At 50.7% G+C, this 137,289-nt stretch overlaps 6 protein-coding genes, 3 long non-coding RNA genes, 5 other non-coding genes and 1 pseudogene across 21 annotated transcripts; 10 read left to right on the plus strand and 5 right to left on the minus strand.

Annotated features, from left to right (window-relative positions):
- The first annotated feature begins 8,585 nt into the window (after positions 1 to 8,585).
- NOP56 (NOP56 ribonucleoprotein) lies at positions 8,586 to 13,953 on the plus strand. Of its 3 annotated transcripts, none has more exons than XM_045445091.1 (12): positions 8,586 to 8,694; positions 8,848 to 8,937; positions 9,331 to 9,445; positions 9,998 to 10,159; positions 10,335 to 10,533; positions 10,901 to 11,088; positions 11,166 to 11,317; positions 11,495 to 11,595; positions 11,964 to 12,112; positions 12,343 to 12,464; positions 12,654 to 12,791; positions 12,957 to 13,520. In XM_045445091.1, the coding sequence occupies exons 1-12, from the start codon at positions 8,692 to 8,694 to the stop codon at positions 13,218 to 13,220; spliced, it is 1,683 nt and encodes a 560-aa protein (XP_045301047.1). In that variant the 5' UTR covers positions 8,586 to 8,691; the 3' UTR covers positions 13,221 to 13,520. The 3 variants fall into 3 exon arrangements, with proteins under 3 accessions (XP_045301047.1, XP_045301048.1, XP_045301046.1); XM_045445092.1 differs by having other exon boundaries at positions 8,587 to 8,694; positions 12,953 to 13,115; XM_045445090.1 differs by having other exon boundaries at positions 8,588 to 8,694; positions 13,495 to 13,953.
- Positions 9,767 to 9,834, plus strand: LOC123581795. The gene has a single exon (XR_006704023.1). It is a non-coding gene; the product is annotated as a small nucleolar RNA SNORD110 (small nucleolar RNA).
- LOC123581784 lies at positions 10,646 to 10,776 on the plus strand. Its single transcript, XR_006704013.1, has one exon. It is a non-coding gene; the product is annotated as a small nucleolar RNA SNORA51 (small nucleolar RNA).
- On the plus strand, positions 11,658 to 11,742 carry LOC123581793. The gene has a single exon (XR_006704021.1). It is a non-coding gene; the product is annotated as a small nucleolar RNA SNORD86 (small nucleolar RNA).
- LOC123581768 lies at positions 12,178 to 12,248 on the plus strand. The gene has a single exon (XR_006703999.1). It is a non-coding gene; the product is annotated as a small nucleolar RNA SNORD56 (small nucleolar RNA).
- On the plus strand, positions 12,511 to 12,583 carry LOC123581767. Its single transcript, XR_006703998.1, has one exon. It is a non-coding gene; the product is annotated as a small nucleolar RNA SNORD57 (small nucleolar RNA).
- Position 13,954: 1 nt separating the features above from the next.
- IDH3B (isocitrate dehydrogenase (NAD(+)) 3 non-catalytic subunit beta) lies at positions 13,955 to 18,771 on the minus strand. 3 transcript variants are annotated; one of them, XR_006703293.1, is made up of 13 exons: positions 18,654 to 18,771; positions 18,445 to 18,525; positions 18,238 to 18,336; positions 18,018 to 18,138; positions 16,458 to 16,518; positions 16,249 to 16,381; positions 16,012 to 16,145; positions 15,815 to 15,917; positions 15,582 to 15,728; positions 15,240 to 15,334; positions 15,065 to 15,125; positions 14,200 to 14,403; positions 13,955 to 14,089 (listed from the first exon to the last, which is right to left on the minus strand). XR_006703293.1 is itself a non-coding variant. In XM_045445094.1 (12 exons), exons 1-12 carry the CDS (start codon positions 18,687 to 18,689, stop codon positions 14,009 to 14,011), a joined length of 1,152 nt encoding a protein of 383 aa, XP_045301050.1. In that variant the 5' UTR covers positions 18,690 to 18,771; the 3' UTR covers positions 13,955 to 14,008. The 3 variants fall into 3 exon arrangements, 2 of the variants coding, with proteins under 2 accessions (XP_045301050.1, XP_045301049.1); XM_045445094.1 differs by lacking the exon at positions 14,200 to 14,403; XM_045445093.1 differs by having other exon boundaries at positions 13,955 to 14,403.
- A 2,499-nt stretch (positions 18,772 to 21,270) lies between these two features.
- Positions 21,271 to 31,830, plus strand: LOC123580417. The gene is made up of 3 exons (XR_006703294.1): positions 21,271 to 21,592; positions 22,044 to 22,224; positions 30,252 to 31,830. It is a non-coding gene; the product is annotated as an uncharacterized LOC123580417 (long non-coding RNA).
- LOC123580416 lies at positions 26,028 to 30,344 on the minus strand (annotated as a pseudogene).
- Positions 31,831 to 40,693: 8,863 nt separating the features above from the next.
- On the minus strand, positions 40,694 to 44,860 carry LOC123580419. The gene is made up of 2 exons (XR_006703296.1): positions 43,956 to 44,860; positions 40,694 to 43,240 (listed from the first exon to the last, which is right to left on the minus strand). It is a non-coding gene; the product is annotated as an uncharacterized LOC123580419 (long non-coding RNA).
- On the plus strand, positions 44,860 to 105,707 carry EBF4 (EBF family member 4). Of its 2 annotated transcripts, none has more exons than XM_045445096.1 (18): positions 44,860 to 45,617; positions 46,131 to 46,252; positions 56,307 to 56,463; positions 56,694 to 56,757; positions 56,909 to 56,964; positions 58,576 to 58,649; positions 59,976 to 60,044; positions 96,067 to 96,148; positions 96,973 to 97,090; positions 97,204 to 97,337; positions 97,433 to 97,559; positions 99,141 to 99,229; positions 99,377 to 99,442; positions 99,544 to 99,721; positions 99,795 to 99,983; positions 102,669 to 102,866; positions 104,593 to 104,668; positions 104,910 to 105,707. In XM_045445096.1, the coding sequence occupies exons 1-17, from the start codon at positions 45,291 to 45,293 to the stop codon at positions 104,661 to 104,663; spliced, it is 2,121 nt and encodes a 706-aa protein (XP_045301052.1). In that variant the 5' UTR covers positions 44,860 to 45,290; the 3' UTR covers positions 104,664 to 104,668; positions 104,910 to 105,707. The 2 variants fall into 2 exon arrangements, 1 of the variants encoding a protein (XP_045301052.1); XR_006703295.1 differs by having other exon boundaries at positions 45,230 to 45,617; positions 102,785 to 102,866.
- Positions 105,708 to 115,965: 10,258 nt separating this feature from the next.
- On the minus strand, positions 115,966 to 123,406 carry CPXM1 (carboxypeptidase X, M14 family member 1). Of its 3 annotated transcripts, XM_045445098.1 has the most exons (15): positions 123,208 to 123,406; positions 122,657 to 122,862; positions 121,115 to 121,276; positions 120,807 to 120,916; positions 120,543 to 120,682; positions 120,350 to 120,440; positions 119,579 to 119,729; positions 119,405 to 119,493; positions 118,922 to 119,045; positions 118,642 to 118,838; positions 118,382 to 118,561; positions 117,998 to 118,295; positions 117,676 to 117,815; positions 116,424 to 116,526; positions 115,966 to 116,325 (listed from the first exon to the last, which is right to left on the minus strand). In XM_045445098.1, exons 2-15 carry the CDS (start codon positions 122,826 to 122,828, stop codon positions 116,084 to 116,086), a joined length of 2,199 nt encoding a protein of 732 aa, XP_045301054.1. In that variant the 5' UTR covers positions 122,829 to 122,862; positions 123,208 to 123,406; the 3' UTR covers positions 115,966 to 116,083. The 3 variants fall into 3 exon arrangements, with proteins under 3 accessions (XP_045301054.1, XP_045301053.1, XP_045301055.1); XM_045445097.1 differs by lacking the exon at positions 123,208 to 123,406 and having other exon boundaries at positions 122,657 to 122,944; XM_045445099.1 differs by lacking the exon at positions 123,208 to 123,406 and having other exon boundaries at positions 121,115 to 121,267; positions 122,657 to 122,917.
- A 3,774-nt stretch (positions 123,407 to 127,180) lies between these two features.
- LOC123580423 lies at positions 127,181 to 129,690 on the minus strand. The gene is made up of 2 exons (XR_006703297.1): positions 129,579 to 129,690; positions 127,181 to 127,760 (listed from the first exon to the last, which is right to left on the minus strand). It is a non-coding gene; the product is annotated as an uncharacterized LOC123580423 (long non-coding RNA).
- Positions 129,166 to 131,239, plus strand: CA3H20orf141 (chromosome A3 C20orf141 homolog). Its single transcript, XM_045445100.1, has 3 exons — positions 129,166 to 129,712; positions 129,789 to 130,192; positions 130,757 to 131,239. The coding sequence occupies exons 1-2, from the start codon at positions 129,450 to 129,452 to the stop codon at positions 130,027 to 130,029; spliced, it is 504 nt and encodes a 167-aa protein (XP_045301056.1). The 5' UTR covers positions 129,166 to 129,449; the 3' UTR covers positions 130,030 to 130,192; positions 130,757 to 131,239.
- On the plus strand, positions 130,526 to 131,239 carry TMEM239 (transmembrane protein 239). Its single transcript, XM_045445101.1, has 2 exons — positions 130,526 to 130,608; positions 130,692 to 131,239. The coding sequence occupies exons 1-2, from the start codon at positions 130,541 to 130,543 to the stop codon at positions 131,224 to 131,226; spliced, it is 603 nt and encodes a 200-aa protein (XP_045301057.1). The 5' UTR covers positions 130,526 to 130,540; the 3' UTR covers positions 131,227 to 131,239.
- Positions 131,240 to 137,289: the final 6,050 nt, after the last annotated feature.

The following is a 137,289-nucleotide window of genomic DNA, read 5'->3' on the forward strand; positions in this document are numbered from 1 at the left end:
TTAGTATCTCACAGTTTCTGTGGGTCAACCATTTGGGAGTGGCCTTCCTGGGCAGTTCTGCCTCTGGGTATCGCTCAACATCTCAGGCCGGGCTACAGGCGCCGGAAGATTTGGCTGGGACTGGAAGATTTGCTCTCAAGATGGTTCCTACACATGGCTGTTGACGGGAGGTTTCATTCCCTGTTGGCTATTAACAGGAGACTTCGATTGCTCCCCATGTGGATCTCGCCAGGGAGCTGCTGGGGTGTCCTCACAACACAGCAGCTGGTCCCCACCCCCATCCATGCCCCCAGAGCAAGTGATCCGAGAGAGAGAGAGAGAGAGAGAGAGCAAGGAGGAAGCCACGTGCCTTTTATAGCCTAGTCTCAGAAGGTACACCGTCAATCCTACCACTTTCCATCTGTTAGAACTCAGTCATTGAGGCGCCTGGGTGGCGCAGTCGGTTAAGCGTCCGACTTCAGCCAGGTCACGATCTCGCGGTCCGTGAGTTTGAGCCCCGCGTCGGGCTCTGGGCTGATGGCTCAGAGCCTGGAGCCTGTTTCCGATTCTGTGTCTCCCTCTCTCTCTGCCTCTCCCCCGTTCATGCTCTGTCTCTCTCTGTCCCAAAAATAAATAAACGTTGAAAAAAAAAATTAAAAAAAAAAAAAAGAACTCAGTCACTAGGTCTAGCTCACGCTCAAGGGTAGGAGATTAGGCCCCATCTCTCGAAGGGAGTTATCGAAGAATTTTTGAACGTGTTTTAAAAGGAGCTTTCCTAACTCAAACAGTCGCAAGACTTCGGTCAAACTCTAAAGCTTTTTCGAGAGTTGTCCATCGGAGAATTAGCTAAGGTGGTTCCCAGGACCCTCAAGCAACAGGAATCTTCCACCGAGCTAGGGAGAGAGGCAGGGGAAGAAGGCACCGGTAAGAGAGGAAGGGTGTTGTTGATACAGGTTGGCTTTACAGTGGGGGCGTGTTATTAGAAAACGGTCCTATCTGCGATTCAGCCTACCCAGGAGCCATCAGACATGAAGATCACTCTTTCTTCTTTTTACTCCCTCCCTCCATCCCTCCCTCTGTCTCCCTCTCTGTCTTTCCTTGTTCAGCTCACCTAAGAATGATTTGAAATAGAAAGTCTATTTAACAATTTATCCAGAGAACTATGGCTGGTGTCTTACTGATGATACCTTGTTTGTGCATTTCTTACTGGGGGAAAATGAAATGGACACTGGTTTCTATCTGTCAGGGGTTATTTCTGCAGTCAGATCCTTTCATTTCCGATCATCGCACTCTATGACCATAAAGAACATCATTGTACACAGACTCACATAAGTAGGAACACATCTTTGGGGAAGATCAAGGAAGACACCTGATCTCGCCACAGCTTGCATACTCACAGAAACCGGGGTATGGCGCACCAGCCAGTAAGGGGAGCTGGGCCACGTACCAAGAGCATGCACTCTGCTGGTGACCCTCAATTCAGTAAACTCCCTTCAGACATTCTCGGGAGAGGCCCACCCAAAGCTGAGACACCCAAGTTCCTATAAGGGATAATAAGAAAAAAACCTGCACTGCAGAAAGGGACATTTGTCCTTTTTTGACCTTGGCAGAAAGTGGAGGAGGAAAAAGTCTCCCTTGAGAATTTATACCCACAAGGCAACCCTCACACAGAGGATCTCAGTTCCCACACCAACTGGGCATTCCCAAAACCTCAAATGGAAAAGTTTCATTTAAAATGATCTCAGGTTCATAGCACCTCCGAGAAAGAGGGGGGCAGAAAGGCAAAGCAACAACAACAAACAACGTAACGAACAGAAAGCGTGTAAGATGAGAGAAACGGGATATATCAGCAATCAAAACAAACGCAAACAGACCAAGCCCTGCAGATAGAGGACAGAGATAATCAGATGAATATTTTATAATCCCATGTGCTGTTTCTAAGAGATACCTTTAAAACCTAAGGATAGAGTCAGTAGGGACTTTATCCCTTTTTGTTCCTAGGGAACAAAACTAAAATATAATCTTCAAAGGCAAAATCACCAGGGGTGTGAGGGCCATCCAATTTTGTAAGTTAGGCTTGTTTTTGAGTGCTGAGGATTGCTGTTAAAGACAGCTCTCTGCAGCACTGTGCCAGGTAATTTATTCTGCGATGCAGTGTTGGTTTTAGAAAGTGTGAAGAAAGGCCCAAGATAATGGTTGGGGCAGATGAGGTATACAGAGCATTACAGACATCTCTGTCACCGGACCATGTCTGCAAAATGAGCCATAGAAACCTGAGCTCCAAATTCCGTTAGAAAGATCCTACAAGTTGACACGTGTAAGATACATGTAAGTCAAGCACGGTGCTACAGGCTCAGAAATAACAGCTATGATCACAGGCGTGGACGAGATCAAACATCCTGGAGGGGCGCCTGGGTGGCTCAGCCGGTTAAGCGTCTGACTTTGGCTCAGGTCATGAGCTCACGGTTCAAGGGTTCAAGCCCCGTGTCAGGCTCTGTGCTGACAGCTCACAGCCTGGGGCCTGCTTTGCATTCTGTGTCTCCCTCTCTCTGCCCCTCCCCCACTCATTCTCTGTCTCAAAAATAAACAGACATTAAAAGAAAATTTAAGATCAAAAATTTATGAACTCAATGATCTTCCTTGGACGCTTTTCATTCTTCTGTGTCTGTGGAAATATTGTTCATATGTGTAACTCATTACCAAAGACTGTTGCAGGGGTTCTTTCCACATCTGAGAAAAGAGCCAAGGAATTCCTGGAAGTCTTTCAAATTCAGTGTGAGGGTTTTCCATTCTAGAAATGAGTGTAGAGTGCCGCCATCTTGAGGTTGTTTCATGCAATTTCCTTTCCTGAAGTTCTCCCTACGCGCTGGAATTTAAAAAGCATCTTCCATTTCCATAGGTCCCCAGTAGTGTCGACAGGAGTGAAAATTCTGGGCTAACTTACAAAATGACACAGCGAGCCACAGCCTGGGCTAAATAAAAGCGGAATAGACGCTATAGAGTATGATTCTTCCCAGTGAATGGACAGTTCTATCTACGGGGAGAAAGAAAAGGCTCCAGGTGCCACATGGCTTTAAAGCTTGAACCTGGGGCGCCGGGGTGGCTCGGTCAGTTAAGCGTCCGACTTTGGCTCAGGTCATGATCTTGCAGTTTGTGGGTTTGAGCCCTGCGTTGGGACTCTGTGGTTGGAGCCTGGAGCCTGCTTTGGATTCTGGGTCTCCCTCTCTTTCGCTGCCCCTCCCCTGCTTGTCCTTTCTCAAACATAAACTTTAAAAAAAAAAAAAAAAAAAAAAAAAAAGAAGCTTGAACCTGGAACATGCCCGGGCAACCAGCACTCTTGTTCCATCCTATAGCTCGTTTTGTTTTTTTTTTCAAACATCTCTCTCTTTTTTTTAATGTTTGTTGATTTTTGAGAGAGGGAGACACAGAGGGCGAGCGGGGAAGGGGCAGAGAGAGAGAGAGACCCAGAATCCGAAGCAGGCTCCGGGCTCTGAGCTGTCAGCACAGAGCCCGATGCAGGGCTCTAACCCACGATCCGAAGTCAGAAGCTTAATCTGCGAGACCCCACCCTGATCTCTAAATGACCCACACATTCTTCTCGTAACTACCTAAAACCTCTTCTAGCTGTAAAGTCTTCCCCAGGAACTTCCCCAGGAAGTTGTCTTCCGATCAGCCTCCCACACTATTGCACTAAAGCTCTTGGTGATGCTCGACTCCTGGGATTATAAAGTCTCCGAGGTCAGAGGTCACAGGTTAGCCTCACATCACCATTGTATCTCTGCGGGATGCCACCTCTTCCCTGAGGGCCTGGGTAAAACAACGCAACCTTCTGTATTGTTGCATTACACATTTACTTGATTTTTTTTTATCTCCTTCTAGAATGTAAACTCTGCCATGGCAGTGACTTGGTTTCTTTACTACGGTATCCTCAGCACCTAGAAAGATCCCTAGCATGCTATAGGGACAAAAAAACCTTTTTTCCCATGTTTTTGTTGTTTTTTTTTTGAGAGTGACTGAGTGGGGGGGGGGGGGGGGGGGGGAGAGAATCCCAAGCAGGCTCCATGCTCAACAGGGGCTCGATTCCACAACCCTGGGATCATGACCTGAGTCAAAATCAAGAGACAGATGCTCAACCAACTGAGCCACCCAGGTGCCCTAAAATCTTTTTTTTTTTTTTTTTTTTTGGATGAATAGAAGAATTCACTGATGCTGTCGCTTCTTGAATACCCAGATTCCTCATCCTGACCCCTGAACATCCTCATTCCTCTTCTGCAAAAAGATGTCGGATCGTACAGCGTCCGAGGTGCCTGCTAGCTTGAAACCTACCTATATCCTCAAAGACTAGCCCAAAAAAGACTGGCTGAATTCAGTTGTTTAGTTTGGCTTCTGAGATGAATGGAGGTAGCTTTGGGCTCGCTTCTCTGCTCCCTTCCCCCACCACTTGCCACCAGCCCATCTTCCTGTCTGTAAGGTGTCTGCATGCTGAAAGAAATCACCTGGGCCTAATACAGGGCGCCCGGGAGGCCCAGTTGGTTAAGCGTCTGACTCTTGATCTCAGCTTGGGTCTTGATCTTTGGGTCGTGAGTTCAAGCCCGATGTTGGGTTCTACAATGGAGAAGGAAGGAAGAAGGGAGGGAAGGAAGGGGAGTCCCCTGGGCCTCATGCATATAAGGATGCCAGAGGTCAGGACCACATCAGGATCTACAAGACTGAGCTGAAATGATACAATCAGGGTAGTAAATCTGAGGTTAGGAAGTTCACCGGCTTATGGCACCCCCCATTTTTGCAACAGCATCTTGCCTCCTTATCCAAAAAGTAAGCAATAGCCCTCACAGTGCATAACTGGATGCTACCGGGCAGCGATGGGTAGCCGAAGTTTTTCAAAGAAAAAGAGGAGGAAATAACACTTAGAAAGCAGCAACAGGAAGCAGGGAGGACATCAACCTTTATCACCAGTCCAAATAACACGTGGGTCCTAACAGCATCCATAAAAGAAACTAGAATACATTTGGAATTGAATTGCGATGAAAATGTTGCACACCAAAAATGTGTAGACTACAGTGAAAGCAGTACTTTGGAGGGAATGCAGAATCAAAAAGAAAGGTTTACATTAATGAGCCAAATGAACCCACGTTTGCTGACTGATTCATGGTTATGGCTGCTTGGCAAATCATCCCCAAATTTAGTGGCTTTGAGCCACAAGGCCATTTCTCACAATTCTGCGGGTAGATGAGGCTCCAACAGGTGGTTCTTCTGCTGGCCTTGTGTGGGGTTGCTTGTGTGGCGGCAGTCAGACGGTGGCTGGGGCGGGAACACACACAATGGCTTTATCTACCTTCTTGACGGGGACAGCTGGAAGGCTGGGCTCGGTTGAGCTGCTCAGAAAGCTGGACCTGTCCGTGAAGTCTCAGGGCCTTTCCTTCTCGCAAGCAGAGTGGCTGAATTTCTCATTAGGCAACTCAAGGCTCCGAAGAACGCAAAAGGCTGAGGCTGTGCCCTGGCACAGTATCACTGCTACCACATTCTATTGGCTAAAATGAATGAATCACAGGCCCAGCCTGGTTCTTTGTGGGAGGACTACACGAGGACCTAATGCCAGGAGGGATGGATCACTGGTGGTCATCTTCGGAGACGAGCTACCACAAGGTGATCCTGAGACACCAAGCCCTTAATCTTTCCTTTACTTCACGCTACGATGAGCACCTACAAACAGAACGTGATTGGATTCTCTGCCTTAGGAAGATCATTCTGGCAGTGGCGAGGAAGATGGCTTAGAGAAGGGGAAGCCAGAAGTTTTGCCACTTTGGTGGCCAAGAACTGAACCTAGGTAGGGATGAACCCAGCCCAAAGGGAAGGAAGATATGGTCTCTAATATCACATGCTGCAGAGATGCCCATCGAGGTCAGGATCATGACGTATCAATGAGACAACTTAGTTAAAGAGGTGGAGGTGAGCGGCCCCTGGGTGGCTCAGTTGTTTGAGTGTCCAACTTCAGCTCAGGTCATGATCTCATGGTTGGTGAGTTCGAGCCTTGCACCAGGCTCACTGCTGTCCGTGACGCGCCCACTTCGGATCCTCTGTCCCCCTCTCTCTCTACCCCTCCCCTGCTCGCACTCTTTCTCTCTCAAAAATAAATAAAACATTAAAAAAAATAAGAAGCAAGGGCGCCTAGGTGGTTCAGTCAGTTAAGCGTCTGACTTTGGCTCAGGTCACGATCTCGCAGTTGGTGAGCTGGAGCCCCGCACCAGGCTCTGTGCTCAGAGCCTGGAGCCTGCTTCAGATTCTGTGTCTCCCTCTCTTTCTGCGCCTTCCCAGTTCACACTGTCTCTCTCCGTCTCAAAACCAAATAAAAATAAAAATTAAAAAAAAATTGTTTAATTTAAAAAGCAAAGAGGTGGAAGTGAGGAAGCCAAAAGAATAGTGTTAGTGGTTACAACACATCCCATCTAATCGTGTGTGTATTTCACCAGTTGAAGTGCTATTCTCTTCCGCCATTTCTGTAAGTTAGCCAAGGGCTCTACCACAGTTCCTTTATAACCAGACAGCTCAAATCTATGGTTAACTTTCAGCTCGGTGACTCGCAGGCCTCTTGAATTTAATCCACAGAAATGTATGTTTATGTATATATACCCACACTATAAATTTGCATGTGTGCATATGGATTTTACATACATACATATTTCTATGTATGCTTAGCTGAAGCAAACGTCTTACAGATCAATCCTCTATGTGACCTACTATTATGTTCTATTCTCTTTCTTCCGATTTTTTTTAAGTTTATTTATTTACTTTGAGAAGAGAGAGAGTGTGCACAAGCAGGGGAGGGGCAGAGAAAAAGAGAGAGAGAGAGAATCCTAAGCAGGCTCTGCACTATCAGCACAGGGCCCAGTGTGGGGCTCCATTCTATGAACGATGAGATCTTGACCTGAGCTGAAATCAAGAGTTGGATGCTCAACCAACTGAGCCACCCACTGCCCCACATCCTATTTTTCTAATGCTGGCCAAGAATGTCTAAATTAATTCTGCAATCCATTGATGCATTCTGACTTTACCTTGAAAACCCCTACTTTAGCAGGTAAGCACCTGTAACCCCAGGAATATTTAGGATTAAGTACAGAAATAATGAAAAAAATCAGTCATAGCATCAGTATTTTCTGTTACATTTTGGAAACATCTACTTAATTTGGTATTTATAATTTAAGAGAATTGAACATACTGATGTATGTAACAGATTAATTTTGCAATTCCTTAAAATGTGAAAGAGTGGGGCACCTGGGTGGCTCCTTTGGCTGAGCATCTGACTCTGGATTCTGGCTCAGGTTACCACCCACCGCCAACGGTCCAGGGTTGTGGGATCAAGCCCTGCCTCGGGCTCTCCACTGAGTGTGGAGCTTGCATAAGATTATCTCTCTCACCCTCTGCCCCTCTCCCCTATTCACGCTCTCTAAAAAAAAAAAAAAAAAAAAAAAAAAATTTTTTAATGTGAAAGAGTAACTGATTCAGATTCATGACTGTACAAGAATATATGTAATAAGAATTTAATCACATTTTAAGCAATATTGAGATTATGAGATTTTAAGGTTCCTCCTATTTTTAAGAGTGAGCTATGTAATAAGAATTTAATCACATTTTAAGCAATATTGAGATTATGAGATTTTAAGGTTCCTCCTATTTTTAAGAGTGGATTTTGTTTACCAAGGAAGTGAATTGCCTAAGAAGAAAATATGTTCAATTTATAAATGCGCTTTAGTTATGGGGATATATGGAATAAAAATCCCCTTAAAATGATTTTTTTTAATTTGCCAGCATATTTACTACTTTAGGATAACCAGGTTTGGGGTTTATAACTCTAATATTCATTACTAAAGCAAAGGGAATTTCAAAAGTCACCAGATTGCCCAGAACCCCGTCCTAGAGGGCCTGGAAGCAGCTCCCATTCACCTGGAACTGGGCGTTCAACGGGGCGAGCAACACGTGGCCCTACCAAAGGAACTGGCTCTGCTTCAGCAAGGGGAACCAGAAGCCGACCAAGGAACAGGTGAGACTGTCATTCGTTTCTACTGTATCGCCTGCCACCCTCATTTTTTAAAGTAATAAACAAAATACAACCGAAAAGCTCGAAGCGGGCCACCGAAAGCCGTTTCCTCCGGGTCTGCGCCATCGCGCCCCAGGCCCCGCTTCCATCCGCGGGAGCAGGGTGGTCCCCGAGTGGGAGGCGGGGACGAAAGGGTCCCGGGAGGCGTGGGGAGCAGGGAGGGGTCCAGGGCTCTAGATCACCCGCGTTGCGGAAAGCGGGCTCGGCAACAAGTTTCCGCGTGGGAAGAGTCGCCGCGGCCCGCACGGGATCTCCCGCCAGGCCTCTGCCGAGCTCTGCCATCCACAATTCCTATGATGAAGACCTGGGGCTGGAATATTATCTGGGAAAGCGCCTTCCCAAACTGCTTTGCGGCCTGCTGGCCGGGCCGCATCCCGCGCGTCCCCGGCAACCACGCCGACCCGCGCCGCAGCGGAGGCCGCACGGCAGCCCGCGCGCTCGCGCTCCCAACTCCCGCCCTCCGGGCGATACCACTGCGGCGCACCCCTCCGAAGGCCCGCAAAGGTATCGTCCCCGGTCTCTGATTGGCCGGCGGCGCGGAGGCGTGGCTTCCGGAGCCCGGTTCCGCGCGCCGGAGACCACTCGCCGCATTGCGAGCCGGGCCAGGAGCGGGCGCCATGGTGAGGAGTGGTAGCGGGTGCGGGTGAGGCGAAGGCCGAGGTTTGGGCCTGAGTTCGGGCGGGAGCCCGGGCCGGGGCGGGAGTCTGCCCTGGGAGCGGGGCCGGGTGAACTCGGGAACCGCGCTGACGCTCGCGCCCTGGCTCCCGTTCCAGGTGCTGCTGCACGTGCTATTCGAGCACGCGGTCGGCTACGCGCTGCTGGCGCTGAAGGAGGTGGAGGAGATCAGCCTGCTGCTGCCGCAGGTGGGTGGAAGCGGTGGGCTTGCCGGCCGCACCACAGCTCCTCGGGCCGCCGGGCCCCGGCATGCACCGCGCGCTCCCACGTGGCCGGTCGCGCTTTGGGGGGGTGCGCTGGGCCTGAAAGCTCCCGACCTGGCGGTGGGTGGGTGTGTTGGGGGGGGGGGGGTCCTTACCTGCGTTCGTAATTAGTGTCGCGTTAGAAGCACTTGCAAGTAAGCCGCCCCGGATTGCACCCCGTACGATGAAGCCGACCGGGATTCAGGGCCTATACTCGGCTCGTTTTCAAAGCGTTCGGTTGGTTCTTAAACATGCGTGCAGGGCTGAGAACCGCTGCTTTACTGCGCCCTAGAGGCAAGAGCCAGGGAAGAAAACCGCTCATCCTGTTTCTTCCCCAAGGTGGAAGAGTGCGTGCTCAACCTGGGCAAGTTCCACAATATCGTTCGTCTCGTGGCCTTTTGTCCCTTTGCCTCGTCCCAGGTTGCCTTGGAAAATGCCAACGCTGTGTCTGAAGGTGAGTCGGCCACCACCAAGTATTTTACGGAGATAAGTGGATGTGATTTCTTTGTGGGTCTTCTAGAGATAAGTGCTCCATAGGTGAAATCCGGTAGGGAGGCATGGTTTGATGGTAAAGGTGGTTCTCTGGTAATTGTCGAAGTGCTTGGAAAAGGCGGTTTTGATACAGAAGAGCCAAGAAAAGATTATTCCAGAAGGCAAATCAGGCACTAAATGCTTATTTACACAGCGCCCTAGGGTGTGTTGGAGGCTTCAATTATATATTGCACACGTTTGCAATTGGACCTGAATCCTGTTCCTTCCATGGTTGATGCAGGCTTTGCAGTGATGACGTGAATCTGTCAATCCCCTGAGTGCAATCACTGATGTCTCCATGTCTCTGAGCAAAGCCTGAAGCAAGGAAGGATCTAGGTGTGCTATCCCAGCATGCCCTGTGGGACCAACATAGGATAAGTCTATCACTTAATCAGCATTTAGGGTGACAGGATCCCTTTTATGAGTTAAGCATTCTTCAGTATGTTAGTGGAAGCTCTCTGTTCTCTGCCCTGAGGTGTTGTTCACGAGGACCTCCGCCTGCTCTTGGAGACACACCTGCCATCCAAAAAGAAGAAAGTACTCTTGGGGGTTGGAGACCCCAAGATCGGTGCTGCTATACAAGAAGAGTTAGGGTACAACTGCCAGACTGGAGGCGTGATAGCTGAGATCCTGCGAGGTGGGACTGCTATTAACATTCACTACATTCGTGGCATCTCTGAGGGGGGATCTGGAAACTTAACAGGGTGCTTAGCTTAAGGTTGCTTCTGGGAAGCCCTTCTGCTTGGCTGGTGCCCGTGAGTGCAGAGGTTGGCTTAGAACCTTCCCTTGCTCACAGTCTCGCTCTCCTCCAGGGGTTCGTCTGCACTTCCACAACCTGGTGAAGGGTCTGACAGATCTGTCTGCTTGTAAAGCCCAGTTGGGGCTGGGACACAGCTATTCCCGTGCCAAAGTTAAGTTTAACGTGAACCGGGTAGACAATATGATTATCCAATCCATTAGTCTCCTGGACCAGCTGGATAAGGACATCAATACTTTCTCCATGCGTGTCAGGTAAAGAGCCTGAGCAACCCCTGAGAAGGGGGTCTTTGGCCTGTGGTTTAACTAATTTGAATGCTGAAGTCAGGACTGGCTCCTGCCGGCAGAACCGCGTGGGGTGGGGCTGAGCCTCCTGGTGCTTACCACAGGCTGTGTTCTTACACTGACTGTACAGAAAGAGGAGGCAGAGTAAATCCACCCATATACACCCCAGCCCAGGTGCTTTGCCTGGTCTGTATTGTGAATGGGGGGACATGGAGTTGACGTTTTGAATCTGACTTGTTTCCTGTTGTTCAGGCAAAGAATAGAAATGGAGAGGGTTGAGGCTATAGCTTTGAGACCTGGCAGCTGGGCAAGGAGTGATTGCGCTGGCTTTTTGCAGGGAGTGGTACGGGTATCACTTTCCTGAGCTGGTGAAGATCATCAATGACAATGCTACATACTGCCGCCTCGCTCAGTTCATTGGAAACCGAAGGGAGCTGAATGAAGACAAGCTGGAGAAGCTGGAAGAGCTGACAATGGATGGAGCCAAGGCTAAGGCTATTCTGGATGCCTCGCGGTCCTCCATGGGTCAGTACAGCTTAGTGGCCAGAATAAGTTTGGGGCTGTGAATATCTGCTCTTGCATTCATTCTTGGTGTCCCTTAGGCATGGACATATCAGCCATCGACTTGATAAACATCGAGAGCTTCTCCAGTCGTGTGGTGTCTTTGTCAGAGTACCGCCAGAGCCTACATACTTACCTGCGATCCAAGATGAGCCAAGTAGCCCCCAGCCTATCAGCGCTAATTGGGGAAGCGGTACGTCATGGGGAACACAACATGGGGTTAAGGACTATTACAACAGAGGTCCATACTGCTGTATTTTCTGACCCATTGTTAATCTTCCCCAGTTGCACTTGACGATGGGTGAAGCGGAATTATGCAGTTGGTAGAGTGGCAATTCCAGCTTCTCTAATTCCTTGAATCCTTTTCTAGGTAGGTGCACGTCTCATTGCTCATGCTGGCAGCCTCACCAACCTGGCCAAGTATCCAGCGTCCACAGTGCAGATCCTTGGGGCTGAAAAGGCCCTGTTCAGGTACCAGTGAGGGCACCTGCCCACACACAGGTGCCACTTGCGGTGCCCACTGCTTGTTTGGGGATCACGGTGATGGCTGACCAGGGCTCCCTGACCTATACAGACCTCTGCTATGGGGTGATGGCCAGTCCTGGTGTCTGAGTGATTCCCAGGGCCCAGCAAAGGGACCAGATTTCCAGGTCAGCGACATTGGATGCCTTCCCTCTGCCTCTGGGAGCTGTGGGTTGGCATGAGGTGGGGGTGTAGAGACCCAGTCCAGCCTAAGGCTCACTTTGGAGACTGGGGGAGCACGGGAGGGGAGGAGCTGCCTCGGCTGGTGGGGGTGAGATTTCTGATCTTAAACTCCCCACTAAATATTCTTCTCCCAGAGCCCTGAAGACCAGGGGTAACACCCCAAAATATGGACTCATTTTCCACTCCACCTTCATTGGCCGAGCAGCTGCCAAGAACAAAGGCCGCATCTCCCGATACCTGGCAAACAAATGCAGTATTGCCTCACGAATTGATTGCTTCTCTGGTATGGGTGGGGGGGGTTGGAGGAGAAGGGGCTGGGAGGAGGGGAGGCCGACTACCTAGCAGCTTCTACAATGATGGCAATATTTTTCGTCAACAGCAGTTCACCTAGTGAGTGTTGATACCTTGGGTCTGAGTGAAGCTGAGGGTAGAGGGAAAACGGTGGGGAGTAGCTGGCCCTTTAGGAGCTGACAGGCTTTGTTTACCCACACGCACACACACACACACATCCAGAGGTGCCCACAAGTGTATTTGGGGAGAAGCTTCGAGAGCAAGTTGAGGAGCGGCTGTCCTTCTATGAGACAGGAGAGATTCCACGAAAGAATCTGGATGTCATGAAGGAGGCAATGGTTCAGGTCAGTTTGGGCTTTGCTGGGTGGGGGAAGGACCAGAGCTGGCTGTTGGAGGTGATGAACTGGCTAAGCCTGACTTTGTAGAGTGGAGGCAAAAAAAACTGATTTAATGAGCCTGATCCAATGAAGCTGGAAAGGAGGCCTAGAGAACCTGCAGTCTTCAGGGCCTTTTCAGCACTTTTCTTTGGCCAGGCAGAGGAAGCGGCTGCTGAGATGGCCAGGAAGCTGGAGAAGCAGGAGAAGAAACGCTTGAAGAAGGAGAAGAAACGGCTGGCCGCCCTTGCCCTCGCGTCTTCGGAAAACAGCAGTAGTACCCCGGAGGAGTGTGAGGTCAGTGGGCAGGCCAACCCTCAGCCCAGGGTGAAGGCCCCGGGTGTAGGGTTCTTGACAGCAGAACAGAGGATGTGCTACCTCACATCATGGTCTCGAGTCCAGGCTTTTGGACTAAAATCAGGACCTGAAACATCTCAAACTACCTCTTGATTCTATAGGAAGGAGATAGGTGCTGAGAGAACTGGCTCAGGAGCCCAGAGAGCTGGTTGTAACACACCCGGTCCCTGGGCAAGTGTTCTGTCCTCGGCTGCCTCCCAGGAGTCCTCAACCGGGGGTAGTGTGAATTCCTGCTCTGCGTGTTCTCAGCCGTGTTGGCTGGAGGTGGTAGCATTTCATAGTGGGGCTTGGGGCAGGGAGGTCTCCATGATGTGTGCTAGGTTAGGGTCCTCCCCAGGATTTTCATGCAGCGCCCAGTTTGTCAAGTAGTCTTTCAGGGTCCCCTTTGGAACATGGCATGATGGTTCTAGTGTGTGTTTTTCTATAGCTATTTCATGGGCTTAGCAACATATCCTCCTTAAGTGGGAGTCCCCTTGGGGATGGGTTTGCAGCATCTTGCCTATAGTTAGAAATCCTTTCCGAAACACTGGGCGATTTTCACACCATTTCCACCAGTTTCTCTGCCCTATTTAGTTGCTGGAATTTTCAGAGGTGCGCATATTCATACGATGGAAGATAGTTTCATGCCCATTTTTCTCTTTAGGAGATAAGTGAGAGACCCAAGAAGAAGAAAAAGCAAAAGCCCCAGGAGACTCCTCAGGAGAATGGAATGGAAGACCCATCGGTTTCTGTCTCCAAACCCAAGAAAAAGAAATCTTTTTCCAAGGAGGAGCTGGTTAGTAGTGATCTTGAAGAGACCGCTGGCAGCGGAAGTCTTCCTAAAAGGAAGAAATCTTTCCCCAAAGAGGAACCAGTTAGTGATGCCGAAGAGGCAGCAAACAGGAGCATCCCTAAGAAAAAGAGGAAATTCTCTTCCAAGGAGGAGCCACTCAGCAGTGGACCAGAAGAGGCTGTTGGCAGCAAGAGCAGCAGCTCCAAGAAAAAGAAAAAGCTCCAGAAGTTCTCCCAGGAAGATTAGAGCGGACATTTTCCTGGTGGGGCATAACCCACATGGCGTTTCCCAACCCATCCCTTATATCCCAATAAAAACAAATTCACAGGAGTCCATATAATTTGTTTTATTGAACACCTTACATGGCTATGGGTGTGGATGGGACCTACTGGTGAGGCAGAGCACCAATGACCGCCTCAGTGAAGTCTTGGCAGGTGGCATAGCCACCCATGTCAGAAGTTCGAACCTGTAGGGGAGAATGGTCATCATCCCTGTGGCCTAGGCCCCATCCCTAGGCGGCCCCCTACCCCCACCTAGTAATACACGGGTCCCTAAGGAAGCCAGCCCCAGGACAACCTAGGCTCTGCCCAGATGATTATGGTCTAAAAGGTTTAAGAGCTCTTCTCTGGTCCACTGTACTGAAGGGAGGTGTAGGTAGTATGGTCCTTGTGAGGTTGGAGGGAATAAAGGGGTTTAGCCCCCGTGGGGGTGCAGGTGGCCGATGACAGACTTGATGAAGTCGGTTGTGGTACTGTAGCCGCCCATGTCTCGAGTCCGCACCTACAGCCACCACCAGCAAAAGCCGTGGGGAAGAAGAGAAGAGAGCCCATGAAGGGGGGATAGGGCAATGTGATGGGCATGGAATCCAAGAAGGAATGACAAGGCCAGAAAGAAGATGCAATGCAGCAGAATCGCAAGGAGGTGGCCAGGTTTGGAAGAGCATGGGCTCCCCCACTCCTGTCTGGGCCAGAGCCACTATCAGAGAGCTATGCTGCAGCCTGAGCAGGATGGGAGGGAGGCTGAGCGTGAAGTGAGATGGGAGATGCAAGTCCTGGAGGACTTCAGACCACGTGGGAGGACGGAAGGCAGGGGGATGCAGATGAGGAAGGGCTTGCAGGTGTGGAGAAGCAGACACCTGTGCCTCATCCTGCCTGCTATCTCCCTCTGCTCCTCTGGCCCCCACACCCTCCCCCAGACAGCAGCCACAAAAGAGCCGATGGATGGAGCAGGAAAGAGGGCATAGCAGACAGTAACCAAGAGGCAAAGGAGACCCAGAGGATGAAACAGCCAGGAGAAGGAAGGTGAGGAACAGCCCTGAGAGCTGCAGGGGAAGATCAGAGCGCAGAAGATGTTCTGGGGACCTGGAGGGAAAGGAGGCCCCGATTCAGGTTCCCCAAAGAGGAGTGCTGAGGCCCTGAAACCCACAGCCTTTCTGACTCACCTTGCCAACTTTGATCACCTTCTTCACGGCATCTGCAATCATGTTGGAGTGATACTCAAGACTGTCAATGTAGACAGGAAGAAACTGAGATTCTCCCCACATCATCCCCCTGATTTCCCCACCTGTGCTCCCCCTTAAAACACCCAGCCTCCTGCCCCAACCCACCAACACCTACTTGAGATGCCGCAACATGTTGGAAGCTGACAGCAGCATGGCTGTGGGGTTGGCTATGTTCCTGCCCACTGCCTGGGCAAATGGGTGCCGGGCGCCCTATGGAGAGAGGGCAGGCCAGAGTCACTAGGAGCAGATGTTTCGCAGAGGCTGAGGTCAGGGAAGGGCATTGAGGAAGAGAGCTCAGGTCAGACACCCAGGGTAGAAGCATACGGCAGTGGGGGGGAAGAACACACCAGGGTCACTGAGGAGGGGGATGCATCGGAGGGCAGCTGTCAAGGGACCTGAAGTCAGAAGGCAGGCATGCAGAGAGGGCCGGGCGAAGAGAAGAGGTGACCTCACGTACCGTCTCAAAGACCGCATACTCTGCGCTATAGCTCTCACCAGGGACCACACCAGCTCCCCCAACCAAGCCGGCAGCCAGATTGTCAATAATGTTCCCGTAGAGATTGGGCATCACCAGCACATCAAACTGGTAAGGATTCTGCACCAGCTAGGAGGCAAAATGGCGGCATGGAGAAGTTCTGCTCCGTGCCCATCCCGGGCACTCTGAGGGCGGAGACATGGGGAGGACATTACCTGCATGCAGCAGTTGTCTATGATCATTGTCTCAAACTTGATTTTGGGGTACAGTTCAGCAACTTCCTCACAGCACTGCAGGAACAACCCATCCCCAAGTTTCCTGTCCGTGGGCCAAAGGGAACAGATTCAATCAAGAAAGTGCAAGGGGCTACCTTCTCAGGGGCTCCTATCCCATGCAAAGACATGTCCCTCACATGATGTTGGCCTTGTGAACAGCCGTGACCTTGCCCCGCCCCTTCTTGGTGGCATAGTCAAAGGCAAACTTGGCAATCCGCTGAGATTTGGTTCGGGTGACGATCTTCAAGCACTCAATCACACCCCTCGCACTCTGGATAAGAAAAGAAAAACAGCCAGGTGACCCTGAAAACAAGGGAAGGAGCCATGCCGCTCTCTCCCTTCACCCCTGCCCTCCCCAGTTTCCAGGGCCTCACCTCATGTTCCAGTGAGCTGTACTCCCCTTCTGTCTGCTCTCGAATGATCACGAGATCTAGATTGTTGTGTCGAGTCTTGTACCCAGGAAGCGATTTCACGTGGACTACATTGGCAAACAAGTCCAACTTACGCCTGAGGGTGGGGCAGAGCCATCAGCACTCTGCCTGGTGCCCCAGGACTCCTCTGGCCCACGGCCCCCGCCACCTACCTCAGTCGCATATCGTAGGAGGCCAGTTCTCCCTTATACTCCATCGGGGTATGGATCTTTCCTGTGTAAACAAAGGGGGAGGGGGAGGGCACAGGCTAAGACCAAGGGAACCCAGATCAGTGTCCAACCCTCTCAGTGACATGATGCAACCCAGACTCTCCTCTCCCACTCCCAAATCACTGAATCTTAAATGCCTCTGGAGACAAAGAAGAAACTGATGCTTGCAGGTCTATTTGACATTTTTTCAACCAATACTTATTGAATACTGACCATGTATCAGGTACTAGGGATATCAACCAAAAAACACAATACACAATTCCTGTCCTCAAAACGTAAACAAGACATTGGGAAAGACGAATAATGTGAAAGACACGATAAGTACCACAGGAGAGGTATTAATGTCGTACACAGAAGCACAGAATAGAAATTCTCTCTCGTAATATCAAGAAATTTATGAAAACAGCTGGCACTTCAGCCAAATCTTAGGTTAAGTGGGTACAGTAGGTTGAATAGTGAGCCCACAAGAAATGTCCATGCCCTAACCCTCAGAACCTGTAAGTGTGACCTTATTTGGGAAAACGGTGTTTATAGACGTAATTAAGGATCTAGAGATGAAATCATCTCGAATTAGGGTGCGCCCGAAATCCAGTGTCAAGTCTTTATCCAGGAAACAAAAGAGAAACAGATACACAGACACAGAGGGAGAAAAGCTGTTCGAAAAATGAGGCAGAAATTGCAGCGATGCATCTACAAGCTAAGAAACACCAAGGAACACCAAGAGCCACCAGCAGCTGGAAGAGGCAAGGAATGATTCTCCCCTAAGCCTTCAGAGGAAGCCTGGCCAACACCTTAATTTTGGGAATCTAGCCTCCAGAACTGTAAGAGAACATATTTATTACTTTAAGACACTAACTTTCAGGTAATTTCTACAGTAGCCCTAGGAAACTATAGTAGGGTACGTGAGGACTATTCTAACAGCATCAAAGGAAGAACATTCCGGGCAGAAGTAACAACGTAAATCAAGATAGTATTTGAAAACTAACAGTCCAGTGTGCCCCAAGCACAGAACAAGTGTTATGGAAATGAAGGCAGAAAAGCTGAAAGTCAGCTTACGAAGAACTTACTCTCCCACGCTAAGGCAGGGTCTGGCAAAGCCATGTCGGTCTTTCCAAAAGAACAGATGCAGAAGACAGATTGTAGGGGCAGAACTGGAAGCCAAAAAAAAATTCTAATGGGGAGATTAAAGCAGGGAAGGAGGGGGGAAGACAGAAGAAAAGAGGCAGCTAGAAGTGGCATTCAAGAAACACAATTAACAAGATTTGATGACCCATGATATAGCCCCCTGACAGACTTCAAACCCTTGAAACCCTCCTGCACAGGCAGCTCACATGATCTCTCAACTCCTGGGTCCCAAACAGTAAGGAACAAATGGCCACCACAAAATAGTGATGGGAGCCTGGGGGACTTAAGGTGTTAGTATGTGCCAAAAGAAGCTTAAAGAACGTTTGCTCGTGTGATTTTAAAAGGCATATGGGTGGAATAGCAAGGGGGCACACGTACCAATGATGGCCACCTTGTTCTCCTTCATGGAACTCAACACCTGCTCCAGCTTCTCCTCAGATGCCATATTCTGCACCTCGCTCAGGTGATGCTCCTGGAACTCCACTGGGACAGAGGCAGCCTTCAGGGACAGGTCCCCAAAATCTCTGGGTCACGATGGGGGAAGTCCTTTCCAACCCGCCCCATAGTGTGTGCTGGCTGATTCCCCGACGTCACTCACCTTGAACACCTCCTTGACAGCGTGCATCAGTTCAGGCCCCACGCCGTCGCCTGGCAGCATGGTCACGGGAAAGGCGCCCTCCACCCTCATGTCCTCAGCCTGCCAGCGGGACCATCAGAGCCACAGCTGGGGTGGGAGCACTGGTCCCGGGGAGCGGGGGACGAGGGGACAGGCGCGTGGACAGACCGGAGCCGGACTTTCCCTTACCTGGCTTCGAGAGGCGGCGTGCGCCACGGCAGAGGTACACAGGTTCCTCCATGTCCCGGAATTCGGGGCGGCGACCAGCGCCTGTGACAGAGACGCACACGCCCGTGAGGTCGGGTACGGGGGTCCCACACCCCGAATACTTCAGTGAGCCTGGTACACACCCGTGGCACCCCCACCCGGCCCCGGCACGACCTGACCCCAGGCCTCACCCGGGTCAGCCAGCGGACACCGCTGAGAGCCGCCATGTCCTCCGCAGGAAGTCGCGGGGGAAGTGACGTCAGAAGCCCGCGCGGGTCCGACCCCGATTTCCGGTCTGTTGTAGGGCCGTGGGCGAGTCTCCCTTGCCCGGGCCAACGCTAGCCGGCCTCTGCTTTCCTTCTGCCCTTGACTGTTCTGCTTATCCTTTGCCGTGGAGCGTGAAGGGACACTCACACTTTGCTGCTTTGTTTTGGGGCTCCATATTTAATTTATGTTGAAACTAACACTAAAGGAGAATATGAGATTTCATGCTTAGGGAACGAGTGCCGGAGTTTAACGGGGTGAGAAACAATACTGAGGAATCTGTCCTTTCTTAATGTTTTTGTCTCTATGCCATGGTAACTCTTTTAAGCAATACGCACTGAACATTCCGTATGTCAGGCACTAAAAACATTAATGAACACAACACAGCCCTTGGGGGAAGGTTGTGTGTCTGGTTTCTCCGGCGGTCTCCTAGCCTGCCCAGTTACTCTGTATTAATCACATTTCCTCGTTGTTTCTTCCTATGTGGTCTTGTTCTTTGCTCTCGAGAGTTGTTTCCCTAAAAGTGTGTCCCAGGCCTCGACTACCCTGGGCAGAACCATTAGTTGGAGACAGAAATTATCTCAAGCATGTAAGTGTGATCAAAGCAGAATTTTGAACTGATTTTCTTAAGATTTTATTTTAAAGTAATCTCTACACCCAATGTAAGGCTCAAACTCACAACCCTCAAGATCAAGAATCAAAGGCTCTACCGACTGAGCCAGGCAGGTGCTCCCAGACTGCTTTTTTTTTTGTAATTTTTTAATGTTTATTTGTTTTTGAGAGAGAGAGAGAGCGTGAGCAGGGGAGGGATAGCGAGAAGGAGACACAGAATCCAAAGTAGGCTCCAGGCTGTCAGCACAGAGCCCAACAGGGGGCTCAAACCCACAAACCATGAGATTATCTGAGCTGAAGTCCCTATGCTTAACCAACTGAGCCACCCAGGTGCCCCCATATTGATTTTTTAAATTCCATTCACATGCTGCTTTCAGATGACCTGCCTAAAAACCAAAGGACACAGGAGGATTTTGCCTAAACCGATATTCTAGCAGTGTGGTTTTGGATCACCTGTCCCAAGTGGACCAGTGGCACTTGTTTTTTGTTTTTAATTTTTTTTTTAACATTTGAGAGACAGAGACAGAGCACGAGTTGGGGAGGGGCGGGGGGGGGGCGGGGGGAGGACACAGAATCTGACGCAGGCTCCAGGCTCTGAGCTGTTAGCACAGAGCCTGACGCTGGGCTCAAACTCACAGACCGCAAGATCATGACCTGAGCCGAAGTTGGCCGCCCAACCAACTGAGCCACCCAGGCGCCCCAGCAGCACTTGTTAAAGATGCAGACTTAGAAGTTCTACCCCAGACTTGCAGAATTTGAATCTCAAGGCCGGGGCACCAGAAAATACATTTTTAACAGGCACCCCCAGATGATACACGCTGAAAGTTAAATACTAGCTCTCTGTAATTTATATACTTCATCCATCAAAAAAAGGTGCAGGGCATTCTGGCAGCCGAAGGGAGGGAATGTAGTCTTCTAAATTTTTTTTAAATGTTTACTTATTTTTGAGAGAGAGAGAGAGCGCGAGCGGGGAAGAGAGAAAGGGAGAAACAGAATCCAAATGAAGCAAGCTCCAGACTCTGAGCTGTCAGCACAGACCCGGATGCGGAGCTCAGACCCACAAACCACAAGATCACGACCTAAGCTGAAGTCGGACACTTGACCAACTGAGCCACCCAGGTGCCCAGGGGAATGTAGTCATTCTATTCTTAGGGACCAAGTACAGGCTTTGTGCTTCCTTCTCTGCATTCCTTTAGACAGCGCAATCTCTACAGTCGTGGGATGAAAAGATTTATAGATTTTTAAAGATTAAGTAGGAGCCTGGAGCAAATGACAAGTGCTGTGTAAGTATAAGGCTGTTATAAATTTATAGTTAATATAATTAATGTACACTATTAATGTAACATACTCCTCCATCCCCATTCATATATTTCCGTGAAACAAATCAAACCAGAGAGCATCATCACATTGTTCCCATAGACTCCTTAGTCCCACCTTCCACACTGCTATTGCCATCCACCACCACTTTTCTCCTCCAAATATTACTCTTTCTGATGAAGTGAGAGATTTACTTTTCTTAGAAATCTATATCCTCTTACTTGAGGAAATTTAAGGTGGAAAAGAAGAGGGATGTGCCATCTTGATCCAATCTCTGGTAATAACCTAATTTTTATTCCCCCAAAATGTTAATTTTCTTTTCTTTTCTTTTTTCCTTTTTTTTTTTTTTTTTTTTTTTTTAAGAGGGGGTCAGAGGGGCGCCTGGGTGGCGCAGTCGGTTAAGCGTCCGACTTCAGCCAGGTCACGATCTCGCGGTCCGTGAGTTCGAGCCCCGCGTCGGGCTCTGGGCTGATGGCTCGGAGCCTGGAGCCTGTTTCCGATTCTGTGTCTCCCTCTCTCTCTGCCCCTCCCCCGTTCATGCTCTGTCTCTCTCTGTCCCAAAAATAAATAAACGTTGAAAAAAAAAAAATTTAAAAAAAAAAAAAAAGAGGGGGTCAGAAAGAGAGAATCCCAAGCGTTGAGCAGGGAGCTGGATGTCGGGCTCGATCTCACGACACTGAGATCATGACCTGAGCTGAAATCAAGAGTCAGGTGCTCAACCAACTGAGCCCCCCCACCCCCTCCCCCAAAATACTAATTTATCTTGAAGATAACTACGTTATTTTCATCCCTAAATTCTGCCCAGCCTGACATTCAAGCAATATCTGCTAACTGATGTGACACCCTGTAGCTACCCACAGGGTGACTCCAATTGACTCAAGCCCAGAAGATGAGACCATCATTGTCTGGAGGCCATTGCGTCTTCCCTAGGAGCTTGGTGAGTTCTCCTGGCCTTCAAGTCCCCAAGGAAGTCATCTCTCACTGATACTGCCTGACAACAGGGAAGTTTAGTCAGGACCGTTGAAAAGTTCCTCAATCAGTCTCTTGGGCAGGGGAGAGAGGTTAAACCATCTGTTTAACTGTTAAGTTAAACAAAGCATGTAGTGCGAGGCTGAGTGAATTGAATGTCAGTTTCCTAGGCCTAGAAATCCTCTAGTACGGAGGTCCTAAGCTGGGGTCCACAGAGCCTGTAGGTGTCCACGAATACAAATCAGTATCATGAACTTCGATGGGGAAAATCCAAAAATCACATCTTTGTTCTCACTAACCTCCAACTGAAATTTAGCATTTCCTTTCACTATGAAGGTAGAATGAAATTTTAGTTCTACCTCTAGTACCCTTGACTTTGTTACTAATAAAGATTATACTTCACTCCGCATTTCACTTAGGCCCTGCATGGCCTAACCCCCCAGGCATCTCTCTGGCTCTTGGAGGCTCCTCTTGTCCATAGACAACCCACCAGAGAAGGGGGTAACTGTGAGCACTTAACAACTAACATCTGAAGCAGTTGGGGAAATGGATACACCCGCTGACAGAAGATCTGAACCAGGCAGCTACTCCCCTGTGGAGGTGAGATGAACATGGCATGCTGGGACACAGTGAGGAGAGCAGGCATGTTTGAGGAGGTGATGTAGAGTGAGGAGTAGTGAGTAACACTGACACAAGTCTTAGGGCTGAGAGAAATAGGAATTTATGGGCAATACCAAGGACCCTGTTGGCATGGCAATGTAAAGTTATCATGGTATGGTACAATTGTGTGCGATTTCACGGAGAAAACTAATTCTTGGGTTCATCCAAAAATATTTTCTGGCCAGAGAGAGGTACAAGGGGGTTGAGGGTGCTGGCAACATGGAGTCCAGGGGGAAGAAAAGACAGAAGCTAATGGATAAGCAGGTGAGGAGAGGATCAAAGATCCCAAGATATTCTAAGAGTAGTGCTCGTGGGAGTCACTGAGCAGTAAGTTGGAAGGGAAGGAGGGATTCTCCATCAGCAATAATGAAGCAATAATGAACTGGGAATAATGAAGTCCCAGACGGGGCTGTCAGAGCGGGTGCCAGAGAGAGCTCAAGATGACTCCTACAGAAGAGGACTCAGACCCACAATTATTGGAGGAGTCATCAGTGTCCCCACGGGAGTCACCCATGATAGTGTCATCAGCTGAGGCAGGGGAAGGGCGAGGATTCAGGTGCCAGAACCTTCCCCTGAGAGCAGGAGAGACCAGGACGCCAGTCATGTCAGAAATGAGAAAGGTGGTGTCAGTGACTAGCAAGAACCCTCAGAAAGTAGGGCTGCTTTTTTCTGTGAGAGAAACAGAGAGAGCGAGTGGGGGAGGGGCGGAGAGAAAGGGAGGAAAGAAGCCCAAGCGGGCTCGGCACTCAGCAGGAGCTCACCCGAGGGGCTTAATTTCAAGACTATGAGACCACGACCTGAGCCAAAATCAAGAGTCGGACACTCAACCAACTGAGCCACCCAGGCACTACGCTTGGATATTTTTAATTAGTAAATTATTACATTCCTTTTAAAAAATATTATAAATTATAAAGAAGGCCAGAGTTTCTTAGCACCCCAGCCACAGCCCCCAATCCACCTGCCCTGTCTCCAGAGGCAGATTCTCACCTCCTTCGAAACCTTCTTCCTGTGCATGTACAGCACCCAGAGTATATAGTATTGTTTTTAGCGGATGGGTGTGCACTTTAGAAGAAATAGTTTCATGCTCTATATACTTACTGTCCAATAATGCACTTTTTTTCACTCAATACTATGTCTTAGAAATCTCGGGGCGCCTGGTGGCTCAGTCGGTTAAGCGTCCGACTTCGGCTCAGGTCATGATCTCGCGGTCCGTGAGATCGAGCCCCGCGTCAGGCTCTGTGCTGACAGCTCAGAGCCTGGAGCCTGTTTCAGATTCTGTGTCTCCCTCTCTCTGACCCTCCCCCATTCATTCTCTGTCTCTGTCTGTCTCAAAAATAAATAAACGTTAAAAAAAAAATTTAAAGAAATCTAAGATACCATGTTTTAGAAAACAAGCAGACTCGTTTTGTTTTGCTGCACATTATTGTATAATGTCTGTTTACTAAATTTATCGAGCCTTTCTCAAGTTGATGGATATTTCGGTGGTTTCTAGTTTGGGCCATTACCAGCAATATTGCTGCGTAAATCTGATTTTCTTGGTACACGTGATAAACATTACAGAGTGCCCCCAAAGCATCTGTACTCATGTATGTGTTACAGGTTGTGAATATGTTCTGCCGTGATAAACAGAAAACTCTTTAAACAAATAAGGGTTTGGGTTTTTTTCCCCTCATTTCTGAATTTAAGGAGTCGCTGGGGTTGGTTTAACTGCTTGGTGACACCCCCTGAGACCCCAGCTTTCTGACTTTGCAGTCTGCTAACTTTAGCGTGTTGTATGATAACCTCATCCTTGGTGCCTCATAATCACCGTATGGCTGCTGCAGCTCTAGACATCACTTCTGCATTCAGCTGGGAAGGGGAAGAAAGAAGAGGCCCAGCCACATCTGCTCTTTCTAACCAGAAATGTAAAAGCTTTCCCAGAAACCCTCTCGGCAGATTTCCACTTAGGAATCACAGGTCAGAACTAGGTCCGTGACCACTCTGACTGCAAGGGTGACTGGGAAAGAGGGGAAGAGGTTTGTCCTGATTGGCTTAAGCTAATTCTTCACACCTGGCTGTATTTTGCTCTCACCTGGGGAGCTGCTAAAAAATGCCTGTATTCGGATGCCACTGCCAGATGTTTGAGGTAGCAGTGTGGGATGGGGCCCCTACTGGTGTTTTTCACAAGCTCCCTGGATGATTCTAAAAGTTGACCAGAGTTGAGAACCAGTGGCTTACCTTAATCATGACCCTTCACCTGGGACTGGGCAGGTGTATCAGTTAGGATGAGATTCAGGTGCAAGGAACAATGTACAACATAATCGCAGCCCAGATAAGGGAAGGGTTTATTTCCCACTCACATAGAAGTCCGGTGACAGTCGGGGCGCCTGGGTGGCGCAGTCGGTTAAGCGTCCGACTTCAGCCAGGTCACGATCTCGCGGTCCGTGGGTTCGAGCCCCGCGTCAGGCTCTGGGCTGATGGCTCAGAGCCTGGAGCCTGTTTCCGATTCTGTGTCTCCCTCTCTCTCTGCCCCTCCCCCGTTCATGCTCTGTCTCTCTCTGTCCCAAAAATAAATAAACGTTGAAAAAAAAAAAAATTTAAAAAAAAAAAAAAAAAAAAAAAAAAAAGAAGTCCGGTGACAGTGGGTTCGGGGCTGGGTTGGCCCTCTGCGGTCAGAGGCTCTGACTCCATTATCTTGTTTCCCCTCCTTGGAAGGCCTCCATTCCCAAGTTCATTCAACACCTAGGACAGTTATTCCGGCAAGAAGGAGGAGAGCAGAGGCCCCCAGCCGATTAGTGACACTCCCCGAGGTGTCCACACACCATTTCTGCTCACAAGCTGTGTGACACAGAAACATGACAGTCTTCGTCTTCAAAGCTCTGACTTCCGTTTCAAGTCCTCCCCTAAAGATGAGAAATATATTCTCCAATTCGTTTCTTATCTGAGAGAAAGTTTATTGTTCTGATTTACTGAAACTTAAAATATTCCATCAAAATTTCCAAGAAAATCCACGTAGCAGAAATATTTGGGGGCGCCTGGCTGGCTCAGTCAGTAGAGCATGTGACTTGATTTCAGGGTTGTGAGTTCAAGCCCCATGTTGGGTGTAGAGATTACTTAAAAACAAAATATTTTTAAAAATATATTCAATACTGTCCGCTTCTTCAAGAGATCTCAAATAAGTTTTTATTTTTGAGAGAGAGAGAGAGAGGGAGAAAGTATGTGTGGGGGGGGGGAGGGGCAGAAGGAGAGAGAGAGAGAGGGAGAGGGAGAGAGAATCGTAAGTAGACTCCACACTAAGCATGCAGCCTGATGCAGGGCTCAATCCCATGACTCTGGGATCATGACCTGAGCTGAAATCAAGAGTCGGTCACCCAACCAACTGAGCCACCCAGGTGCCCCTCAAATAGATTTTAAAAGACCAAAGAATATATACACACACACTATGCTATGCCACTTAAATCACTCTACCTCGTACACTTGGAGAATTCAAGTATAGAAAAATCTAGTGCTGAGGTTCTGTTGTAGCCTTCCTCCCAACATGTTTGCATAGGTATTTGCAGTTAAGTGTGAATATCACTCTGAGGTTCCAAGTCACTTCATGAATCAATACCATTTCAATTTCAGGCCAAAGGGAGCATATTACACATGACTGTCTTCAGTGTGCGTGTGCCTGTGTGTGTGTGTGTGTGTGTGTGTGTGTGTGTGTGTGTAGGGGACAGGTATGTGCCAGGGTAAGGCTGCCTGAACCACACTAGTAATGAATGTTAGAAGTCTGCTGTTGTTGGTAATACAGAAACATACATACTTTAAGTTCAAAGCCTTCGTGGGGATTTCCTCGTAATTTTTTCTGTTTAAGTCTCATTCAGAAATTTAGCTTCCTGCTCCAAAGGCCAAACACCTTGGCTACTTCATACCGAAGACCATGGTGGGCCAGTCCACTCTGCCCAAGGGGGGGTTTCGAGCAGGAGAGTGCCACTGTTCCCATGAAGCACTCCTGCGGGCCTGTGTTCAGGAGCTGCAGGTTGATGCACTGGCGGAGAATAGTGCTCGGGCTGTCCCCCACAGTGGGGGCAGACCCTGCTTCCACCCGAAGCGTTTTTCCAGTGAGACTCTGTAAGTCGGTTTGGTTTCGTATTTCTGTTTCACCATGGAAGGCAGCCAGCCCTGTATTCATTACACCAAAAATCCTAGTAACAACACCTCAGTTTTAAAAGGTCCACCCTACTCTTGCCTTTGGATTTTCCAGAAGCAATACTCCACCTTGCTTGCTGGCATTTGTACACATATTAAGATGAACATGCACAAGCAGGGCCCGGGATAATCCTTGGGTGAGTGTGATTTCCGGGTCAGACCCATTTAACTGTATTTTCCCCGGAGTAAGGACTTTATCTGATGTTGGAACTGGATATGGTTCCAAGGGAGCCTTGATGGTGGCAAGTATGAACTCCATGTGGCTTTTGATAACATTTTTCGGACACTTGCCTTCAGACTTTGCTTCATAGTAAGCTACCATTTCATCAGTTGCAACCAGATTGCACTTTTTGCCAATTTTCTGGATATGAGCCACTCCTTCATCCATGATTGAGTGGTCAGGGGTGACGCCCAAAAGAACCAAAGCCTGGGCAGCCAAGTGTACAAACCGCGTTGTCCTGCCTGTTGTCTGATCAAAGGCGTACAGGAGACCAATGTCCCCTTCATTTGGTTCATGCCTTCTCCAACAACGGACCCCTTTCCTGGAAGCACTCCGGCTCCTCCCCCCTCGGCTGCTTGATGGACACATCACAGCCCTTCAGAGGCTTCCCGAGGACCACGGGATCAGGATCTGCCCTGAGGCAAAACCCGTACGTGTATTTTGTCTGTGGACAGCATAACTTTTCCAGCACTGAGTTCCTCAGTGATATACTTCTCCAAAGACTTGATCTCGTTAAGAGCTCTTGATCCTGGGGTGCCTGAGTGGTTCAGTCAGTTGAGCATCTGACTCTTGGTTCGGATCAAGTCATGCTGTCAGGGTCATGTGGTGGGAACAGCCCAAGTTGGGCTCCGTGCTGTGCATGGAGCCTGCATGGGATATTCTCTCTCTCTCTCTCTCTCCCTAGCTCTCTCTCTCTCCCTCTCTCTCTCCCCCCCCTTTCTCTGTCCCTCCCCTGCTTGTGATCTATCTCTAAAATGAATGAATGAATGAATGAATGAATAAATAAATAAATAAATAAATAAATAAATAAATAAATAGAAAGAGCTTCTGGATGCTGACAGAGAACCACAATTTTTTTCAAAAGATACTTTATCGGAATGGTTTTGGGGTCTCGAATCACTCGCTGACATTCAATCAGAGACCATATCCCAGATACTGTGCCCTCCATTTTCTTGTCAGTCAACTTATCTCGAATATGGGGCAGCATGGGGTGGTGGATGCTGAGGGTGTCTGTGTCCTGGACAGAAACAGGGTCAGTCAGCATCTTTAGATTCCGGTACGCCAATTTAGGAAGAAAAGGTGTCTAGGGGCCATCAGTCCGTACAGAGAAATCAGGATACTAAACAAGGTCTCCAGGGGCATAACACGGTCCTCATCCCCATTTCCACCCGTTAGCCTTCTGTGGTTCATCCTGACATAGCAATTGGTCAGGACATCCAGAAACTTGACCAGACAAAGCATTGCAATATAGAGTCTGTAAGCTGCCGTTTTGGTCTCAAAGAGCCAAACGAGCAACTAACTGCATGAAGGACAGGACCCGCCAGTGTGGGGTGTTGGCACTTTCTTTAACCGTGTTCTCATTGTAGAGGAAGTCCATTTCTTCCTCCTCCTGCAGCTTCAGGAAGTTCTGGATGAGGAAGCAATAGGTATTGTACCAAGGGAGGAGCATGTCCTTCAAGACATCATGCACCCCCTCCTCCTTAAAGCAAAGGTTTTCTGTTCTCACCACAGGGGAGTTAATCAGATACAATCTGAGGACCTAGGCACCACACTTATGGATGATTGAAAGTGGATCCAGATCATTCTTATTCCGTTTGCTCGCTTTTTGGCCTTCACTTGCCAGGATGAGCCCATTCACAATCCCATTCCTAAAAGGTGGCTGTCCAAAGAGAGCAGTGGCCAGCACCACCAGAGTGTAAAACCATCCTCCGGTATGGTCAATGTCTTCAGCAAGGAAGTCTGTAGAAAATGTACCCTCAGACTCCCTCTTGTTTTCCAATGGATAATGAACTGGAGCATAGGGCATGCTGCCATTCTTAAACCAACAAACACTTCAGAGGCGCGACACCACACTTTTCACAGCAGGAAGGGAGGGTCTCTCTGTGGAGATCAGAGATCTTTGCTCCCAATAGCGCTTCAAGTTCTGCCATTGATCCAACGCATGCTGCCTCCTGGAAGTCATCACTGACCCACAGTGGGATAGGGGTGCCCCAGTATCTGTGTCTGCAAATTGCCCGGTCACGTGAATCCTTTAGCCAATTTCCAAGTTGCTTTTCCCATACAAACTCTGGGACCCAGTAACACAGGTCATGGTTCCTCAGCAGCTGGTCCACCCTGGGCTCCACCCACAAGGACCAGCCAGGCACTACTTGGTACATGAGGGGAGTGTCTGACCCCCAGCAGAAAGGGTCGTGGTGAGTGAGGTTGCGGGCAACAAGAAGTCAGCCTTCTTCCTCCAGGGTCCTGATGATATTTTTATCAGCCTCCTTCACATACTGTCCTGTGAAACCTGTCACTTCCGCAGTAAAACAGCCTGAAGCATCCACAGGGCAAACAGGAGGAGAGTCTTTTTTGGTTTTTAATGTTTTTCAGTTTATGTATGTTCAGAGAGAGAAAGGGAAAGAGCACGGGTGGGGAGAGGGCAGAGAGAGGGGGAGAGCGAGAATCCCAAGCAGGTTCCCTCCGCACTGTGAGCACCAAGCCCGATGCGGGACTCAAACTCATTAACCGTAAGATTATGACCTGTGCCAAAACCAAGAGTCAGACACTCAGCTGACCGAACGCCCCAGGAGGAGAGTCTTTATGAATGATGTTGAAGTCCATGCCGACCCGATAGTCATCAGCACCGAAGTAAGGAGCCTGGCGTACCCCTCCAGTGCCCTCCTCCTGCTGCATAGAGCCATCAGTAAACACAGTGAAAGCACCACCAACCTCACCCCGCACAACATAGTCAAACAGGGGCCTGTACTTCTCGCCTTTGAGATAGGTACCGGGAAATCTTGCAAGGATCTCATGGTCACTCTCCAACTTATCAAGAGCTGATACTATGGCTTCCATTAAAATGAGTAATTTTCCCCCGAAAACATCTTTAATCTTCACGCACTGCATATCTGGATTAACGCGCAGGACAAGGTTACCGGGTAATGTTCAGGAAGTGGTCGTCCAGACAACCAAGGATACATGTTCATCTTCCTCCCAAAGGAAAGTTACAAACGTGAAAGGACCTTGAACATCCTTGTATTTCTGGTGAGACTCAATGTTGGAAAGTAGGGTGTTGCACGCGGTTAGAGAAGGTCATGACTTTCACACCTCTATCCACAAGGCCTTTCTCATAGGGTTGTTTAAAGACCCACCAGACAGATTCCATGAATTATAGATACAGCGTTTTGTCGTCATTGTCAAAGTCGATCCATCGGCCAAGTCTGATAACTCTGGACTTCCACTTAGTAGAATATCTCATCACAATTGCTTGGCACTGATTGTTCTGCTCTACAGTCCTCATTTTGGCTACATCCCCTGGTCCTCTGATTCCCAATATTTTATCGATATCATATTCCACAGGTAAGCCATGACAATCCCATCCAAATCTTCTGTCAACAGGAAACCCACTCTGGTGGAGGATATCTGGTAACCGTATCCTTAATTGTCCCTGCAAGTATATATCCATAGTGAGGCAGTCCAGTTGCAAAAGGAAGCCCATCGTGAAATGTAAATTTTGGCCTATGTTTGATTGCTTTAAGCATGCCTGAAAACAGTTAATTTCAGAACAGTACTGCAAGATTTTTCTCTTCTTCAGCAGGAAAATTCACGTTTCCTGCAACTTGCTGAACCATTTTGTTGCTGAAGGGCCCCCGGACCAGTGCACCCCAGAAAGAGCCGAGGTGATATATTCTCCAATATTTTTGCTAATGCTATTATGGTTTTGTGCGTTTATATGGTTTAGATCATTCATTTATCTGAAATGTAGTTTTGTAAAAGGCGAAAGATAAATGCCTAACCTTATTTTTTTCCAAAAATATTAGCTCATTGCCCTAGCATCATTTATTATCTTTTCTTCCAGATAGGAAATCTACCTTTATCAAACGCTACACTTGCACATATGTATTAGATCAAACCATGTGAGATCGTTGACATCTATCATCTCCCTCAGCTTTATTTTCCCAATGATCCCAGTCACTACTAGATGTCATATTACATATGTTTGTTTGTCTCTGTCTCTCACTTGAATGTAAGTTCAGTGAAGGCTGGAGTTTTGTTATTTTTGTCATCTCCTGGCTCATAGGTATCTGCTAATCGAAATAACAAAATTTATCCTTGAACCTGTTAATATTCATGGATGAGCCTTTTAATGCTGGGCCATCCTTATATATGTTAGAAAAGCCAAGTTGGTTATGACATACTGTTCTTTAGGCACACTGCTCCCCTCTACTTACGTCTTTTGTGTCTGTGATCCTAAAAGAGCTTGGATTTCTCTTGTCCTTGTTCCTTCTCCCACCATCCAGTCTGGGCATCAGGACTGAGAAGCAGGGCTTTTAAAAAAAAGAGATAGGCATGGCCTGGAAGTGGACACAGGGTGGGAACTATTGGGAGAGCTTGGAGCGTCTCTGCACATTCTTTCTGGGTATGCCAAGAATGCAAGGTCCTAACTGTTCTTAGCCTGTGCCGTATCTCAGGCTTATGTTTGCAGAGCAACTCTGAGGAATGTAGTAATATCTCCCTCCAGGACAAAGCGCAGGCTTGCCTATTTCCTGCTATAAAAGAGGTAGGTCCCCCAGGCTCAGTGTTCCTCAGCTGCAACACAAACCTGTTGCACGCACAGCGTCCCCTGAGGTCCTTCACATTGTCCCTGTGGGACTTGGCGGGGGGAGGGGGGCAGGGAGCCAATGTAAACGTTATGTTTATTTTACTTACTGTGCCATGAGTAATAAAGTTCTTAGTCTCTGACCCAGGAGCCTCGTCTTGGCCAGCATCCATGAAACCGTAAGAGGCCAATTAATCACTTACCAGCAGGATAAATTCAAATGCCAGACCCTGATGGTTTTGGCAGTGAGGATGGGATGCTGACAGAGACAGGGCTTTCTGGAAGAGGCAGGACCCTGTGGACGAGGCCAGGAGTTATGAAGAGATTCCCTGGCATATGTTAGTGAACCCTCTCCCCCACGTGGTGGGCAGCAGGGCAAGAGCTGCTCAAGGGAGCGTCTCACACTGGCCTACCTGTCAAGCAGTGAGAGGTAGGACTGTTAAATACGCCACCAGAATGGTGCTTTGGTTCCCGCTTATTCTCCTCCATGCAGGAGGTGGAAGGGATTTGTTTTTTTTTAATGTTTATTTACTTTTGAGCAAGAGAGAGAGAGGGGGGGGGACTGAGAGTGTGAGCAGGGGAGGGGCAGAGAGCGAAGGGGACAGAGGATCCGAAGCAGGCTCCACACTGACAGCAGAGAGCCCAACATGGGACTCAGACCCACAAACTGTGAGATCATGACCTGAGCTGAATCAGCCGGAAGCTTAACCGACTGAGCCACCCAGGCGCCCCAGGAGGTGCAAGGGATGTTTTGATAGTGGGGCAACAGTATCCATGTGGCCGCTACATCAAAAGACCCCAAAGGGCTGAAATAAACAGTGTCAGCCAGGATGTTTGAAATAGAACTTTAGGTGAACCAAAAGCAGTACAAGTTTATTTGGGTGAGCCCTGCAGGTCACCATTCAAACCCAAAGCCAACGAAAAACTTTGCTTACTGGCCCAGACCTCCTCTGTCCCTCTCTGAGCCCGGGTCCCTCTCTCCCCTCAGCTGCTTTGATGAGAAAGTATGCTTGCAACTTGCTAGAGGCGAGGGCCTCAAACGTTTGTAGCTCTCTAGAATCCAGCCATCCATGGCACCACCTTACATTGTCCTATGGATAGACGCAGCAGGGGTAGCTGAAGGCACTAAGGAATGCAGTGCAGAACGGGGCGGGGGGGGGGGTGGGGGGGCGCAAAATGCCCCTGGGGTCGGGTGCTCCCAGGACTGACACTAGAGATACACGGTGGGGGGGGGGGGGGGGCAGTGGTATGCCAACTGTAAACCCGGAAGCCAAGAGAAAATAATACCTCCCAGCTGCCCCCACTGCTCCCCCGCAGCACTCTCTGCTCTCCCCCATCCCTCCTTCCACCCTTTCCCCAGCATTCCTTGCCACCCCCCCTACCCCACCCCCGCCCCTTGGAATGGCAATGTCTCCTGCAGCTGTTGCGACAGCTCCTGATTGGCGCACAATAAACTCCTGGGTCTGTTTTCCCATAAGGTAAAAAAAAAAAAAAAAAAAAAAAATTCTTTTTCAATTGCTGGGCTCTGAGCAACGTTTGCAGTAGGGAAGGGAAATGAAAGCGGCCCCGTAGCTGGGTCCTTTGTGCCAATTCAATGTACCGCGCGGGGGCTGCCACGGCTGAAAATATAATTGGTATCGGTGCTTGTACAGGCTTGTGCCGTGAGTGCCCCTAAGTGTCAGCGCATTTGCCCTTTCGGAGGCTACTGTTTGTCCCCAGGTGATTCCTGAGCACTCGGAATGGCCCAGAAGAAACTGTATAGGTTTCCAAGAGGAGAAAAGTTAACGGGAGGAATGGCCTCAACGGCCGCAATTACGCCAGAGGCCATCTTCCAGCACAACAGCGCCACCAGCCGGACGCAGTCCCAAAGTACATCGCTTTTTAAAAAAAGGAACCTAGTAACTTGTTACTGACCTATACAGGTCCTGTCACTCTCCAACCTGACATTTTGGAACAGGTCAACTTGGATTTGGTGGCTCTCAAGAGAAGGGGACAAAAATCCTTAACAGTCAAATGGAAATTCTTTATTCAAGAGCACAGCTGGCCTGGCCCTGACATTATCTGAATTGTACACGAAACGGTGGTGGCGATCCCTCTGGGGAGAGCTCCATTCCTCACCTCATCACATGAAGCAAAGCTGCTACCTCAGTGGGGCCCTCAATTCACAGAGTGTCCCCCAAGTGCCTGCCTGGTTCCCTGGTGGTTTAACTAAGCTGATACCCGATGATGTCCACATTCAACCTCGGCACTAACAATGCAGAATCAAAAGTATGGGGGCGCCTGGGTGGCTCAGTCGGTTAAGCGTCCGACTTCAGCTCAGGTCATGATCTCGTGGTTCATGGGTTCAAGCCCCACTTCGGACTCTGTGCTGACAGCTCAGAGCCTGGAGCCTGCTTCAGACTCTGTGTCCCCCTCTCTGTCTGCCCTTCCCGTGTTCGTGCTATGTCTCTCTGTCTCTCTCAAAAACAAATAAACATTAAAAGAAAAAAAAAATCAGAAGTATGCGTGGTCATTCTGCTCAATGTGCAGAACTCGAGGCAGTGCTGATAGCCCCGGCTAATACTTCCCGTGATGAGGCCAGGTACATTTTTACTGCCTTTTGTGTTGTCAGTGGGCTGGCTGTCTTGTCTGCAAGACCGGCCGATCGAAGACGTTTTTCTTGGGAGCGGCAAACCATGGAAACAAATTAATCTGCCAATCAGACAGCCTGGGTCATTCAGAGAGATGCCCACAGTCAGGACCCTTCTCCGGTATGACCAGCCGGAATCAGCCTGTTGATCCAGCCTTCAGTGGCCATACCACTGCCTGGACCCATCATTGCACCAAACATGGTAACACATCCACCGCTGTGGACAGAGCAGAAAGTAAAGATTTGTATCTTTCTGATGAAGAAGCCACCGCTACATACCAGCTTTGGGATGCCTCCCCAAAGTTGGACCGTCTGTCTTACAGTAAAGAGGCTGCACTGCATGGGGCATCGCTCCTGCCTGCTCTTGGACGATTGACCACCTCAGACCTTTGACCCCCCTCTCTGGACTCTCACTGGTGCCTCACTGCTGTGGGCAGATTTTCAGGTTATAGCGTTCCTGTTCTAGTCTGAGCAGGAGACTGGCCACACCACTGTGGCCCTTGTAACTAAGCCATGCCAACTTTTTGGCTTTTCACACCATCCACAGTCTGACAAGGCTGCCTCTTTGTTGCAAAAGCCACCCAACCCTGGGTGTTCGTCAAGGTATTTGCTGGCCACGCCATCCTCCCTACCAGGAATGGCCTCCTCAAAAATAAACTCAGCTCCTGACTGCCTATCTCATCTCCTTTTGGTCCCCACCCTCGAGTGAGACAGTGTGGTCACTGCACGCAGTTGTCCCCGGACAGGAATCCTCCTTCGGCCATTTCTTAGGTAACGATCGGGACAAGAGGGGTGGATTCTATAGACCTTTTCTGGAGATTTGAGATTCTGACTAATCCTGGGCATAGACAGAGCTTCCTTTTTTCCTCCAACAATAACCCCAGGCCAGTCTAGCCGGTACAGCCTCCAGTTGTCAGCCTGGCAAAGGGGGCCTAGGGGATTCAAACTTCATTCTGATTTAGCCACCTGGATTCTCCTGATGGATGTACACGATCCCAGGTCACAAAGGTAATGACCACTCGGTTGAGTACACTGCTTGCCCAGTCCCCCTACGCTGGCCCACAGAAGCCAAGGTGGGAGATATAATAGGTCTCTGTACATTTTGTCGCACTCACCCCTGGCCCCTCCTGATAAAAGGTCAGGGTGTGAATAGGGAAAGACTGGAGAAGAGGTGAAGATATAGCTATTGGCATGGGGCACACTCCTCCCATAGCCACGGAGGCCTGGTGGCACCCAGATGCCAGCGGGAGCAGGGAGGGAGGGATGATTAACATTCTCTTTGTCCCCCAAATCCTGGCAAAACCATCACCTGGTTGATAGGAGTTAAGCTTCAGCCAGAAACCTGACCCACCTGGCTTTGTCATCCTGTCCGCATGCCATGGAAACAGGAAACACGTAGGCAGGGATGGTCCCAGACTATGCGGCTGTGCCCTTTGTCACCAATGGCAGCTCCTGAATACGGAAGCCCTCCCCCCTCCCGCCCTTTACTTGTACAAACACACCATCCAGCCCACCCCTGTTGCACTTTGACTGGTACAAGTGCACAGAATTTCCCTGTCACCCGAGTGGTCTTGGTTCATATGTGGCGGATGAGGCCGTACCTCCTTGGTGACACTGCCCATGTGGCTCAAGCAAAGCAGTGTAATGATGGCACAAATCAGAATTCACCGCAAATCTTGAATTGGAGTGGCATGTGAGTCTTCAAGGCATATGTTTGTATGTGGGCCATGGAATCTCTCCGTCAGAGATGGGATTGCTTTTTGGCCCATCCACTGCCTCTTATAATTATTGGCAGTGATAGCAGAAATCAGCAGATTAGTCCAAAACTCACTTGTGAGAATTTTAAAGGATAATGGCCCGGGTTTAGACTCTATCCTAACTGTCTGGAATAAGACCTACTGATTCCCTTGGGACTGATTCACTGGTGACTGGATCTGGGACCCTCGGTGGCAAGTCTGAAGCTAATACTTTTAGGGTGGCCTCATCTTGATGCTTGAAGTTCTATAGATAGTAGCCTTAATTAAATTCTGTATGCGACAGATGGAGCAGATTTGGTCCCAGTCTCTGTTGATCAAACTAATCAGAGTGGCGGATGGAGTGGCATATTCATGTGAACATTCGAGTCAGCCAATCGTGCGCAGGGTCGATGGTTGGGAGAGGCAAACCACATCGGCCCTGGGCACCGCTGTACATTTTTTACCGGGCATGTCAAGAGTATAAGGCCCCGACCACTCCATCTGGGCTATTTCTTAGGGTTGGGTGTGTCCGGTAACCTTGAGGAATGAAGCCCTATCTCTAAGACAAAGAGCTTGCTTATTGCCTTCTGCAAAAGAGGCAGCTTCCCCGTTCTCATGTTCCCCAGACGCAACAGCCCCCAGAGGGCTCCTCCATGTGCCCCTGTGGGACTTGGAGGGCGAGGGAACTGATGCAAACATGATGCTTTTGAACTTGCTGTGCTGTGAGCAATAAAGTTCTCTGTCTCTGCTCCAGGAGTCGTGCGTCTTCTGGCAGCATCCATCAACAGGTTGACATTAACGTCCGGTAACAGGTTGACTTATCAGCTTGAAAGTAGGGCAAGATCAAATTCCAAATACTCACATGTAGTGAGGGGAAAGGGAATAAATGGTCACTGCTAGAAAGGGCCTTGGGAGAAAGGCTGACCTTGGGTGTTATCTCAGTCTGCTCAGGCTGCCGTGACAAAATACCATGGACTAGGGGCTTAAATAGCCGACATTTCTTTTCTTACGTGCTGGAGGCTGGGAAGTCCAAGATGAAGGTGCCAGCCAATTCATTTCCTGGTGAGGACTCTCTTCCCGGCTTGCAGATGGCTGGCTACTCACTGTCATCACATGGTAGGGAAAGAGCTCTCCCTTCCTCCTCTCACAAGGCCACCAACCCTACCAGATTAGGGCCCCATCCTTAGGTCATGTAACCTTTATCACCTCCTCACAGGCCTATCTCCAAATACAATCACATTGGGGTTAAGGCCTCAACATATGAATTTCAGACATCAATATTCAGTTCATAATCAGTGTCACTCAGGTTTCAGTTAAGACTATAGATGAGATGGGGCGCCTGGGTGGCTCAGTCGGTTAAGCGGCCGACTTCGGCTCAGGTCACGATCTCGCGGTCCGTGAGTTCGAGCCCCGCGTCAGGCTCTGGGCTGACAGCTCAGAGCCTGGAGCCTGTTTCGGATTCTGTGTCTCCCTCTCTCTCTGCCCCTCCCCCGTTCATGCTCTGTGTCTCTCTGTTCAAAAATAAATAAACGTTAAAAAAAAAAAAAGACTATAGATGAGAGAAACCTTTCAAGAAATATCGAGAATATGAGGAAGTTGGCAAACTATGGAGAAGGGACTCTGAGTGGTATGGCCAATGTTTTGGGAGGATGAGTCGGGGCCAAGGAGAAACAGAGCACTGGGGGGACTGAGTATATGGCCAGGAGGGCCAACCTGTGGAATCCACAGTTTCATAGGTGAGTGACAAAGATAGGCATGAGAAGCATTAAAACAAAACAAAACAAAAACCTTTTATTGAGGTAAAGTTATTAAAAGTCAGCACTAGGAAAAGTACCCAGAAATGGGAAAACTCTTACCCATGACACATGGATAAAATCCCACGGATATAACAATGAGTAAAAGCCAGATACAAGCCCACCACACAGTGCATGATGCCATTTAGATGAACTCCAAAGATGGAGAAAATTCGTTGACGGTGCTGGAAGTCAGGATGGGAATGCAAGCTGGTGCGGCCACTCTGGAAAACAGTATGGAGGTTCCTCAAAAAACTCAAAATAGAACTACCCTACGACCCAGCCATTGCACTAGTAGGCATTTATCCACGGGATACAGGTGTGCTGTTTTGAAGGGACACAGGCACCCCCATGTTTATAGTAGCACTATCCACAATAGCCAAAGTACGGAAAGAGCCCAAATGTCCCTCGAGGGATGAATGGATCAAGAAGATGTGGTATATCTATACAATGGAGTATTACTCGGCAATCCGAAAGAATGAAATCTTGCCATTTGCAACGACGTGGATGGAACTAGAGGGTATTAGGCTAAGCGAAATTAGTCAGAGAAAGACAAATATCAATTGACTTCACTCATATGAGGACTTTAAGACACAGAACAGGTGAACATAAGGAAAGGGAAACAAAAATAATATAAAAACAGGGAGGGGGACAAAACAGAAGAGATTCATAAATATGGAGAACAAACAGGGTTACTGGAGGGGTGGTGGGAGGGGGGATGGGCTACATGGGTAAGGGGCGCTAAGGAATCTATTCCTGAAATCATTGTTGCACTAGATGCTACCTAATTTGGATGTAAATTTAAAAAAATAAAATTAATTAAAAAAAAAATAGAAGTCAGGAGAGGGGCATGCATTGATGGGGTGGAGGTTCCAGAGAGGCTGCTGGCATGTGGAAAAGGGCTTGTATCTTAATCTGAACAGGGGTTATATGGGTATATATGTGCAAAAAAAAATTATCGAGTGTATGTGTAAAATTACTGTTATACTATAATTTTTTTAAAAATCAACCTTTTTTGAAAACCTAAAAAAAAAAAAAAGGTGGGCATTGAGCCAAATTGATCACCCACATACCTTTCACCTAATCTGAAGTGACGTCGCCAGTAAAAACTGCCCACACGCAGCCTGACCCAGAACATGGAGTCCCCTTGCCCGCCATTCTTGTTCAAGGGGAAGCTTGTATCACTGGGGCCCACACCGGGGCGCTTTACTTCTGCTTGCCTGGGCTCTGGAGAACCTCTTGTGTGCGTCTCTTCCCAACACGTTCAGGAACATTAGTAGTTTGAAATTAGCCATGGTGGAACCATACCTCATGAAAACTGGCAAATGTGGGGCACCTGGGTGGCTCAGTCGGTTAAGCGTCCAGCTTTGGCTCAAGTCATGATCTCATGGTCCATGAGTTTGAGCCCTGCATTGAGCTCTGTGCTGACCACTCAGAGCCTGGAACCTGCCTCAGAATCTATGTCTCCCTCTCTTTGCCCACCGCCCCCCCCCCCCACTCGAGTGCTATCTCTCTCTTTCAAAAATAAATAAACATTAAAAAATTTTTTGGGGGGCGCCTGGGTGGCGCAGTCGGTTAAGCGTCCGACTTCAGCCAGGTCACGATCTCGCGGTCCGGGAGTTCGAGCCCCGCGTCGGGCTCTGGGCTGATGGCTCAGAGCCTGGAGCCTGTTTCCAATTCTGTGTCTCCCTCTCTCTCTCTGCCCCTCCCCCGTTCATGCTCTGTCTCTCTCTGTCCCAAAAATAAATAAACGTTGAAAAAAAAAATTTTTTTTTGAAAAAAGAAGAAAATCAGCAGATGCTACAAATCAGGTTTATTTTTTGAGAGGCGGTTGTGAAACAGTTAACCGTCGCACCAATGGACCCTCAGCACCCCAGGCTTACCCAGGAAATGACTGATGCTAAGGATAACTAGGTGATAATATTTAATTATATTAACTATAATGATAATTAGGCAAGAGTATTGCCTACTCGAGTCTCCAGACCCCGAGTCCTTTTCACTGTGTGGTGCATCCCAAGGACCTGGCTCCCATTGGCCAAGTGGCCATCGAAGGTTAAAAGGGAGAGACCTTGATGCTTTCTACCTCAGGAATGGGTCCGGGTGACAGGGCAGGGCTGGGGGACAGGTGGTGGGTGTACTAAGCCCATCTATTTGGAGCACTCTGTGGGACCCCCACATACCTAGTTAGTCATGAGTTCCTGACCTGTACCTCCCAGACAAGTATTCATTACACAAGTATTCGTGTGCTAGGCACTATTCTGAACAGTATGGACACCAGAGAAGAGGCAAACCACCTCCCCCCACCCCCATCAGCAAGAGCTACAGGTCAGTAAGTGACAGAGCTTTTTCATTAAGACGTATCTCTCCTCTGTTCCTCTCATTCCCCCTTGATCTGCCTTAGTTTAGGCCTTTATTATCGTTTACCTGCACAGTTCCTACCCAGCTCCAGGTCCTACGGGAAGATGTAGGTTCAGGGGGGCCTGAAGCTCATAAAACCAAAGGGGATATTGCTCTTTCAGAAGAGAAATACAAACTGGGGCGCCCAGTTGGTTAAACATCCCACTTCAGCTCAGGTCATGATTTCACGATTCATGAGTTCGAGCTCCACATCCGGCTCTGTGCTGACAGCTCAGAGCCTGGAGCCTGCTTCAGATTCTGTGTCTCCCTCTCTCTCTGCCCCTCCTGCTTGTGCTCTCTCTCTCTCAAAAATCAATAAACATAAAAAAAATTTTAAAGGGGCGCCTGGGTGGCGCAGTCGGTTAAGCGTCCGACTTCAGCCAGGTCACGATCTCACGGTCAGTGAGTTCGAGCCCCGCGTCAGGCTCTGGGCTGATGGCTCGGAGCCTGGAGCCTGTTTCCGATTCTGTGTCTCCCTCTCTCTCTGCCCCTCCCCCGTTCATGCTCTGTCTCTCTCTGTCCCAAAAATAAATAAACGTTGAAAAAAAAAATTTTTTTTTAAATTTTTAAAGAAATATACAAACTTATGAAAACACAATTATATATAACCATGGGAATGCACTGCAAGGGGCCTTCAAAGGGCCTTGGCAGGGGCCCGTGTGGATGACGGTCCCTGAGGCTTAATCCTCCTGGAGAATTGGCCTTTGCCGGGCCATCTCCCCACTTCACCCAGAACAAGGTGAAAAATAGTCCCTTCCCACCTCCCCTCCCCTCCTCCCTTACCCTACCCTGTTTTACCTCAGAATCGATGGCTTCCTTTCCTGTTGACCCCACAGCCATCAGAAAAGGAATTTGATCTTGCCCCACAAGTAAATATATATATCACACTCACATGCTTTTATTTCTGATTTTCCACCACTGCCTGTGGATAACTAAGGGGCAGGCCTCCAGGGACAGTGTTGGATGTTGCTACAGCATTAGTTTGGAAATCTGCAGGTCCCGGGGATTTCTCTGAAAGCTTCTGGATGAACAAAGCACATCTTGCCGCACCAGGCAAAACGGTCCCCTTCCTCTGCCTCAATGAGGGTGAGACTAGTTGTCTTTGAGATGGTTCGTGACTGGTAGGGGTGTGGACAACCAGGAAAATTGAGGGGACATGCAATCTGTCTTTTGGCCCAGAAATTGGAGATGGGAGCTCAACTCTTCTTCCAGAGTGTTGACTCCAATTGTGTATTATTCAACACTGAGTAACTCAACCTAGATTCGGGAGTGGGAGGGATCCCAAGGCAAGACGAACACCTGTAGTGTGGGTCTTTCCCCTGGCAACAGGGGAAGTCAGCCAGGAGGAAGGCTGACAGCCGGGGCATACCCACAAGGAAACCTTCTGGAATGGCCCTAGGCATTTTCTTTTTCTTCACGGAACACGCGAACAACCGTATTTAGTGGAGGCTTTAGTGTGTTTATTCTGTCCCTCTGCTAATTCCTATCAGAAAACTTGACCTTGAAGTGGATCCAAGTGCCTGAATCTCCTGGGCCTCCAGGGGGCGCTGCGGCCCAACACTCAGCCTGGCCTGGAGCCTTGTGCCTAAGGCACCACCTGGGATCGGTTGTCTGTGGTGTTGCAGCCCCCTTTTGGGGGGGGGGGGGGAGAGAGAGAGAGACAGAGAGTTAGTTTTGATTTTTGAAATCCTGTTCTAAGGCCCAGACCTACAGGGAAAATGCTCTGCTCTCCTGCATCCCCTGGGATGCCCCAGGTGCTCCACCTTGAAGCCCCTACTGCAAATCCACGCGTTCAGCTCTACTGGCCTTTACAGATGCTGTCCTGGTCTCAGGCTCAGGCCCTTCTTCTGTACCGGCCCCAGTACTTGCCCCTGCATCTTTACAGCCCAGGTCACTCCCTCTGCAGTGACACCGAGTGTTCGTTCACAAGGCTCTCGCCGCCACACCGTGGTGCCCGTGAAGCACAAGACAGAAAAACACACCCGGAATTCCGAGAAACAGACTTGCTGGATCTAAAGCAGAGACACGTACCTCCAACCACAAGGACTGACTCAGACTTTCCTCGCTGGCCTTCCATTCACTGGCCCAACTGATAACCGTCATCACCCAGAGGCCTTGGCCCTTGGTGCCGTGGCTCTAACCCAGAAGCCTTTCTCTGGGGCTGCAGGACCTGGGAAGCCTCAGACACCATCCTGGTTGGTTTCTTTCTGGTCCATGTGGTTAATAATAGAAACCCATACAAGTCAGGAGCCCATCCAACCTGGTCTTAGCTCAGTGCCATTAACAGTCCCTTTCTGCCCCACGTTAACTCTGAGCACCCATACCCCGACCCTACTTTGGGAAGAGTCTTCTAGAGCCGTGAAGATCTGCAACAGCCAAGCCCTTCAACCACCATGAAGAGGAACATGGACCCTGTTGCTTCCAGAGAAGAAAGGTGGGGCAACAGTGAGGGCACGCCCTCCCCTCCCCTCCCCTGCCCCCCCCCCCCCCCCCCAGGAACCAGCCAGATGAAAGGCCTGCTGTTGACAGTGGTAGCCTGTGTTGGGGGAGGAGTAAGATCTTTGGTGTCAGGTGAGCAAGGGACTAGCACAGAAAGGGAATGGAGGGAAGAGTGGCAAGGGACATCTAGATCAGGCATCAAAGGGCTCAGAATGTCCCTAAACTAAGTCCCTAAATGTCTACTCAGGGAGCCATGAACATCTGGAAGTTTCTAAGCAAGTGGTGGCAGGAGAATGGAGGGTGACTGGGCTGGGCAGCTGGGGGCAGGGAGATAGCTACGAAGGTCATCATCAGACAAGGGCGGAGTTCTCCTCCAAGCCAAAGTGGAGTCCGGTAGAGGACAAATAAGTTTCATTGTTAAAGATACTCACTGTGGGCACTGGGGCAGGGAAGAGGACCCCGAGGGGGAATCCTTACAATCTGACAAAGAGTTGGCTGTGGTCAGGGTGAGGAAAGTATCCGAGATGAACCCCTGGGCTCCAAGCCTGATGGGCATCAGGAGGAGGTGCCGTGGACAGACAGGAGGGGTGGGGGTGGGGGGGCAGGAGGAGGAGCTGGTTTGTGGAGACGAAGCAGCCTCATCCCAGGCCCAGGGACAGAGCTATTGCGTTAGGGACCCTCCATGGAGGCAGGTGCTCCCCTCCTCCCCAGGGAGTCAAGGCCGCCTCTGTCCTCACCAGCTGATATTCAGGACTGGCGGAAGCAGGAGGGAGGCCCACACTAGGAGATCACGTCCCCAAGACAGCCTCTGAGGCTGTGGAAGATCACCGGCTCTCTGAAGGGAGGAGGGAGAAGGCAGCAAGGCACAGCAACCCGGGGCACTCACGGGGTCAAGAGAGGCAGAGTGGTCTGACCATCTGGATGGCTTCCCTGGGAGGGAGGGGGGAGGCTGGAGAGCCCAGTGCCGCAGGGAGTCAGAGGGCCTGAGGCCTGAGAAAAGAGCAAACAGCAGCAGAGCTGGAAGGGAGCCAGACCGCCAGGGTTTAGGAGTGGCTTGCTGGGGGCTGGGGAGGCATCCTTGGTGGAGTGCTCCCAGGACTCTCAGACACAGGAGGGGCACATGTTGGCAGGGGAGGCGGGGACAAGGGGAGGGCTCCTTTAAGAATGCGGAGGTCTGAGCAGAGGAAAGAAGGACGACCAGATGGGGCAGCATCAGGAGGTAGAGAAGATGGGACTTAGTAGAGGGGTCCCTGGGTCCGCATGTTTTTCGGGGGTGCACGGAGAGAACAGAATGGGCGATAAGACTGAGAATGGATGAAAACCACGAACGGCTGAGAGAGACAGGCAGGATCCAGCCGCCATTCCCCGGATCCTCTCCGCGAAGTAAGAGGTAGGCTGTCTGCTGGTAACGTAGAGAGCCAGAGGTAGGTTTGAAGGTCAGAGAGAGGCGTGAAGCACGTGCAGAAAGCTGTGAGGGTTTCTCTAAAGCAACACTTCCCAACCGTGATGGGTGCATACGTCCCCTGGGATCTTGTAAAACTGTAGGTTCTGATTCAGCGGACCCGGGGAAGCGCCTAAGATTCTGCCTTTCTAACAAACTCCAGGTAGTGCTGATGCTGGTGGTCCAGGGCCCACGCTGGGAGGAGCAAGGATTTAGAGTCAGGAAAGAGACTGGCAGAAGAATTCACCCTAGGGAGAGACCTACCTTTGATAATCTCACCCGGGGTAAAAGCTGACACCTGGGGAAGTCCGGGTGGGAGCCACAGGTCCTGCAAGTGATGGGGAGGGAGACATGGAGAAGAGGCGAGAAGTCAAGAGAGAAGGCAGGGGAGCCTCCAGGGTGATAGGAGGCCCAGCAGTGTCCCCTGGGACCCCTCATCTAGGTCGATGTGGGTGGCTCACCAACTGCACACTTGGAGGTCCCCCAACAGGATGGGAGTCGGCTGGGGCCGGAAAGTGGTATTCCGCGGGGTGGGGGGGGGGGGGGGGGGCTGAAAGGGCAAGTCGCAGGCAGAGCAGGACACCCCCATGCCGCCCTGCAGGGCAGTACTGGACTCCTTCTGGGCTTGTTCAAAGCTTAGCCAGCATACACCAGGCCAGAGTGTGAGGAGAGGGGCAGAAATGGCTCTGCTCCTGGGAACAAGGGTGGGTTGATTTTTGTGCCAGAAACTAAAAAAACAAAGAAAGAAAAAAGTACTGAAACCCGCGAAGGAAGACGCTGGGGAGAAAGAGGAGGTGCGTTGGGCTCTGAGTCCTAACTCTGAGTCCCCAGTGTCTAACTGGCAATCAGAAATCAAGAGGTTTCAGAAAGGCACGGTCCGCCAACGTACATGCTGTAGGTTTAGGCAACCCAGGGAAGGGGCCTAGGGATGGGGTGCGCAGGGACGCCGCTCGCTCGGCTGCCTGGGGCCCAGCCTAAGAGAGAGAGGGAGCTTTGAGTCCTCGGCTGAGGTCACACCGAGGTCAGGTTCACCAGGGGGAAATACAAGGAGGACAGCAGGGTGAGCAAAGAACAAGAGTAAAAGCTTGGAGGCGTCGGAATGAACAGCAAGTGCAGGAACAGGGTGTCAGCGCGGGGAATACGGCGGGTACTCGGAGAGGGAGGTGAGGCCAGAAGCCCGAGCTCTGTCCCGCGGCGACCCCGAGGCGGCGGAGGTTTCTGAGGGCGGCGTGGCGCGCTCCCCTGGCTTTGGCCTGGCTCCCTCGCGTCGCAGCCCCGTCTGCCCCCCAGCCCGGGCCTCCCGGGGCCCGCCCGTCCCCCGCGTTCCTCCCCGCGGCCTCGGCCAGGCCGCAGCCCCCAGCCCCGGCGACCGACTCGCCAGGATCCGCCCCACCGCGGCGGCCCGGGCCCAGCCGCTCCTCCCCCGATGATGTCACGTCCCCGGCCGCCCCTCGGCCGGCCGCGCCGCCCCGCCCCCGCCTCCCCCGGCCCCCAGTCCCCTGGGCCCGCCCGCTCCCGCCATCCCTCCTCCCGCCCGCGCTCCCTCCCTTCGACTCCCGCTCCCCCGGGAGCGGCGGCGGCGGCGGCGGCGGCGGCGGGATGGCCCGGGCCCGCGGCCAGGCCCCGGGGAGCGGCGGCCGGCGGCGGCCGCGGCGGGGCGGCGCGGGAACCGGGCCCCGGGGGGAGTCGGCCGGGCTGCTGCTGCTGCTGCTCCAGGTGCTGCCGCCCGGGGCTGCGGCAGGGCCGGGGCGCCGGGGCACGCGGGGAGCCGGCGGCGGCGGCGGCGGCGGCGGCGTCTGCTGGCCCGGCGCTGCCCCTGCCTTTCCCCGGGACGCGCGGCTGCTGCTGCTCCTGCCGCCGCTGCCGCCGCTGTCGCCGCCGCCGCCGCCGCCGAGCTCCGCGCCAGCAGCCTCCGCCTCCCGGATGGTAATCAGCGCCCCGCGCCGGCGCCGCGGGCGGGCGGGAGGTGGGGGCGGTGAGGGGGAAAGGGCGGGCGGCCCCGCGCCCCCGCCTCGCCGGAGGCAGCTCCCGGGGCGCTCGCCCCCCCCCCCCCTCCGACGACCGCGGCCCTGGGCAGCCGCCAGAGCGCGCCTCTGGGGCGCCTCCGCGCGGACCGGGTGCCGGCTCCGCTCCCGCCCTCCCCGCCTCGCTCGCAGTCCGCCCGCCGGCGCTCAGGCCGCGGGGGAATCCCTCCATCTCCCCGCCCCGCGCCCCGGGAGGGGAGGGGACAGCGCCGGCGCTCGCGGACCCGCTTTCTCCGAGGGAGCGCCCGAGAGGCGAGCGCGCACTGAGACGCGGGGACTGGGCGCTGCGCTGAGCTCCCGGAGGCGCCCGGTGCCGTCGGGTCGGGCCGAGCCGAGACGCCCGCAGCCGCGGCGGGACCGCATTCCCGGCGGCGGGGGCGCCCACCGACTGCGCGCCCTTATGTTCCCCGCGCAGGACACTCTGCCCCGCGGCGGGCTGAACCTGAAGGAGGAGCCGCTGCTGCCCGCCGGCCTGGGCTCGGTGCGCTCCTGGATGCAGGGCGCGGGCATCCTGGACGCCAGCACCGCGGCGCAGAGGTAAGCGCTCGGACGCGACCCCGTGCGCTCGGGTTGGAGTGCTCCGCGCCGCCTTCGCTCAGCCTGCTGAGCTGCTGGGGCGAGGGGTGGGGGGGAGCCCCCAACTCTGGACAGTGCCGGCAAGCTCTCCTGCCCACCCTGCCCCGAGTGCCTCTGCTTCCTCCTGAGGCTGTGGGGCGGGCCGGGGCGGGGCTTCTGCCACCTCTGCCGCGGTCCCGGCTCTGATTTCTGGTTTCTGACTGTCGCTCCGGGGCCGGGCGGTCCACGGCTCTAGAGTAGAAGGTATCCCCGCTGCCTGCTGTCCCTGAGCCATGCCCCACAGCCACCGGCCGTCAAGGAACAGCCAACCCCTCCTTCGTGGGCAGTCCCACTGCCTCTCCTTGTCCAATTCCGCGGCTCTCTGCCAGGAAAGGCACAAAACCCAGCCCCCTTTCTGCTTTCCCACGCCCCTCAGAGTTGAAGGAGGGGGGTGTGCCAGAGCCAGAGAAGCGGCTGGGGGCTGAAGAGTAGGGAAGAAGCGAGGTGGGCAGTCGACTTGGCTTGAATGATTGGGGCTGGGGCTGGGGCTGGGGCTGGGGCAGGGGCAGGGCGCTCAGGTCCCGCCTCTCCTCAAAGTGGTTTCCTGGTGGTCCTGGGGGAGGCAGAGGGTCCCTGGGAACCCAGCACCCATGCCCGTCTCCTCTGACGCCTTTGCAGGAGTATGGGCAGGGGGCCTGGGTGGGGAATGGACTCCTGGATTTGGGAAGGAAGTTTAAAAGGTTTGTTGACCTGTTCCTCCTAACACCTGGACCCCCGACTTGTTGTGCCCTGCTTGTGGGCGGTGCGTGTGTGTTGGGGCTGGGAGGGGGATGTTAGCTCTCCTGCCGGGAGTTCTCAGTGGTTGGGACTAGGGAGGTGCTGCCTCTGCACACCCCCAGGGCACTTGGGAGCTGGGCTTCCCAGGGGTCTGAACAGCTACTTGTCCAGCAGCCTGAGGGGATTCTGATGGGGGGGAGGAGGGTGCCAGGGCAGAGCAGGTCTGGCACCCTGCCCCAACATTCACATCCCCAAGCCTGTTCAGGGGACACCAACCCGAACCTCAGCCCTTACGGACACACACCTTGTTTCATGTGTGAACTGAACCCTGTGTTTCTGCACCCCTGTCCTTTCCTGATTGTCGGAGGGAGTGCTGGGGGGGGGGGGGCGGCTCTCTCTGGAACTCATCTCTTCAAGAGGAGAGGGTCTTGCCGATGAATTAATTTACATAGCTTTCCTCGTGATATAACTATATTTCAGAAAAATGGGTAAGTAGCAAACCAAAACCCACCTGTTCTAATACAACGACTGTTAACGTTTTTAGTGTATTTCCTTCCCATCTTTTTTCCCATTCACATTCCGCGCGCCCCCCCCCCCCGGGCTGTGTATACAATTCTGTATCCTGCCTGTTTTTCTGTCGGTTCTGTTTTTTTATTTAATTTGAGGTGGTCAGTTTCTTAATGGGGGGCTCCCTCATTTTCTCCACCATCGGCTGTGGTGAGAGCTCCTTGTAAGAGTGGGTGAAGAGGTCCAGTGGGGCCTCGGGGGTGTAAGTCCCTTATTTCTCTCCCACCTGACCCTCTGCATCTGTCTCGAGCCAGCAGATTTGATGAGGGGGAAGCAGATGCACAAGGAGGCAGTGCACTTGTAGCCTGTGTAGTTACAGAAGTGCAGGGATGAGGCCCTTTGCCAGGGGATCTGACCAGCAGGGATGTCATCTGCACGCGGGCATTCTTGAGTGGCACTGAGGTGTCCAGTCTGAGTCCCCAGGGCCACATTGCTGGGACTCAGTAGGCTTCCCCAGTTTGCCGAGGGGGCATTTCTCCAGGCCTGGGCTCCTTCTCTGCAAGTCCAGAGACTTCTGGGCCTCGGGGCACAGACTGGGAGCCCCTGCCCCCATTTGGGGGACTCTGGGCCACCTCCTTCCACAGGGGAGCACGCTGAACCTTTCTCCTCATTCTTCTAACAGCGGCCCGTCGTCTCTCCAGTTTGTGTCTTGGTCCCCAGTCAGTCCTCTGCTCTGGTCTTTCCCTCCTGAAACAGCAACAACCAACCTTCCTTTCTCTGCCCCTGCCTCTTCAACCTCTGCCCAGCTCCGCCCTGTCGCACCTCTGGGAAATGTGCCCAGGAGCACTCTTCCCCAAGGCTGCTTGGGATCTGACAGTGTCCTTGATGCCTTTGCCCCACAGCCCCCTGATTGTCAAGGCTTCTAGACGTTTCCTCACAGTCAGAGGTCAACTTTTAACAGTAGCACTCCCTTGCCCTCCACGTCTTTCCTCCCAGGTTTGAAGGTTAACCTCCCTCCCCGCCCCCCCCACCTCAGCCTCCTAGCCCACTGCTCCAGCCCCAGTCTCTCACCCCCCCCCCAAATCATCTGCCATGCCCTGGGGGGACCAGAGCAATATTTCCAAAGAACTTTTCTCCACTCTGTTTCTCTCCAATTAAAACCTTCAGTCACCCCTACTTCCTCCCAGGTATTCAGCACTCAAAGCTCATCTCCGTCTGGCCCCAAACTCCCTTGGAGCCCTTGACCTGATACATGGCATCTAACAACGCCTCTTGAAACAGTTCCCCTGGCCCCAGGATGCACAAAACCCACTAAATAAAGTCTTATGGTCTCGGGGACCACCCCTCACCCCAGCACCTCCTCCATTTGCGCCCTCCCACCCAGACCTCAGTTCTTAGTGCTGCCTAAGGATACTGGCCGCAGTATCAGTCAGCCTGTGCCCCTCCAGCCTGTGCCTTCCTTTAGGGCCAGGATAGTGGCTTTCTCATCCTGGTGTCCTCAGCACCAGGACAGGCTAGAGCAGTCAGCAGGGGGGCCAACGAGGATCTGCTGAAGGGCACAGGAGTGGATGTTAGAAAGTTCCCAAATCCCTTTCTGCTGGGCTCCCCTCTCCACGTCTGTGGACTCCAATATCCACCTGACTCCAGGAACCGGGTACTGGGACAGCCAAATTGTACAGAAGGGAGGGGTAGAGAAGGCCCAGAACCTGCCCAGATGGGTAAGGGAGGCTCTCTGCCAAGAGGAAGGAAGTCCTGAGCAGAAGAGGGGTAGGGAGAAAAGAGGGGCTCCGTGCCCTTGCCCTGGAGAGGCAACAGGGGAGGGAAGGGAAGTCGGGTGCAGAGGGCTGGCAGGAACTTCTCAGTGGGGAGCTCTGCGCAAGGATCCCTGGCCAGTGCTGTGACTTCATCTCCAAGCCGCAGGTCCCAGCCCCAGCCCGTGTGCCCCGGATGACCCTGCAGACCACGTCCTCTTGCTGAGGTGCGCGGCCCCGGCGGCAGCCCAGGGAGACCCCTGCAAGACCCAGACCCGCCCTCCGCCTTGAGCTGGTCCCAGCACACAGGCAGGCCCTGAGAGGGAAGCCAGCTGGGGCTGCCTTTCCTGTAAGCAGCTGCAGGCTGGCCTCCCTGCTAGGAAATGCTTTTGTTTGCTTTAATAATTAATAGCCGCTCCTCAGCCTGGGACCTGGCAGGCAGGCCTGTGGGTGGGTGGCGAGGGAGTGGGCAGAGAGAAGCAGGGTGGGCAGCCCTACAGCTGGAAGGGTGGGCAAGAGGAAGGGTGGGAGAGCTGGCCAGTGAGACCCCTTCCCTCCCACCCCCTCACTGGGGGACCCCCGGTGGTTGAGACATCTTCCCGTGGCAGGTGAGCCCAGCCGATGCCCGCATCGGGAATGGGGATATGAATCAGTGGAATGGGGCAGTGGGAGCAGGGGATACGAAGCAGCCCCAAAGCCTCCGCTCCCGCAGACCCCTCTGGACACGGTTCAGAGCCTCGGGGTCCTCCCGGTACCCACACCGTCCAGGTGTGTGCGCCCCCGTGAGCCGCCGCTTTTATCTTCCTGTTTTGTGGCACATCTGGGCTCTGGGCATGGTGGGCCGGGCAGGGCGCAGCCAACAGATCCTGTGCCAGCCCCAGCGTGATGGTTATCAGCAGTCCCAAGGGGCCCCGGGGAGGTGGGGGCCTGCAGGGAGCAGGGCCAGCGGGACACTTGGAGGAAGAGAGGACGCAGAGAAAGGAGAGACCCATGCGGCGGTGCCAGGATGGGGAAAAGAAGAACTGCGATTAGCAGAGACTTTAGGGAAAGGGGAGGCAAAAGGATGAGATACAGGAGACCTGCTTTTTGTTCCACACCTCCTGGGGGAGGGCAGGTTAAAAGCCGCCCCCCCCTCCGCCATTACAGATGCCTTCGGGGCTTGTCCCCATTTCCCCAGCTCCCCAGATTCCAAGGTGGATCAGGCCCAAGCCAAGACATTGCTCAGAACTTCGGCCTGTCCAGGCGGGCACGAGTGGGGGGGAGGCGGGAGGAGCTGTCTCTGGGGGGACGCCAAACTCCAGCCTCGGCCCCTCCTCCTCTGAGGGTTTGGGAGGCTTGTTTTAGATTGCTCGTGTTTATTATAAGCGTGTAGTCAAGGACATAAGGAGCCCCAGGTGACCTCCCGAGGAGACAGCTGAGACTGTGAGATGCTCTCTGCCCTGGAAAGCTGGGGGGTCGCGGGGTCCAGCAGCTGCCTGGAGAAGGGTGCACCCCGCTCAGCCTGGCCAAGGAGCATCTCCAGGGGGCCGCTGTGGCCCCAGCAACAGCAGCCAGACAACTCTGCCGCCCCCAGCGTGTCCCCGCACGCATCCCCCACGTGCTTTAAAGCACAGGCCACCTGAATGGCCCTAGCTGTGAGGGTCGGGTTGTCCTCGGGGTCAGCTTGAACCTGGATTTCCTGCACATTGCTCAGGAAGCCCACACGCATCCCTGCCTGCTACAAAGCAGGTGTCCTCAGACCCTAAAGGAGCCGCACCAACCAGAGCTCTTCTGTCCCAGCCGCCTTTAACTTCTGGGCTGTTTCCAGAACAGAAGCTGGCAAGGGGGCAAAGTGGGCCCTGGCGGGATTTTGAAAACGAGCCCTTTGTCCCCCCACATCCGGGGTCTTGAGTACAAGAGCAAATGCCCCGCCACCTCAGCCCACTCCAGAGTCCACAGGAAACTGTTCTAAACATTTTGTCCAGAACAGTCTTTTGAAGAAAGCCAGGAGATGGGTAATTCTTTCTGGAGCCTCACAAAAGTGATCGACGTGGCTGTTTTCGTCACTCAGCTGCGTTTATCTGAAAAAGGCGCTCATGCGGCATGCTCTGTGCACTAACGATGCTAAGTGAACGAAATGTCTCTGAATTATAGGCTCCGGCGACACATGCACCAGGTGAGCCAGTTTTTAGGCCTATCCGCCAAGTTGCACTCAGTCCCTTGGGCTGTAATTTTACCGGCTTCCAACACACCGCGGGCCTCCCGATGGCTGGTAGTTGGTACCCCACCCAAATCCCCTCCGGACCCTTGGTAAAGGGTCTGCTTCCCCTGCCGGCATCTGCCTCCCGGAACCTCCGCAGGCTGCCAGGGCCCGCTCTGCCCGCTTGCACGCCAGGCCACAAAGTACCTTAGAAACGCTGCCCCGGGAGCCCTCAGCCAATGGCTGAAGTTGGTGGATGACTACCCCAGCTCCTTCCTCCAGCCCTCCGGCAGATAACTCTGCAGCACCTGTTCTAGACTGTTTCCAGAGCTCCCAGCCGCCTGAGCTGCGGTTGCCCAGGGCAGTAACTTGTTGATAAGGCACCCTTTAGGGAGTGCCTTTCCCTGTCTCATTCCCCAGCCTGGCCAAGTGTTTCCTGGAATCACTGTTTGCCTTTGAAGCCTTGCCTCTCCAGACTTCAGGGACTCTACTCCTGCTGCCCTTCTTTCTTGTAGATAAAGGATTCATAGCCAGAGACATGCCTGTAGTTTCTCCCCGCATCCCGGTGGCGGTCTTGGGCAACCGCATCTTGGAGACCACAGAATCAGAGACATTGGCCTTCATCCACATCCGTCTGTCTCTAAGCCAGTAAGAGAGCGGACAGTGGCCCCACCTCCCACCGATAGCCCACCTGCACCCAGCAGGGGCTCTCAGACCTCTCTGCACCCCTGCCCCCCCCCCCCCGTGTCTGTTTTCTGAGTTTGAGCCAGTCTCTCTTTTCTTCCTTTGTGTTCTTTCATCTTGGTTTGTTTCCTCATTACAAGAGCAAAAGTCTCTCCTTACCCCTCCCACCCCTCTCCCTTTGGGGCTTGCACTCCTACTTCGGGATGTTGATTGGTCACCTCCTGCATGTTGGGGGTGCAGGGTGTGGGGGGGGGCCGGGAAGGAGAAGGAAGGATAGTCCAGACCTACCTCACGTTCTTGCTGATGTGCTGACCCTTATGTCATTCTCTGTCTCTTGCTCATAGGAAATACCGGAATGCCTTTAAAGTAAAACTTATTCTATTTCACCTTGACCCTCTCACATGTCCAGCCAGAGTATGAGCAGGGTGAACTGCAAACACTCACAGACCAGGAGCGAGCCCTGGGTGTGCCCAGCAGGGGTCTCGCCCACTCTGCGGTCCTCTCCGGGTCTGCAGGGGGCTGGAGCTCTTCCTCATATTGTTCTGTCCTTGTTCACTTGATAGTAATCCTGTCGGGAGCTGTAAACTAGCCACCTGTCCCACTGTTTTGCCTGGATGTCTGTGAGCCGGGGAAGAGGCGGGTGCCTCAGACCCGCTAAGCAAGGTGGGGAAGGGACGACGATGCTGGGCTGCCCCAGGAATGGAACTGAGCCTGACCCCACTTTGGGGTAGGGCACAGGTGCGTGAGGCAGTGCAGCTGCTCCGTGTCCCCCAGCTGGCAGCACTGGGTGCTGGTACGCAGGCCCCAGGCAGGGGGCAGAAGGACCTGCTCTCTTCTCTCTCCCTGGGTTTCCTGACCTCTCTCCCCAGGAATCCCCTCTTGGATGGAAGGCAGCCCCGCGAAGGGAGTTTGGCTTGGGACTTGGGCCAGACTTCCTAGGTCTGGTCCTTAGAAGCCTGGCAGGAGCTGGCAGGCAGCCAGGACCCGGGACTGACTGACATTTGCCAAGAGGGATGGATGAGAGAGACGCATGCCAACATCATTGATTTACTCTTGGCCTGGAAGTGCAGGGGTGTCTGTGAAGAAAGGGTACACTGAGTGGTCTAGGGGATTGCGTTATTGCTCGGCATCCACCCCTTGTCTGTTAAGGCCCCTCTCCTTGGACCTTCCATCCCTGCTGCCTGAGAGCCTTCTAGACACCTTCCCTAGGCTAGCTGACAGAATAAAGGGCACAGTGATCGGGGAGGGCTCCACAAGCCCACCCTTCTGCCTTTTCTCCCCTCAGGTGGTCCTGGAACCTGACCCTGGGAGCACCTCCTCCCACCACCCCTAAACTGGTCCTGGGGTCAGGGTTGCTGCCTCATTAGCATATGCATCCACAGTAATCAAGGACCTGCTGTGATCAAAGCTCTTCGGGCATCCCTGCTTCTGGCAAATGGGAAGCAGGAGGGTCAAGGCCAGGACTTGAAAGGACCGGCAGCCTGAAAGGGAGGGGAGGAGAAGGCTGAGGAAATGGGAAGCTGGAGGGGGAACATCCCTGCAGAAAGGGACAAGTGGTTGGTGAGGAAGAGAAGGTGTGGGTGGCCCTCCTCCAACTCCTTGATCAGAGAGAAAGAAGACCATCGTTTCTGCCTCTGAAATCAGCATTTCACATGGAATGGTGAAGCTCTCAAGTAGGCTTAAAGAGGTAGAACACTGGTCCTTTCATTGTATTTACTATAATATGTAGAAGGAGGGGCGCCTCGGTGCCTCAGTGGGTTAAGCGTCCGACTCTTGATTTCGGTTCAGGTCATGATCTCATGGTTCGTGGGATCTGGGCTCGAGCCCCACATAGGGCTTTGCACTGACAGCACAGAGCCTGCTTGGGATTCTTTCTCTCCCTCCGTCTCTGCCCCACCCCTCCCCACCTTGCGTGTGCTTGTGTGCACAGTGCCCTCGCTCTCTTAAATAAACATTTAAAAAAATCCTGAATAAATATGAGTAAAAACATAACAAGGCTCTCAAGCCAGGATATCCCAGATATTATGGTTTTGCATGAATATCCCAGCACCATCACCCTCATCCTATCCACATCCCTGGGGCAGCTTCTCTTTCCCACCCCACTGCACCCTCCCCACAGGCATCATCTTCTAAGCCCTGCCTGGCTTCAGAACCTTCTGGTGGCCTTTCCTTGTATTTATCAAACCACATCCCTCAACATCCATTATCTCACACAGTTTCTCAGAGTCAGAAATCAGGGAGCAGCTCAGGGCTTCTTATGAGGCTGCAGTCATCTGAAGGCTTTGCTGGGGCTCGTAGATCTTCTTCCAATGTGGCTCATTCACGCTGTTGGCAAGCTGAGGGCTGGCAGAAGACCTTGGGTCTTCTCCATGTAGACCTTCCACATGGCTGCTTGAGTGTCCTCACAAGATGGCAGCCAGCTTTGCCCTGGGTGGCTGATCCAACAGAACGAGGCAGAAGCCACGGTGTCTTTTATGACCTAACCTTGGAAATCATATGCTCTCATTTGTGCTGCATTCTATTGGCCACACAGCCCAACCCCGATACAGTCTGGGAGGGGACTGCACAAGGGCGCGAATGCCAGGAGGAGGGGATCATGGGGCACCATCTTGGCTACCACACGCGGGAACGCCAGCCTGAGCCAAGTCAAGTAAGGTCCATTCCTGGAGGGTGTCGCAGGGCCCCCCACATACACTTGTGCACGCCATGAAGCCTCATTTCCCGGTGACTGTGGCCACAGCCACCTTTTGTAGAAGGAGGATCTGAAGCTACGAGAGACCCAAGGAACACTCTTTTTAAGAGTGGCCCGGAGGAGAAAGTCTAAACTCCATGGCCTGGTTTTTGTGTCTCCGCAGTCTGGCACTACCAATGCAACTTTTCTTCTCTTCACTTTCTAAAATCTAGAAATCTAGGGGCGGCTGGGTGGCTCGGTCGGTTAAGCATCCAACTTCGGCTCAGGTCACGATCTCGCGGTCCGTGAGTTCGAGCCCTGCGTCGGGCCCTGTGCTGACAGCTCAGAGCCTGGAGCCTGTTTCAGATTCTGTGTCTCCCTCTCTCTCTCTGACCCTCCCCCGTTCATGCTCTGTCTCAAAAATAAATAAACGTTAAAAAAAAAAAATCTAGAAATCTAAAATCTAAAATCTGGTCCAGTGACACCAACCCTCACACCTACAACCATTTCTCATGCTGTTTGTTCTGCCCCTTGGCCTGCTGCAACTGTCGAGCTCCTAGTCACTCCTCAAGAACCAGGGGAACAGCCACCGTCTCTGTGAAGGCTTTCCCTCACCTCTCACAGACAGAAGTGATTTGCCTCTATAGATTTTTTGCATAATAACATCTTTTGGGGAGTACCCACCACCGTGCCTTGTGCTATAGCTCTCTGTATCTGTCTTCCCTCCCTTCCAGGCATTTAATTCTGGCCCCACTCAGTGCCATGCGTCCAGTGCTTGGTACGTCGTTGAGGCTGAGGAAATACTTGATGAATAGGGCCTTTGTTTTCCCTCTGCTCTCACCCAGGCCTTGCTTCTAGGAATCGTTTCTGATGAGCCAGGAGAAAGTCTGGGCAAGGCTAGACCAGAAGGTCCTTCTGCCCAAGGGAACCAGCGTGTATCTTTCCCAAAGTGTGAAGGCAGGTCCCTATATACCTACGGAGGACACCCCCTGCCTTCAGACATAGCCCGGGTTGTGGGCTGGGCAGATTAGTGGTCCTGCACCAGTTTCATGTCACGGGCTGGGGTACAGCGGGTTGTTTGTTCCAGAACCTCCTAGCTGCCCCCTGATGCTCTAAAGGGCAGTCACAGGAGCCTCTGGTCAGTTAGATTGGCCACTCATATATGTGGTGTTAGAGATCAGCCTTTCAAAATGTGGGGCCCAGGGGAAAACCTGCCTCCACTGCTGCCTGCTGTGACACTTGTCAGCAGAGCAGGCTAGGGTGACCGCCGTCTGGGGAGCCCTGTCTAGAACTGAGATCTCTGGCAAAGGCAAGGATGGAATGGGCCCATCCAATCTAATTTCTTGCCCAGACTCTTGCCATGTCAGACCCACGTCCTGACCGGCACACCTTCCTGGTCGGAGGCGATGGGGTCTTTCTCTCCGGAGGGCACTTCCGGTGGTTTTCCAGCTCCTTTCCTCCTCGCAGTGGCGTGGGCCTGGCACGCGCACATTTTGAGAAGCAGCCCCCCTCCAACCTCAGGAAATCCAACTTCTTCCACTTCGTGCTGGCCATGTATGACCGGCAGGGGCAGCCCGTGGAGGTGGAGCGCACAGCTTTCATCGATTTCGTGGAAAAGGACCGTGTGAGAGGCTCGTGGGCCAGAGCATGGGGTGGGGAGGGAGGGCTTCCCGGAACCCCCTCCCACTGGGCAGTTGAATGGACAGCCCGTGAGGGGGCGGGCAGAGAGGGGGGTGGAATGGATGGAAGGGAGGGAGAGGGCGTGGGATGAGGTGGCTGGGGGGGGGGGGGAGCTGAGGGGAGGCTGGAGGATCCACGTGAACACTAAGCATCCTCCCCATCTTGTCCCTGCAGGAACCTGGGGCCGAAAAGACAAACAACGGGATCCATTACCGCCTCCGATTGGTGTATAACAATGGTGAGTGACGCCCAGAGGAGGTCCAGGATCCCCGAACCTTGTGTGACGTAGAAGGCCCCATTCCTCTGGCGGAGGAGGGCCTGGCTCCAGGTGGGGAGGGTGTGGCGTCATCGGAGGCCCCAGCAAGCCCTCTCCACCTCCCCACCCTTAGGACTTCGGACGGAGCAGGACCTCTATGTGCGCCTCATTGACTCCATGTCCAAGCAGGTGAGCCAGCCCAGGGGATGCTCAGGCCCATCCCGCCCTCCTCTCGGACCCCATTTGAGTGTGAATCCTCATCCCTGCCCCCGCCTCCCCCATGCTGCTCCTCCCCACTGGGCCAGCCCCCACACGGCAGGAGGGTGTGCATGGCCTTGCCCTGCAATCTGGAAGAAGGTAATATTTGGACAAAGGCTCTTAGGTTGCCTCCCCTAGAAGCCCCGACTAGAGGGGCATTCAGGTGCATGGGCTTTATTGGGGAGCAGTGGAGAAGCACTCAGGAGAAGGGGAGAGAAGGAAGCAGGACAGAGAAGGCTGAGCGGGGCTCAGCAAGCACGTGGTCCCAGCTGGAGTCTAGCCTCAGCCTGATCCGCAGGGAGCTCTAGAGACGGAATGACACCGAGTTGCGCCCCCTTGAGGCAAGGAGGTCAGGATTCTGTACCCTGTATCGGTCAGTCGTTGGCTGCGGACCACTCCCAAGGGGAGAGTGTAACTTTTGAGACATTTCCAGGCTAGGCAGCTCCTATGTGCTGAGGGCAACTCTCAAGAGAAAGCCCTTAGCAGCCTACACTAACCACAGCTGGGGGATGGGAGCACTGGTCCAGGAAAGGGGACCGGGTGGGACCCCAGAGCTTCTACTGCAGATCCTTAGTGCCTTGCTGCCGTAGAAGGTCACAGGAGGCTCAGAGGCCGGCATAAGGAGCTTGGGGAAATTGAAATCTGAGTAAATCCCTGTGGATCCTGCCAAAGGCAGGGCCCCAAGACTCAGGGCTTCTTCAGAGAAGTTGTGAGTGCTGGTAAGGAGCAGGGTTGTGTCACAAATGGGCCAGTCAGTGGCCTGGAATGCAAGGTGGAGACGGGCTTTCCCACAGTCTTCAAGTAGCCTCCACCCAATCCCCAGGCAGAGGAAGAAGTGGTTTATTTCTAGAAAGCCTGCGGTCACCGCGGTGTGGGAGGCAGACCAGGCAGTGTGGCAAACGGGACCGTGCAGGGGACAAATGTGGAAGGGGTTGGAGGAGGTCCAGAGAGACAGGGACCCCACAAGTGAGGGCTGACCGGGAGGCGCAGAGGGTTAGAAAGTGGGAAACCAGAGCTGCGGTTTATGAAGCTCGCACTCCCTGCTTCGGGGCAGAGCAGATGCTAAGGGACCCATGGGGAGGCTGATAGAACTGTGCAAGGGGGACACGGGGGCCTGGGCTGAGGACACGATACGGAGAGCCCAGAGGGACAGTGCCTCTGAGCAGGAGGCAGAGGTCCACCAGGGGCATGGAAACAGTGGAGGAAAGAGTGTGTCTACCCCACCAATAACTTGACCTTGGTCCTTGTGGTCTGGGGACATCCCCGGCCTCAAACAGAGCTGGCTCTGGAAAGTGCGGCCTGCGGACAACCAGAATCTGTAGACCGACCTCGTTGACACTCTAGCCCATCCCGCCCCCCACTGTGGTGGTCCTGATTTGGCCCAGATCCCAGCTCCTGCTTTGCCTTCTTGGGCGCCCCAGAGGCCCAGAGCAAGTTGGAGGGCATGATCTTCCCTGGGGGCGGGGCTCATCTCTTCCCTCCACTTGGACTTGAGAGGAGCCTCCTTCCCCTCGAGCCTGTGCGCTCCCCCTCTCCCCCCAGGCCATCATCTATGAGGGGCAGGACAAGAACCCCGAAATGTGCCGAGTGCTGCTCACTCATGAGATCATGTGCAGGTGAGAAGGTTTGGGTCACTTGCACCTTGCCCCTCGGTCCCCACCAGGCCCTGCCCCTGACCACTGTCACCCCCCTCCTCCTCCTCGCAGCTCCCTAGGGAAGCCGGGTGGGGGAAGGCGGTGAGGGAGGAGGGAGGCCCTTGAGCACAGTGCTGGCTGAAGAGAGGGTCCTTGAGGCCCCATTAGCCTGGCCTGTTTATGTGGCTTCGCCAAGTGTTTTTGTAAGAGAGGCCTCCTGCCACCACTGGAAAGCTTAACTAATAAAGCTCAGGGGAGGCTTGCTTGGGGGAGGGGGGGGGCAGGGTTGGGCCTCCCGGATTAGCTCAGGAGCTAGAGAGAGGAAACTTTGCTGCTTCCTAGGTGAACCTCAGGGTGCTCCCTCAGCGGGGTGGGGAGGGGGAGCGGGGCGGTGGCGGGGGGTGGGGGGCACAGCTTTTGGCTCCCCTTCCCTCGTTACCCCAGAGCTTGGCATTTCTTTTTTTTTTTTTTTTAATTTTTTTTTTTTCAACGTTTATTTATTTTTGGGACAGAGAGAGACAGAGCATGAACGGGGGAGGGGCAGAGAGAGAGGGAGACACAGAATCGGAAACAGGCTCCAGGCTCTGAGCCATCAGCCCAGAGCCTGACGCGGGGCTCGAACTCACGGACCGCGAGATCGTGACCTGGCTGAAGTCGGACGCTTAACCGACTGCGCCACCCAGGCGCCCCCAGAGCTTGGCATTTCTAGGCAAGGTCTCCTCCGGAGATGCCAGTCATACAGGGTCCTGAGAGGCAGTTCTTCATGCATGGAGAAGAGAATAGTATTCAAAAATCTGGTTGGGACACTGGCTACCTTTGGGAAGAGTAGTGACAAGGAAGAGGCATGAGGGGGTTTCTGGGGCTCTGATCACATCATCACATTTGGTCTGGGTGCTGGTTGCCTGGGTGGGTTCACTTTTTGAAAACTTATGAGCTGCATGCTTCCAGTTTGAGCTCTTTTCTATGTGTATAAAAAGTGTCCAGAGAGAGAGAGGGAGAGACCCTGTAGGTGGCCGGCAGCCTGCTTTTCCTGCATCCGCCAGGAGCAGCATGCCATTGGGACAAGGGTTCCCCAGCCAACCTTGCACTCAGGACTGGGCTCTCCAGGTCCCCACGAAGACCCTTCCTTCTCCCCCAGGCTCCTGGGAATGAGTCCCCTGGACCAGGGATTCCATAGTCAGAGACAAGACATCAGTATCCTCATCCTGAAGCATGTGTGCAAACTCGTGCGCGCGTGCACACACACACACACACACACCTTCTCCTTCCCTCCCTTTCCTCCTTCCCTCTCTCCTCATCTTCCCCCAGCCGGTGCTGTGACCGGAAGAGCTGTGGCAACCGGAACGAGACACCCTCTGACCCGGTCATTATTGACAGGTACAGGCTGGAGGCCCTGGGGGGCCAGGGCGGGCTGGGTTCAGCCGCGGGGCATGGTGGCACACCCACCCTCCTGTTGGTGGCTCTAAGCAGAGACGAACTGTCAGACTCCAGGGAGCTGCCACCCCTGGCCTCTGAGCGAAGCTCCCGGTGGTAGATTTCTGGGGTTGGGCCTAGGAGTGTGGTCCCTGTGGAAGGGCACCACTCTGGGGAGCCGGGGTGGGGGGGGGGGTGGGGGCCGGAGGAAGTGAACCAGAGCCCAGAACATGGGCTGGGAGGACTGAGGGGCTGGCAAGAGAAAGGCAGGGTAAGCAGGGTTCCAGTCCCCCATCCCATTCTACCCCTGCACTGCTTGACTTGACGTCTCTAAACTCCCGTTTCCTTCGTTTGAAAAGTGGGGACATACTTGGTGGGTTTCAGTCACAGGATTGTCAAGGCGATGCGTGTAAAGATGCATGCTGCCACCACGGTGTTTTAAAAATTATTTTGTTTCCTTTTGAATCATTCTCCTTATTCTCATCTCAATAGATAACCATTCACAGGAGCAAAAATTCGGGTTTAAAAGAGTTTATGGGGGGGGGGGGTAGGCTCCCACCTCTGCGTCTCACCCATCCATTGCCCTCCAAACAAGCAACCGTTGTTAGCAGTTTCTTGGGCATCTTTCTTGAGATAGTCTGCACATAGATGAGGAAATGCAGATACATATTCTTTTTGTACCTTTCCTTTTATGTTTATAAAAATAATGGCACACTGACTGTACTTTTCAGCTCCTTTTCTCTTCTCTAAAAAACGTGTGTATCTGGGAGGTTCCATCAGGACACAAGAAGTCTCTTTCTTCTTTTTTGCTACTGCAAACTATTCCATGGGATGGAAAAGCCATAATTTCTTATAGTCTGCCATTGCTGGACAATTTGGCTGTTTTTGTTCCTTTTCAGGGATAAAATGTTCTGCAGTGGCTTACTTTCTCCATGTGTCACTTTGCACATACATGTATTTATATGAAGGATACTTTAAAAGCAGCACTTCTGGGTCAGAGGAGATATGCATTTGTAATTTTTTTAATGTTTATTTATTTTTGAGAGAGAGAGCATGAGCAGAAGAGGGGCAGAGAGAGAAGGAGACACTGAATCTGAAGCAGGCCCCAGGCTCTGAGCTGTCAGCACAGAGCCCGATGCGGAGCTCAAACTCATGAACCATGAGATCATGACCTGAGCTGAAGTCAGATGCTTAACTGACTGAGCCCCCCAAACGCTCCTGCATTTGTAATTTTAATAGTTATTGTCAATTTGCCTTCTGTGGAGATTAGTTGGTATTCGTACCAGCAGTTTTGAGAACGCCTGTTGCCCACCCTTTGGCCAATTAAATATGTTGTTTATTCATTCAACAAATATACATTTTTTAATATTCACTCTGTGCCAGGGTCTCTTCCATATTCTGTGGATTAAGCAGTGACTGAAACAGACAAAAATGCTTGTGTTTATGGGCTTATGATCTAGCAGGGGAGGTGGATACGAACTGAATGAGTGAAATGGATATTATCTTAGATGGTGGTAACGGCCAAGGAGAAAAAGCAAACGTCACGAAAGATCAGAGAGTGCCCAGGAAGGGGGTATTGCAGTTTTAGAGGATTTAAGGAAAGCCTCGCTGAAAAGATGACATTTGAGCCAAGGCCTGAAGGAAGTAAGGGAGTGAGCCATGTTTGAATCCAGGGGAAGAATATTCTTGGCAGGAGCGTACCTGATGCATTTAAGGAGGAGCAAGAAAGTGCAGGTGACCGGAGGAAGAGGGACCATGGGAGGAGGTGGTGTCAGAGAACCAGCAGGTGGGGGAGGAGGCGGGCAAGACCATGCAGACAGGGCCTTGTAGGTTGCATATAGATCATTATAAGGACTTTGGCTTTTATTCTGAATGGCATGGAAGCCATGGGCAGGGGAGAGGGGGGCAGGCAGGAGAGGCTTGGGAGGGGAATGAGATGACCTGATTTATATTTTAGCAAGATCACTCTGACTCGTGTGTTGCAGATGACCTGTAGGAGGCAACGGGGGAGGCAGGGAGTTGAGTTATGAAGCCAGTACCGTTATCCAGGTGAGGGTAAGCGGAGGCTGTTATAGACAGGGTGTTAGGCAGGAAGTGGTTGGATAAATTTCATAGGCAGAGCTGACAGGATCTGTTACGGGAGGAGAGACAAAGTGACACAGAGAGAGGGGAGTTAAAGACATATCCAAGATTTCTGAGCTGATCAGCCCGGAAGGACAGAGTTCCTATTTCCCGAGGAGAGATTTCAGGACAAGTGGGTTTGGGAGGAGAGAGGTCAGGAGTTTGGTGTTAAGATGTTTGTTAAATGTCCAGGGGGGTTGATAAGCAGCTGAAAACATGATGATGGATCTCAAGGGAAAGGTCCAGGCTGCAGATAGAAATCTGAATGAATGAATGAATGAATGAAGTCGTTAAGAGAATCAATGCTGAATGAAAATAGAAGAGGTCCAAGAACTGAATCTGGGCTATCCAGTGTTTAGAGGTCATGGAGATGCAGAGCCAGCGAAGGAGAATGAAAAACAGCAGCCAAGGCAGTACAAGGAAAGTCGGAGGAGTGGAATGTCCTAGAAGTCTGGATAAGAAAACATTCCAGGGACACCTGTGTGGCTCAGTCAGCAGCTAGCTCTTGATTTCCACTTAGGTCATGATCTCATGGAGACTAAGAATTGACCATTACATTTAACAATGAGGGGGACATTGGTGACCTGAACAAGAGCTATTCCAATAGAGTGGAGGGGCAGAAGTCTGTTAGGAGGGTGTCTGAGAACGGGAGAAGAGAGACTAGAGGCAGTGAACAGAGGAACTCTGGTTTTGCTCTAAAGGGATCAGAAGGGCGCCTAGGTGGCCCAGTCGGCGAAGTGACCAACTGTTGGCTGATTTCAGGTCATGATCTGGCGGTTGGTGGGATCAAGCCTGGGGCAGGCTTCCCTGCCTCAGAATCTCACTGCTTGGGATTCTCTCTCTTCCTCTGTCTCTGCCCCTCCCCTGCTCTCACATATGCATACCTGCACTCTTTCTCTCTCTCTCTCTCTCTTAAAGTAAGTAAATAAAATACTTTTTTTAACATTTATTTTTGAGAGGGAGAGAGAGCGGGAGACGGGCAGAGAGAGAGGGAGACACAGAATCCAAAGCAGGCTCCGGTCTCTGAGCTGTCAGCACAGAGCCTATTGCGGGGCTCGAACTCACCTGTGAGGTCAAGACCTGAGCCGAAGCCGGATGCGCAATCAACAGAGCCAGCCATGTGCCCCAAAATAAACATTTCTTAAAAATTAAAATAAAGAAATCAGAGAAATGAAAAGGTCAAGAAAAAAAATACAGCGTCTTCCTATGCTGAAGAGAGAACCCAGTAGGAAAGGGGGAAACGATGCTACAGGAGAGATAGAGGTGGAAATTGCTGAAGCCATGTCCTTTAGTCAGCAGAGGGCATGAGATCCCATGCACGGGTGGAGGACTGGTTTAGCTGGGAGCACAGACAGTTCTCAATGGACAGAGCAAGGAAGTCAGAGAGCCTGGACCCGGAAGTGGGCAAATCAGGACATCTTCTTTCCTGATTGCTTTGTTTTCTCAGTGTAAGGGGAAGCAAGGTCAACAGTGAAGGATAAGGATGGAGAAGGAGACACTAGGGCATGAAATAGTTGTCCAGGAGGATGAGTGAACCATGGAAACGTCATGTGATTACCAAGCAGCTACGAAGGGCCTGCCTCAGGTTTATGGTCATAAGTGAGAAATTTCTCCAGCCACACTAAACTACATGAGAGGGCAGGTGCAGAACAGGTAAGCAGTTGCATAGAAGCAGAATTAGGGGGTTGCCAGGTGAGTGTATTGAAACCCGAGAGGGCAAGAGAGCGAAAAGAGTATGCAAAGGGTGTTTACGAAAATGGAACCAGGAATTTAGGCTAGATAGGGAGAGGAATATGGGCGGGTGAAGAGAAAGCAAGATACATGGCATGTACGTTCTGTGATGGGGCGAAACAATTTTTTGGAGTTGAGGTACCAGAAAGGGGTCGAGCTGGAGGTTAGAAGATGGTGAGACCGTGGGTTGTCCGTAGGTAGGATTATTCAGGGATTACATTTATCAGTAGGATGTGGCCAAGGGAAGGTAGAGACAAGGTCACTGGAGGAGTGATGCTCACGGAATGCAGAGGAGAATGTCTTGGAAGAACTATCTATCTATATTGATAATGAAACCACCAAGAGTTATGACAGGATCATTGTCCAAGAGTATGGGTAGTGATGCAGCAGTAAAATCTTCAGGGAGTAAAGGCAAGTGATCTTGGGGTTGAAAAATGCAACAAGCAGTGGTCACTATATGTATATATATATTTTTAAATCTTTCTCTGTCAGCAAAGTGTATTGGGATATCCTGGTGAATTTCATTTCTGTCACTCTGAGGTTGAACATGGTTTCAGGTATCTAAAGTCTATTTGTATTTCCTTTTCTGGGGACTATCTGTCCATATCCTTTGTTTCTTTTTCTTTTTTAAAAAAAAATTTTTTTTTTAATTTTTTTTTTTTCAACGTTTATTTATTTTTGGGACAGAGAGAGACAGAGCATGAACGGGGGAGGGGCAGAGAGAGAGGGAGACACAGAATCGGAAACAGGCTCCAGGCTCTGAGCCATCAGCCCAGAGCCCGACGCGGGGCTCGAACTCACGGACTGCCAGATCGTGACCTGGCTGAAGTCGGACGCTTAACCGACTGCGCCACCCAGGCGCCCCTAAAAAAATTTTTAATGTCTGTTACGTATTTTTGAGAGAGACAGACAGGGCACAAGCGGGGGAGGGGCAGAGAGAGGGAGACACAGAATCCGAACCAGGCTCCAGGCTCTGAGCTGTCAACACAGAGCCCGATGTGGGGCTCAGACCCATGAGCCACGAGATCGTGACCTGAGCCGAAGTGGGACGCTTAACTGACGGAGCCACCCAGGCGCCCCCTTTGTGTATTTTTCTATGAAGGATTGGCTTTCGTTATTGATTTGTAGGAGTATATGTTAAGGAAATTAGCCCTTTGCATGTGTCGCTCTTTTTTCTTTCTAGTTGATTGTTATCTTGTAACTTCTTATGACGAAACTTGCCCAACCGCTCAATCTTTTAAGTGCTCTGGATTTTTGTCATCGTTAGAAAGGCCTCTGTCACACCAACATTATTTTTATTTTTATTTTTTTTTAATTTTTTTTTTCAACGTTTATTTATTTTTGGGACGGAGAGAGACAGAGCATGAACGGGGGAGGGGCAGAGAGAGAGGGAGACACAGAATCAGAAACAGGCTCCAGGCTCTGAGCCATCAGCCCAGAGCCTGACGCGGGGCTCGAACTCACGGACCGCGAGATCGTGACCTGGCTGAAGTCGGACGCTTAACCGACTGCGCCACCCAGGTGCCCCTATTTTTAAAAATGTATCCTATGGTTTCTCCTGGTACCTTTATGGTTTCATTGTTTACATGTAAATATTTGATCCATTTGAAAAAATAACCAAGTTCTTGTGTCCCATATAATACATACAGAAGAAAAATATAACAAGATAGAAATTATGAGGCATAATGATCAATGTACACCTGTGAACCTACCAACTAACTTAAAATTAGAACATTAAAAATACTATTTTTTAAGTTTATTTATTTATTTTGAGAGAGAGAGTGTGAGCTTGGGAAGGGGCAAAAAGAGAGAGAGAGAGAGAGAATCCCAAGCAGGCTTCACACTATCAGTGCAGAGCCCGATGCGGGGCTTGAACCCACAAACTGAGCTCATGACCTGAGCTGAAACCAAGAGTCGGATACTTAACTGACTGAACCAACCGGTGCCCGACACTAGAAGTGTTACTGAAGCCTTTGCTATCTCACACCGATGCCTACCTACACCTCTCCTAAAGGTGACGAGTAAATGAACTGTGGGTTTATCCTGAAAATGTCTAAAAAATATCTAATAGCTAAAAATTAGATTGTAAACAATATGTTTAGTTGTGCTTATTTTTAACTTTATAAAAGTGATATCGCGTTGTAGTAGTCTTCTAAAATGTTCTTTTTAATTGTGCTGTATTTAGCTATGGTTGGCTGTGCTTTGTTTTTGCTGTTAGAAGCAAAGCTGCCTTGAACATTCTTGTCTGTCTCTCCTAATTCGAACAGATGCAAGAGTGTGTTTAGGATGTCAACCTCAGACTGGATCTGCCAGGTCATAGGGTGTGGACGTGATTAACTTTAGGAGTCAAGGTCAAAGCATTTTTCAAGATGGTTGTCTTGAGTAGTGCTCCCAGCCACAGTGATTGAGTTCCTATTGTTCTCCATCCTCACCAACACTCACTGATGTCAAACCTCTTAGTGTTTGCCAGCCTAGTAGGCACACAGGGAATTTTGTGGGAGCTTTAATTTGCATTTTCCTGATTACTAATGAAGTTGAGCATATTTTTATTTGTTTATTGGTATTTGCATTACTTCTACTAAGTATATGCTAAAGTCTTGCCCATTTTTCTTTTTGAATTGTTCAGGTTTCTGATACTGATTTTAATGGTTCTTTATGAATCCTAGATACTGATCCTTTATCAGGAAGGTGTATTTCAAGTATCACGATGTAGCTGAATTTATCAATATTTTTCTCATGGTGTTTACTCTGTGTTTTATTTCAGAACTCTTTCCCTATGCTGAGTCATAAAGATATTCTTCTATATTTTCTTGTAAAGGTTTTACAGTTTTTCATTTTACAATTAGGTTTATAATCCATGTGGGACTAATTTGGGGGCATTGTGTGAATTAAGGAGTCATTCTAATTACGTTTATTTATGAATCACTAATTACTCTAGTATCACTTATTAAATATTTCATCCTTTCCTACTTAGCTGCAGTATCATCTATATTCGAAATCAGGTTTCCTTCTATTTGTGGGTCTGTCTCTAGACTCTTTGTTTTATTCCTTTGATCTGTTTGATAATCCCTGTGCTGACATCATGTTTTTTAATCACTATAGCTCTACAGTAATGATATAAACAAGTGTGTAGGGCAAGCCTCCTACCCTCTCTTGTTCTTGAGGAGAATATTGCATATTTTGGCCTTTTGTGTTTCCATATAAATTTTATAATCCATTTATAAAATCACTCACACACACACACACACACACAGATCTTTGGGTGCCTTGGTTAATATTACAATTAACTTGTACATTAATTTGGAAGAGAATTCACATCTTTTTGCTACTGAATCCATATCCATGAATATGGTTTCTCTCTCCATTTATGTATATTTTCTCTAATGCCTTTCAGTAAAGTTGTATAATTTTCCCAATAAAGACCACATATACTTATTTTTTTATTTATTTACTCATTCAATAAATATTTATTGAGCATCTACTATGTACCAGGCACTGTTCTAGACTCTGAGAATACCAGAGTAAACAGACAAAAGTATCTGTACTCATGGAGGGAGAAGACACAAGGAAGGTAGGCAAAAGCAGTAATTCTGAGTGTGGTAGAACGTGACATGTGGAAAAAAATAGAGAAAAAAAACTGATCAGGAATTTGGGAGTTGGGGAAATGTGATTTTTAAATGGAGTGGTCACCGTAGGCCAAATTGAGAAGGTGGAATTTGAGGAAAGATTTAAAGAGATGAGAGAATGAGCCATTCAGATGTATGAGCAGCTTATTTTTAGTACAGTTTATATTTTGTTGCTATTACAAATTATATCTTTTTTTATATTTTCTAACTTTTTGTTGATAGTATAGAGAAATGCAATTGGTATTTGCATGTGGATCTTTGTCTTTAGATTTGTTTTGCTTTTTCTATATAGACAGTCATCTTATGCAACCTTGACTGTTTCTTTTTCTATTCAATTCTTACGTACTTTTTTTTCTTACTCTATTCCACTGGCTAAACCTCAAGTACAGCACTGAGTACAAGCAGTGGCAATGGAATTCTTGTCTTGTTTTTTATTTTGAAGAAAATGTTTCCAATGTTTTACTATTAAAAACATGGTTAATTATAACTATTTGGTAGTATATTCCATCAGGTTAAAAAGTTTGGTAAGAAATTTTTGTTTTGGGAGGCTTTTAAAATCATGAATGGATGTTAAACTTCACATGTTACTTTTCTCTGCATGTACTGAGTTGATCAGATAGCTCTTCTCCTTCAAACTATTCATGTGCTGAATTTCATTACTGGTTTTCCTAATCCTGAATTACTACTGGTAGAAATCTAACTTGATAATAGTTTACTGTCTTCTCTATATGCTGCAGGAATTGGAATTGTTAATAATATTTTTAGAGTTTTTGTATTTATGTTCAACAGTGATTGGCTTGTAATTATCTTATCATATCCAGGTATGATTTTGACAGTTAGTGATGTACCAGCCTCAAATAATTAAAAGGGGCATGTTCTTTCTTTTACTATTTGCTGGATGAGTTTGTATGAGTTTGGAATGATTTGTTCTTTGAAAATTTGTTATAATTTGCCTTGAGTTTTTGCGGATGAGGAAGAGAGAATTTTTAAACCATTGACTCTTTTTTTTTTTAAATGGTCGTAGACATTTTAGGCCTTCTATTTCTTTTTTTACTTTGCTTTAGTGAGTTATATTTTTTAAGGAATTTATACATTGTACCTAAGTTTTCAAAGTTGTTTCCATAAAATTGTTCATAATGTTCTCTTATCTTTTTTCTCTTTGCTGTATTTTTAACTATGAACATTTTCCATTCCTGGTATTAGTTGTTTGTATCATATCTTTCTCTTCAATAAGGTTTGTCAGCAATTTGTCACTTTTCTAAGACTTTTAGCTTACTCAATCTTTTTCCAATTTTTGTGTGTTTGCTTTGCATTACATTAATTCTGCATCTATCTTGATTTTGTCCCTTCTCCCTTGACTTTGTTTTGTTCTTTCCTAATTTCTTGAGTTGGACACTTATTTCATTAATCACTGACCTTCTTCCTTACTAATACAATCATTTAAGGCTATCACATTTCTTTAAAATACTACTTTCCTATAGTTCACATTTTCATATCTCATATTTTTATTATCACTCAGTTTCAAGGATTGTTAAATTTCTGTTATTCTTTTTCAATGCATGGGATACTTAGAGGTGTGTTTTCTTGTTCTTTATTTTTAATTAACTTTATGGGGCGCCTGGGTGGCTCAGTCAGTTAAGCGTCTGACTTTAGCTCAGGTCATGATCTCATGGTTCACAGGTTCGAGCCCCACATCGGGCTCTGTGCTGACAGCTCAGAGCCTGGAGCCTGCTTCATGGATTCTGTCTCCCTCTCTTTCTGTCCCTCCCCTGCTTGTACTCTGTCTCTCTCTCTCTCTCAAAAATAAAATAAAACAGGGGCACCTGGGTGGCGCAGTCGGTTAAGCGTCCGACTTCAGCCAGGTCACGATCTCGCGGTCCGTGAGTTCGAGCCCCGCGTCAGGCTCTGGGCTGATGGCTCAGAGCCTGGAGCCTGTTTCCGATTCTGTGTCTCCCTCTCTCTCTGCCCCTCCCCCGTTCATGCTCTGTCTCTCTCTGTCCCAAAAATAAATAAACGTTGAAAAAAAAAAAAATTAAGAAAAAATAAATAAATAAAAAAATAAAATAAAATAAAACATTAAAATTTTTTTAAAATTAACTTTATGAGGTATAATCGATATGCAATAAAATGTACATGAAGTATACAGTTTGAAAAATTATGATATATGTATATACTGATGAAACCATCACCACAATTGAAATAGTGAACATATCTTTCAACCCCAAAAGTTCCTTCATGCCCCCTTGGAATCTTTCCCTCTCTCCCCTTACCTGAATCCTCAGGCAACCGCTGATCTGCTTTCTGTCATTATAGATTTATTTGCATTTTGTAGAATTTTATATAAATGAAATTATACAATGTGTGCTTTTTTTTGTCTAGGTTTTTTTCACTCAGCATAATCTTCTTTGTGTGTTTCATCCATGTTGTTGCATGTATCAATAGCTCATTCCTTTTTATTGCTGAGTAGTATTCCATTGTACGAATATAGCAAAACGTATTTGTGCCAGCATCTCTTGATAGCCATCTGGGTTGTTTCCAGTTTTTAGCTATTACAAATAAAGCTTTATAAACATTTATGTACAAGTCCTTTTATGGACAAGTGCTTTCATTTCTCTTGGGAAAAATCCTAAGAGTGATGGTGAGACCATATAGTAAGAGTATGTTTAACTTTGGGGCACCTGGGCGGCTCAATTGGTTTAGTGTCCAACATCAGCTCAGGTCATGATCTCACAGTTCGTGAGTTCAAGCCCTACATCAGGCTCACTGCTTATAGCACAGAGCCCGCTTCAGATCTTCCGTCCCTCTCTTTCTCTGCCTCTCTCTCCCTCTCCCAAAAATGAGTAAACATTTTTAAAACAGAGTACGTTTAACTTTATAAGTAATTGCCTAACTGATTTCCAAAGAGGTTGTACCATTTTACATTCCCGCCAGCAGTGTATGAGAGTTGTAGCGCCTCTACATTCTTATCAGCATAATAGTCTATCTTTTTAATTTTAGCCATTCTAATAGGTGTGTGGTGGGGTCTTATTGCGGCTTTAATTTGCACACCTCTACTGACTAATGATGTTGAACATCTTTTCATGTGCTTATTTGCCATCCATACATTTTCTTTCAAGAAGTGACTGTTCAAATCTTCCGCCATCACTCCTCCTTTTTATTGGGTTGTTTGCTTATTACTAACTTGTAGGAATTCTCTATCTTCTGTCTATATTCTGTGGATAAAAGTCAGATATCTATTTTACAAAAAAAAAAAAATTTTTTTTCCAGCCAGTGGCTTGTCTTTTCATTCTCTTAGCAGTGTTATTTGAAGCGTATGAGTTTTTAAATTTTCATGAAGTCCAATTTATTAATTTTTTTTATGTATTATGCTTTTGATGTCATAGCTAAAAAAAAATCTTAACTCAATGACTTCAGCTTTCATTCTAGGAAACCAGAAAAAGGAGATGAAATTAAATCCAAAGTTAGCAGAAGAAAGGAACTAATCAATAGCAAAATAGGAAACAGATAAACAATAGAGAAAATCAATGAAACCAAAAACTGGTTCTTTTAGAAGATCAATAAAATGGATAAATCTATACCCAGACTGATCAAGAAAAAAAAGGGAAGACACAATTTGCCAATATCAGGAATGAGAATGGTGGCATCGCTATATATTCTAGATATATTAAATATATCAGGAACATTTTGAACAATTTTATGCCAACAAATTCAAAAATTTAGACAATTTATATTTAAAAAAACTTTTTTTAATGTTTATTTATTTTCGAGAGAGAGAGAGCACGAGTGGAGGAGGGGCAGAGGGAGAGAGAGGGAGACACAGAATCTGAAGCAGGCTCTAGGCTCTGAGCTGTCAGCCCAGAGCCCGATGCAGGGCTCGAACTCACAAAGCCGCAAGATCATGACCTGAGCCAAAACAAGAGCCAGATGCTTAACCGACTGAGCTACCCAGTTGCCCCCAGCCAATTACTTTTAAAGAGATTTTGAAAAGATGAAAAATATCTTCTACATTTACCCATGTAGTTAACCATTCTTTTCTGTAGACCCAGATTTCCATTTTTCTTATGTCTGAAGGGCATCTTTAATATTTGTTTGTATAGTACGGGGTAGAGAATTTGGGGTTGACTGTTGTTGTTAAGATGTTGTTCATTGTCTTCTCTTGCATGTCTTTCTGTTTTTGAGAGAGAGAGAGTGCGAGTTGGGGAGAAGGGCAGAGAGAGAGAGAGAGAGAGAGAGAGAGAAAGAGAATCTTAAGCAGGCTCCACACTCAACACAGAGCCCAATGTGGGGCTTGATCCCATGACCATGGGATCATGACCTGAGCTGAAATCAAGAGTCAGGATGCTCAACTGACTGAGCCACCCAGGCGCCCTTCTCTTGCATTTCTGATGAGAAATCTGTTACCATCATTATCTTTGTGCCTGTGTGCATACATGTCTTTTATCTCTGGCTGCTTTTAAGATTTTTCTCTTTATTATGCATTTTTAACAACTTGATTATCATGTGCCTTGGTGTAGTTTTTCTTCATGTTTCATATGCTTGGAGTTCATTGATCTTTTTGGATCTATGAGGTTACAGTTTTCTTTACATTTGGAAAGTTTTTTACTGTTACTTTCTCAAATATTTTTTTGCACCCCACTCCTTTGGGGACTTCAGTTACTTAAATACTAAACTGCTTGAGGTTTTCCTGAAGCTCACTGACATTTCATTTTGGTGGATTTTGTTTTATTTTGTTTTTCATTTGGGATAGTTTCTACTGCCATGCCTCAAGTTCACTAATCCTTTCTTTGGCAATGTTTCGTCTGTTGTTAATCCCTTCCAACATATTTTTTATCTCAGACATTGTAGTTTTCATCTCTACAAGTTTGATTTGTATCTTTTTTATATCTTCCATGTCTCGACTTAAATTTTTGAATATACCAAGTACTGTTATAATTACTCTTTTAATGTCTTTTCCTGCTACTTCTAACATCTGTGTCTATTCTATTTCAATTGATGGATTATTCTCATTATGGGTCTTATTTTTTTGCATCTTGGCATGCCTGGTATTCTGTAATTAGATGCCAGACATGAATTTTTCCTTGTGGGTGTTGGATATTTTTGTATTCCTATAAATCTTCTTGAGCTTTTGTTCTAGGATGCAGTTAAGTTACTTGGAAACAGTTTGATCTTTTTGAGTCTTGATTTCATGATTTATTAGACGGTTCCACAGCAATATTCCATCTAGGACTAATTATTCCCCACTACTGAAGTGAGACCTTCTTGAGCGCTGTACCCAATCTCTCATGAATTATGAGTTTTTTAAGTCTAGCTAGTAGAAACAGGCACTATTCCCATCTCCATGCGAGCACCAGGACTATTCTCTTTATTCCTTTTGGGTGGTTATTTCCTTGGCCTTGGGTAATTTTCTTATATGCACACACTGCTCAAATACTCTACTAAATACTCGAGGGAGATGCTTCAATAATATTTATATATCATATATTATATTATAGTTTCTGGTTCCTCTGTGTACCTCTCTCCTCCAGGTAGGTCTGTCCTAAGAAGTCTAGCTACCTTGGTCTCCATGGACTCTCAGTGTTATCTCCTCAATTCTGACATCTGCTGGGCTCTGCCTCAGTTCCCCCCTCCTGTGCTGTGATCTGGAAACTCTCAAAGCAATATGCTAAGACATTTGTCAGGTTCACCTCACTTATTTCCCATCCTTTAGGGATCACCGTCTCTTGTTCTCCAATGTCTATTGCCTTGAAAAATATTCAGTGCATTTTGTCTGGTTTGTTTTGTTTTCAGGCCACAGGTAAAGGTAGTCTCTGTTACTCAGTCTTGATTAGAAGCAGAAGTAGAAGTATGTTTTTTAGTTCCCAAGCATGTGGTGTTTTTCTATTTATTTTTGTTGCCAATTTCTAACCTAATTGTGTGTCTAATTGGGTCTACCACTTTATAATCAAGATTGTTAACTGTGTTGTTCAGATCTGTCTTTCCCTTTGTCTGCTTGACCTATTACGAATTGAGATATTAGGTTATCATCTTTGCATGAACTTTCAGCTTATCTTTGTGAGTTTCATCATTTTTTATATATACATATCAGGGGCACCTGGGTGGCTCAGTCGGTTAAGCGTCCGACTTCGGCTCAGGTCATGATCTCGCGGTTCGTGAGTTCAAGCCCCGCGTCAGGCTCTGTGCTGATGGCTCAGAGCCCGGAGCCTGCTTCAGATTCTGCGTCTCCCTCTCTCTCTGCCCCTCCCCTGTTCATGCTCTGTCTCTCTCTGTCTCAGAAATGAATAAATGTTAAAAAATATATATATATACACATATCTAAATTTATATATATTAATGTAGCCATCAAAACTTGATGGAACTCACAAAGATAAGCTGAATGTTCATGTGGAAGATTAATATATACAGTATGTAATTAATAATAATATATATTATTGGCTATTTTATTGATTGTGGACAAGTTTTAAAATCTTATAGCTCTCTTCTGGGTTGAACTTTTTGTGGGAATTTAGTGATCCTTTATTTCTAATATGCATGTGTATGTGTGTGTATTTTATTTTTATTATTTTTTTAATTAAAAAAATTTTTTTTGCTTTAAAGTCTGTATTATCTCATATTATTTACAGGCTCTTTCAACTTACTTTTGGTTATATTTGCATCATATGCCTCTTTTCATCTTTATTTTCAACCATTATGTGTCCTTGTGTTTCAAGAATTTCTCTCTCTTTTTTTAAAATAAAGTTTATTTCTTTATTATTTTGAGGGAGAGTGCACACGTGTGCAGGGAAGGGACAGAGAGTCGGATGCTTAAGCAACTGAGTCACCCAGGCACCCCTGGAATATTTCTCTTTTAATGGCATATTGCTGGATTTATTTTTATTTAATGTTTATTTATTTTTGACAGAGAGAGAGAGAGACAGAGCATAAGCGGGGGAGGGGCAGGAGAGAGGGAGACACAGAATCTGAAGCAGGCTCCAGGCTCTGAGCTGTCAGCACAGAGCCTGACACGGAGCTCGAACTCACAGACCGCGAGATCATGACCTGAGCTGAAGTCGAACGCTCAACCGATTGAGACACCCAGGCGCCCCGCTGGATTTATTTTTTAAATCCAGTCTATTTTTTAACTGGCAAATTAAGTCCATTTACTTTATTGAGATTATTGATTTATTTCAACTATTTTCTACCATCTTACTTTGTGCTTTTTTTTTTTTTTAATTTATTTTGAGAGAGAGAGAGAGAGAATGGGGAGGGGGAAGAGGGGGAGAGAGACAAAATTTTAAGCAGGCCCCATTCTTAGCGTAGAGCCCAACAAAGCTCGATTGCATGATCCTGGGATCATAACCTGAGCCGAAATCAAGAGTCAGATGCCTAACTGACTGAGCCACTCGGGTGCCCCTACTTTGTATTTGTTCTACTTCTTCTGTGTTTATTTTCCTTTCTTGCTATATAAAAAAATTGTGTATCTGGGCGCCTGGGTGGCTCAGTCGGTTGAGCGGCCGACTTCAGCCCAGGTCATGATCTCGCGGTCCGTGAGTTCGAGCCCCGCATCGGGCTCTGTGCTGACAGCTCAGAGCCTGGAGCCTGTTTCAGATTCTGTGTCTCCCTCTCTCTGACCCTACCCTGTTCATGCTTTGTCTCTGTCTCAAAAATAAATAAACGTTAAAAAAAAAAAAATTGTGTATCTTGTTTAATGCAGTGTATGTTTCTTATTCCATTTTTCCCTTTCCTGGTTAGAAGTTTATTCACTTAATTTCTATTCTTTTAGTTATCACCCTTGAAATTTTCTGTGTATTCGTAACAAAGTCATAATTTCTTTCCTGACTAATAGAATCTTGGATAGTGGTGTGCTGGAGCTTGCTCATATGAATTCACAAGAGCTAATTGTTGGGATCTCTTCCCAACTCCATATTCAATGACATTACACTGATAGCTTGAAATCAGCCATGGGTGGAACGTATATAATCATGGAAGTCAACAAACATTATAAATCATGGGTTTCCCCACTCTGGAAATTATTGTTAACCATTTACCAGCTCGCCACTGATCTCAGACCCTTCTAGTACCCCTGCCCTATTTATAAGATGTGTAGTCCAGAATTTTAACTCTTTGAAATTCCACACATTTTTAATAGTTTTTATCATGTATGAAAATTTTTTCTTTAGATTTACCAGGGTGGTTTTTTTTCTTATCTTTTTTTTTTTTCCTTGCATCTTACAACTTCCTCTTGCATCATTTTTCTCTCCTTCTGAAGTATATCTTAGAGAAGTTCCTACTTCAGTGAAGGTCTGTGGTGATAAATAGCATGCTCGCTTTTGTTTTACTATCAATGTCTTCATATCACTGTCTTTCTTGAAAGATGGCTTTCCAGGGGCGCCTGGGTGGCTCAGTCAGTTGGGCGGCCGACTTCAGCTCAGGTCATGATCTTGCGGTCCGTGAGTTCGAGCCCCGCGTTGGACTCTGTGCTGACGGCTCAGAGCCTGGAACCTGTTTCAGATTCTGTGTCTCCCTCTCTCTGACCCTCCCCCGTTCATGCTCTGTCTCTCTCTCTGTCTCAAAAATAAATAAACGTTTAAAAAAAAAAAAAGAAAAAAAAAGAAAGATGGCTTTCCTGGAACATAATTCTAGATTGATAGTTTTTTTGTTTTTTTGTTTTTTTTTTTACTTGGCACTTTAAAATACTTACATGGTTGCTGTTGAAAGGTACAGCATACATATCATTCTTTTGTGAGTAAACTCTCTTTCCTCCATGTCTGAATATAAGGGCTTCTCTTTGTCTTTGGAGTTCTTCAGTTTATTCTAATGTGTCTGGTTGTGGACTTTTGTTCTAACCTGCTTAAAATTTGTTGATCTACTTATATCTTTCCTCACTTCTGGAAATTGCTCAGCCTTTGCCTAATGTTACATCTCAGTTCTATTCTCTCCGTTCTCCTTGTGGCACTTCAAATGACACTCCAATTTAGACCTTTAATTCTGTCCTCCCTATATCCTAAACAATTTTATATTTCTGATCTGTTTTTCTCTTTGTACTGCATTCTGGGTAATTGTTTTTTATTCATCTCCCCATTCACTAATTCACTTTAGTTGTATCTAAAATATTATTTACTTTAGCCAATGAGCTACTAATTTCAGTGATTTCTAAAAGTTTTATTTAGTTCTTTTTCAAATATGTCTGGGTTACTTGGGTGGTCTCTTGGTGCTTTCTCATATTTGGTTATTTTTTAAATTTTTTAAATGTTTTTTATTTTTGAGAGAGAGAGACAGCACACGTGGGGAAGGGCAGAGAGAGAGAGAGGGAGAGGGAGACACAGAATCTGAAGCAGGCTCCAGGCTCCGAGCTGTCAGCACAGAGCCCAATGCGGGTCTCAAACTCACGAACCATGAGATCATGAGCTGAGCTGAAGTTGAGCACTCAACCGACAGAGCCCCCCAGGTGCCCCACTGATTTTTTAAATTAAATTTTTATTTCTTTAAAATGTTTGTGGTTGGGGCACCTGGAGGGCTCAGTCGGCTAAGCATCTGACTTCAGCTCAGGTCATGATTTCACGGTTGGTGGGTTCAAGCCCCACGTCAGGCTCTGTGCTGACAGCTCAGAGCCTGGAGCCTGCTTCAGATTCTGCATCTCCTTCTCTCTCTGCCTCTCCCCCACTCATGCTGTGTCTCTCTCCATCTCTCAAAAATGAATAAAGGTTAAAAATGTTTTTAAATATTTGTGGTTATTTTACATTCAGTACTTGATAATTCCAATATCTGAAGTCCTTGGGTCCTGTATCTGTTGTTCATTACTTCTGCTGACTCTCATTCATGAGAGTTTTTTTGTTTTTTGTTTGATGTTTTGTTGTGATTGTTGTGGTAGTGATGATTTTCGGTCATATTTAGTTGAACCACATCAGGGCTGGAACAGGATATGCTTTCCTCTGGAAGGATTTGTGTTTCATTCTACCAGGAATAGTTGGTGCTACCAAACTCGGACCTCTCTGGTTTCCTCAGAGGATTCAGAGCCCTTATCTGAAGTGGTCCCTATTCTCCATCCCCGTGTGTTTGTATTGGCATTTGCAACCAGTACAACCCTAATATTTGTGCTAGCTCATAGTTCACAGCTCCCACCCAGATTTCAATTTCTTGGTTTTGTTTTTGTTTTTTAAATCCTTGGAGATTTCCCTTACCTTTTAGATAAAACCTCAGGATATAGTTGTATTGGGAAGGCACTTTGAAGATGCAGAGTCTACCATACTACTGGAAAAGGAAATCATCCATTTGGAATCTACCCTGGTTAAAGTTAGGAAACGATGGGTCTACCTATAGTTTTTTCTGATAGCTCCAGTTGTCCCAATAGCCATTATTGAAAATCCATCTTTTCCTGCCAGTTGTAAATATTACCCATGCTATATTTGCATGAAAATATAATTATTTGTATTTCTGGACTTTCCATCCTATTTCATTATTCCATCTATTTATTAATGTGGAATATGATGCTGTTTTAATTTTTGAAGCTATATAACATTTTTTAGTAACAGAGAGATCTAGTACTCCTCCTCATTACTCTTACTTACATTTTAGAATCTTCCCAACTATTCTTAATTATTTTTTATAGTAATTTTACAGTTACGTTGTCTAGGTCACCAAAAACTCACTTACTGATGTCATATTTTAAATTGTGGCAAAAAATATATTAAATGAAATTTACTATCTCTATCATTTTACTTTTAAATTTTTTATCTTTATCATTTTTAAATTTTTTTTTTCAACGTTTATTTATTTTTGGGACAGAGAGAGACAGAGCATGAACGGGGGAGGGGCAGAGAGAGAGAGGGAGACACAGAATCGGAAACAGGCTCCAGGCTCTGAGCCATCAGCCCAGAGCCCGACGCGGGGCTCGAACTCACAGACTGCGAGATCGTGACCTGGCTGAAGTCGGACGCTTAACCGACTGCGCCACCCAGGCGCCCCTATCTTTATCATTTTAAGACGTACAGTTCGGTAGTGTTAAACATATTCACATTGTTGTGCAACAGATCACAACTTTTTCTTCTTGCAAAACTGAAACTCTGTACCCATTAATCAACAACTCCCCATTTTTCCCTTTTCCCCACTCCTGGTACCCACCATTCTATTTTATGCTTCTCTGAATTTGGCTACTTTAGGTACCTTATATAAGTAGAATCATAAAGTATTTGTCTTTTTGTAATTGACTTGTTTCACTTAACATATTCTCCTTTTTTTTTTAAATGTTTATTTATTTTTGAGAGAGAGAAAGAGAGAGAGAGAGAGAGAGAGAGAGAGAGAGAACAAGCAGGGAAAGGGCAGAGAGAAAGGCACAGAATCCAAAGTAGGCTCCAGGCTCCAAGCTGACAGCACAGAGCCTGACGTGGGGCTCGAACTCACAAACTGTGGATCGTGACCCAAGCCAAAGTCGGACGCTTAACCAACTGAGCCACCCAGGCACTCCTTAACCTACTCTCCTTAAGGTTTATCCATGTTGTAGCACATAACAGGATTCCCTTCCTTTTTAAGGCTGAATAGTATTCCATTTTACATATATACCATATTCATCCATCAACGGACATTTGGGTGCTTCCATCTTTTGGCTATAATGACTAATGCTGCTACAAATATGAGTGTTAAAATATCTCTTTGAGACCCTAATTTCAGTTCTTTTGGATATATATCCATAAATGGGATTATTGTATCATATGATTGTTCTTTCTTTAATTTTTTGAGGAACACCATACTGTTTTCCATAGCAGTTACACCATTTTACAATTTTAGCAACAGCGGACAAGGGTTCTAATTTTTCCACTTCCTCACCAACCTTGTTATTTCTTGTTGTTGTTGTTTTTTTTATAGTAGCCATCCTAATCGGTGTGAGATGATATCTCGTTTTGATTTGCATTTCACTTAATGGTAAGTGATATTAAGCATCTTTTCAGATGCTTGTTGGACATTTCTACATCATCTTTGGAGGAACCTCTATTAAAGTCATTTGTGCATTTTTCTTTTTGGGTTGTTTGTTTTTTGTTGTTGAGGTGTAGGAGTTCTTCATATATTCTGGATATTAATTCCTTATCAGATACATGATTTTCAAACATTTTATCCCATTCTGGTAAGTTGCCTTGCACTCTATTGATTGTGTGTCATATTTGTTGAGATCATGTTTAATTCGGTTTAACATTGGTAGAAATGAAAGCTTTATGATGCTAAGTCTTGAAAGGATCATGTAAAATGTAGCTCATTTGTTGTATGAGAGGCAATAAGGAGGGTTGTTCAAGTCTCCTATTTCCTTGTTGATCTTCTGCTTAGTAGTTCTTACCATTATTGAAAGTAGGGCATTAAAGTCTCCAAGTATTATTGTTGAATTATCTGTTTCTTCCTCCAGTTTGGTCATTTTTTGTTTCTTGTAATTCGGAGCTCTATTATCAGGTGCATATATTCTTATTATTGTTATTTCCTTCTGGTAGATTGACATTTTAACATAAAATATCTTTCTTTAAGATCTTTATAACAATTTTATCTTAAGGTCTATTTAGTATGATATGAATAAAGTTGCTCCAGCTCTCTTTTGGTTAGTTTTCTTGATATATCTTTTCCATCCCTATTTATTTTCTATCTTTTGAACATAAACTATGCCTTACATAGACATCATATAGTTAGATTATATTTTTTAATCTATTCTGCCTATCTCTGCCTTTTAATTTGAATATTTTTTAACATTTATTTATTTTGAAAGGGAGAGAGAACAGGGAAGGGGCAGAGAGAGAGAATCCCAAGCAGGCTCCACACTGTCAGCACAGAGCCTGATGTGAGGCTTGATCCCACGAACTGTGAGATCATGACCTAAACCAAAATCAAGAGTCAGGTGCTGAACTGAATGAGCCACCTTATTTGAGTATTTAATCCTTTACATTTAATGTACTTACTGATAAAGTACAATTTATGTCTCCTATTTTGCAATGTGTTCTCTCTATGTCATATTTCCTCAATTCCTCTGTTACCGCCTTTTGTTGTGTTAAATTGATATTTCCCAGTGTACTGTTTTAATTCCATTGTTGTTGTTACTATATTTTTAAGTAATTTTCTTAATGGTTGTCCTGGGAATTAAGGTTAATATCTTAACTTAAAACAATCTAGATGAATTTAGATGAATAGCAACTTAATTTCAACACGTACAAAGACAATACTCCAATATAGCTCCACTGCTTCAATTCTCCTTTGTTATATCATTGTCAATCATGTTATGTTTTTACACATCATAGGCCTATCAACAGTTTTATAATTACTGATTAATGCAGTTTTCTCTCATGGATTTATTTTTTAGAGCAGTTTTAGGCTTACAGCAAAAGTGAATGGAAAGCACAGAGTGTTCTCATATACTACTTGCTTCCCCCATTACAGTTGTCTTTTAAATTAGGTAGGAAGACAAAATAATTACAAAAATACATTTATAATGTCTTTTATATTTACCTGCATAGCTACTTTTACCAGTGCTCTTTACTTCTTCACATCAAGTAGAATTACTGTCTTGTCTCCTTTCGTTTCAGACTGAAGCAATCTAATGTTTCTTATAAGTAGATATAACTAACTTCAAGAAAGATCACTAACAAGTGATAGATTCTCTCAGTTTTTGCTTATCTGAAAATGTCTTCATTCGTCTTTTATATTTAATTTTTTTTAAATGTATGCTTCATGGGGTGCCTGGATGACTCAGTCAGTTAAGCGTCAGACTCTTGATTTTGGCTCAGGTTATGATCTCATGGTTTGTGGGTTCAAGCCCTGTACTGGGCTCCATGCTGACAGTGTGGAGCCTGCTTGGGATTCTCTGTCTCCCCTCTCTCTCTCTACTTCTCTCTCTCAAAATAAATAAATAAACTTAAAAAAAATTTATGCTTCACGTTTGAAAGATAGTTTTGTTGGATATAGGATTTTGGGTTGACCGTTCTTTTCTTTTCTTTTCTTTTTTTTGACAGTTGTTTCCTTTAAGCACTTTGAATATGTCATCCCACTGCCTTCTGACTGCCATAGTTTCTACTGAGAAGTCAGCTAGTTTATCCTATTGAGGCTTACTTGTAGGTAATGAGTTGCTTCCTTGTTGCTTCCCAGATTCTTTCTGTCTTCAGCTTTTGACAAATTTGAGTATAATGTGTCTACATGTGGATCGCTTAGAGTTCATTGAGCTTTTTGGATGTACATAATAAGGTTTTTCACCAAATTTGGGAAGTTTGGGGCCATTATTTCTTCAAACATTCTTTCTGCCCCTTTCCCTTTCTTCTCTCTTGTTGAGACTTCCATTAAGAATATATTAGTATGGGAGTGCCCAGGTGGCTCAGTTGGTTGAGCATCTGACTCTTGATCTCAGCTCAGGTCTTGATCTCAGAGTTGTGTGGTCAAGCCTCATGTTGGGTTCTGCAATGGGTATGAAGCCTACTTAAAAAGAAAAAGAAAAAAAGGAGGGTTCCTGGGTGGCTCAGTTGGTTAAGCATTCGACTTCGGCTCGGGTCATGACCTCACAGTTCATGGGTTCAAGCCCTGCATCAGGCTGTGTGCTGACAGCTCAGAGCCTGGAGCCTGCTTTGAATTCTGTGTCTCCCTCTCTCTCTGCCCCCTGCCTCTCATTCTCTCTCTCTCTCTCAAAAATAAATAAACATTAAAAAAATTCTTTCTTAAAGAATGTTAGTATGCTTGATGGTTTCTCACAATATCTTCGGGTCTGTTCATTTTTCTTTTTTCTTTTTCCTTTCTGCTCCAGAACTGGATGATCTTAACTGACCTATCATCAAATACACTGATTTTTGTTTCTTCTGTCAACCCAGATATGCTGTTGAGGATATAAATTTTTCATTTTAGTTTTTCTTCTCAACTCCTGAACTTTAAAAAAAAATTAAGTTTATTTATTTATTTTTAGAGAGAGAAAGACTCAGAGAGCACGAGTGGGGATAGGGTGGGGAGAGAGGGAGAGAGAGAGAATCCTAAGCAGACTCCACACTCTCAGCAGTGATCCTGATGCAGGGCTTAAATCATGAACCATGAGATCATGACCTGAGCCAAAATCAAGAGTCTGATGCTTAACCAACTGAACCACCCAGTCCTCAACTTCTGAATTTAAATGTGCATATATATATATATATATATATAATTTGTATCTCTTTGTTGATATTCTCTAGTTGGTGAGGTATTCTCAAACTTTCCTTTAATTCTTTAAACGTGATTTCTTTTAATTCTTTAAACATTTATGATGGCTGATTTGAAGTCTTTGTCTAGTATATCTAATATGTGAGCTTCTCTAGGGACAATTCCTATAGACTGCTTTATTTCTCAAGCATGGACCATACTTTGCTGTTAATAATTCTTTGTTGAAAATATAATGTGGTAACTGGAAATCAGCCCCTCCTTCCTAGTGTTTGTTGCTGTTAGTGATTGTTTATTTAGTGAATTTTGCAGACTATTTCTATAGTTTTGTCATGTGTGGCCACTAAAGTTTTTGTTCAGTTAGCTTAGTGGTTAGCTTATGAATGGACAGGCATTTCCTAAGTGCCTTAAACCAACATGTCTTCAGTAATTTGCCAGGTCATTTGCTGTGTGTGTACTGGGACATGCCTTCAGTGTTCCAGCAATTTACAACTCTGACTTAACCTCTACTTCCTGCTTGTGCAGGTTTCAGGATCAACCAGAGATGAGAGGCTAGGGCCTTCTAAGATCTTCCCTGGACATATACATGGCCTCCTAGATCTCTAGGGATATATGAAAGCTTCTCAGAGCTCCCTATGAACTTCTCATTCCGCTTTTTCCTTTAAAGTTTTTGGCCAGGGGCGCCTGGGTGGCTCAGTCGGTTAAGCGTCCGACTTCAGCCAGGTCACGATCTCGCGGTCCGTGAGTTCGAGCCCCGCGTCGGGCTCTGGGCTGATGGCTCAGAGCCTGGAGCCTGTTTCGGATTCTGTGTCTCCCTCTCTCTCTGCCCCTCCCCCGCTCATGCTCTGTCTCTCTCTGTCCCAAAAATAAATAAACGTTGAAAAAAAAAATTAAAAAAAAAAAAAAGTTTTTGGCCAGACAGTTGTTTGCCCCAACTAGTGTCATTGCCTCCAGGAACAGAAATGTTAAGCAATTGCCAACTGTTGTTTTTCCACAAACACCCTGACTATAGGGATTTTCCCACTAAACAAGCTCTGGGTCAAGTCAAATCACAATTCATGTGAATCATGTTATCAAAAAGCTGCCAGACAGTTGTCTGGGAATACAGATTGTTGAGAAGCTCCAAATCTAATCTTTTCCTTCCAGTGACTTCTAGGCTGCTAGTTTTCCCAGCTACCCGGGTTGCAGTGCTGCTGTTTTTCAAATCTGCAGAGCTGGAAAGATGGGGATGGGGATAGGGCAAACTAAAATACTACAAAGATCGCTGTTGTTACTCAGATCCAGCCATTTCTCTTAAATAAATACTGCTTGGATTGTGCAAAACTTTTGTTAACTCCCACAGGTCTGAAAAAGTATAGTTCAATAGTTTTTGCCTGTGTTCCTCTTGCTTTATCACGGAACAGATTTTTGCAGTTCCTTTCTCTGCAATTCTCAAAGTTCCATCTCTACAATTGATTTTTATTATTATTTTTAGAGAGAGAGTGCAAGTGGGGCAGAGGGGCAGAGTGGGGGGGAGAGAGAGAGAATCCCAAGCAGGCTCCATGCTGAGCACAGAGCCTGATGCAGGGCTCAATCCCATGACCCGAGGATCATGACCTGAACCAAAATCAAGAGTCAGGCACACGTTCAACCAACTGAGCCATCCAGACACCCCTACGATTGATATTTTTAATCTAAGTACAGGATTTTATACTGTTCCCTATTAAAAGTGATTTGGGGGCTTTGGTCCAGCATTCATCCTGTCATAGTAATTCTGACCCTTGAATTCTATCATGAATCAGTGAGCACTGTGAGGCAGGCGCTGTAATGGATGCTTGGGAGAAAAGGAAAGTTTGAACAATGATTCCTGCCCTCTGAGAGCTTATTGAGCAGTTGAGGAGACAAAACAAAATTGTTTAAGCCTTTATATAATGATAAAAGGAAATAGAGATCAAGGCAAAACTTTAAGACAAACACTATCAATAGAACTTCCCGCAAGGATAGAAATATTCTGCACTGACCAATATGGTAGCCAATAGCCAAAAGTACCTATTGGCCACTTGAAATGTGGCTACTATGACTGAGGAATTAAACTTTTGATTTTATTTCATTTTAATTTATTCAAACTTGAATGGCCACATGTGGCTACCTTATTGGACCAATATGGTAGCCAATAGCCAAAAGTACCTATTGGCCACTTGAAATGTGGCTACTATGACTGAGGAATTAAACTTTTGATTTTATTTCATTTTAATTTATTCAAACTTGAATGGCCACATGTGGCTACCTTATTGGACATCACAGCTCTAAAACTAAATATTTCCTTGATTGGCTTGGTGTGGGAGTGGGTGGGGAAGATTCCCTCCTGTGGAAAGCCTACAATTCTCCTCCTCTGGCAGCCAGAGGAGCTATGGGCTGTGAACACACTCTGGCATGTGGTTGTGCCTGGTGCACAGTGGCTATTGTAGTGATACTGTTGAAACAAGTTACATCTGGGCCACCTGGCAGAAGTAAGCTCTAATCTACCCTGTTGTGGGTAGACCCCAATTTCTACGTCAGGCACAACCTGACAAATGCAATTGATAAGAAGGTGTTGTGGGAGCTGCAAAGAATCAGCTCTTTCCTCTTTAACCCAATGGTCAATGCAACATTCCATAGCCACAAGACAAGCTCACGATAGTGCCCATCTCCTTCCACCCTTTCCAGTGGGGTCTCTTTGCTCTCACACTGACGCTGCAAACAGGCTTCTGTCTGGGGCCCATCCTGGTAATTCTCTTTGGGGTCCTGGAACCTCACTGCTGGGTCAATGCTGAGGTAGGACTGAGGGTCCCCTGCAGAATGAACTTCCTTCCCCCACTCCACCCCTTTCAGAGCTGGGAACATCTGAGGGAGAGAGAAGCAGAGGGGGTTCATATGAGATCCCCCCATGAGCCCAGGGAGTCATGTCAGCCGGGACGCCAATCACGAGAACAAGGATCCCCAAGCCCCCCTGACTCAGAACAAAGACTGAAGACAAAACGTCTGGGCAGCTAAAGCTGAGCTCAGGTTCACAGTGGCCCCCATGCTGAGGCATGAGTAGAGCTGAGGACAGCGCCCCCAGAGGATATTAGAGAAGTCACACATGAGGAAGTCTGGGGGACCATAATAGGTGGAGTGGGAGAGATGGCTAGCAAATAAACTGTCTGCAGTTTGAATGATTAATCCTCTCCATAAAGTGAAGGGCTATTCAGAGTTGGGAGACTCAAGCCAACGTGGAACGTCTGGCCAGATGACTTGGAACAAGGCCCCGCCTCCCTCAGTTTCCTCACTTGTAACAGGAAGCTGACTCTCAACCCACCCGAAAGGGACGTTGTAAGTTAAGTAAGATGTGCTTATGCAGTGCCTGCCACAATATCACTTCTTATCCCCACCCCACCCTCATCCTGATTGCCCATCCCAGAGAAGGAGCCTACACAGCACCAAGAAAGTCCATCAGAGCTAAGGAAAAGCTTCCTGACTCCGGCCATAGTCAGAGGTGAGCAGGAGGGGAGCGTGAGCCTCTGCCAGGGGTCCTGGAATGTCTGGGGCTGGAAATGGAATCGTCTCTGTACAGGAAGGGCGCAACACTCAGCCTCCTGTCCTCTCTGCCCGGGGCCACTCGGCACGTTAAGGAAAGTGCCAGGCCTTGCCGACCCCCAACCTCTGCCTCTCACGTGATCCATAAATAGGAGGTGCCAAAGTTTCTGGGAGCCTGGCTCACCCACCCAAAGCCAGAAGAACATACAACTTCTTTCCTTCCGTCTCGGGACCCCCCCTCCCCTTCATATCCCCGAGTTACTTAGAGGCACATCTCCCTCCTCTGTGGATTCCATCTGCCTGTCCATCCGCTCAGCTCCCCATCCTTCCTACCTTTCCTCCATCCCTGCTCCTCTTCTGTTCTTCCCTTGGGGTCTACCTCTGCATTCACAGAGGACTTCAAGGCTGAGGGGACATGCAGGGCTCGTGTGTATATGTCCGTGTCCACAGGGGCGCAGATGGGCTTCACGCTCAGGTGACCCCTTGTAACTGCTCCAGCCTGTCCCTGCTGCTCCATGCGGGGCGCCCAGAGGCCTGCATTAGCAGCGCCCCCCCCCCATCCCTCGACCCCTCCCCTCGGGGAAGTGGAGTCACCACCACTCTTCTTGGGCAGCTGGGGGCCCCTTAGCCGGCTCTCTACCACCTCCCCCGCTCTGCTCAGGCCCCATGCCCAGCCCTGAGGTTTGGAGAGCCTAGTAAGTGCCCTATCAACATGTTAATCAAATTACTTAGGAGCTAAAATTGACGCTGTTCATTAATTATACAAGATTATGCTAATTGTGCATGCAAATGCATGCAGGGGAACAGAAGGTGTTCAGGCGCATGGTGGGCCATTAGCATAGAGGATGGGGTGCGGGTGCATTGGCATGCTAATGTATGCGCCCCGGGCTATTTATAGTCCCCCAGCCCATCTGCGCTGCAGCCACCTCTGCCCCAAGTAGGTATCATGGCAGGGAGGCCAGGTCCAGGCCTGGCAGGTGGCTATGACCCTGGGGACACTTGGCTTTGGCTGCTGCCCCGGGCCGAGATCAGGAAGTAGTGTGGGCCACCCCAACCTGGGCCTGGATTATCCCACCAACCTCCTCCCTTACCATCCCTTGTCTAGCCTAGGCCCTTTGGCGCCCACTTCCCTGGAGGTAAAATGCTTCCGAATGCCACAGCCAGTAAGGCCCCCTCTGCTGACTCCCCATCACCCACAGGGTCCGATCCCACGGGATTTGGTGCCACGCCCCCAGGCCCTGGTCCACAGCTCTCCTCCTCCATCTCATCAGGTACCACTGGGAAAGTGTGCCCTACATGCCCCCTGTCCCTGGGCAGGGCTGTTTATCCCCTCTGCACGAAGGGCCCCTGCCTCTTACTCCTCATCCAGGGAAAATGCCTCTGGTCTTTCAAGGCCCCAAGTGCCCAAGATCAAATGCGACCTCGAGGACCCCCTTCCAGAGTGAAGGCTGCGGCTCCATTGGACAAGTGATCTAGCATGTCCTCCCCTCTATCTTATTGATTATACTCCAGGTTTCTCTCTTTCCTGCTGGATTGTAATTTCCTTAAGACTTTATTTACCCCTAGACTGCACTGCCTGACACATGTAAGGTGTTTAATACATCTCTGTAAATGGGTGTATTGAATGAATGAGGGAATGAATGGGCCAGCCACCTGTATCCTCCTCTGTCCTTGAGCGAGGGGGGGGGGGGCAGGGGGGGGGGGCAGGGAGAGGCAGACGATGAAAACGGTGGAGGGCACAGATCCTGCCCCAGAAGGTATCGGTTTCTTCTGAGGCTCACGAGCTCAAAGGCAAGCCCTTTGGAGTCAAAATTAGCAGAGGATTCCTCCCCGCCCCATCCCATCCCAGGTTCTAATGCTAGCTTTGGACTTGGAAATACACACCTAGTTTTATTCTACACTTTGCTTCCAATCTACTTTCTTTCCGAGGTAGTCACAGGACGCTTGTTTTGAAGACCCTGGCCCAACTCCCGTATCCATTCACATCACTTCCTCTTTCTTGATCTCTACAGTCCAGTATAGTTGGTAGCCATGAGCCACGCGGGACTATCTCAGTTTAAATTAAAAATGAGGGGCACCTGGGTGGCTCAGTCGGTTGAGCATCCGTCTTTGGCTCAGGTCATGATCTCATGGTCCGTGGGTTCGAGTCCCGCATCGGGCTCTGTGCTGACAGCTCAGAGCCCGGAGCCTGCTTCGGATCCTGTGTCTCCCTCTCTCTCTCTGCCCCTCCCCTGCCCGTGTGCTGTCTCTTTCTCCCTCTCAAAAATAAATGAGCATTTAAAAAAAGAAACGAAACAATGGGGCGCCTGGCTGGCTCAGTCAGTGGAGCATGGGACTCTTGATCTCAGGGCTGTGAGTTTGAGTCCCACATTGGGTTGTAGAGGTTATTTTAAAATAAAAATAATACCTGACTGTTATTATTACTGAGGTCAATAATTACTTTCAATAATACTATTACTTTAAAATAAATAAGTAAACTAAAATGAAACGGAATTTAAAGTAGTTTTTCAGTCACACTAGCCACAAGTCAAGTGCTCAATGGCCACAGGCGGCTAGTGGATATCATTTTGGGAAAAGCTCTCCTGGGCAGAATTTGTAATCTACACGTTCGTTCCCTGCCTCCTAACAGTGCTGGAGCTACAAGCGTCCTGGGGCTCAGTCTGGCTCTTTCAATGACTATCAGCTTTCTCTCTGGAAGTGGGAACATAATTTCCGCTCTCAGTGAGTCTCTCATGGGACGCAGGGAGGGGAGAGGTGGGGCAAAGCTGTGCGACCTGGTTTCCTCAGATGGGATTCCTAGAAGCAGAGCTGGGGATGGGATGCTTGTGAAAGGGGTTTATTGGAGGAGAGCTCTAGGAAGAGAAGGAGGGGAACAGCATCCACAGGAGAAGCTCAGCAAGCAGACGCTCTCAGCTGGAGTCTGGCACCAGCCTGAGCCTTCGGGGAGTTCTGGAATGGGAAAAGCACAAGGAGTTGGTCCTCCGCGGGCCGTCAGTCTCTCTTTGGCCGTGGGCTGGTGCAGGGCATGTGCTTCTGGCTGGCGATAATTCGAGGGTAGTGGGGGCAGCCACGAGCCCTTTGACAGGCAACACCCACAGTGGCCAGGGGTGGGGGAATCCAGCAGCCCACCCTGTGATAGCCGGACCCTGTCTTCCACCGAGTGGTTCCATCCCGCTCTGCTTTCCACCCCCCTGAGGACCAAGAGTTTGACAGTGGACGCACGTCAGTCACCTCCACATGTTCCTTTGTCAGCTGAGTCTTTTCTGAGCAAAGTGCCAGGGAGCTTTCCTTATGCAATAGCGTCACCCCTGAGAAGTTACGTGGAAGTCAGGTGTTTGCACCGGAGCCACATTCAGCCCAACCTTTGCTTCCGTGGTAAGGAATATTCCTTACCAAGGAAGGTTCGTTTTCAGTTCATCTCGAGTGGTTTTTACAGGGAGGAATAAAGAGCATTTCTAGAAACGATTAGGAAGGCGACACTACGTTCAGGATGTGGTAAGGTAGGTGTTCGAGTGAACTGCTCTTACCTTTCGTTTAAATCACAGGCGCCTAGGGGCGCCTGGGTGGCTCAGTCGGTTGGGCGTCCGACTTTGGCTCAGGTCATGATCTCGCGGTCCGTGAGTTCGAGCCCCGCGTCGGGCTCTGTGCTGACAACTCAGAGCCTGGAGCCTGTTTCAGATTCTGTGTCTCCCTCTCTCTCTGACCTTCCCCCACTCATGCTCTGTCTCTCTCTGTCTCAAAAATGAATAAACGTTAAAAAAAATTTTTTTTAAATAGATCACAGGCGCCCAAGTCATGGTGTATCATTACTACCCTTTAATTGCCTCATTAGCGGGATGACCACTGTCCACAGCTCTTCTTCTGGTCTTTTATTAAACTGTTTAAAATTTTTTTATTAATTTTTTTTTAGAGAGAAAGAGCACATGCGAGCATGGGGGGAGAGGCAGAGTGGGGGGGGGGGGGGGAGAAGGAGAATCTTAAGCAGCCTCCACGCTCAGTGCGGAGCCCGCCGAGGGGCTCGATCCCATGACCCTGGGATCACGACCTGAGCCGAAATCAAGAGTCGGAGGCTCAACTGACTGAGCCACCCAGGGGCCCCCTTATTAAACTTTTCATAAGAGAGAATGTTGAACATCTAGGCAGAATAAAATAATGAACCACGAGGACCCTTTGCTGAATTTGAACAGGGATCAACTCTTGGTTCATCTTGTGCAACTGGTCTTTAATCCCGAAAATCTTGTCAGGCTAAGAGCAACGGTCACCACAGCCAAAGGCCCCAAACTAGCAGCAAGGGGACCTGAGTCTCCTTTGCAACCTTGATGAATTCGTAACCTTGAGGAAATCCGCACCGAATGACTGGCTGTGCCCCTGTACAGCCTGCCTCTCAGGGCTGCTTTTGAAGGAGGCTTAATTGCCAGCCTCATGCCTGGGGCAGGGTCGGACTCTGAGAGCCCCAATTAGAGGGAATTTTCCATGACGCCTGTCCATATCAGTGGTTCATAGAGCCCCGAGCTCATATCCAGACTTTGGCGTTCACTGTGACTTTGTACTTGATTCTTGCTTATCCTCAGTTTTCTCATCCGTCAAGTGGGAATGATCGCAAACCTACACCACCTCAGGGTTATGAGAGGATTAAACAGGGTCATGATGAGCCAGGCCCCAATCAATACCAAATATGAGTCAAAGTGACCTTCCCCTAGAAAATCAGATAACTTTTAGGCGGCTCTGTTCACATAATACTCTAGAGCAGCATAAATATAATGCGAGCCACATAGGTAACTTAAAATTTTCTAGTAGCCTCATTTTTAAAAACAAAAAGGAAACTGGTAACATCGATTGTGACAATATATTTTATTTAACCCAATATACCTAAAATATTTCAACATGTGATAAATCTAAACATATTACTAGGGGCGCCTGGGTGGCGCAGTCGGTTAAGCGTCCGACTTCAGCCAGGTCACGATCTCGCGGTCCATGAGTTCGAGCCCCGCGTGGGGCTCTGGGCTGATGGCTCAGAGCCTGGAGCCTGTTTCCGATTCTGTGTCTCCCTCTCTCTCTGCTCCTCCCCCGTTCATGCTCTGTCTCTCTCTGTCCCAAAAATAAATAAACGTTGAAAAAAAAAATTTTTTAATAAAAAATAAACATATTACTAGTCAGCTATTTTACATTCTGTATGGCTTTCTTTAATGTTTATTTGTTTTTGAGAAAGAAAGAAAGACAGCATGAGAGGGAGAGGGGCAGAGAGAGAGGGAGACACAGAATCCGAAGCAGGCTCCGGGCTCTGAGCCGTCAGCACAGAGCCCCACGCGGGGCTCAAACCCACAAACCGTGAGATCATGACCTGAGCCGAAGTCGGACGCTCAACCGGGTGAGCCATTCAGGTGCCCCGTTCTGGGTTTTTTTCTAAATAAGCCATTGAAATTCAATGCGTATTTTAATTTTTTTTTCAACATTTATTTATTTTTGGGACAGAGAGAGACAGAGCATGAACGGGGGAGGGGCAGAGAGAGAGGGAGACACAGAATCGGAAACAGGCTCCAGGCTCTGAGCCGTCAGCCCAGAGCCTGACGCGGGGCTCGAACTCACGGACCGTGAGATCGTGACCTGGCTGAAATGGGACGCTTAACCGACTGCGCCACCCAGGCGCCCCTCAATGCGTATTTTAAAAACATCTCAATTCAAACCACATTTCAAGCGCTCAATGCCACATGGGGCTAGTGGCCGCCCTATTGGATAGGACAGCACTAGAGTAGTGTGTCTCAAATTTTAGGAGGCCTCAGAATCACCTGGAAGGCTTATGAAAACACAGATGGCCGGGCCCCCCCTGAAGAGTGTCAGTGGGTCAAAGGTGGGGCCTGAAATTCTGTATTTCGAGCCAATTCCCAGGCTGCTCCTGGTCCAGAAGGCACACTTGGAAAACCACTGTTCCAGGATGAGTTTGAAAGGACTCGTAGTCATCATTGTGCCTTATTTTCAAGTTATGGGTGATTTTTCTTAACACCCCTGAGGCTGGTGCGGGGTTAGGGGGTACACAATGGTAGCAGCAGGCTCTCTGGGGGTGTTTGCGTTGGCTCGGCCCTGGCTGGCTGGGAGAAGCCTCGCAGACTACCTACCATTGGCAGTGGGTGAGATTCACCAGCTCTACCATTGCTGGCATTGACTGTGTGCATCTCTGAGCTACAAGTTCAGGGGGAGGGGAAAGGAGACTGACCCTCAGCACCCCCAGGGAGGGCCCAGGCCTTGTGTGGCTGCTTCCTCCTCAACACCACTCTGCGGGTAATGCCAACCAGGCTTAAAAACAGAGAGGCTCTGGGGCAGGTCTGCATAGATGGGGGTGCACGCAGGGCCCCGGGGGGGCTGCGGGAGGGGCAGTCCCTGAACTTAGAATGGCCAGAAAAGACTGGCCAGACAGGGAGTGGGGACTGGTATAGACCCAAAGGTCTGTGACTTATTTCCGGAAGTGAGTTATACTGGAAAGAGAAAGGATGGGAAGACGTGCTGAGCAAGGACTGTGGAAGGGCTGAGGGGGCTTCTTGAGGCAGAGGGGATGGGACCCTGCCGGAAGCGGCAGTGAAGCCTTGGGAGGTCGGAAATAAAGGATGTCCCAGAGGCTGTCCCTGGAAGGTGCCTCAGCAGCCATCAGTTGCTATTCTCCTGTTTCTCCTGGTGGATGGAGGTGGATGTTAAAGATGCAGGAAACACCCCAGGCCACAAAGCGAGTCAGCGCCTCGGCCAGAGCCCACATCTCTGGGCCTATCTCAAGAACCCTTCCTCTGGGGGCCCCCGGGTGGCGCAGTCAGTGAAAGCACTCCCAACTCTTTTTTTTTTTTTTTTTCAATTTTTTTTTTACTGTTTTTATTTATTTCTGAGACACAGAGAGACAGAGCATGAGCAGGGGAGCGGCAGAAAAGCGTCCAACCCTTGAGCTCCGCTCAGGTCATGATCCCACAGTTCGTGAGTTCGAGCCCCGTGGCGGGCTCTGTGCTGATGGTTCAGAGCCTGCCTGGAAGTCTGTCTCCTCTCTGCCCCTCTCCGCCACTCGTTCTTTGTCCCTCTCTCAAAATAAACGAACTTAAATTAAAATGAAATGAAGAATAAAAGAACCCTCCCTCTGGATTCTGTAGGCTTGAGAGTGGAGTTGGGTGCAGCGGGCACATGTGCGGGTGTAAGGGAAGTGTGTGTCACTCCCAAGCCTGCACCATCAGTGATATCCAAGGGCTGGCACTCACCCCTTCAGGACAGGGACTGTTCCCGTCCTGGTGTTCACCTGCCTCCTTCTAGCACCTCGTAAAGCACCTCCTCCAACCAGCACCATGTGGATATGGAATTTAAAAGAAGTGGTCTGCACCATGTCATGGAAATGCGGGGTGTGTATAAGGTGATTACTGTGAGCGTAGGGGTGTCTGCACGATGGGGTGTCTTATAGGGATAGAGGGAACCATTACTATGGCAAATAATGTGAACTCAACGGAGTGTCTATACTCTGCAGATATGCTGTTCGGGAGCATTTGGGGTGGCCTAATGGGGTATAAAGGGCATCTACACTGGGCTGACTACTGTTTGGGGGCATATAAGCTGTGTGCATGCAAGGTATCCTGTAGGGGTGAATGGGGGGTGTCTACATGGTGGATGCGCACTGTTTGGGGTCATAGAAGACATCTGCATCTCCGAATGCTCTGCAGGGGTGCACAGAAGGTCTACACTACATGAAACTATTTGGGGAGGTATTCACGGTGGATGGAAATGTGTGCTGACGTAACGGCCCTATAGAAAGGGAAATTAAAGGGTTCCCAGAAGGATATCCACTGGGTGGGGGAATGTGACAGGTGGTAAGGTGTCAGCAGCGTGGACAGAGGCAGGGCCTGGGGGTAGGTGCATCTCCAGGTAAATGGTGCCAACTCCCAATGAGTGGCTGCCCCTTGGGACACCTCTGTTCCAGGGGTGAAGCCCACCCCTACCAGTACTTGGAGACTAGCTTTTATTTTTTTTAATTTTTTTAAAATTGTTTTAATGTTTATTTATTTATTTTGAGAGAGAGAGAGAGCATGAGCAGGAGAGGAGCAGAGAGAGAAAGACACAGAATCCGAAACAGGCTCCAGGCTCCGAGCTGTCAGCACAGAGCCCGATGCGGGGCTCGAACTCACAAACCGTGAGATCATGACCTGACCCGAAGCTGGACGCTCAGCCGACTGAGCCACCCAGGCGCCCCTTTTTTTTTTTTTTTTTTAATGTTTGTTTATTTATTTTGAGAGAGAGACAGAGCATGAGCAGGGGAGGAGCAGAGAGAGAAAGACACAGAATCCGAAACAGAAGGGACTAGCTTTTAGAACCTATAATAAATCTTCCTCTGAATATGAAGTTCATGCTTTGGAGTTGGAGGCAACTCTAAGGACTTAAGTGGATATTCAGATTTGGGGTTCAAAACCCGGGGGGTTGGATGGTACAATGAGGCAGCGCACTGGCAGAACCCATGGAATAGCCCAGGAGGCGGGCTACATGCCAGGAGCCGAACCCCTGCAGACGTTAGCCCTGCAGGCTGTGGTTTGGAAAGGACATCTCCCCGGATGCTCACAGGATCCTGAACGGGCTAGGGCAGATATTGAAACATTCTGAGTTCACTAAGGGCACCAATCCAGGGCATTATCCTTGATTACCTTGCTGGTGGGTGGCAAAGCCGAGGCCCACCCTCCCAGCCAACTGCCTGAAAGGACCAGAGGACCAACTTCTCATGTGTTTTCTCTAAAAGCCAGTCTCATCAGGGCATACACTGTGCTTTTTTTGCGATTGCTGTGTGTAAAAAAGAAGGTACTCATTGTGTATCTGTACGGCCTCGGGTCTGACAGGTACGCTGTGGTATGTGATGGGTATAGGCTCTGCCTGATGAGCTTTTTGCTATGTGTATAACAGATGTAGAACACGTGCAAGGGAGATCTGTTTGGGGGGGGGGTGTGCCGTGGCAGGGAATCTGCTACGTGTGAGCGAGATCTGTGTGCAAGAGGGATTTGTTTTTTGGGGGGGGGGGTCTGCTATGAAGGAGGAAGGGTGATCTGCTCGCTCTATGTGATGACTACACAGCATTTGCTGTGAGTGTATTTTGGGTAATCATATACAACACAAAGTGGTATATTAATATATACTTTCATATTCTTCCTGTGCATCTACTGTACAGGATGGGCATATGCTGCATGTGATGGGTATAGACTCTGTGTGTGTGAGTAGTATACCATATGTGTATGATGACTATAGGCTATATGTGGAACATGTATCATATATGCTCTCTGAAGGATACCCTGAGTATAGTGGGTATACACTGTGTGTGACGGCCATATTTTGTAATAGTATATCAGGCATATGCGGTATATATAATGGGTGTATTATCATGAGTATACGTTGTGTGTGTTAGTATACTCAGGAGGAGGGATGTGCTGTGTGAGGTGAATGCACTTTTATGTGTGATGCACATGCAGAATGACAAATATACATGGTGTGGGGTAAGTTTACAGGTAAATGTGAGTACATATTACCTGTGGCATATACGTTGTGGAGTGGGGATAATTCATGAGTAATGGGTATATATATCATATATATAATGGACATATTTGGATAAGCGTGATGAGTATATACTTTGTGGGCAGGGGTGGATAATCCGTGTCGTGAATTAATTGCTGGGAAGGGGCTACTCGGTACGTTTCAGGCACTCTGTATATATGCAGCTTGTGGTGGGAATATGGGATGTGTGCCTTGTGTGAGCAGAGGGGAGTCACCCCGCCAGGAAGGGGCATGGAAGGGAACAGTTGGATCTTCATCCATTTCCAGACCCCCTACCTCCACCCTTCAGCCCACCCACCATACTGTTTCAGGTTCTTCCTCAAGTTCTTCCTCAAGTGCAACCAGAACTGCCTAAAGAATGCAGGGAATCCCCGAGACATGCGCCGCTTCCAGGTGGGTCTGGGAGAGGGGTCCCCTTGCATCCGGTCACCCTTTCCCGATGGGGCGGGCGGGGAAGGCTGTGGTCCCGCCACCCTGGGAAAAGCCCCACGGCAGATCTCTGCCCAGCCCAGTGCTTCAGGGCCTGGTGCCTGCTGGGGGTGGGGCAGCTCCATCTCAACTTATGCTGGCTGCCAAGGGAGGCTTCATTAGAGTCCCACTTAAGGAGATGCTAATTGTGACATTTTTACATGATTAACGACCCAGCTAATTTGCATAGCGTGAAGCAGAGAGCAGCTGCCCTTAGTACATCCCCAACCTGCACACCCCTCTCAGTGAAGGGTGGGAGGGAGAGAAGGAGGCAGCCCCGATTTCCTCCCGAGGGTGGGGGGGCTCCTGCTGATGGCTTCTCAGGCTGATGCTGCCCCCTCCCCACCGCCCCACCCCCAGTCAAAACTCTCACTCCCACTAGCCTAAGACACATTCCAGCCTTGGAGCTCCAGGGATACAGCCTGGGGTGCGGGTGTGTATAATAAGAACAGTAGGCACTCTGCCCAACGAGCCAGAGTTTTCTTTCAGCGCTCTTGATTTTTCTAGTTCGTGGGGTTCCCCTCCCTGGGCAGCCAGAGACCGTGTGTCCCGGGGCATCACTTGACCTAGCTGCCTCCCCCTTCCACCGTTCAGCCCCTGGGGGGAGCTCTTTCCCCTGCCAATGACTCTGAGTTCCAGCATCCAGCCACCCACTCTCACCGAGTTGCCTGTTCCCCACAACAGTCCCCCCACCACCACCAGGGAGCGCCCCAGGGCCTCACCCAGGCTGGCCTCCACTCTCCTCACAGGTGGTGGTGTCCACGACGGTGAGCGTGGATGGGCACGTGCTGGCCGTGTCTGACAACATGTTTGTGCACAACAACTCCAAGCATGGTCGCAGGGCGCGCCGCCTGGACCCCTCTGAAGGTCAGGACCCCCCCCCCCCCCCCCCCGCCCAGCACCCGCTGCCGCGAGCCCAGCCAGCCCCCAGCCCCCACTTTGGTGCAGGCCCCTGATCTGGCTCCTCACCTGCCTCCCAGCTGCCACCCCCTGTATCAAGGCCATCAGCCCCGGGGAGGGCTGGACCACAGGAGGCGCCACCGTCATTGTCATCGGCGACAACTTCTTCGATGGATTGCAGGTCGTGTTCGGGAACGTGCTCGTGTGGAGCGAGGTGGGCCACCCCCGACAGTCTCCCTCCTGGCCTCGAGGCTGGGCCCTCCCCTCGCCCCGGGCTGGAACCCGCAGGCCTCCCCTCTCCCCTCGCAGCTCATCACGCCCCACGCCATACGGGTTCAGACGCCCCCGCGGCACATTCCCGGGGTGGTGGAGGTGACCCTGTCCTACAAGTCCAAGCAGTTTTGCAAGGGAGCCCCAGGCCGTTTTGTCTACACAGGTAAGGAGTCAGGTGGGGGGTGCGGGAGGGGGCAGAGAGGCCCAGGGTTGCTGGAAGGAGTTCCATCCAGCGCACCAGAGCCCGGGTCGTGGTTAGCCAATACCTACCGTGTGGCCACGCCCCCTAAGCGGCTGCCCCGCCTCTTCCCCACCTAAACCACGTGACCGCTCCTTGAGCGGTAGGATCTTTTCAGAGCTTGTTTCCCTCTTTGGCCTAGGTCTCCTCAATCCCCTCCCAGGCTCGCAGTCTCAGCCCCGTCGGGACATTCCCCCTGCCTAGGACCTCCTCGCCAGGACACCTCCCCCCCCCCCCCCCCCCCCCCCCACACACACGCATTCCCCAGGGTCTAGAATATCTCCAGCGGCATGTTTATTTCAAAGGTGCCCCAAATAGGCTCGATGCTCCCTAATCTTCCCTGGGTCTCTTGGTTCCCCAAGCCACCTCAGTCTTCACTCTACGTGGGCATAAGCAGGTGCACGCCCCGCCCCCCAATATACCCCTTGCAGGAAGCAAGGGCGAGAAGTTAACACAAGACAGGAGTGTCGAATCCCCCCTCCTGGCTCTATTTGACTACCCACCAGGACCCTCTCCACCTTCATCTTCCTGCCCTGTCCCAGCCACCCACTTCTCCCCATCCTCCTCCCTGCAGATAACCACCTAACCCTTCCCAGCACCCGACACTCAGTAGCCATACTTACCGTCAGGGAGTTACGGTCTTAAGCGGGTAGGGGTGGCCCTAGCAGTGAACAAAGTGTGAGGTGAGTGGAGTTACACGCGGAGTGCTGGGAGGGGAGGACCTCTAGGAGGGAGTGTGGGCTTAACTGGACTCAGGCTGAGACGGGAGGGGTGAATAGGGAGGCAGAGATGGGGAAGGAAAGACAGTCCTGGAGAAGGAGTGGCAAATGCAAAGACATGGGAATGAGTGCGTGCTTTACACTTTGGGGGAAACTAAAGGAAATTCACTAAATCTGGAGTTGGCGTGAAGAAAGTGGGTAGGGCCTTGAGGCTGGTGAGTTGGTCCTGGCCAGGCCAGGAGGAGGAGAGAAGGAAGTCCTGGGGAGCCTAGTTAGGAGTCTGCTGCCTCCTCTGCAGAACCCTGGATGTGGCCAGTCCTTTCCCTGGCGCACCGGCAAACTTCTAATGGTCACATGCTGTGACCTGAGCTGTGATAAATGGAGATTGTTGGGGTGTTTTACTTTTGTAATTAATATGTTATTCCTGGTAATGGAGACAGAAAACTCTCCCTCCAGTCCTGCCCCTAGGACTGTAGACGCTAATACGTACATACAGTTGCATTTTTCGAACCACAGATGGGATGGGATGGTGCTTGTGTGTTAATGCCAAGCGCCTGGCACAGGGCCCAGCTCAGTAAATATTTGTTGAATGAATGAGCAAAGAAATGAACTGAGGAAACTCCGCGAACCGAACCTTGCTGACCCGTGTGCCCGGAGCATTCCAAGAGGTTTGGGCCAGGCTTGGTGGAGGGGGTCTGCAGCGAGGCTCCCGGACTTGTTGCCGGCCGGCTTGGTCCTGCGGAGCGCGCTGGGAGGGGGTCCTCCAAAACGCCGCCCCTCTCCCCAGCCCTGAATGAGCCCACCATCGACTACGGATTCCAGAGGCTACAGAAAGCCATCCCCAGACACCCCGGAGATCCTGAGAGGCTGCCCAAGGTACCCAGCGGGGCGCAGCAGACCGGGGATGAGCGAGTCCTGTGGCCCCAGGGGCGGGGTGGGTGGGCGGAGGGGACGCCCGGCCCCTCTGCCACCCCCCACCCCGGGGCTGTCCCTCCATCCCGCTGTCTCCTCCCCCGCCCCCAGGAGGTGCTGTTGAAGCGGGCGGCCGACCTGGCGGAGGCCCTGTACGGAGTGCCCAGTAGTAACCAGGTATGGCGCCTCCGCCCGCCTCCTCGCGCCGCCAGGCCGGGGACTGTCCCCCTCCCGGCGCCTGCGGCTGCCCCGGCCGTGCCCCGCTCTTGTCTTCGCAGGAGCTCCTCCTGAAGCGCGCGGCGGACGTGGCCGAGGCTCTGTACAGCGCCCCCCGCGCGCCCGCGCCGCTGGGACCCCTGGCCCCGAGCCACCCACACCCGGCCGTCGTGGGCATCAACGCCTTCAGCAGCCCGCTGGCCATCGCCGTCGGGGACGCCACGCCGGGCCCGGAGCCGGGTGCGTCCCGCCGCCCCTGAGCGCAGCCCCGGGTCCCCGCCCGCGCTGCGCCCCTGACCGCCCTCTCTCGCAGGCTACGCGCGCAGCTGCAGCAGCGCGTCCCCGCGCGGGTTCGCGCCCAGCCCCGGCTCGCAGCAGAGCAGCTACGGCAGCGGCCTCGGCTCGGGCCTCGGCAGCTACGGGGCGCCGGGCGTGGCCGGCCTCGGCGTGCCCGGGTCCCCTAGCTTCCTCAATGGCTCAACGGCCACTTCACCCTTCGCCAGTGAGTGTCCCCTGCCCGGGGAGCTGCATGGGGCTCAGCCTTGCCCCCTCCCAGCCCCAGGGGGGTGGGGGGCTTCCGGCGACTGTCTCACCACGGTCGACCCTGGCCTTGCCCTTGTGAGCCAGGCCGGCCGTCTCTGCGTGTGACCTGTGGGACGCCTGCCCCTCGACCCCACCCCTTGGCTGCACATCCCGGGCCCTGGGGCCGGGGCAGTTCTCGCACCTTTATTCTTTGAGGATTCCAGTTGCACGCATCGCTTCTAGCCCTCCGCTCCCCTTGAAAGGGCCTTTACCGGGACTGGGGGGGTGGGGGTACCGACATCCTGCTGAAACCTGGCAGACCGCCACCTTTCCATCTTATGCGGGGACTTTGGGAGGAGGCTGGCGCCCCTGCCGGAGGTCCTAGGGAACTAATGGCTCAATCCAAATGGGCTTCTGTCTGTCCCCCGTGGTCTGAGAAACAGGGGTCAGAGGAGGGAAGTTGTGGCTCCCTGCAATCCGGCTGGGAAGAGCAGGCAAATTGTGTGGTCAGACAGATGGATACAGGGTTTGAAAGTCCCAATCAGGAGGTGTCTGACATTCAACAAGTTACTTTATTTCTTTCAACTTCAATTTCCTCTCTGTAGAACCGGATCAGTATCACCCCTGCCTAGGGTCTGTTCTCAGATCTGAATGGGCACTGTGCATGAAGTGCCCAGACACAATTCAGAAAGAGTGTATGATATTCCATCCTGGGTACTGCTCTTTCTGGCTGTGGGTTTGAGCCTGACTCTCCTGATGGCCTGGGCTCAGCTTCTGGGACCTGAAGCCCCATATGTCTGTGTTTACACAGGCCGTGAACCTCTACTGTCCCTACTAAGACCCCTGTCTCTCCTGGACCTCTGCTCAGGCCAGGCTCCGCCTCTCCCACTTCCTTCAGATCTGGGACAGCATTCTTACAAACTCTCTGGGTGCCCTTTGAATTTCATATTGGCGGGATCTGGAATACCAGCCCTTTCCCTCCACCGTACTCACAGTGCAGTCGGCAGTGGGGAACACACTGCCCCAGTGGGCAGAAGCCACCCCATATGGGGTTTCCCCCCATTCAGCCAGAGGATCCAGAATTCTAGGGCTGCTTACCCCCTGCTTCCAGCATTAGCTGGGGATACCCTGGACTTGCCTCAGGGTTGGTCCCATTTTGTGACCAGTACTAACCCATGTCCCCATCCACTCCCAGTGGCATGTGACACAGCTCGGTGGTGGGGGGGGAGGGGGGTATCATTCTCATGGAGTCTGCCAGGACATGCCTGGAATGACATCCAGCACTGCCCCAGCCAGAGGGTCTGGGGCTGTCTGCTTGGGCCTCCCCTTGGTCTTCTTCTTTGGCCACCAGCAACTCTCAGTGTGGCCCACAGATCCCACTACTACCCAAACTACAATATGTGGCTGTAAGCTCCCAGCCTTGAGAGATACAGTACATTTTTCTGGCATTCGTCTCAGGCCCTTCATGGAGCTCCATGGGCCTCATCAGCTAGCAGTGAGCCTTGTCTTAAAGAGATGGTGATCCATGAAGCTGAGGACATTTGGAACAGGGACAGCTGTTGAAGGCATCGCTTTTTCAAAAGGGGAGTGGGGGTGTGCTTAGATGCCAAAGGCAGCCTTCTCAAGCTATTGGTTCCTTTCGAGAAGCCCCCACCCCCACCCCATGCCAGCCACTTGGACAACACTCACATCACAGCCTTATTGGTGTGCAGAAGAGAGAGGCAGGGAGTCGGGTTCAGATGAGGATGTAGAAAGGAGTATCCAGAGATGCCCTGGGCAGAAGCCCCCAGGAGAGGAGGCCACAGAAAGGAGGGGCAGGCAAAGCCTGTGAGGAGGAGGCTCCCCGGCTATTCCCAGGTGAACAGGCTACAGCCCTGGATGGCCAGCAGGTTGAGAACAAGAAGATCCAAGGATGTGGATCTCTGTTTTTGTTTAAAATCGACTGGTTGGAGGAGGGGGATATAGGAGGCCTCCAGGGCCCAGGCCGGAGATGACAAGGAATTGCATTAGGTCGAAAGAGAACAAAGTGTCCGGGGGTGGGGGGGCAGGGGGAGGGGTTGGGAAGGGAAACATATGTGTAGAGAAAGTTAGCTTATATTGTGAGCTGAGATTACAGGGGGGAGCTTTGTAACAGGAACCTGTGTGTACCCCCAAACTTCATCCCTGACCACTTGCCCCAGCTCTGCTGTGAACCTTGATCTTTGACTCTAACCTTAGTACCCCAAAGTCCATGAATGTTTCTTAGCATCTCAGAATCCCAGTGGCTTTCAGCAGGAACCCTGACCTATTCTTTTCCATCACTTCCTCATCATTCATCTTGGGGAGCACCTCCCAATATTTGGTTTTGTTGAGTACTCTGGTTTTCCTTTTATTTTGAGCTGGTCTGGCCCTGTCATTTACAGCTCTGAGAAAGGGTCTGTAGAACCCTCAGAGAGGCGAGTGCTAGCCCGGGACCCCAGAGACACCTAGCCTACCTTCAGACCCCGCCCTATACTGGTCTCCCCCGGACCCTCACAGCCCCCCCCCTCCCATGGGTCAGCAGCCCACGTGGGGCCCACTGCCCATGCCGGGGCCCCAACTGAGCTGCTCACTCTGGTGCTATCTCCCTGTTGTGTCTCCCACCGCCTTCCCTGCTGCGCCTGCCCCTCCCCGCCCCGCCCCGGAGTCATGCCCTCTAGCCCCCCGCTGGCCGCTGCCTCCTCCATGTCCCTCCCGGCCGCTGCCCCCACCACCAGCGTCTTCTCCTTCTCGCCTGTCAACATGATCTCCGCTGTCAAACAGAGGAGCGCCTTCGCCCCCGTGCTGCGCCCACCCAGCTCCCCACCCCAGGCCTGCCCCAGAGCCCAAGGAGAGGGGCTTCCAGGTGGGTGATCCACGCTGCCCCGCTATGGCCTGGTGGAGCAGGGGGGCTTCAGGGGCCCACTCCGTCCACATCTCACCAGAGCCTAGGGCTGGTTGGCCGGTTTTCCCTGGAGGGTGTAGAGAAGGGAGTTCTGCGGGGGTCTCAGGAAGTCCATCAGGAACCCACTTCCCTAGGCCTCATAGCTTGGGGTGGTCACCACTCTGAAACTGCCAGTTGGCCACGTGGCCAACGAGAAGATTCGAATCTCGGAGGAGGTCTGGAAACCACTCCCATCCCCACCTGGTTGAGCACAGAACAAAGACCCAACACTCGGAGCTGGAGAAACCCCACACAGGCTGCGTGCCTTTGACCTATGCCTCCTGGTGTCCACGAGAGGGTAGCATACACCGCCCTGAGAAACTGGGTCACTGGTGGGAGGGAAGGGGACTGACCTTAAATACGGTTCAACCCAGCTTCCCCGCCCCCATTTTATTAATTTTTTTAATGTTTATTTATTTTTGAGACAGAGAGAGACAGAGCATGAATGGGGGGAGGGGCAGAGAGAGAGGGAGACACAGAATCCGAAGCGGGCTCCAGGCTCTGAGCCATCAGCCCAGAGCCCGACGCGGGGCTCGAACTCATGGACCGTGAGATCATGACCTGAGCTGAAGTCGGACGCTTAACTGACTGAGCCACCCAGGCGCCCCCCGCCCCCATTTTATAGATGTAGAATTGACACTATGTCACCCCTCCCACATGCCATTAGTGAAATGGTCGTCATCTGTCATTTATCTCCTTCAAGTCAGCATCCAACTTAACAATGCTGGGCCCTGACCAGCAGTGTATAGTGAGTCAGGAAGAGTCACATCCTCTAGAATAAGATGACTTTTAGGATAGGCTCGTTAGAGAATGTTCTAGGATGATTTAAAAGGGCACAGTCTTTTTTTTTTTTTTTTTTTTTTCTTTTGCCCTGTTTCCACGTTTTGAATAATTGTTTTTTAAGCTTAATTTGGGAGAGAGAGGGCACGCACGAGCTGGGGAGGGGCAGAAAGAGAGGGAGAGAAGACTCTCAAGCAGGCTTCACGCTGATAGCACGGAGCCAGACTTGGGGCTCGAGCTCACGAACCATGAGATCATAACCCGAGCTGAAGTCAAGAGTTGGCATAACCAGCTGAGCCACCCAGGCGCCTCTAGATAATTTTTCTTAACCTGAGTGTGTCTGGAGCTTAAAATGTGAAGGTTGGGGAGAAGAGGGCCACTGATTTCTCCTACCAGCAGAGAGATCATGGAGGGCAGGGGTTTAGGCAGGGGCGAGGGTGACCGAAGTGATGAATTTTGTGGGCATACGGGAGGGAGATATGTTGCTGCCACATTAGGTTTCAGTACTCCAGGGGGCTGACCTCTTTCCTGAGCTGGCACTCTGTCTCCTCACCTTGACCCAGGCCCTCTGGAAGCAGCAGGGCTGGGAAGAGGAGCCCAGAGTCCCCTCTTTCAATTGAGGAAGTTGGGCCAGCAAGGGCTTGGGCTGCACCCCCTGAGAGAGGTCTGAAGGGCAAGCTGCACCTAACTGTCTGCAGTGCTGACCCCAGGCCAGGACTAGGAGTGACCGAATCCCTGCAAGGCTCCCCATAGCTCTGCCCTCAGAAAGTGCCGGTGCCCTGCATGCTGTCCCCTGCCCGGAGGCACACAGGCAGATAAGGCCCCCAGACCGCCCAGAGCTTACAGTTCCTCTCTTTGCTTACGGCAGACCAGCCTTTTGAAGATTCCGACAAGTTCCACTCTTCAGCCCGGGGGCTCCAGGGCCTGGCCTACTCCTAATCACGGTAGGTCTGTGGCTCAGTCTTGCTTCCTCTTTTGGCCCTGGATAGACTCTCTGTCCAAAAAACTTGCAAGGATGGGGACCTGGGATCCGAGTCTCCGTTCTCCAGGGCCCATCTAGACAGCTGTTGGGGCCACACAGCCCCACCCCCTGTGGCCGAAGCTGAACAAGTGGAGAGAAGTGGTTTCCGGTCCCCTGGCAACCAGCCTTTTTCCAGGACCTTCTTCTCTCCCTCTCCCCACCAGGTCTGCGGGTGTTGCCCCCACCGAGCCCGGACTGGAGGGCCCTCTGGGATTCACACTCATGTCCCGGATGGCAGCACAGACAGATGCAGAGCCAGGGCTTCGGGCAGACATCAACCCAGGGGCCTGAACAGGCCTCCCTGTGCTTCAGGCCTCCAGCCCCACAGGCTTCTCTCACCTCCCCTTCTTGGGGCCGGTTGAAGGCCTAGCACTGTGCTGACGCTCTTGGCAGGAGAGCATCCCGAGGTCCTGGGATGCTGGGCCTTACTGGGTCGGTTCCTCTGGAAGAGATGGGCCTTGTGCAGACCAGACCATCAGGTGGCAGGAGCCGGGGATGGGGACTGTGGGGAAGAGGACAGCTCAGGGAGAGGTCCTGTTGGTGTCTGACCCATCACAACTGGCCCAGCATCCCAACTTCTCTCCGGGGCAAAGGGTGGTGCCCAGTGGCCTCAGGAGGCCTGCCCAGGCTCCCATGGAGCTTCCAGTGGCTTCTCAACCCCCGTGGCTGCTCCCTCTGAGGCCTGCACACTCATGCTTGCCACATTACCAATCCCACTGGGGGCTTCTGGCGTGGAGGGTGCCGAAGAGGGAGTGCCAAGCCCCCCGAACTGTGGGTCTTCCTTCCAGTGGCTGTCTTGTGGACTCTGGCCCCACACGCACATGACTCTGGCCGGCCTCATAGCACCATGGAATGGGCCTTGCTGCCACCGGCCTCATATTCTGCTCTGCTGAGGTTGGAGAAATCAGAACAATAAACACAGATGCAGGTGGCCGCCCGGCCTCTCTTGCCTGCTTCCTTGGCGTGGGTCTGCTTTTCTCAGTGGTTCTGCAGCTCTCCTGGGGCCCTTCCCAGCCGTGTCCCCGTGCAGCCTTCTTGAACCTTGGGCTTCTTCAACAGCCCCAGCGTTCAACTGAGTAACCCGTGTTTGCTCTCAGGTATTGGTGGGGGTGGTGGGCAGGCTAACAGGCCTGAGGACTTAGGACACGGGCTCCGCCTCAAGAGCTTAGGTGAGGAGCACGATCTGGCCACTGAAAACTCAGTACCCCCAGCTGTCTGGCCAGGACCAAGGCAGGGATTGTCAGAGGACTTCCTGGGAACCAGAGCAGAGCAGACCAAACACTGCTCAGTTGTACCAAGGTCAGAAGTGAGATCCATTCTGAATGGAGGTGGCAGGGCCTCCCTGGGGCAGGGCAGGGTAGGGAAGCTTTTGGTCCTGAGGTTGCCTCTTCGAGCAAGTCCCCATCACCCCCCTCCCCAAGCCTAGGCACCCTTGGCTCTCCTATCTCAGAGTTTGGGAGGAGGGATAGTAAAGTGGGAAGATGCCCAGGCTCATTTACCCCTCCTAGGATGAATTCCCGCCATTCCCTGAGATGTGTCCCCTAGATCCCACAGGTCTAGCTGTCTGACTTTGGAAGCCATTTTTTTTTGACCCACTGTCCAGGGAGCCCAACATCCATCTTCAGGCCTCAGGCTTTACTCTCTTCATGGTTGTACTCCTGGCCTCTGGCCTCTGGAAACGCTGTCCTTCCCCAACCCACGGGCCCTGCAGTCTTCTGGACAAACCCTTGCCAAGGCAGATGGGGTGTTCATGGCATTCAGAGACCTTCACTCCCTTCCCTTGTGTTCTTGGCCAATACCTGGGGATTCATCTCACCCATGACAGGCCCATGACAGGGGTAGACTTCTGGTCATCTCAGTGCTCACCTGGCCTCCCCCTCACTTCTGCTCCCAGCCCGTGTTGCAGAACCCTAAAGCCTGCCAGCCCAGGCCCTGCTCCAATCAGGCTCCAAGCAGTTCCCACTGCCCCAGGCCCTCGCAGGCTGGACGCCAGCAGAACTGTAATCTGCACTGGACGAAGGTGGTGGCTGGATGGTGGTCACACTCCAGTTCTGTGGTTGATACAAATGACATGGGTTATCTGTCCTCAAAGACCTCAACACTGTGCTCAGGCCCCCATCCAAATGAAACACTGCCCACTCCCTCCCGTGCAGCAGGCAGTTCTAAATCAATGATGCTTTTGCCTTGGACTGAATCGTGTCCTTCCAAAATTCGTACACTGAAGCCCCAACCCCTCCTTCCGTGTGTTGTATTTGTAGGTAGAACCTTTAAGGAGGTGATTAAGGTTAAGTAAGGTTGGAAGAGTGGGGCCCTGACCTGACAGAACTGGTGTCCTTGTATGAAGGGGAAGAGACTCCAGAGTTCTCTCTCTCCGCTATGTGAGGACACAGCGAGGTATCCATCTATAAGACACAAAGAGATGTCTTATAAATCACCAGGAACTAAATCAGTTGACACCTTTATCTGGGACTTCTAACTTGCAGAACTGCGAGAAAATATATTTCTGTTGTTTAAGCCCCTCAGTCTATGGTTTTTCGTTACAGCGGCCCAGGCCAGGCTGATATGATGTTCTTTCCCACTTGTCTTAGTTTGGGTTCCCTTAGAAGCAGAACCTGAGACAAGTGCCCTGCTGGAGAACTCTGGGAGACAGCGTAGAACACAACTCAGAGCTTTCCCACCTGAGTGGCAAAGAATCTGGGATACTGATGCTCCAGGCCTCCTGTGCAATTGCCTGAGGCTGGCTCCCAGGAGATTGCCCCTCTGGCACTTCTGGCCTGTCCTCCCATCTGCACAGAAAAAGCCAGCAGTTAGGCTTTTGTTGTAGGATGTTGCAAGCAGGTACCGGAACTGGACTGTAAGTCCGAAGGGATATGGGCAAGCCACCAACAGCCTCCACTCCTAGCCCTTTAGAGAAGGAGCATCTCCAGGAAGTTCTCTGCCTTCCTGCCACCGGTTTCCCGACAGAACCCAGCTGCTGTGTTCTGCATCCTACCCTGGGGACCTGGCGACCTTTGGGGCTGCGTGTAGCTCAGGCAGGACCCACTGTGGACAGGCTTCCCTGACTCAAGCAGAGCTAGGCAGCAGCTTTGACCAGCCCTCCTCCTGACTTCTGCAAAATGCCCTTCTCCCCAGCTGTACCTATATTGGCAGGGCCCTTCTTCTTCCAGAAAGAAAATTCTCCCAGAAAAACGGGAAGTGCCATGCATTTGGGGAAAAGAGAGTCTTTTCAATAAATGACATTGAGTCCACTGGATATTCAGATGAAAAAATTAAACTTGGCCTCTGCCTCACACCATACACAAAAATTAATTCTAGGTGGATTCTGGATCCAAATGTGAAAGCTAAAACAATAAAGCTTCATGCCCTTGAAGATGGACTAGAAGACTTTGGCCAGAGTAACCTCTAAGGTCTGTTTTCCCACTGCATGGTCAATTTTATTTTATTATTATTTTTTAAAGAGTTTATTTTTTTAAGGAATCTCTGCACCCAACGTGGGGCTCAAATTCACAACCCCGAGATCAAGAGTTACACGCTTTACTGACTGAGTTGCCAGGGGCCCCTGCGTGATCAATTTTAGAATGAGGTAAGCATTGAACATCCTTGAGGTGGTTCGAATGGACCCCCAGATATCTTTTCTCTTCCCTGGGATAACTTCTCTAAATAAGAAAAAGTTCAGGGGCGCCTGGGTGGCTCAGTCAGTTAAGAGTCCGACTCTTGGTTTTGGCTCAGGTCATGATCTCATGGTTCGTGAGTTTGACCCTCACATTGGGCTCTGCCAGGCTCTGCACTGACCATGTGGAGCCCGTCTGGGATTCTCTCTCTCCTTCTCTCTACACCCCTCCCCCGCTCTCTCTCTCTCTCTCTCTCTCTCAAAATAAATAAATAAACTTAAAAAAGAAAGTTCATACATCACAGTGTCTTTCTCATGGGCTCTTCACAGACCGTGTTTCTCTGAAGTCTCTAGCCCCTAACCTAGGGTGGCCCCTCCTGCCTCCCTACTCACGCCTTTGCACCTATACTCTTGACCTTCCTTCCTCTGCTACCATTCGGTGGCAGTAATAACACCCAGTGGAAGGAAATGGGCCACCTCCTTGAGGCCACCATGCTTGAAGACTGGTGTTCACAAGAAGACCCCCAACGCGTGGGTCCTGATGTGTGCGCAGCATTGACTATCCCTGTGGACTCATTCTCCTGTCGTTTCCTGAACATTCTCTCTCTCTTCACTCTCATTATGAGATTTACAATTTCTTAAAGTAATCTCTACACCCAATGTGGGGCTCATCACAACCCAAGATCAAGAGTCTCATGCCCTTCCAACTGATACAGCCAGGCACCCCTCATTATGAGATTTTTAATGACCAGAACTTCTCAACTGAATGTAGTCTAAGTTATCAATCATTTATTTATGGTTGTTTTTTGGTAGGTTTTTTTTTTTTTTTTTTTGAGAGAGAGAGAAACATGAAAGGGGGAGGAGCACAAGGAGAGAGAGAGAGAGAGAGAGAGAGAGAGAGAATCTTAAGCAGCCTCCACACTCAGCATGGAGCCTGACTCAGGGTTTGATCCCAGGAAACGTGAGATCATGATCTGAGTCAAAATCTAGAGTCCTGTGCTTGGGGCACATGGATGGCTCAGTCAGTTAAGCATCTAACTCTTGATTTCAGCTCAGGTCATGATCTCATGGTTCGAGGGATCAAGCCCTGGATGGGGCTCTGCAATGACAGTGCAGAGCCTGCTTGAGGTTCTCTCTCTCTGCTCCTCCCCATCTCTCAAAATAAACATTAAAAAAAAAGAGTTGGACACTCAACCAACTAAGCCACCTAGGTGCCCCCGCTTCTTGTATCCTTTTAAGAAATCTTTACCTACCCCCAAATCAAGAAGATATTTTTGTGCATGGTATGAGCGAGGAGTCCCGTTTAATTGTTTTTGTATGGATGCTCAGTTGGCTCAGCTCCATTTATTGAAATGACCAACTGTTACCCACTGCACCACAGTGGGTGCATGAATCAAATGAATTTATCATGAATCAAATGTCCATATATGTATAGGTCTGTTCTGGATTCTCTATTCTGATCCACTGGTCTTTTTGTTTATATTTACACCAACATCACCCTATCTTAATTACGTTAGATTTATAGTAACTTTTGATATCTAGTATGGCAAATTGTCCAGCTTAGTTCTTCATGATTATCTTGGCCACACTTGGTCCTTTGCATTTCCATACTGTTATAATCAATTCATTAATTTCTATTTCAAAAACCTGCTGAATTTTCCTTGGCATTGCATCTGTAAGTTTGTAGAGCAGTTAATGGAGAATTAATGTCTTTGATATACTGAGTATTCCAATCTATGGATATTGTATATCCCGTCACTTATTTCTTTTAAAACTCCTCTTAATATTTTATAGGCCTCTGTCTTACACATCTTTCATTTATTCCTCGGTATTTGATTACTTTATGCTATTATAAATAATATTTTCTTAATTTCACTGTTTGTTGTGTGTATGCAATTGATTTTTGAATAATAACCTTATACCCAGCAACCTTGCTTAACTCACATATAGTAATACTTTATCCATAGATTTTCTTGGATTTTCTTAGCTACAAAGGACAGTTTTACTTCTTCATTTCCAGTCCTTATTTCTTTTTCTTACCTAAATGCACTGGTTGGGCCCTTAATTCACTGTTGAATAAAAGGAGTAATAGTGGACATCTTTGTTTTGTTCCTGACCTCAAAAGGCAAACTTGGACTTTTCATCATTAATATCATGTTTGGTTTTATAGATATCCTTTTATTCCTAATTTTCTTTAAAATTTTTTTTAATTATTTAAATCATTTAATTTAATCAAATGCTTTTCTGCATATCTTGAGATCATCACATGATTTTCTCCATTATTTTGTTAACGTGCTGAATTGCATTCATTGTATGTGTGATGTTAAGCCATCGCATTAACTGTCTACTTATGCGTTTGACGTGAACTCCCATCCTTTACCCAGGAGATATCATTTGTTAATAGGTAGTCCCTCCCCTGTTTCCCTCAATCTCTCTCTCTCTTTCGATCTCAATCTCAATCTCTCTCTCCTTTCATCTCTCCTCCTCCCTCTCTCTCTTTCAATCTCAATCTCAATCTCTCTCCTTTCATCTCCCTCCCTCCCTCTCTCTCTTTCAGTCTCAGTCTCAATCTCCCTCCTTTCATCTCTCTCTCCCCCCTCTCTCTTTCAGTCTCAATCTCAATCTGTCTCTCCTTTCATTGCTCTCTCTCTCTACTGCTCTTCCCAGAAGGCACTCATTGGCCCTCACCTCCCCCCTTTCTCAGGAAGATAGGCTTCTGGGAAACAAAATGCCAAGCCCTGCAAACCGCCGGGGTACATCACCCTGCCACGCTACCTTCTGGGAGCAGGGCTGCAAACACAAAAGAACACATGTAAATTAATGTCTCCCTAAGTCATTCTACCTCAATTCTAACCTGTCTCCCCCTAGCTGGACTCCTGGCTTTGGGTCCCCTTTACTGGAATTGCAGAAGGGCACTCGTGGGCCGTCTTTCCAGAAGACCCTGCCTCCACTTACTTCCCAAAGGGAAAGGGGCCCAAATCTCCCTGCCTTGCCAAGCAGGGGGCTTGCAGGGGAGCGGAGTGGCAGCCCTGGGCAGATGGTGTGGTTCTGGGTTTAGAGCTGCAAGGACTGCCAAGGGGGTTCTGGCTGCACAGACACCCCCCCCCCCCCCACTGGAGACAGAATGGAAGAGATCTCCCGACTCAAAAGATACAGAAAAGGCTTCGCACCAGGACAATAACACAGACAAGGCCATTTTCGGGGCACATTCTTTAGGTAATTTTATTCCTTGAGAGAGCAGGAGCCAAGTGTTTAAAACGGGAAGGAAAAATGCTTCAGGAGGTCTGTTGTTCCTTGGGGCCCAGCAACCTGCCATCTTGTTTCTTCAAAGCCTCTCCTTCCCCATCCATCCCCTGCCAGCCTGGGAACGAAAGCGGCTTCTGATGTACCCCCGGCTGTGCAGTGCACCCCTCAGGCGGGCGGACAGGGCTGCCAGGGCTCCCGGCGGAGCTGGGGGAAGCTCCTGAGCCACTGGGAGAGGGGAAGCGTGGACGCATCTCCGTGGCAGGGCTGCGAAGGGCCGTGTATCTGGCACTGTGGCCAAGGGACGCTCCACAGTCTGGCAGCCATCCCGTGAGTCCAGGAAAGCACCCCCCTGGCCTGGGTCCCTGTCCCTGATGGCCCTCTTGGGGTTCCACTCACCTGGGAGCCTGGCTCCCCTCCACGCTTCCGCCCACTCACCCAGAATCCGAGTTTACCTTCAGGTGGGTGGAGGAGGGCCCGGCCACTCTGGGGCTGGCGTGGACTCAAGCTTCGGCTTCTGTGGTGAAAGCTGGTTTGTCTGGGGCTGCTCCCTAGGCCCTTCTGGGAGCCAGGCCCAGAAGGCCACCTTGCCAAGACAAACTGTGGCCACCGGGTGGAATGTGGTGGGGTGGCTGCCGAGGAGGCCCAAACTTGGCAGGCCTCTCAACGGTGCCCCGGCCCGTTCCGCAGCACGGAGCCCAACGGGGTCGGGCCGGGCCGGGAGCAGTTACCGAGACCACCGGGCACCTCGCTGCCCTCTTGTTGAGTGAGGCAGGGACGCCCCCCTCTCTTGGTCTCACCCGAAGACCGAAAGCTCATAATGAAGCCTCAAGGTTGACAGAAGTCCTTCACACCTGCTTCCTTGGGGGAGCAGTTCAGGAGCAGAAGTTGAGGAAAGAGGGGGTCACAGGGAGCTGTCTGGGCCCGTGTGTGTATGTGCAGAATGAGGCCTGTCAGAGCGGGAGGAAGAACCCCAGCAAGGCCTCGAATTCCTTCAGCAAAACCCAGACTGGGGGGGGGGGCTACCCTGCCATCAGAGCCCCCCGTTTACTCAGCACTTGCCGTAAGCCTAGTCCCTTGGGTGGGATCCCCTGAAACAGAGCTAAAGTGGGGACGTGGGTGCTGGTGAAAGGGCTCTCTGGAAGAAAAGCAGTGAAGGGAGCAGAAGAGGGCAGGGGAAAGAGCTAAGAATGTGGTCTCAGCAGGAGTCTGACACGATCCCAATGGGGACCTCTGGAGCTTGAAGGCCACCACGTTGGACCCTCTCGGTGGCAACGAGATAGCTCTGATGGCTCCGTGCCAGTCAGTCGCCGGCTACAGGCTGCCAAAGCATGTGACCCCAGTGTCAAGAGGCTCCCGTTTGGCTAAGAGCAGTACTCGAGAGAAGCTACGAGCTGTCAGTAGCCGACACGCCCTGCAGTCGAGGGATGGGTGCGCCGGCTGGTGAGAAGGTTCTGGATGCGACGCTGAGGGCCTCCACCATCCCCATCGCCAGCACCTGGAGAACAGGGGCTAGGCCTTCAGAGCACCACTACTCCGGTGACAAGGACTCCCCTTCTGTCTCAAGAGGGGGAGCGTCCTGGGCTGTTGACAAACAGGACGGTCAGATGACGCCCACAGCACTCTGTAGCAGAGCAGGACCCACGGCTAGTGGGGCCGTTGACTCAAGAGCAGCCACTCATTAAGAGGTGATGGGTAGTGTCTACACCGGCCCTGCTGACCCAGGGCCCCAGGTTGTTGGGACAGATGCCTGTGCAAGCCGCCCATCCTCTTGGGCCTGTCCTTTCCCCTCCCCACCCAGGTCAGGCCCAGTTTCCTTTCCCCACCTCCCAGATCAGGTGACCTTCAGTGGGTCCCGAGAGGAGGGGAAGGGCTGGCACTCTTGCTATCCCTCTAGTCTCTTGCCAAGACGTCATCTTGGCATCAAGGCCTGCTTCCCTTTTCATGCTCAAGAGCCAATTTCCAAAACAAAACAAAAAACACTGAACCTGCTCTGTTTCTCCCTCCGAACCGCTAAATCTAAAATGCATATAGAAAGGTCACTTTGTCCTGAAGTCAACTTTAGCTCACGTTAAGAGAGCCGCTCCCGCAGCACCTGGCTGGCTCAGTCGGTGGGGCACGCTGGATCTGGGGTTGTGGGTTCAAGCCCCACGTTGGGTGTAGAGATTACTCAAAAATAAAATCTTCATGGGGCACCTGGATGGCTCAGTCAGTTAAGCGTCTGACTTCGGCTCAGGTCATGATCTCACGGTTGGTGGGTTCGAGCCCCGTTTCAGGCTATGCATGGACAGGGCAGATCCTGCTTGGGATGCCCTCCCTCCCTCCCTCTCTCTCTCTCTCTCTGCCCCTCCCCAACTTGTGCTTTCTCTCTCTCAAAATAAATAAATAAATAAATGTAAATAAATACATAAAATCTGTAGGAAAAAAAAAGCCACTCCTGCTTTCTTTTGATTAATGTTTGCATAATGTATCTTTTTCAAACTTTAAAAAAAAATTTTTTAATGTTTATTTTTGAGAGAGAGAGACACACACAGGGCAAGTGGGGGAGGGCGAGAGAGAGGGAGATACAGAATCAGAAGCAGGCTCCAGGGGTCTGAGCTGTCAGCACAGAGCCCAAGGCGGGGCTCGAACCCACAAACTGTGAGATCATGACCTGAGCCAAAGTTGGACGCTTAACCGACTGAGCCCCCCAGGCATCCCTCTTTTTCAGCCTTTTACTTTCAAGGTGCGTGTATCTTTATATTGGAAGTGAGATTATTATAGTCTAGAGTTGAGTCCCGTCTTGTAAACCACTCAGCCAATAAGCTGGGCTCTTAAGTGCACTTTTCATTATGTATCTTCAGCTTTGACGAATAAAAACCATCTCTTCTTGTTTTGGGAAAAAGATGATGCTGGCGGTGGGGAGCAGGGAGATGGGACCTGTGGCACTGAATTCCTCCCGGTGATCTGAGATTGAAAATATGAGAGGCTTGGGGTGCCAAACCTGGGCGGTTCAGGCAGTTAAGTGTCTGACCTCGGCTCAGGTCATGATCTCACCGTTTGTGAGTTGGGAGCCCCGCATCGGGCTCACTGCCGACACTGCAGAACCGGTTCCAGATCTGTCTCCCTCTGCCCCTCCCCCATGCTTTCTCTTTCTCTCTCTCAAAAATAAATAAGCATTTTATTAAAAGAAAATATGAGGGGTGGAAACAGCTCTAGAAACAGAGACAATACAACAGCCCACACTAAGGCACAGCTTGCCTAACGGAAGGCTATATGGATGTCTTTGTGTTGAATCTACACGTTAGTAATTGCCCCTTACAAGCTCTCCTCTGAACTGCAGGGCGGGGGGCACGCCTGGAAACTACATTTTGTGGGTTTCTTTGCAAGCTAGGGCACAGTTAGATTTTTCTGAACATTTTATTTCTTTAAGTAATCTCTACGCCCAACATGGGGCTGGAACTCACGACCCCGAGATCAAGGGTTGCATGCTCCACTGACTGAGCCAGCCGGGCGCCCCAGTTACAGTTAGATTTTGCCAGTGGATTTTGTAGGTTGGAGATTAGAAAGTGGAAGGAAGGAAGAAATTATTCTGCGTCAGCCTCGAGCCATGACAAGTGATCATGGCAAAGTGGCTGCAAACGGTAAGTGGCCTGACTTTCAGGTAAAACTCCTTTCTCTCTTTTTCTCATCCAGCTCTTCCAAAACCTTTATAGCCAATGCCCAGCATTAAATTTTCCTCTGCTTAAAATACCTAAGCGGGCTATTTCCCTCACAAGACTGACACATAATTTGCCCTTCAGTCTGAAGGAAACGAATCAAATCTTGTCATTTACCAACACCCTCCAAAGAGGGCTGGTGGAGCAAATTCTAATGTCCCCCGCTGTTCTGTCTTCCTCGTCTTGTCTCTCCTTGGAGCTCTCGGTCCCTACCCCACACTTGGGCCGCCTCCCATCTAACCTCCAACAACCTTCCCATCTGTTGCATCCTTGACCTTTTGAGTCCCTGCCGAACTGCGCTGCCATATTTCACACCCACGTATGTAATCCCGTCTGTGCTCCCACAGCACGGCCCGCACCGTGCCAAACTGTCCCCTCTCTTGACGGTGAGCCCCAGGAGGCTGGGAGGGAACTGTTTATCCTTGACGCCTTGCATGCATGCTTGAGTCTGAGCACTGCAATGGTTCCTGCTGCAGAAGCTGATTGATGGAGGAGTTGCTCTGGCAAGCCCCAGGTTCAAGAACCCGGGCGGGATCCTCTTTCCACACCATTTCTCCAGAAGTCATCTGATGAGAGCCTGCCAGCGTGTGTGGACTAGGATCGGGGAGGGGAAGCCCAGGCCTGGCCCAGGGGCGGGACCTGGGACACAGAGACCGCAGGAAGGCTGCCTGAGGTACCAAGTAGCTTTAATGAGCCTCAGCACCTCTCCCCCCACTCTGTCCCTCCCGCTTTCAGTTCTGGACAGGTCCAGCCTGCCCAAGGCTCTGGGGCTGTTCACCTGGAGGTGTTAATTCTTCTGCCCCCTCAGGCGCTCCAGACGCCTCCGAAGGTCTGGGGGCACTTTGGCCCCGGAGGCGAGCAGTTCTCGAAGTCTTTGTTTGGGAGTCTTGGTGAGGTGGAAATTGCAGGGCACTGGGCCCTCTTCAAAGGTGACCCGGCAGCTCCTCGTCACTGAGTGATAGCCCTCAGCACTGGCGGTCACCATATAGTCCCCTGGGGTCAGCAGGCGCCAGTAATCCCCGCCCCATGCTGACAAGAGTGAAGGTCACGATCAGGATCCAGTGATCCTCAGCTTCTGACCCTGCCTAAAGGCCTCCCACACCTCCGCCATCCCCTCCCCGACACACCTGTCGTTACATCGTGGTTAATCCCGTCCACAGAAATGACAGCATCGGCAATCCCGAGTTCTGTGTCCTTGTCCCGCACAACTCCTGCAATGCCCACTCGCACCTGTGCGGGAAAAGGCTATCAAAACCCTTTTCTTTCTGCATGAGGTGTGACCTTCACCTCATTTTCCAGCTCTGTTCACGGCAGACTTGAAGATGGCATGTCTATGTTCCTAGGTGGCAATACCCTGGTAAAAGTAACTCCTGATGGGGGCACCTGGGTGGCTCGGTCGGTTAAGCGTCCAATTTTGGCTCAGGTCACGTTCTCAGTTTGTGCGTTCGAGCCCCACATCGGGCTCTCTGCTCTGAACACAGAGCCCACTTTGGATCCTCTGTCCCCCTGTCTTTCTGCCTTTCCACTGCTCACGTGCATGCTCTCTCTCTCAAAAATAAATATATGTTTAAAAAAAAAAAAATGGGGGGTGCCTGGGTGGTTCAGTCGGTTAAGCGTCCGACTTCAGCTCAGGTCACCATCTCACGGTCCGTGAGGTCAAGCCCTGCGTCAGGCTCTGGGCTGATGGCTCAGAGCCTGGAGCCTGCTTCCGATTCTGTGTTTCCCTCTCTCTCTGTCCCTCCCCCGTTCATGCTCTGTCTCTCTCTGTCTCAAAAATAAATAAACGTTAAAAAAATAAAATAAAATAAAATGAAATAAAATAAAATAAAAATTAAAAAATAATAAAAATAAAATAAAATAAAATAAAATAAACTCCTGATGGATAAAATGCATCTGGACTGGGAGAACTACAAACACCTGGTAGGAAGGCTCATCTTTGGGTTTCCCCAAGTTCAGCGACCCTTGACATAGGGCTTGTCATTTTGGAACCTTTGGAAACCATACTCACAGAGCCATCACAAGGGATATAGTTCCTGTGGGATGTGACGCGTCTATGCCAGGACACCCCCTGCACTTGAATAATAGGTCTTTTCTGAGAACAGCTCTCCCAAGACAGCTCTGGGACAGCTCCGTGGACCCGGGTCTATACTGCTGTGCGGTCTACACCTCCCAGCTAATGATGTCTGATGCTGCCCTGCCGGCAGACAGTGCTTTCAGTGCTCTAACCCTCCAGGTCAATCTGATACCAAGTGTGACCCAAGGCCTCTGTGAGTCAGCACGTCCGGTCGGACCCTGGAAGGCCCCGCCCTGGTGGGAGCTGCAACCCTACACGGACAGCAGACCACGGCAGGCCAGGGTCAGGGGGGATTCGGATCCAACCTGCTCCAGGTAGGTGAGGAGGGCATCTTTGTTGTTCTCCCACTCCTGGGGCAGCTCGTTCTCGTGAGGAAACTTGTCACAGGACAGCTCCACGGTGACCTCAAAGCAGTTGGTGTGCAGGTAGCTGAAGTCATTCATACCTAGGGTGGCCATGGATACTGGAGCCTAAGTGGGGGAAGGGAGCCCTGCCCGCCTGGTAGCCCTCCTCTGTGAGACACTTCCCGGAGGGATGGTCAACACCGCTGCTCTACGCGGACCGAGCAGACTGTCTCACGGGGACAGGGTTCTGGGGCCAGGGCTAACTCTACCCTGAGGCACATACTCCCAGGGACTGTGTGCCAGTCAGCGCCGTTGATGATGTTGCCGTGCAAGGAGAAGTCTTGGCTGTGGCAGGGTCGGCGGTCTGGGTCCTGCATGGCCCGGTTAGTGCCAGCATAGACGGTGCTGAGCCAGCGGAATACGGCATCATCCGGGGTGGGCGTGAGTTCACGGGCAGCCCACGGGGTCCGAGTCATGTCGAACGGGTAGGACACCACGAGCTCACCCCCGTGGAGGTTGGCGCTCAGCACAAAGGGGATCCGCTCCATCCACTCGATCACTGCCCGCGTTTCGGGGGCCACCTAGACAGGGTCAGGTGGGGTGACGTGGGAGACAGAGACAAGAGCCCCCCCCCAACGACCCTCCGCCACTTCCCCAGAATACTCACGGTGGCGTTGGGCAGGGTGTAGTAAGTGGGCAGTGGCAGGTGATGGTTGGGGACGGTGTCAGGCACTAGCCCGTCATCCTCTGCTTCCCACAGCGGTGTGTTGAGGTCAGCAAAATTATGGTTAAGGTCAATGCCCTGCTGGTTCCAGCGGCCCTCTGCCCAGCCTACCAGCTCCGAGCCCTGCCAGGGAAGGGGCCTGTTCAAGCCAAGCAGGCATCAGGGCAGAAGGAGCGGGGTGGCCCTCATGCCAGGCGGCCTACCCGGCGAAAGGCAGTCTCATAACCATCAGGGTTCATGGAGGGCAGCAGGTGAATACGTGTCTCGGTGAGCAGCCGGGTCACCCGCGGGTCCCCTCGCAGGAACTCACGGCACAGGTACTGCATCAGAAGCAGGAGCAACTCCCGCCCCAGGGCCTCATTCCCATGCATGCCGGCCACATAGCGCACCTCAGGCTCTCCTGGGAACACAGGGGCTCCACGTGGGCTCGCGCCCACAACCCTTCCCTGTGCCTACCTCTCCCTGCCCAGAACCTGCCAGTACCCAGCTCATGTTGGCCAGGGTGGTCCGACATTTCCATCACGTACAGCTTCAGGCCCTGGTGGCTCTTCCCAATGCTGTAGATGCGGGTGACGTTGGGGCACTGCTCGTTCACCTGCTTCATCAGCTGGGGGGGTGGGCGGGGGCAGAGTATAGCACGGCATGGGGCACGGGAGGATTAGACCCAAGGGTCAGACCACATGAGGCCATGGAAGGGCTCACAAAAACCAGCGGTGGCCCACACAGATGGGGCACCATGGCACCGAATAGGACCAGAGCAATAGCAGACCAGAAGGAAGGGTTAGGATGAGGGAAATAACCACAGCAAAGGAAACTGGGGCAGAGTTTAGGGGTCAACGGGCGAGAAGGGTGAGACAGTAGGGGGAGTGGGGACATGAGGACAGTCATAGCAGGTTATGCCCTGGTGGGAAGGGGACCTGAGCTAGGCAGCTCCTCCCTCCTGGGTCATAGGAGTTCATGTCTGACCTTCCTCATGGCCTTGTAATTGTGATGCCGGAAGTCCAAAGGATCAGAGGATCCCAGTGCAGGGGCCTTAGGGAATAGGTCGTTAGGATCTGGTGGAGAATGAATTCATGGTCAAGGGGGAGTCCACGGCGGAGGTTTTTACCCTGCTCATCCAGCCCTTGTCCGACTGCCCACCTGAGACAGGGCAGGCCAGAATCTCTGCCCGGAGGCAGGAATCGCCTCCCTGGAGCCAGGTCTGGGGCAGCAGGCGAATGAAGCGGGCCACTTGGGGCTCAGGCAGGAGGTTCAGCACCGGTGTCTCTGGGTCTGAATTGGCAGGAAATACCTGGGGGCATCGAGTCCTTTAATGGGACTGCTCAAACCCCAGCAGCCTGGCCCGGAAACAGAGAAGGAGCTCAGGCCTCCGAGCTCACCACCAAACCCACCCTGGCGGGCTTGCCTGGAGACCTGCACTCTCTGTCAAACACAGACCACCCGCCCACCCCTCCTACCTCCTGCCAACGGGCCGCTCTAGGCAACCACGCTTTCTGGCTGGGTCGCAGCTTATTAGACCAATATGGCCCCATCGCTCAGGAACAGCCAGTCCTAAAGCTGACCAGGCCCCACACTGTAACCTGGTATAAAAAGGGGTCCGTGAGATGGGAAAGCCAGAGCGGCGGGGAGGTGAGAAGTGGCGTAAGGATCTGAGGCCCATCGACCAGAAAGGGTGTTCCAGCAGGAAGCTATAGCATGAAGCGGACCCACCCCGTGGAGAAAGTATCTGGGGAGGAGGTAGGCATATTCCAAAGCAGCTTGGCCCCAAGGCTGCCTGGTGCGTGCCACGCATCTTGACAACAACCCCCTTTCTCCTGGGATGCTGAGTGGGCGTCTGTTCCTTGACCTCAGAGGAGCCCCAGCCCAGCCTAGTACCCTACAGTGGGGCCCAGCCCCCATGGGACCACTCACCGCATCCATCCCACTGCTACGGTTCCTGCTCCCCCACCACGTCCGGCTGTCATTGCTGAACTGGACCTTGTATGATGTGACCCAGTCGTACCTGGCAGGAGAGGTCGGGAGAGATCCTCCATGGCCTCAGGACTCCCACCCCAACCCTCCCAAGTCTGCCCGTGACTTCCTGGACTGGGCTAGCCTGCCTCACCTCCAGACAGAGTTCCTGCCCTGTGTGATAATGCCCGAGAAGCGGGTGGGGTGCCTGGCATCCACCTGAAGCCACGGCTCAGCATCCTGAGGCTCAGCACACCAGGCCCCATCATAGAGATCACCATCCTCCAGGCCTGACTGTGGGCACAGGACATGGCCATCAGACCCAGGTGAACAGTATAGGGTGGGCCAGGATGGTGCCTGCGGAGGTGCAGGGAAGAAGTTCCTAGGGGTTGCCCTAATTGGACCCAGGACTGCTGACCTGGATGTTGAGTCGTCCCCGGTGTGGTCCAAGACCAAAGGACTGGCTGCTGGATGCCTCGAGCTGGCTATCTGAAACTCGCAGGGACTCCAGGCCCAAAGGGGGGCAGCCTGGGGCAGGGACAGAGCAGTGAAACAGGACCAGAGAGAGAGAGAGAGAGAGAGAGAGTGGTCAGGGCAGGTAGGAAGCCGAGCCTACAATTGCCCATGTGCTGGGCGAGCTGGGGCCATGCCCATGAGGCCAAAGGTGATGTCAGTATGTGGCCCATGGGCTGCAAGTTTGGGCAGGGCCCCCCGGAAGGGCAGTACCTGGTTCCTTCTCCTCTGGGAGGTCAAGGGCTCCCGCAGGGGTGGTGATCACTGGAGGCCCGGTAGTCACCAGTGGTCTGGGTCTAGTTAGCTTCTTTCTTTTCTTTATAATGACCTTTTTCTTCTTGACGAAGCGAATCCGGACGTGCTGTTCCAAGGTTCCTGGGGACCAGGGAGGCACATCAGGGCAGATGGAGTGGTCTGCCAGCCCAAGAAGCGTGCAAGCCCCTAGCAGCACCCCCACCCCCGACCTCAAGTATCTAAAGACCTTAGCATGGACTTGAAGTCTGACCCCCACCTGCCTCTCCCGGCACGTTCTTGGCTTCGTCTCCTTCTTGACGTGACTACGTGTTTGGCCAGCCTCATCGCTGACCCTCCCCAACGGAGAGCTACACCCAGCCACTGGGAACTATTTGGTTGCTCCAAAGAGCTGAGTTTAGTTCTTTATCTCCAGGCCTTTGCCTGGGCTGACCCTCTCCATCGCACCGTCCCCCACCCCTGATCTCATTGCCTAACTCCCATTCTTTGAATTTCAGCCCAGGAGCCTTCCTCAGCTCCAGACTTAGCCTCATGCTCCAAAGCCTCGGTGCTGCCTTTATCGCTGCATCTGCCCTCTGGGCTGAGATGTTCCGTCCTCAGATTCATGTTTGTCTGGGTGCTCAGGCTTTCCAGGGCTGGCCTGTGTCCTGCTCGCCCTCAGCACGGGGCCTGGAACACGGTAGATGCCACTAGCTCCCCACGCACCCACGCAGGTTCTACAGGTACCTCCAGAACGGGCTGTACATTTTCCTATCTGGTGACCCATGCCTTTCCACATACTGTTTCTTCTTCGCTGCTCTCTCTTTTTGGCTCTTCCTAATTCAGAGATATCCACCCTTCAGGACCCAGTTTCATTTGCCTCCTCTGAGAAGCCCTCCTGGGGGCCATCCCTTTGACTTCCTCCTCTACCTACTCACTTCGGAAGTCAGGAAGTCGGGCAGCCTGCCTCTCCCCTTCCCCTGGTGGTGCCCCTATCCTCCAGGCAGCCTCAGCAAAAAGCACTCTCCCTGCCTTGCTCTCCTCCTTTCCTTCCAGCCCCTGCCCTTAAGCTCTCTCTGTCCTAAGTCTAATTCTGCACCATTTAGTCTCGGTGCTTTTGTCTGTCCCTCTTTCTCCCCTTCTGCTGGCCCCGGTCTCAGTTTTCTCATCTGTGAAAAGGGAAGGTTTGGGGCTGAAAGAGGCAACATCCTACTGGCTCCAGTCCCAGGACCGCTGACTTGGTCTGGCCGGGAACTAGGGCTGCTGAGTCAGCAGCCGTAACAAGGGGCAGGGAGGAAGGAAGGGAGGAGAGTGTGTGTGTGTGTGTGTGTGTGTGCGCGCGCGCGCGCGCGCGCGCTGGGGAAGGGTCGGCACACAAGCTCCAGGCAGGGAGTGTGTGAGCGTGTGTGTGTGTGTGTGTATGTGTGTGTGTGTGTGTGTGTTGGGGAAGGGTCGGCACACAGTGGACGGGAGAGTAGGGTGACCGACTAGCCCGAGAAGCGGGCCACCGGTCCGGGCGCTCACCGTTATTCTTCCCCGAGGGCTGCTGTGCCGGGTTGCTACTCGGGGCCAGGGTCGAGACCGGGGCCTTGGTGGTAGCGGGCGGCGCGAGGCCCAGCCCGGAGGCGCTGGGCGTCCCCAGACCCAGATCGACGGCAGGCGCGAAGGTGGCCAAGGCGAGCAGGAGACCCCACATGGCTGAGTCCAAAGGTGCGGATGCGCGGGGCCTGCTGCGGTCGGTGGGTTTGTCTCTTCCTGCCGGGCGCTCGGGAGCCCCCCGCCCCTTCCTGCCGCCGCCGCACGCCCCCTGCGCCTCCGGCCCGCCCACCGCACGCCCGCGGGCCTGGGACCCGGGAGGGGAGGGGTGGGCAGGGCAGGGCCCGGGCGGTGCTCCAGCGACAGACCCCGGAGCGGCTGCCGCGGGTCTCCGCACCCGCCGACCCTGCCCCGCCCCCTCCGGCCGTCCCGAGCTCACCCGCCCGGCTGGTGCGCTGCCCTCTGGGGTTTGTACAGCCCCTCGGCACCCCTGATCCCACTTAATCCTGTGAGGCTCCCGCCCCACAGTGGGCACCTACTTGGCGTCACACACCGTGCCAGGCGCTTTGCACGTGGCCTCCCGATCAAACCTTATTTTACAAACTGGTAAACTGAGGCTCAGAGCGCCCAACTGACTTGGCCAAGGCAGCAAAGCTGAGAACTTTGGGGAGGAAACTGCTACCCGAGAGGAAAATCCACCCAGAATCAGAGGCCCCCTGCCAGGGTGGATGGGACAGAAAGACGGGGGGTGGGGGGTGGGGGGACTAAGGCGCGGGGTGGGGCGGGGGCGGAGCGGGGGTGGGGGGAGGACTAGCCCTCCAGGAATCTTTCCGAAAGACCACTCAAGGGGCCCAACCAGAGGCGGTGCTTCCCACCGCCATCCCCTTCTCCGGCCCCGCCTCTCTTCTCTCTTCCTTCCCCCTGCCCTCCCCTACTCCTTTGCTCACCCGGCTGCCACGTTCTGGGTTTACATAATCCGAGGAGAGGAGCGGGAGCCGATACCCAGCGGGCTGGGGCCGTGGGTGGAGGGGCCGAGGCCTGATGCGCGCGCGTCCGAGCCTCCCTGCTGCCTTCCCCACCGCCACCTCAGTGTCCTCCCGGGGGCCAGCAGCCCGGGGTCTCTTGCTGGCTGGTTGCCCCGGATCCCGGGATTCCAGAGCGCAGGCCCTTTCCCATTCCCGCTCCCCAGCCCCCTCTGATTCCCCCACACCAGATCGCCTCCCAGAAGGAAGGAAATGCGTCCCCTGTGCTCCTCTGGGCAGTGTTTTGTCTTTGCAAGGAGCCCGCCTGGGAGATACTGCCATCCCCACCTAAGAAGGGATGCCCAGAGGTGGCCAGGAATCCTCTGGAGTGCGTGCCGCCCTGAGCAAATATTTTTTGCAGGGCCTCTATCTATATAAACACTTTGTATCACCCCCAAACCATTCTGGCGGCCCAGTCTCCCATGATCCCTCCCAAGAAATACCCCACTGTACCCCTGGAACTGACCCAGCACCAACGCAGAAGCGAGTCCTGGAGCGCCTCAAGGCATCTGCCCCAACCCAAGCATTCCAGGTAGAGAGTCCCCAGAACGGGAGTAACCGGGTCAGAGCCCGCGCGAACTCACTTCTGCCTTGGAGCGTCCCGCCTGGAAAACACTGCTGGGTCCCAGGCACCAAAGGGGTATTAGAAAAACTCAAGGAAAGGCGCCAAAGCCAAGGGTTCCTGAGGCACGGGGCTGGCCAGATCAGGGGCAGAAAGACAGTACTATACGCTGAGGCTTCTTTGCCGTGGGAGGTCAGGACAGGCTCCCGTGGAGCTAGAAGCAGGTCTGAACAGGTCCTGAGGGCTGCTCCCTCTTCCTCCAAAGCCCAATCTGGCCACTTCTCTGTCTCTGACCCCAGCCTCACCCAAGTTTGATAGACGGGTGTGAGGGGCCACCCAACTAGGACATCTCAGCCTTCTGAGGCTCCCACCCACAGTTAAATCGGGTCAAGTTCTGGGGCATCTGGGTGGTGCAGTGGGTGAAGCGTCAAACTGTTGGTTTGGCTTAGGTCATGACCTCATGGTTAGGGAGTTCAAGCCCCACCTCGGGACTGGTAGTGAATGCTTGGGATTCTCTCTCCCTCTCTCTGCCCCTCCCCCACTGTGTTCGTTCTCTCTCTCTCTCTCTCTCTCTCTCTCTCTCTCTCTCTCCCTGTCTCTCTCCCTCCCTCCCTCCTTCCCTTAAAATAAAAAAAAACAAAATTTGGTCAACTTGCTCCTGCCTTAAGTCCCTAGGGGTTTCACCGGCCAGGCCCTCATGACAAGGCTCTTCCCTACCCACACCTTTCCCCTCTCATCACCCTGGGCTCCTCTGGCTCATATTCCTCCAGCCACACTGGCATTCTAGCATTCCCGCCAACACATCAGGCCCATCCAGCCTCAGGGCCTTTGCACTGGTTCACCAAATTTGCATCCTCATGCTACAGATTGCTTTTCAGTGTCACCTGTTTCCAAAAGCCTTTGCTGACCATTCTGATGAAAGCAAGCCCCATCCTCCACACCCACTCTATCCTCTCACCCTGTTTTATTATTGTCTTCAAGGCAACTCAACATTTTGAGATTATCTTGTTTTGTTATGTGTTCACTGTGTGGGTCCCCACCCCCCAGCAAAGATAAGCCACACTCCAGAAGAGCTTCTTGTACCCATACGTTCAAAGCTGCACCTCAGGACCTAGAACAGCACCTGGTCCCTAGTCAGTGCTCAAAAAGTATCTGTGTAGGGGCGCCTGGGTGGCTCAGTTGGTTGGGTGCCCAACTTCGGCTCAGGTCACGATCTTGTGGTTTGTGGGTTCGAGCCCCGTGTGGGGCTCTGGGCTGACAGCTCGCTCAGAGCCTGGGGATCTGCTTTGGAATCTGTGTCTCCCTCTCTCTCTGACGCTCCCCTACTCATGCTCTCTCTCTCTCTCTCTCTCTCTCTCTCTCTCTCAAAAATAAATACTAAAAAAAAAGTATCTGTGTATATATTCAAGGTTTAGAGAGACCTTGACCAAGCAGGGCTGAGGGGAGCTGACTCTCCCCAACAGCGCAAGGTTCTGTAGGAAGAGATGGCAGACCACGAACTGGGGGACATTCCCCCAAAGGGACTGGCTGGATGGGGCATGCTGACCACCCCTGGCTGATCCCTCAGAGGCTCGGATCTGTGGGATGTTGATACCTATTGTGCCCCTGTGCCCCCTCATCCTTATTTTCACCTCTTACCCCTTGCCTTTCTGCCCTGTAACAACCTTCAGGGCCCCTTCATGTCCCTCCATGCCCCCCTGAACCCCTCAGAACCTTCTATGCTCCTTCATTAGTTCCTCATCGCCTCGCACCTGCTCCCAGCTCGGCTGTTGCCTTCGGCCCTTGCCACTCGGTTACCTGGAAGCAGGTTCTGGAGGCGCAGCTCCGAGGTTTGCACCGAGGTGCTCCACTCCTGCCGGCTTCCCCAGGGTGGTCAGGTGGCTGGAGGTGGAGAGGAGAGCTGACTTTGGTACCGCGTAGGCTTAATTTCACACCCGCCTCTGCTGTATTATTTTGTGTGGGTATCCTTGGACAGTCCCTCGCTCCCTGAGCCTCTGTTTCTTCATCTGTAAAATGGGGACAAGAATATCTTAATCTCAGGGTTTTGTGATGAAGCGAGATAATGTGCGGTTCCCAGGGGCTCCTAAACTAACCAGATGAACTAAGGGTGGGAAAACAGCTTAATACAGCCCTCTTATTCCCCCATGCATGGATGGAATAAATCAAGAAAAGAAAGGAGGCCATGTGTCTGGCTACAACAAGTAGAGAAGTAGTAGAATCTACTGCCTGCCTGGGCCTCCTAATCTTCTGTCCCTGATGCGGGGGCAGAACTCACTCTGTACTAAGTACTCTCCCTGTGATGGAGGTGAGCCTTGATGGAGACTGCCCCCCGCCCCCCGCCATGGCACCTACATGCACTAGGAGCCATCTCCCCACCTACCCGTCGTTTGCTCACCACCTCCCCCAGCTCTCTCTCTCTCTCTCTCTCTCTTTTGTACATCCGTGTCTCTGAGAGCCCTCCTTCTCAAAATGTGGCAGAGGACCAACAGGACCGCCATCCCCTGGGAGCTTGTTAGAAATGCAGAATGCCAACCCCAGACCTGCTGCATCAGAATCTGCATTTTAACGAGATCCCCAGAGGAGTCAACCCCAGGAGGCTCATGTGCACATTAAAGGCTGAGAAGCACTAGATGGAGATTTAGAGCACCTCCATCTAAAATGCATGAGATTCACAACTTTCAAGTTGGATGGTGTTTGAGGCTGTCACCGGAAATCCTATCTCAAGCTACAAGAGCACATCCAGGTAACGTTTGGAAATTGGGATTTCGTTCATCCCGGGAGGGTATGTTCCTGACCTCTACAATATGACCCTCCATTAATTTTCTTTATTTTGAACTAAATCATTTTGACCAAAATACTACAGAATATAGTTTTAAAGGTAAATCACATTTTAGGCTTGCAATAGAAGACTCTTTTCTATGCTTCTCCATTTCTCCTTGTATTTATCTCTATGCTTCTATTGTTACCTCTTAATTTTTCTAGGTCTAGATGTTATCTGTAGATTTCCTGCTGTGGAATTAAGGATTTCGCTTTTCCTACCACCCTCCCCCACACATACGTTCAAGGACACTAACACACTTCTTCCATCCTCCCAAAGAGCTAAATCACCGGGATGGATATTCAGGGCTTACATTGTGGCCATGTAAATATTACTGTTCAGCTTTTTGTGTTCCCTGGAGTTAGTGATTACTTTGTTTTATCATCTGCTTGGTTTTCTGGGCACCAATGGATAATTTAATCCCCAAGCAACCAGCGGAACTGAACATTTATTTTTAACATGTCTAAAAACCGCAGATAATCAATCTCATTTTCTTCTGGAGACATCCCTCCTGGAGCATCTTGCTTTTGAGTCCGGGCTGGGTTGTTTGCTTTCTTCACTGGGAAGCACAGCTGACATCCTGAGCCTTTCTCATCATTGCTTTCCTGTACTTAGCCTCATTTCTTTAGTCTCATATTGTCCTTGCGGTTTAATACCTGATTTTGCTGAAGCACATCCTCCGGCAGCTTTCTAGGAAAGAGTGTATGCAAGGTCAAATTTTTGAGAACTTGCATGGCTTACAATGTCTTTATTCTATTCTCATATATGATAATCATTTGGACAGATACCTGGGTTTAGGTTGGAAATAATCTTCCCTCCGAATTTTGCAGGCATTGCTTTATTACTCTGGGAAGAACCAAAGCAAGAACCACCAATGAATGGTCCCAAGGGCCAGCAGCATTGGTTCTATGCCACTGTTGAGCCCATCACTTCCAAAGATGTCGCATTGGCTCTATGCACTGTTGAGCCCATCACTTCCAAAGATGTCAAGTCCACCAGGCTTGAGTCTTTGGACAGGGCCCACTGGAGGCAGATATGAGATACGCCACCTGATTCTTTTTTTTAATGTTTATTTATTTGTTTTAGTGGAGAGAGAGAGAGAGCGAGAAGGTGGATACACATGCATGCAAGCGGGGGAGGGGCAGAGAGAGAGAGAGAGAGGGAGCGTAAGAATCCCAAGCAGGCTCCACTCTGTCAGTGCAAAGCCTGTGGCAGGACTCGATTCCACGAACCGTGAGATCATGACCTGAGACCATGCGGAGAATCTGGATGCTTAACCAACTGAGCCACCAACCAGGAGCCCCTGGTGCCTGATTCTTGCTGTCTCCTCTCCTCGGGGCTCTATGGTCACTGTCCCCTTCTTCCCCCACCCCATTCAGTTTTCCTTCAAAGTATGGTATATGCGCAAGGATTCTGTTCCTAGTTATGATCCGCTTCCACTCTTGCCTCTCAAGTCACTAAACTGAGATGCGGTGGAACTTCTGTAACCACCACCCACTTACAGATTATCATGGGAATAGGGTTTTGGTTTTTTTTCCAGATGATCAATCTCTTCCTTATCTGTCCATTTTCCTTAATTTCATTCTCAGAGGGTAACTTCAACCTCCAGTTTGGGGGTTCCTATGATGTGGCCCTCTTACATTCATGTTATCTATGCCATTTCTGGAATCCCAGTATCTGGAACACTTCCCACAAGCCACAGGGCTGAGAAACAGCCCCCTCCTGCCCCACCCCTTAGCAGTCTGGTGGGAGCCCCGCCCCAGAAAGCCTCAGGGAACTTCCTGGGAGAGCCTATCTCTGCACTCCAGGGCTACCACCCTGAAAATTCCCCTACGGGGGCCCACAGGTATCACCCAGCTCTCAGGGGAGAGAGAGCTGCCGACAGGAAGACTGAATGATTGTCCCTGGACACACAGCTCTGGGAACCCGCAGGAGAAAGAAAGCAGTCCTTCCTCTCGTGCTCAGCTGCCCATGTGATGATGAGGTTAGAATGCCTTCCTGGTAACTCAGATCCCCACGGCGTGGTGGGGGGGGGGGGGCGCCCTAGGGCAGAGAATTCCCAAAGGCAAGGGGATGAGTCTTCATTCTCAGAAATCACTGACTCCCTTCTGGCTAAGCTTATGAGGCCCAAACCAGCAGCAGCCCCCCTCTCTGCCCCAGGGCCCCACCTGGCAATAGGTCACAATGCCCCAGCTGCCCCGTCCCAGAATAGCTGACTGAAAAGAGAGGTGAGGAGGGTTTGGTGGGTGGGTGTGTGGGGAGGGGGAGATTCCCACCGAGCTCACCCTTGAGTGTCTGCCAGGGCCCCACTCCCTCCCACACACCCACTCCCCACACTCCCTCCCACATCAGTCCTTCCTGTCACCTCCACCTCCCTCCATGACCCAGCTCTGCTTACCCAGGCCCAAAGCCCTTGCTTATCCTATCCCAGTCCCTCCCAGGGGCCTGGGTGCGGGGGAGGGGTCGTGTAGTCCAGTGGGTCCACGTACATCCCCCTGGGGCCCTAACCTGGCCCAGCTCCTCGACACCGTCCTAGGGCTGGGGGCACTGGGGCTGACGATTCGGACAGTCTTTTCCACGGCTGGCCCAGCCTTGCTGCTGCTGCTCATGGTCAGTTTCCTGGCCTTCGACCTGCTCCACTGGTAAGTGTGCTGCAGCCTGGCAGGCGGGTAAGTGGTCACCTTCTAGAAGCCCAGAGGCCACCTGCTCTCTCCACAGGCCCGCAGACGCCCCCCGGCCACAGCACACACTTCTCACGGAAGGCCGGAGTCAGGGGGCCGGTGAGGGTCCGGGACAGCGGGAGGCTGTCCTCCTACCTACGGCAGCGGTGGTCCCAGGAAGACTCAGCCCCCACGAGGCCCTGCTGCTGCTGCTTCTGGGCCTGGGGTTGTTCCTGGGAGCGCGCGGCGTGCCCGTGGCCCTGCTCGGCCTGGCTTTCTGCCTCCATCCTTGGATCTGAGTGCCCTCCAGAAATACACTGGCCATGCTGCTTCCCAGGTCTCCTTTCCTCCATCCTGGGCTGAGCACGCAGGAGCGTACATACCTCTGAGCTCAGGGGACCTCCGGACCCACAATATGGACAGTGGACACCTGGGTCTGAGTCTGAGGACAAGAAATAGAAGGTGAGATGGGCAGGGAGCGCAGGACAGGATGTGGCAGCCATTTCCGAGCTTGTGGGTTGGGGTTGGCCATTCTGGCCTCCTCTGTGGTTCCAGAGAATGGGCGTCCAGAAAGACGGACAAGAGAGCAGAGTGGGACTGGATATCAGGTAGCAGGGTAGGAACGGGGATCCCGAGGGGGCTTCCCACAGGAAAGCCTGGGAATCTACATCTGTGGGCTCACCCCATGCCCCTGCCAGGCTGGAGGGGCCATGGAGAGGCTGTGCAGCAGCTGGCTCCTCTCTTGGCTGGACTCCACCCCCTCCCGGGTCACAATGGGGATCCCCGGGGAGGCGGGGAGGAGGGGGAGGAATGACAGTGGGGGCTCGACTCTGGCTGCCAGGCGGTCCTGAGCACTGCAGGAAGCAACATGACTTAGGGGTTTCTGCCCAGAGGTAAGATCCACGCCCCAGCTCAAAGCCCCACCCCACCCACGCTGGTTCCCTCCCGACCCCTGGACCCCCACCTGCCTTGAGGTCCCAGGCATCTCCAGGGCTGCTTCTGCAGCTGGCCTGGCCCTCTCCCTAGGTGCACCAACCATGATGGCGCAGCCCCAAGTGGAGACAGATGCCATCGGGGCCGGCGAGGGGCCGCAGCAGGCAGTGCCCTGGTCGGCCTGGGTCACGCGGCAGGGCTGGGTGCGCTGGTGCCGGTACCACGTGCCTCGGAGCTGGGCCCAGTGGTGGACCACGTCGGGCTGGCGGCAACCGTTTCAGCGTGTGCTGAGGGGTCTGGAGGGGATCCTCTACCTGCTGCTGTCCCTGATGCTGTGCCACGCGCTCTTCACCACCGGCTCCCACCTGCTGAGCTCCTTGTGGCCTGTCGCGGCCGCAGCGTGGAGCCATCTGCTGCCAGCTGTCCTGCTGCTGGTGCTCAGCGCTCTCCCAGCCCTGCTCTTCACCGCCTCCTTCCTGCTGCTTTTCTCCACGCTGCTGAGCCTCGTGGGCCTTCTCACCTCCATGTCTCACCCAGACTTCGCTCAGGACTCGGACCAATAGAAGGGCAACCCCATCCTGCTGCCTGTGTCTGTTGAGCCCTGGCCTAGGGCCTGAGGCCCCGGGGCGGGGGGGGGGGGGAGGGCAGTGGCCTCAGCAGGCCCCGGACGACCAGTCCCTAGCGCTGCTCGGGCCATAGGTGATGTTGCTAGAGACCAGAGGGTAGACTGGCCTGACCTCCGGGCACCTCCCTCAAGCCCAGACTGCAGGTACTTGGTGTGAGGTGTCAGGGACTTTGAGAAGAAGGGACAGGGCAGAAGGCTTAGCCAGGGGCGGAGCTGGGCCAAGCCATCTAGAGCTCCCACCAGAGTGGAGTGACACCACCAGGGCTCCCTTAGCAACTGGCAGCATCTTTTTCTTCCGGGTGCTCAGCTGTCTCAGCTGCAGACTCCTTGAGAACTTCTAGCTTGGTATTCCTCACACTCACCCCCTCTTTCCACTTCCCCAGGCTTTAAAAAGGGCCCGCGGACAGAAAGCTGGCCGAGAAAGGGCTGGCCAGAACCCCCATGAGACCTCAGCGAACTCACTTCCCAGTCCTTTCTGCCCAGGCACTCCCCACTCCCTAGACCTCCTACCTTCTGCCTCAGTGCACATCTCTAAGCGGGCCAACTAGGGTAGTGAGGATCCCAAAGGGTTCCCCGCGCTAAGATTCCGAAGGTCTGTTATGGCAAAATGAACGAGAAGTCCCATTTCCCCACTTACACAATGTGTGGCCACGGCCAGTTAATTCTTTTGAACCTCAGGGGTGAGTGGGTCTCAACCCTGTCACGGGGCTGGTGTGAGTCAAAGGCAATACCTTGTGTATGAAGCGCTTCGCAAAGACCGGAAAACTGTAAGATTTTTGCATTGAACTATAAGAAAAATCTGTAGGCTCGAAAGGTCTTCTGACCTCGAAGGTGGTCGAAAGAGCAGGAAGCTTCCCTAGGCCTTCAGAGAGATGCTCTGTCATGGGTACCCTTTTGGCCCTCCGATGGTTAAACGGGGATGGATGGGTGTGGACAAGATGTAAAAGATCGTGTGACATGAAATCTCAAAATGTGCAGATGTTGGACTCTCCTGATTGTGAAATGCTTGGGGCTGGGACTCAGTGCCAGGAGATACTTGGCCAGCGGTGTGAGTGGGGGAGCGCATAGCCCGTGGGTTTCTGAAACTGTCCCAACAAGCTGCTCACAAGTACCAGGAAGATCTTGGAAGGCGGCATCCCTTCATACCCAGCATGTTGGCGGCCATTCATATACCCGCTAACCCTCCAAGCAACATAGTGATCTGTCATGACCACATAAGGCACATGGCAGACAGCTCTAATCACAGCTAAGACCCACCCGCCTGACCCCTACCCAGTCCTCACCCCACTGCATCTCTAAGCCTAAAATTTCTGCTCCTGGAGCCCCAGAACCAAAGTTCCCCTCTCCTACCACGTAAACATTCAGGCCAATAGGGACCAGCCCCTAGAACACAAGTTTCTTTTTGTTAAAACCCATTTGCTGTGGAGTTTCATAACCATGAAGGCCACTGGTCAGATGCCTTCAGCATCCGTGCCTGAAACTCCAGGCACAGTCCTTCCTTCCCATCTCCTTATGGTTCTCCCTCAAATGTGGTCAGGGTCATCACTTCAGAGCCTTGGGGTCATTCTGATTAAAGGAGACAGGACATTTTGACCCAGACCAGGCACACTGCAGGGAAGGGGGAGGAAGGATGTGGACAGGAACAAGGAGAAAGCCTTCTTCCCTTCCCCACATAAATATATACCTTCTACCCTCCTGCTCTGCTGGTAGAGGATAAGGTGGTAAGGACAGACTGGAGAGCTGATGGGCAATATTTATCAGGTCAACACATACCCTGTGACCCAGCAATTCAAAATGAATTCTCACAGAGGCCCTTAGGGCCTTGCTTCTCAAAGTGTGGTCCCACCAGGACTGGCAGTATAGGTCTCACCTGGAAGCTGGCTAGAAATGCAGTGACAGGCCCCACCCCAGGCTTGCCGAATCAGAGCCTGCATTTTAAGGAGATCCCGAGTGCTACCCATGCACACAAACGTTTGAGAAGCATTGCACAAGAAAGGATATGTTTGAGAGTGGTGCAGGAGATGGGAAAGGTAAAATACGGTGGGTGGATGAGCACCGTCGTTAGAAGAGACAGCTCTGTGTGTTGATCTTGAAATCCTAGCACTGAGTGAAAAGAAACCTGAGTGAGAAATAATACAATTCTTCTCAGACAAAGTGAAAATGCATGCCGGCAAAACCACCTTTTTTTTTTTCTCTCTCCCTGAGAACGCGTAAAAACATAGGATCGACAGAATGGAATGACCAAGTCTAGGGGCAGGCAAAGGGGAGTGGAATATACAGATAAAAGGGGAAAACGTGAGGGACCTTGCAGAGATGAAAGAAAAATGATAACATGTATTTAATTCCTGGAATTCCTTTAAATGTAGACAAAATCAACCATTTAGAGTTAAAAGACTGAAAATGCAAGCCTGGGGAGAACGAATGTGCTGGAACGAAGGCGTTCTCAAGCCTTTCAGGTTTGGGCCAAACAAGGAGAGCTGCCCCACTGGCCTGAGTGACCCGGATGGTATCTTTGTCTGGCTTCCCCCACTGCCCCCCTGCAGCCTGCTTTGATGGGTGGGGGTGGGGGGTGGGGGTGGCCTGACCAGAAAGATAACCAGACCTGGCGGGGCACGAGGGATGGGAGCAGAGGAGGCGTCAGCCGCGGGGGCGGTGCAGCTAAGAGAGCAGAGAAGGATCCACAGCGGCATACACAGATGGGGGGTCGGCACCCAGGATTCTCCTGGGCCCCAAGTGCAAACTGTAAGAGCGGCCGGGACGCGGAGGGTCCGAGAGGGCGGCATCAAGGCTCAGGAGGCGGGGACACCACTTGAGACCGTTGTCATTGGCCACCCTGGGGACGGTGAGGCGTCCCTCGAAGGAGGAGGCGGTGGGGCGCCAGGGGATTTCTAAGGGTCAGCTGCGGGGAACCGAGAGGGGGCGCTCTCCCTCAGATTCAGGGGTGCAGGGTGAAGTGTGTCCGGGCTCGCGGATGCGGGCAGCGGCTGTCCTCACCGAGGAGGGAGGAGACCGGCTTCTGCAGGGAGGGGGCGAGGGGGGGGCGGCCCGCGCCGCTTGGCGAGGTCAGGCCAGGAGCAGGAGCCGGGTGGGGCGCCCGGCGCGGTTCGCTAGGCTCAGGTGCGCGCGATAGGAGCCGGGGTGACGGCTGGAGGGCGTCGAATCGGGTGCGTTGACCGTGGCGGCAGAGCGGGGCGGGCAACGGCCTGAGGCTGGGAAGGAAACCCTGGGCCAAGCGGGGTATCGGAGGGCTGTGGGCACCCCCAAAGGGAATGCGCCGGCCATCCCGGAAAGTCGGCAGCCCCCGGAATCGCAGCTTGTGGAGCGGGTGGCCGACGATGCAAGGCGCGCCCCCTAGCGGATACCTGCTCCTCTGGCAGCGAAGAGTAGGGCTCGGTTGGGGTGTGGGGAGGAAGGGAAGGGAGGGGTCTCTCTCACTGGCGGGAAGGCTGGCACTGGGGGCGAGGGTAGATCCTGGGACCAGGGAGGGGCATCTTCGGCCCGCTGTCATCACAGTAAGGGCTTCGTTGACTCCTCACCTCTTTCTCCAAATCTCCAGCCTGGGTTCCCCAGTCGGAAACCCAGGGGCGTCAAGTGCAGGGCGCTTGAGAAACCTGGGAAAGGAAGAGTCAGTCTAGCCGTCTTCACTGCGTCATGGACTCCCCGGCCAGCCCCAGTCTATTATCCCATCCCTCCTGGGGTGAAGAGCTGTTTTTTGCGAGGTTTTGTCAGGGTCTGGATGCAACCAGTTTTAAACAATTTTTTTTTCCTGCTGAGCAAACATCTATGCTCTGGGTCTTGCTTCCTTTATACCGTCTTCTTACCTTTCAAATATTTGCCATCTAAAAAAATAAAATAACTTGATTTAAGATCTGTTGCTTCTACCGTATTTTCTGGCCTGTGTCTTTAAATATCTAACAAAAACCCCACAGTATTGAAAATTGATATGTGATACTGCATACTTGTAAAATATTTGTAACACGTATGAAAGTAGTAAAGTCCTCTGAACTGAAGGGTTCCACATCCATCTAAAAGCCACATGTTGGGGCGCCTGGGTGGCGCAGTCGGTTAAGCGTCCGACTTCAGCCAGGTCACGATCTCGCGGGCCGTGAGTTCGAGCCCCGCGTCAGGCTCTGGGCTGATGGCTCAGAGCCTGGAGCCTGTTTCCGATTCTGTGTCTCCCTCTCTCTCTGCCCCTCCCCCGTTCATGCTCTGTCTCTCTCTGTCCCAAAAATAAATAAACGTTGAAAAAAAAATAAAATAAAATAAAAATAAAAGCCACATGTTATCAGTATGTCGTCAGGCCTCTCCCTCTGCATTCATCTAACTGTGCAAGCTGAGGTCCCAGATAATGGCATGTGGAATTGTTATTCATAGGCACCTTTGACTGGATCCTGATTTTAAAGGAACTTCTCCGAAGGTGCCACCATTAAGAATTCTGTAGATGGGGCACCTGGCTGGCTCAGTTGGTAGAGCATGTAACTCTAGATTTCAAGGTCTTGAGTTTGAGCTCCGTGTTGGATGTGGAGCCTACTTAAAAAAAAAACAACTTTTTTTTTTAATGTAGATTACTGTAGAGTTTTGGTAGTTAACCTTTATCCAGCCAAGGAAATTCCTTTCTATTCCTAATTTGCTAACAGTTTTGACTGTGAATGGATATTGAATGACATTGTTTTTTTCTGCATCCACTACAAGGACAATTTTGGTTATTCTGCTTTACTCTGTTTATATGGTGAATTACATTTTAGGTGTCTTAATATTAATTAAACTTTCTAGAAAAAAAAAACCCATCCTGTTCCTTTTTAACTGACATCAAATTCGGGGCGCCTGGGTGGCGCAGTCGGTTAAGCGTCCGACTTCAGCCAGGTCACGATCTCTCAGTCCGTGAGTTCGAGCCCCGCATCAGGCTCTGGGCTGATGGCTCGGAGCCTGGAGCCTGTTTCCGATTCTGTGTCTCCCTCTCTCTCTGCCCCTCCCCAGTTCATGCTCTGTCTCTCTCTGTCCCAAAAATAAATAAACATTGAAAAAAAAAATTTAACTGACATCAAATTCACACACATTTTATGTGCAAGTAAAATGCACAAATCTTCGGGGTACAGCTCAATGAATTTTTATATACTTGGGTGTCCATGTGACTACCACTCAGATCAAGATATAGAACTTTTCCATCATCTAAGCAAGTTCCATGTTGTCCTTTCCCAATCAATACTTCCCCCCAAGGGTAACCTCTATTGTGACTTCGATCGCCATAGATTAGCCTATTCTTGAAATCATACAGAACAAACTCATACAAAATGTACTGTAGCGTCTGGATTCTTTCAAGGTTGCGGCTATGAGATTTCATCCATGTTGTTGCATCTATCAACAGTTTGCTCTCCTTTATTAGTGTATACTACCCTACTGTAAGGGAGGCAACTATTTATCTACTCTCCTGTTGAAGGACATTTGGCTTGTTTCCAAGTTTTGGCTATGAATAGAACTTCTATGAATATACTTGTGTAAGTCTTTGAGTAGATAGAGGCACTCATTTCTTTTGAAGTGAAATTGTTGGATTATAGAGTATGTGAATGTTCAACTTTGGTAAATTCTGCCCAATGATTTTCAAAGCAATTTATACCAAGCAGTGATTCCACAGCTTTTTTCAGCCTATCCACCTAATTCATGGTGTAGGGTGTCTGCTCTCTCCTGGTCATGAGATATGGTATTTATATTTGTTTCTCTCTCTCTTTTTGTTTTTTTTTTTTTTTTTACATTTGTTTCTCATTTTCACTTGTGTCTGGGGAATTTCTGAGAGGAGGAGGAAATACCACCTTTATTCTATCACCTTCAAATTGTACAACCTCTCTCCTTTTTAAAGCCAAGAATGCAAGGGTGGTTCAACATTAAAACACAAACACACACACACGCACGCATGCACACACACACACACACACAAATGTAATTCACCATATTAAACTAAAAACTAAAAACCATGTGATCATTTCAATAGATGCAGAAAAGCATT

Source organism: Leopardus geoffroyi, chromosome A3, assembly GCF_018350155.1.
Source record: "Leopardus geoffroyi isolate Oge1 chromosome A3, O.geoffroyi_Oge1_pat1.0, whole genome shotgun sequence".
In the NCBI taxonomy this organism is placed as follows: Eukaryota; Metazoa; Chordata; class Mammalia; order Carnivora; family Felidae; genus Leopardus; species Leopardus geoffroyi.

Excerpts from the sequence above, each read along its gene's own strand:
- EBF4 (XM_045445096.1), top strand. The coding sequence starts at position 45,291 with ATGGCCCGGGCCCGCGGCCAGGCCCCGGGGAGCGGCGGCCGGCGGCGG. Across the intron at positions 56,758-56,908 it reads CCGATTGGTGTATAACAATG|GACTTCGGACGGAGCAGGAC; the intron begins GTGAGTGACGCC and ends CCCCACCCTTAG. Across the intron at positions 97,560-99,140 it reads AGGCCGTTTTGTCTACACAG|CCCTGAATGAGCCCACCATC; the intron begins GTAAGGAGTCAG and ends CCCTCTCCCCAG.
- NOP56 (XM_045445090.1), top strand. Across the intron at positions 11,089-11,165 it reads TGCCTCGCGGTCCTCCATGG|GCATGGACATATCAGCCATC; the intron begins GTCAGTACAGCT and ends GGTGTCCCTTAG. Across the intron at positions 11,596-11,963 it reads GCTGAAAAGGCCCTGTTCAG|AGCCCTGAAGACCAGGGGTA; the intron begins GTACCAGTGAGG and ends TTCTTCTCCCAG.
- TMEM239 (XM_045445101.1), top strand. The coding sequence starts at position 130,541 with ATGACAGTGGGGGCTCGACTCTGGCTGCCAGGCGGTCCTGAGCACTGC. Across the intron at positions 130,609-130,691 it reads AGGAAGCAACATGACTTAGG|CACCTGCCTTGAGGTCCCAG; the intron begins GGTTTCTGCCCA and ends CCCCTGGACCCC.
- CA3H20orf141 (XM_045445100.1), top strand. The coding sequence starts at position 129,450 with ATGACCCAGCTCTGCTTACCCAGGCCCAAAGCCCTTGCTTATCCTATC. Across the intron at positions 129,713-129,788 it reads GCCTTCGACCTGCTCCACTG|GCCCGCAGACGCCCCCCGGC; the intron begins GTAAGTGTGCTG and ends CTCTCTCCACAG.
- IDH3B (XM_045445093.1), bottom strand. The coding sequence starts at position 18,689 with ATGGCGGCTCTCAGCGGTGTCCGCTGGCTGACCCGG. Across the intron at positions 18,337-18,444 it reads ACGCCGCCTCTCGAAGCCAG|GCTGAGGACATGAGGGTGGA; the intron begins GTAAGGGAAAGT and ends TCCCGCTGGCAG. Across the intron at positions 15,335-15,581 it reads AGTATGCGGTCTTTGAGACG|GGCGCCCGGCACCCATTTGC; the intron begins GTACGTGAGGTC and ends CTCTCTCCATAG.
- CPXM1 (XM_045445098.1), bottom strand. The coding sequence starts at position 122,828 with ATGTGGGGTCTCCTGCTCGCCTTGGCCACCTTCGCGCCTGCCGTCGAT. Across the intron at positions 121,277-122,656 it reads GCCCTCGGGGAAGAATAACG|GAACCTTGGAACAGCACGTC; the intron begins GTGAGCGCCCGG and ends CCTGGTCCCCAG. Across the intron at positions 116,527-117,675 it reads TCCTCACCTACCTGGAGCAG|GTGCGAGTGGGCATTGCAGG; the intron begins GTTGGATCCGAA and ends TTTCCCGCACAG.